General features: G+C 40.3%; 3 protein-coding genes across 4 annotated transcripts; 1 reads left to right on the top strand and 2 right to left on the bottom strand.

The window, feature by feature from the left end:
• Positions 1-28,763: 28,763 nt before the first annotated feature.
• tmem229b (transmembrane protein 229B) lies at positions 28,764-45,149 on the bottom strand. Its single transcript, XM_085143810.1, has 2 exons — positions 44,550-45,149; positions 28,764-32,218 (listed from the first exon to the last, which is right to left on the bottom strand). Exon 2 carries the CDS (start codon positions 32,164-32,166, stop codon positions 31,570-31,572), a length of 597 nt encoding a protein of 198 aa, XP_084999936.1. The 5' UTR covers positions 32,167-32,218; positions 44,550-45,149; the 3' UTR covers positions 28,764-31,569.
• Positions 45,150-51,232: 6,083 nt separating this feature from the next.
• Positions 51,233-96,382, bottom strand: mta1 (metastasis associated 1). Of its 2 annotated transcripts, none has more exons than XM_085143420.1 (18): positions 96,220-96,382; positions 86,581-86,648; positions 82,426-82,519; positions 66,169-66,295; positions 64,233-64,296; positions 63,777-63,894; positions 62,538-62,640; positions 61,128-61,227; positions 60,504-60,692; positions 59,276-59,350; positions 59,049-59,107; positions 58,591-58,772; positions 57,791-57,942; positions 56,475-56,664; positions 56,276-56,365; positions 55,970-56,125; positions 53,334-53,482; positions 51,233-51,885 (listed from the first exon to the last, which is right to left on the bottom strand). In XM_085143420.1, the coding sequence occupies exons 1-17, from the start codon at positions 96,245-96,247 to the stop codon at positions 53,373-53,375; spliced, it is 1,905 nt and encodes a 634-aa protein (XP_084999546.1). In that variant the 5' UTR covers positions 96,248-96,382; the 3' UTR covers positions 51,233-51,885; positions 53,334-53,372. The 2 variants fall into 2 exon arrangements, with proteins under 2 accessions (XP_084999546.1, XP_084999544.1); XM_085143418.1 differs by having other exon boundaries at positions 51,233-51,888; positions 96,220-96,381.
• A 13,600-nt stretch (positions 96,383-109,982) lies between these two features.
• Positions 109,983-136,374, top strand: crip2 (cysteine-rich protein 2). Its single transcript, XM_085143985.1, has 8 exons — positions 109,983-110,162; positions 122,064-122,158; positions 125,160-125,217; positions 125,447-125,578; positions 126,288-126,356; positions 126,488-126,582; positions 127,134-127,191; positions 127,438-136,374. Exons 1-8 carry the CDS (start codon positions 110,120-110,122, stop codon positions 127,503-127,505), a joined length of 618 nt encoding a protein of 205 aa, XP_085000111.1. The 5' UTR covers positions 109,983-110,119; the 3' UTR covers positions 127,506-136,374.
• The last annotated feature ends 7,805 nt before the right edge of the window (positions 136,375-144,179 follow it).

Raw genomic sequence — 144,179 nt, 5'->3', positions numbered from 1 at the left:
TTAACACGAAGCCTCTGCAGGTGTGAACACAGAGAAAGAGATTTCAAAGATTTGGCTGAGATGGCACTGATCAACCTCACAGGCTCATCAGGGCCCTGGGCTTGTTTTTCTGATTGTCTGTTGATAGCTAACAGAGAGGTAAACAGGCAGAAAGATGGAGACAAGCAGCACATGTGGCAAGCAGAAACAAACATACAATGTTAAGTCCAAGTCCAATAGCACACGATGTCTCCCAATCTGGATTACTTTCCCGCGTCTGTGCAGCAAGCCAGACCAACATGCTTCCACAAAAACAGCACGAACCACTCAGCATCCATCAGAGAAAAAAGAGGAAGGGAAAGAAGAAGTCAAGAGCTGGTGAAAGGAAGTGAGACTGAAGCCAGCAAAACATCTGTTCTAGATCCTTTTTAGAGAAGTCCGACCCCTTCTTACAGAGTGTTTTGTTTGTCCATAGGTCAAACACAGACACACACACACACACAGATATATATCTATATAAATACACATGCATATTGAGGTGCTCGGAGATGTGTGCACACAGAGGGAGAAGTTAATAAGTCAACAGAACAAGGTTCCATATCTTATTGGGCCTTGTTTTACCTGCTAGTCCAGGAGAATAATAAACGGGACTGACACAAATCAGTGTTATCTTTTCACTCATGAGGGTGGATGGAGCGAGCCAAAGAGACAAAAAAGAACACGGGAACAAAAAGGAGGAGAAAAAAGGAGCGAATAAGAGAATGAAAAGCCCCCTTCTGACTCGCAGTGACCCACATACATTTGCCCAGCTTTTCTGGGGCTCGCTCTCTCTTGGCAACCGGCAGCCTCTGTGAAAGAATCCCAGCGTTCAGCCAAAGGCAAAGCCCATGTGAGGGTAGGGGAGGGGAGGGCTGAATGGCAGAGAGCGAGAGAGATGTGGACGGATGGACACGAGGCTCCTCCTTCTCCTCCCAAAGGCCTGTTGCTACTGGTGACCAGCGCTCAATGGATTCCTCCAGATCCAAGAAGGCTAAACAAGCAGCGCCGCAGATTGCAAGCCAAAAAAAGTAAAAAATAAACCATTAAAACACCCTGGTATGAATGTATAAAATTAGAATTGAAACAAATAAAATTAATGGAAATGCATTTGTATTAAACACCCCCTGTTATTATATATAAATATGACATGATCAGACTTTTAAAAATCATCCTTTATACTGCTTAAAGGTTACCAGGGGTAAAGGCTTTTTTTTGATGAGTTTATGGCCTCAGACACAAAATTTTGGTCATACTGGGCAAATAATTAAGGCCATTTTGTGTCAGAAAAGAGGATTATCCGTGGTATACTCACTGACTAACGATCTACGAGTGACAAGGCACTAGTCAATGACCACAGGGTTTCACAGTTAGGTCAATCCCTCAGTCATCTTGTCTGGTTTCAAAGCACCAAGACGGTGATGGTGAGAAGGCTCATCTGGAGGTTTCAGAGCTAGACTTCATTAACCAATGTGTGATATGCCCATCTTTTATGCTGCGTATGGCAGTCAGACTTGCTATGATCTATGGGTTGGAGATGGGGGCACTAACAAAGGATGTTGAATGTGGAGCTGCCAGGCAGGAGGAAAAGAGAAGAAAAACGAAGGACATGCAGAGGGTTGGTTGGTGTGACATACGAGGATACAAAAGATAGGTGAAGATGGACGGTGACTCCTAAAAGGAGGAGCTGAAAGAAAAAGCGCAGAAGTGCCAAAACTGGAGTTCCGTACGTGGCCACTAGTCTCCAATACAAGTCTGCAGACTCCAGTGTTACCATGTTTAACTTCTGTTATAAAAAGCAGTGTTTGTGTGTGTATAGCTAATTTCTCAAGTGTAGTGGGCTGTTTTTTTATATTACTCACCACTTCTAATTAAATAAAAGCTTAAATGTAACATTACTAATGGCATGCAATTGGACCATCACAGTTGATTGCCCTAACACTCTCCAAGTAGCAGTGCTCTTGTAGAAGGAAATTCTAGTATTTCTATAAATCTATTAGCAATTTGTATCTATCTTAATCTGTGTGATGGCTCCAGACAGTCTGTAGATACAGCTTGCTACTAGTTATGTTATGGTAAAATAACAAGCTGCCTAAACTTCTTTAAATTCTTTAAAATTATCTGAATTTTTATTTACTTCCTGCTTTTAATCAGATGTTTAATGAAATCTGCATCCTAATTGCAGCTGTCAGATAGTGTGATGAAATAAAAGCTACACCTACATCTATCCATGTTCATCTTTATCTGATTCGAAAAGAGACAAAACTGCATTATCTTGGCACACTGGTTTTCCCGGGACAGAGCAGCAGCTGCAATCAGTGAACAAACTGAAAAGAGACCAGTAGAAGGTTTTAATAGGGCGTTTGATTGGGGTGTCCAGACTTGTCGCCTAATGATGGATGAATGCGGAGCCTTCTAAGCAACAGTGACATAATCAGAGAACTGTAGGTCAGCTAGTGACAGCTGAGTGGCTGCGGCTGAGCAGGAGAATGGGCCCTTTCAGCTCCAACGCTCACGGACGCTGATCCAAGTTCATTAGCAGTCAGACTGGCTACAGGGCCTGTTGCAGGCTTCTCCAAGCGACACACATGACACACATACACATGTATCAGCAAGCACTGACACACTGAACATCACATAACAAGCAGCTTTTTCTTCTTAAAGTGAATCCGTTTTTGTTCTTAATGGTCCCAGGCTGTGAATTTTCTCCCCTCTGCTCGCCTTTTAATGGCTCTGGCAAAGCGTTTTATCTATAAACAATAAAAGGTTGGGGCTAAAACATTTTTCTCTGGTTTGGCCCCTTCACTACTAATCATCTATACACTCTCCCCTCTTTTCCTGCCATTAAGCTACAATTGAGCCAAAGCCGCAGCCCAGCCAAAGAACCTGATAGTCGTGGAACCCATGCAGCTCTCCCCCACCTTGGAATGCATTTCTGCTGCGCTGCACTTTTCGCCATCCAGCAGGGAATGGATGCAGCCCCCCCAAAAAAAACCCCACCCGCACCCACCCACTCAGACGCAAACACAACACCACTTGCTTTTGGCGAAATTGCCCCGCAAACCTCGCTAGGCCTACAGTATATGCGCATGAACTGACTGACACCGAGCTGCAGAAAGCATCTGCGTACATTTCACTCATGCAACTGTCAGCTGTAATTAATTCGCTTTAATCTATTCATGCCCAAACTTTTTTTATAGCACTTTGCACTCATAGCACTAAGTCAAAGAGACATTTTCTTGTCTTCTGAAATGATGATTCTAATTCTGCAATATTTTAGAAAAGTAAAAAAAAAAAAGAGCAAATTCTTGAAGCAGGGCATTGTTATTTTCATCCTATCCCATTACATATGTCCCAAACCACTGGGCTATACTTATCTTTACATTTCGGTGCTCATTCTCCTACACCAGACCTCTCCCACCATTGCAGACTCCAAATATCAGGGTTTAATAGCACTAATTTAAACTCAAAAGCCTCACACAATCACGAAGAGCCACAAGCACTCACACCCTTCTCCTCATAAATGACCACAACTGAGCGGAGACAAATTCCTCCCCCGTTACACTTTTCAGCCTCCCCAAACCACAGCAGGAGTAATCATGAAGAAAACTACTCCTCTGGCCATAGAACATTTCACTTCATCTTCAACCCCCTCGCATTTCCTTTCTGGTGCATCTTTCACCATACTGTACTCGACTCACTTCTTCCATCACACCCACATAAAACGCCAACCTCGCACTCCTCATGAGTGGGCCTACAAACCTGTAGCAGTTTAATTAGAGGTGGAGGTGTTTGGACCAAGAATAGATGCAATGCATCAGTGCTCTGAAACTGAAAATGGCAAAGCAGAAAGTCCAGAAAACTGACATGCATTCCTACAGCGAAGCTCCCCCCCCCTTACCCCCTCCATCTCCTGCGGGAACTATTCTACTGCCCCCTGGTGGCGCAAACCCACAATTAGTGACCTCCTATACATTGCACACCTCTTTCCCACAGTACAGTAACACCAAACCGTCCTACACAGTTCATTCACTCTCTCTGTGATGACTCAAATTATACACCGCATTCAATCTGTAATTACATATACCCTAATGTGTTTACCTCATATTAAAAGGCAACTCGCCCATGCTCAGGTAAAGTCAAAGGAGCTGCGGGGTCCTCGTGTGACCAAGGTTTTCCACACCCTGCCACGCTATACCCCACACCCACACGCCTGCAGAGCAGCAGATTGTTTCATGAAGGCATCAACTGGGTTACGACCTGATTATAGGCGTAATGAATGTGGAGGCAAAGAAAAAAAACGACACCTGAGACTGCCCCCCTCACCCCGGGGCCTGCCATTCTGTAGTGGGACTGCGTGTGTGTGTGTTTTTTACAGTCATTTGAGCGTGTGCTTGGATGTTCGCCTAAAAAAAGTTTTTCTGAGTGAATTTTTCAGCGAATTCAGCATTGTTTTACAGTGGCAGGACATAATAAAACCTCAAATCAATGAAAACCCACAAAGGCACCGCCCAATAGGGCGAAGGAAGGTATGTTGGGAAAGTTTTGCTGCTCAGCAAACATCAGGCCCTTGGTTTGAATACCTTAACAGGAAGAAACCTCACTGTAGACAGACATGCAATAGATGCTCTTTGTACAGAGCAGACAGCCAAACACTGTAAACACACATAAACAATAAGGATTTGGGACAACATTTAGCAACAGCCTCTTCTCCACCATCATCCCTGTTGCAGACGGTGGTAAATGAGGTAAACCTACAGCTGACAGTGTAGTTGCTTGTCACACTGAAACTGAACCAGATTATGGCCTAAAGTCAAGCTGTAGTTGTGGGTGTGAGTTGTGCACATAACTTAGATTCTCCGCTTTGTTTGTGGAGTTGTTTTCTGACAGACTTCCTGTATTACATACTCCACTTACATAGTCATTTCATTTGTTATGCTTAAAGGTAGTACTTGGAAAAGTAGACATTTCTACCAGCTTGAAGGCTTTGCATTCATCTATTGTTTACACCTTTCTTAGAAAGATAGCAGGAAGATAATTTTGAGTGAGATGTCTATCTGCATATGTAATTTGTAAATGGAATAGCCACACACCACAACTAAAAACTGCACAGGTGCGCAGCTCAACCAGGAATGAAAGGCGAACTCAAAGATGAGAGGGGTCTGACCCTTGACTACTGCGTAAAGGCAGAAAACAGTTAGGCCAAGAGGCCGTATAATAAACTATACACTCATCTGGTGTTTAAACCTTCAATAATTATCAGCTGTGATAGCCCAGCTGTTAGTCTTCATAATGTGTTTGTCTATGTGTGTGTGTGTGTAAGCGTGCCATCATGGGAAAATGTGGTCATAGAGACACTGTACCGAGAAATCCAGCAAAAACAGTTCTGAGTATTCGGCTGGTGTGCAGCATCACGCTTAGATACCTCAGAATTGACTTGCTGTACAGATTTTACTCAAAGTGATAGCATCATAGCTACAAAGTGTGACAGCTCAAATTGAAAACCAAGTATGAAATGCACTGACTCACAGATACTTTCTGACATTTCCCACAAACCCTGAAAGTCAGTGAGTGTATATTTAGATCGAATGCAGAGTGTGTCTGCATGTGTAGGTGTACATCTGTCTAAGTGCTAAAGCTGGCATGATTAAATGACGCTAAAATGAGCATATGTGTGTGTGTTGATTTTCCTACAGGTCCATAAGCACTGTGGGGTCTTTTCCCCAGCCTGCATTTGAGTAAGTTATGGGCTCTGGCTGCAGTATGGGGAACATAATAGTCTCATTGACTCAATCACAAGCTCTAACCTGCCAGCCTGCCAGCTTTGTGAGCAAGCTGCGGAGTGAGCGTTATTGTAAAAAGCCTTTTAAAAGTGCTATTAGGCCACATTAGATGCATGTGTGGCGTGTTAGTTTGAATGGGTTTGTACTGAACAATGTTGTTTTCACACATTGGAAAGAAGGTAGTACATCATGTAGTATATCAGTTCAGACAAAGAGCAATTTTGCAGACAGACTTCATGGAAAAAGAAATCACGAATCACAGTTTTCTGTGCTTCTTTTTTCCGTGTGTTCGATTTTGGGTTTCTGCTTTTATAGCTCAGAAAAATATAGAGGTATGCATTCTAGTCGCTGTTTGGTCACATACCGGGTGCATAAGTGCAAAATTAACACAGTGACAATAACAGGATACAGGATCGGGATCGGGATAAACTAGGGCTGATACACCAACACAAGAGCAAAGAACTAGCTCCTCTGCGCACATCAGAGAGGCTACAGCTGGCCAATCTACATGCTCACAATACACCTGCATGAGTAGACATAGCTGGTTACTTATCAGTAACAAGATATTCAAGGGGAAAAGAAGAGGTGTGGGTGAAACCTGATTTGAACAATTACTTGTACAAATCAGTCCTTTCCTATATTGAGCAGACAGAGTTCACCAGCGATAACAATCTATTTAGACACACATCAGCACAACAGGTAGATTGATAAAAAAAAAATGGCCCCATAAAATGTTTTATTTTATTACTTTGTTATGCAAAAGTATAAACTCCCAGTTGGCAAAGCTTTAACTAAATGCAAAGTCGCCTAGTACTGGCCAATTAAAAAAAACTACTGCAGCTGCTTACATCTTAAATGTCCCACTATCACATCATCACCTGGTGACAGATAACAAGTAGTGATGATGCCACAAAAATACAAAAAAAGTATGGTCTGTTGCTGGTACTATGATTTCCTGACCTTTTATGAACATTTCTGATTATTTGCTAATTTTGCTCTTTGTGACTGTGAATCGTATACTTTGAAAGACAAGACGCACGTTTTTATGATGTGAAAAGAACAGCCACAAAACACAATAATAACTATAATACCAATCACAAAGACTCCTAGACTTTTCATGGGTATTCTGGGCAATGACTCATGTCATCACACACTCATAAACTGAATGTGGGTTAGAAAATACGCAGATTTATTGTTCTTCCTAGAATTGCTATCGCTGTGCACAGCAGTTAGACTTGCTAAATATTAACAAGTAAAGATCTAAGAATAAAGAAGAAAATCTTTTGAAGTCTTTTGTGACTTTTGTGTGTTGTTAGAAATTTCACATAAGCTTGGTGCCAGTACATGGGGATCTGCCAGGCCTGGGAGCGGTCGCCAGTCACCTTCGAGGCCTTCCCCAAACCACAGCTCAAGTCATGTCCAAGCATTCACCTTCACCTACTAAAACGCTGTCAAACCTAAATGAGGATGTGGGCCCAGCTAGTGAAATTCTTATTGAAACTCCTTCACATTGATCATCCACTGGAATCTGGTTCCTTTTCTCTGTTGATATCACTTAAGTTACTTCCTTTTGTTCTGGTTTGTTTTGGGGGGGTTTTCCAGGATATATATTTCTATTCCTTGTATTTCATCCTTAAATAAAAGTTTCTGCATAAAGATCAACAAGGAATCCTCTCACAGAGAACTGCTAGTCACTGTGTATTTTGTCTTTTTCAGACCATACTCTGTAAACCCTAGAGATGGTTGTGCAGGGAAATCCCAGTAGATGTGCAGATACTGAACTACTCAGACCAGGCTGTTTGGCATTAAAAGTAACTTAAATCACCTTTCTTCTCTATTCTAACACCTGGTTTGAACTTCAACAGGTCTACATGCCTAAATACGCTGCCATGTGATCAGCTGATTAAATGAAAGTGGTCGTGAGTGCATACATTTAAATATTTGTATTGAATGGTACAGCTTTTTTCCTTTCCCACAAGGGAATCTCCCTGATTTCCCAAATCCATTTAGAAAATCTTTGAATGTATTTTTTAAATCTTTTTGAAAAATTCTGGGTGGAGTTCTTCATCCTTCATAAGACGTTTAATTTAACTTTAACTTTAGAATAAACGTTGCATGATCTGATAAAGTCCTTGCTCCAAAAGTGCACAGTATCTTTATAAAGATGTAATCTAGCCTCCTATATGAAGTAACAGATACAGTCTTTAGTGGTAATGCTTTCCATATATCTATAAGTAGAAGTGACTGTTTTTTCTCAGCCTTGTGAGTTTCAGCTATTGAATCCACACAGGACCTAAGGGCCAAGTAAAAGTCTGATTATGATTCCTTTTCCTTCTGTCTTTATCAACTTTATCATCTGAGTTACACATTCATGACCTCCCTCTAGAGGACAATAAACATTACTCAGAGATGTTTCAGCTTTTTTCTACAAACAAAACGAATCTTACTTCCTTATCCCCTGTGCAGCTTATCTTTTGTAAAGGCATGTGGACTTGCGATCATAGAAGCAATCTGTAGGTATTAAACAGATCTAAACGTTCTACAAGGGAGTGAGTGGAAGTTGTGCTGTGTTATAGCTGAGAACTTAAGGCGGAGCAAAGTTAACACTTAACTATCTTTGCTTCGTGATTATCAGTTAGAATTAGGACAAAGATAATCAACTACATGTTTAACAAGGGGAAAATCCCAAATATTTACTGTTTCCTACTTTCCATATGTGAGGATCTGCTTATATATATATGAGAACACACAAAATAGTACTAGAAAACAAAAAATCTCTATATGTCTTTCTGTTTCTTTGACCATAAACACCTCCACTGTGATCGGGAGTTAAGAAACCAAACCTGGCACAGAGGTAAACCTTGGGCCCCTGAATCGTCTTATCTAAATGAGATATTATTGTGTCATCATGTTACCCAGCAACCACCTAACAATGGAGCTAAAATGACCCATTTTTAGCATTTATGCACCTAAAACTTTATAAAAGCATTGTATAATTTGTATTTCACGATAATAACATCTCATCTACAACCATTTTTAAGTTGAACCACACATCATATTATACCATCGCACTGCCTGACAACAATAACATAGCTAGGGACTAAAATGGCCTGACTCCAGCACCTACAACACCCTATGAAAGGATCCTATTGTTTAAAATTTATGACACTAACGTCTCATTTATGTCCCCAAAATTTGAATTATAATATCTAAATATGTAAATAAAGCACTGCAATAATATATTACACATTGTTGTCCAGCACAGGAGATAGAAATATACATTTTATGTTTATGTTGTATTTAAGGTAAAACCTATATTGCTTATATTTGAAAGGTGCCCTAAATGTGCTCTAAAAGGAACATTTATGACTAGAATACTTGCAGAAGCCCTCAAGTTGCTTCAGTATATCATTTTTAATGGACAACAAAATGATGAGTTCACAGAGTGCAAGCTAATATATTGTTAAACCGTCTCTGGCTGTTGTGACAGCGCTCAACCGTCGAAGCATTGACAAGATCAATTTCTGAACAGCTGATAGTTTGCGGTTCCAAATATGAATTGTTTCTCCCAAAGGTCTTTGGTTTCTGTACGAAATATCTCTGTACACTTTTTAAGGTACGATGCACCACAACCACCAATAAACTTAAGTATTTTATTACATTCATTATTTTCTTACACCAGGAATTTCACATTTGACCACACAGACACAACAGCACTGAGTTTGTGAAGCCAAGAAGTCGAATCTATCCAGAACCAAAGCTAAAGGTTTTATTTTCCAACAATCTGCCTGTCAACTTCACAAAATCTCTTATGTCATGTCTCTCCAGTGATCTCTCACCTGCACACACTGACACAGACAGGTGCGGCTTTAGTCTCGAGACCCAGTCGGGTTGATTGTGTCTTGATAACCGTCTTCCCTCCCTCCCTCATTTTTCACCTTATCTCCACAAACATGCACTTTACCTTTTATCTGCGTCTTTAAGAGCCTTTAGCATTTCACATCTGTTCCGACAAACTCCAATAAACACTATCAAATGCTTCCCATATCAACGTCAATCACCTGCCGTTAGTCTGAATAAACAAGCGAAGAAGACTTTGGCCTGAAAGCATAACGGTAAACTGGGGTTAAAGTACTCCAAATTAAGAACAGGCACTATAAAGAGGAAAGTACCTTTAATCTGCTCCGTCTAATCTATCTTCAGCCTGCACTGACCCAGTCTTTGTCACAAGTATTCATGTGTGTGCCTAATATGAAAGAATGAGCATGTATGAGAGAGCACACGATGGATCCCTGAATCATTTATTGACTTTGCACGAGCAAGCACATGTGAATTTCTTTAGATGATATTGAGCCTTTGGAATTAACTTACAGAGGCTCTCAATTGTCCCCAATGACGAGGCCACACACTCAGAGAGCGCCACACACTTAACACGGAGGCTGCAATCATGGCAGAGTTTCCCAGGTTAAGAGGGGTCCAGATGGGCTGGGGGATGCTCAGATGGACCACATTCTTGAGAAAATTTAAACCTGCCAGGACATTTTTTAAGATTTGGGTGGTCTGGCAGAGTAATGTTGAGCAGGCAAAGACGCAGAAAAGCACCAACTGTCGGCGAGGTACGATGAGCAGACATCAAAGCAGTCGGGCGCCCGGTGGAAAGTGACCCGCAGTCCAGTCTGGCTAAGTCTGTCACCCTGAGCACTCCGGACCTGCTAAGATCACAGCCGCACTGTCAGAGATCTGCTTCACGCCATCCCAGAGGAGTAATGCTTGAATGCTCACATTCCCAGCAACCCAGAATCCCAGTCAAGGTCGCACGGTGACACCTGCTGAACACGGCTCGTGGAGAGGGTTATGTGCAGGAGAGTGTGAACTCTTAACCTTGTAACCCTGTGACCTTTGCAGCGCCATTTTGGCCTTTCTTTAAACAGCTGCAGGGGGCCAATCACAGCTTTCCTTTGAGACCTAACTATTGTATAAAATCAATTATAAAAAATGAATTTTCCAAATGATATTTAAGAGCTGTATGTATATTTAAACAGTTTTGAGATGGAGGTAATCTGGATTCATTGCAGGCAATGTGTTGCTCCATAAAATTGTAGATACTCATCAGAGCTATGGGAGTTATGTGCTTGAGGTACAATCAAAGCTCATTACTGATCGCCTGAGCTGTACTCTGGGTGTAGTGCTTATTAGCATGCATGCTAATGTGCTAAATTAGAGTGGGAAAATAACGAAAAGGCTTCTGCCCAAACACAGAACAAAGGCGCTACAGAATCATCGCCCTTTTGGTCTGGGGGTGGGAAAAAATGGTTTTCATTGGATTTGTTTTGGAAACATTATCAAATATTATGGTAGAAACCTAAAAGAAACACAACCACATCATCTTTTGTGGCTAAGGCGAAGGACTGGAAAAAATACATTAATATGGGATATTTCTCACTGCCATATTTTTCACTTTGAGTTTGTTTTCCTCTGAATTTCCTTCCTCAAAATTTGTGGCTGACATGACAACGGGATTCCTTGCAATCAGCATTACCACTTAGCCTCGCTGGTTTCCCAGTCATTGTCTAGACCTGGTAATCTTGGCTCCATGTGATCCTGACCATGTTGTTTTCCAGGGAAATTAAGGGAATGAGGTCAGTGATGAACTCACAAACAATGAGACAGACCTGGTTACTCACTCTGCCTTTGCACGGCCATTCACACAGCACACCGCTACTGCAGAAAACCCCCCAAACCTGTAATTCCAGTTCTCCTAACCTATTTTCCATCTAGTTCACTCGAAAGGTCTGTGTATGTGTGCGTGCCTCTTTGCTCGTTTGATTGACAAGTCAGAACAGCCTGAGCAAACATTAAAAGATCCCTGTGAGCGGTAATGAAAGGTTGAAGGGTGTGTGTGTGCTTGTGTGATATCAATCACTAGTGTAAAGCATGCTGACTCACAAAGGTCAAAAACAGCTCAGTAGAAACAAAAAGGAGCCTCAGGTAAAGTTCCCACTGTTACATCACAACGACCGTCTACTGTCTGGCCACTGGATCTGAGCCAGTGAGCTTGATGTAGGGTAGGGCATGCCAAGATGATGGATGAGAATTAAAGACTATTAGGAACTGGCATCAATCTAGGAAAGAAAAAGACACGTGTTCAATAACAGGTCAGATCATGCCTCAGTTGTTTCTGTCTCCTGTGAGCTTGGAGATTTAGTGGTACTTTATAGTCATGTAAAAAAGAACGTTTTTTCACAGGACTGTAAAAAACCTCTATCCCAGGATTTAAGAACCACCTTTAGCACCAGTAACTTGAAGTAATCATTTTCTATATGACTTCATCAGTCTCTCACATCCTTGTGGAGGAATTTTGGCTGATTCTTCTTTACAACACTGCTGAATTCATTGAGAGTTGTAGGCGTTCGTTTATGCGCAGCTCTCTTATGGTTCCACCACAGCATTTCAGTTAGAATGAGGTCTGGACTTTGACTCGGACAACACCTCAATCCTTTTTGTTTTATTGTGCTTCACAGTTGGTTTGAGGCATTTTTGCTGATATGCTGTGTTTGGTTTTCTCTTTAATTATGGGGCTGTTCAATGGCTAAACATTTCCACTTTGGCCTTATCTGTCCAAAGTACATTGTTTCAGAAGTCTCTTGTTTTTTTGTTTTGTTTTGTTTTTTGGGGGGGAGGGGGTTCAGATGCATCTTTGCAAACATAAACAATGCTGGCATGATCTTTTTAGAGAGACCTTTTCCAAACATGAAATACTTATCCATTATTTTCCGATCGTGCTATAAATGTTAATGGTAACTACTATTTTTTGCATTTTCTCTGAGCATTGCATGGTATGACCTTGCAAAGGGCCAGTTTGCTGGGACTGCCTCTCCTGGTAAGACTGAGCCATTCGGGTGTGTTTCAGGCTAGCAAACTAGCAAAACATCTGCCTTCATGATGGAGGTCACGCTTGCTGATGTTCAGTAGCTCTAGCAGCTGACTGCTACTTACTCTCTTATTTCCTATGGAAGCAATAAGAGAGTGCTCAGTTTTTACAGGACTGCAAAGAATCCTGGGAAAACTTTGTTTTTCACAACTGTATAATAGATGAAATATCAATCCTAAAATAAGGTCAATATTTTTTTCAAGTACATTTGAATGGTTTTTGCGATATTACAGTTTTTTTTTCTTCTTTTAAAGTTCTGAGCACTAGATATGCATTTTAGTTAACCTGCCAAAGGCTGTAACTCTCCCAAAACTTTTAATTCGTATGTCAAACTGAACACTTTGTGTTAGTGAATAAGGAAAATAAGCATGTATAATATGTAAAATATATATTATGGTATAATAACATATAGCCCTATGACCACATCAGCCTTAAACCTAATGCAATCCTTTGCAATGGAACAGGAGAAGACAGGGGAAGAGCCAGCACGTATGCCACAGCCATCTTCCGCACTCTTCTGCATCTTGTGTGTATCAGTGCAGGCTGGTGACTCATAAAACTGAACAGGAGGAAAGCCAAGCCACAACGTTATGTTATTTCCATTAGTTGGCTACGTATCTACACTCCTTATGTTCAAATGAAAACTTGGAAAAAGCAGCATGAAGTTTAAAAATATATATATTAATATGGGTTGTGGAGAGGAATGAACTTCATGAGAAGCCTGGCAGCTTTATAACTTCATAGTCGGCGCATAGTCGGAGGACCTGGCCCTTTAAATAGCCGAGATGAAGAGATATCACTCTGTATTTGAGAGTAAACATCACTTTTATAAAGCCAGAAGTGCCTAATTTTAGGTAATACTTAATGATAAGCAGACATGACTGCTAGCTATATATATATATATATATATATATATATATATATATATATATATATACATACACACAACTATAATGACACCATATTAACAACTATATATACTAACCTTGGATTAAAGAGGGAAAATATGGGGGGAAAGTTGAATCTGACAAGAAATTTATTTTTAACTTTGGTAAAGGGATTAAATCTTTAAATATCCTGTCATTACAGCAGTGGAGAAATTGGGGCTTACTCTAAAGATGCATGCTGTGGACCAAAGTATTAATGTGCTGCACAGCAGATCTACACATCTAAGGTGCTCACATAACCTGTATATAAATGATGGATGTAGCCACAGTTGCATCACCAGTAGGTTAAGGAAGTGCCAGTTTTGGTGCCAGTGCCAAGTGCTTGTATTTTTGGGTTTTTTCAATCATGGTCTGTAAGTTTGTTGTTGTGAACGTACTTCAGGTTTATCCTGTAGTTTATTATTTCCTGTTAGGATTCCAATGCTTAGTTATAGTTTGTTTTTAGCATATGTTGTCTTTGTCTCCCTTAGTGTTGAGCTTCTGTGTGCATGTGCATATGGCCTCTCATTACTTAGTCTTAGTTACTTGTCTCTAGCATCTTGTGTTTAGTTTTACTTCCCTTATCATATCATTGTATTTGATTATTATCACTTGTGTCGTGTTACTCTGCTGTGTCCGCTTCTCCAAATTATCTTCATGTGTACAAACAGTCCAATCTTCAATGTTCATCCTCCTGATGTGTTTCTCAGCATTACTCTTGTATGTATGTTCTTTTTTTCATGAACATTGATTTTTGGACCAATAAAGGTGTGCTTTTTGTTCACTCTGCCTGCAGAGTCTGCATTTGGGTCCTAGTTACACACTTTGTGAGTGTTTTCACTGTTATACGGGAACTCTGTGTGCTCATTGGCTGATATCTTGTGATGAAACATTAGTCAATGAGCATACCCTGTTTTTTCTTACACTGTTATTTTTTTGTCACAAACAACTACAAATTACAAGTTAATTTCATGTTGTATTTGGTGTAAGCTGCGGCTTGTGACTGAGTCATTAGTAAATATGGAAACAGGTCTCTGTCACTGAGAAAAAAATTTTGGCCATCCATAAGTCAATAAGAGGGGGTTGGGCTATCTCAAAATGTAATAATTTTTTTAAAGAACTTGAAATTTTCTCAATTTTTTGTTATTTTCTCTTATATTTTGAGACAAAACCCCCAAATTTTGACTTATACAGGGTGTTTTTTTTCTGTGTCAGAAACACTTTTCTTTAGGTGAGGACACAGGGCAAGGGCGCCAAGGGACGTTTTATCATTCTCCTCTTTCCGGTCTGTAAGTGATGACGTAAAGAACCCTGCTTCTGGGCCCAAACTACTCTGCGTTTAATAAGGCTGCTGTGTTTTTAACATGTTTTAATGATTTGTATCTTGTTCTACGTAATCTCGCTATGTAATCACAAGCCCCTAAAAACAGTCAGTGATCACTGTTGGCCTCTCTCGGTTTTTATTACCACTGTTCATTTTAAAGCTCAGTTTTTAAAACCTTACGATGTAACTACAGCCCAGCCCATGCAACAGTATATTAATGACTAACCTTATATTGCAGTTGTTCTCCTGACTGAAGTTTGGTCCGTTTACAGCATCCTGCCATGCAACTGCATTTGTCCCTAACCATCAGGAACCCTCCCGTTAACTTTTATCAAGTGGAAAAAAGTCAGCATTCATCCTCCAGCTTCACTGTTTATATTATGTTAACACAGCTATGTCGCTAGCGATCACGTTCCACATCATTATATACCAGCTAGCCAAAATTCAGTAACCCCACAAACATCACTGCCGTTTACTTCCCTGTCTTCATTTATGTCGGAAATGATAGCCGATCTGTACATGTTTGTTCCAGAAAGCCCTCAGTGAGAAGATAGAAACGTCATCGTCATGGAAGCTAACTCTCTGCTAACTTCTAACTCCGTTAAATTTCATAAATTCTGTTTTCATGGATGCCTGGATGTTAAACTTGAGTGTTGCACCTGGTAGAGCAGCCACACTGATCATTTTATTAGAGATGAAAGAATTTAGACAGGTTTTCTACTTTCAGTAACGCTGCAGTGATCGTTTGACTTTGGGACCTGCAGTGGAGTTTGGGACCAGACACGGCTAATGACGTCAGACTAAAAGACCGGATACAAGTGGAAATCATCTGGTAACTAGAAGAGATCAGAAAGAATTTGATTTCGTCTTTCCTCAAAAAAAAAGTGGAGGATCAGCCTGTCTGTGGAGCAAATGTTACCATACTCACAGGAGCATTAAGTCCATTAACATAGCTATAGAATTGTCGTACAATAAAAATATATTTGAGAAGCAGCTTAACAACAGCTGCTATCATTTATTATAGTTGTGTTTAGGCTGCTGTCATATGAATTTAGGAGACTTGAGCAGAACGATTTTAGTGTCAGTGGATGGGACTTTCTGCCGCTAACTATGTGACAAGCACGTCTCACGAAGCCCACTCAGTCATGCCAAGCTTTCCTTTTGACTGGATTTCCAATCTTACTATAATAATGTGTAGTTTGTCAACTACTGTGCCTTCTTTGAAAATGTAATCATAATAAAAAATGTGTTTAATTTGATTTTCTATTTTTCATTATGCTTTCATTCACTTGTTTATTCTTCTGAGCTTTATTTTGCAATTTTCTTAAGGTGTCTGTATAATAACTGTGTTGTTTAAATTTGTTCCTGATGTCTGTGATGCAAAGCAAAGTAAAAGTAGCTTTATAAAATGACAGAGAAATGTAGCTTTTTAAATGCGGATCTTTACAGATGTGACTGGAAGGCATGTGTAACATCTGTTTTTTTTCTTTCCTAATGCTGAATAGTTCCCGCATGAAGCTTTCAAAAGGACATCTGAGCTGTGACCTCGGCCATTTGTCATAATTACACCCGGCACTGGAAACTTCACCTGTCACCCTGAAAACGGCTTCTATCGAGCACTTTGTACAGCAGTCACCTGCGAGCAATCACTCATCCACCTTCTCCTGTTCCTTCAAAAATCACACTTCTGCACACACTCGCAGCCATACAGTACCCAAGTCGTGGCCCACAGAGGGCCATTCTATTGCCAGATGCTGGCGTGCAAAGCTTCAGCTTAGGACTATTTTCATAATGACAAGAGAGATTTGTAGAAAGGGGGAGAGTTGTTTGGGAGAGTAGACATGATGTAAAATAACTTAACTGCTTCATAAAATGCATTGGGGGAGGTGGGAGGCAAGCGAGGAGCGTGCAAGAAGAAGGAGAAGCTCCCATGAGAGGAACATGCGAGCTGAGGACCACATTAAGACTACAAAAACCAAGCTGCAGTTTGGGCCAAAATCAACACGAGTAAACTGACCAGATGGTGTTTTTGCTTCGGCCAAATTAAACTTTTTTGGTGCTTGATGTTTTTGGTAGCTGGGTAAACATGTACAACCATTTTTCACCCTGTACTTTAACCCCCCGTTACTCATTTACAGGAAGTATAAAAATAATTGATAAATGTTTTTTAATTCTAATTAAGCTGAAAACACAAGTCTTTTTTTTACTGTATTAATTGCTATCCTAGTGCATACTGCCAACCTATTAATAGGTAATTAAGTAAATATTGAAGTTATCATAAAGAGTTCTACAACAAAGTTTAAAACCATAGGGCGCTAATTACATTAAGCCCTGCAGCGCTACAGCAAAGTGTGTCAGATAAAGTTGTCTTCTCCTGTGATGAACATTTGTTCTGACAGCTCAACTGTGGTCTGATGCCAGCAGTACAGTACAAGCTTCCTCCCCACATCTCCACGGCCGCGAGAGGAGGAATAACCAAGCAGCATAGCTCACAGGTGGCTCTCCGCAGAGTTCAGCGGGTCGCCCACAGTTTAACATTGTACCTTGGAAATATCAGCTGTCAGTCTGCACATCAAAGCAGCTCCATAAATAAACGCTGACTGTGCCCCTCTGCGTTCCCCTTCCCCAACTTGAGAAGGTGAAGGGGGGTTCTGGCGGTGCAGGAGTGGTTGGAGGCTAAACCACAAAATCGACCCATGCCGGAAATCACACTGTTTTCCTTTACTCTCAAATGGGGGCTTTTCTGATCACAGTAAATGGTTGAACAAACAAGGGCAATGAATGTCCAGCATATTTCATAATCACACGTCATACTGCAGCACACCTGCATAAACAGCGGCCGCACTGTAGCCTCCTGCAGAGCAGCTCCAATGCCAGTGGCTCATATACACAACATACAGTAATAGCCGTATTTGGGCCTCAGGCATGCTCCTATATAGTTTCATTACTGAGTGAAAACAGAGCAGAGCTGCAGCGCTCACTCCTACATATCCCAATCAGTGCCATGTTAAGACTTTAGAGCAGAAATAAATATGCTTACACACTGAAATAAAAGCAGCTTTGGTCTCCATAGGTAACTGTGCCGTTCATGCACAACGTTTGCAACGGTCAATTTTCGTTTTTCTTTTCTTTTCTTTTTTTACCATAGACTGTACATAAAAGATGGACACAGTCACTGTAGCATTAGATTTTCAAAGGCAGTAAAAGACAAGCTTGCTTAGCGACGTAAATATCTGCTAAAACAAAACAAAACAATTTCATTCACGAAACTTGGAGCAAAGACGTCTTGGATGGGTTTTAGTGCAGTTACTGACAGCAGGTTATATTATTTGTAAAATGTTTCATTTAAAAATGCTACCAAAAAGCACCAACACCGCACACAAGGTCGAGTGATCCAGTTCAGTGACTTAAACTAGCTGAGTTGACCCACTAACTTTAGGCCTTCATGAGGTTTAAAGGTGCGAGTTAATCTTTTAAAAGGATTATAGATAGTTACAGAGACTAAAATCATTCTTTTATTTTTACCAGACAACAAAAAGCCAGAATTAAGGTTCTAGTGTCAGATAAGAATCAGCTACCATATTTAGTATCACAAAGAGCACTATCTGTCAAGTTCTTATTCAAATATGGTCACATGCTTAAAAAACAAAAATCTTTGCCATTGTCATATGAAACACCAGACCATAAACCAGTGGATGATGTCACGGTGGCTACATCTATTCTTTATGTACAGTCTGTGATCTTTACTCATGCTCTTCCTGTTGGTCACGTGAAAAAAATCTAAGAGAGATTTTTTCCTTTTTCTTTGATGATTCGTTTATCAGGCTTCAAAAGACATTATTTTTATATTTTCCTGTAAAATCTGAATTTAAGAAAATACAAACTTATTAAGATTTTCATAAGGCAAGTGTGATTTCTATGTGATTTCTATAAAACACAGCTTCACCTTTTAAAAGTAGCTCAAAGGTTTGACATTTCTCAGACGTTTTCACTACATTATAATGTAGTGCAGTGGAAACCTAAAGTAGCATAAAAAAACATAAAAGTCAAATTTTTATGCAGAGTTTAAATGTCTCAACATGAAACTTAAGAGCAGTACTTTAAATGCAGGTAGCTGCCCTCGTGCTGTGCATATAATGTACCCACAGCTGCAGTAACAAATATATTTGTACAGTATATCAAAACCTAGTTAGTTGTTTCTACACCTGGGTGACAAAAATAAAATCAGGTCATGGGTGCCGAGTGGTACAGCGGCAATGATCCAACATAGCAGAGGCCCAAACACACACATACATACAAATAGACACACAGTTATAGCCACAGTCACTCAGCCTAATAGTATCCTGGAGTTCCTCAAGAGGCCTGTGTCAAACTTTGCCAAAACCACTGCCAGCGGCTTGGAAGCGCCACATGGAAAACACAAACGCTTGCCTCTACGGGCGAGTCATTCCACAGTTGGAAAACACTAGAGGAGGAGTATGACCCAAGAGGCTTATGCAACAAAAAGCATCTGCATCACCTCTGTGGGGGATAAGTAATACTGTTAGATTCTTATCTTAGATTGTTTGAATAAGAAAATAATGTGCACGGCCACATACGCATATCTGCACCCCAGCTGTAATTAGTGTAAACAGACAGGTGAGAAGATAGTGTTGCTGTTAAATACAGTTAAGTTGTAATGTCGAAGTGGCAGTTTGCTTGTACCTGTATGCTTGCACGTTCACTGTGCTGCTGTTGGTTTTTTATAACATAAAGGGAGAAAAGTGAGTGGGATGTTTGTGCAAGTGCACAGAAACCTGTTCCACCACATCCCAAAGCTGCTCTACTGAACTGAAATCTCGTGGCCGTTTTAGTACAGTGAACTCATCTGTCATATTAAAGAAACCAGTTTGAGGTGGTCTGAGCTTTGTGATGTGGCATCTTATCCTGCTGGAAGCAGGCATCAGAAGATGGATCCACCGCCAGTAGCCTGAACCTTGAACCTGAAACATGATGGATCCATGCTTTCATGCTGTTTATGCCAAACACTAACTCTAACATCTGAATGTTGCAGTGGAAATCAAACTCATCAAACCAAGCGACATTTTTCCAATCTTCAATTCCCCAATTTTTGGTGATCCCATCTAAACTGCAGCCTTTGCTGAAAGGAGTAGCATCCACTGTGGTCTTCTGCTGCTGGAACCCACCTTCGTTAAGGTTTGGCTTTGCTGTGCATTCAGATGCTTTACTTCATATCTTAGTTGTAAACACTGGTTACAGTTGCTTTTCTCTCACTTTGCTGAACAACTAAAACCAGCCTGTGTGATAACATCATCCATGCAAATTTGCTAGAGTTTGCTCAAATTTGCTTCTTCCTCATTCCCCATGATAAAGGATTCACAATAAATATATTATTCATCAGTGATAGAGGAACTGGTTAAAGAGTATTTGGTTATAACATTGTTTGTTTTTTTACCCTTTGTAACTGTTAAAACTCATCTCAGGTTTGGGGAAAGGAGAACAGTAGACTAAGAGGACACATCAGCTACATAAGCTAACTTAAAAAACAAATCTAATATGACAGAATTCCTGGAAGGTCTCGCATTTTCATAGGACTGCCAAATTCTGTGGCAGTTCATGCAGTACATCCTGAAATATTTCACCTTAAGCTGCATGTTACACCGACACAAAGCATGTGCTTGACTCATAAGCAAAAATGACACAAAAGCCTTTTTAGTCACCATATTTTTGTAGTTATTTGTTGAGATGAAAATGAAAAATGTCACTGCTAACTGGCATAGTGAGAGCGAGCCATCTCTACTCCATCTTAGGTGGCCAAATGAGTGTCGAAGGTCATGTTTGGTAGGTGGAAAACTGTAGTGTAGTTCAAAAGTAGCAAACACAACACAACCAGTTGGAGATGCCATCAAAACCAAACTATGATGGTACAACGTCCTAAGTGCAAGAATTCCCACTTCAAAGTCGAGAGCAAGGAAGAACCCGGGCTCCGGCACAATGTGGCGTCTGTTTGAAACTTAGTGGAACATACTAAGACACAACGCAGACTGGGGCCCTTGGGCCTGCTGGAGTGGGGGAAACTGGCATCGGTTGTGTTGGACAGCTAAGACACTCTGATCGGTGCCCAAAAAGCTGGATTTGAAAAGGCCAAGTGGAAACAAAGCTAGACTTGAGATTAAGCAGGGATGACACATGTAAGCGCACGAAAAATAAAGAAGCATACACACCAAAGCTTCTGAAGTAGAGGAGGGGATATATGTTAAATGTGCATCCAAACACAGCCACATCCTCGGCCCACATGAGAAGCAACAGCATTCATTTTAATAACTGCTCCCATTTTCCTTCTTGCCAGCAGCAATTACCATAATTCATGCTCCGCTTCGTACCTGGAGAGCAGAGCCGCTGTTAATTGCCCCGGACATCGAGAAAGTACACAAACGGAGAGCAGGAAAATTAAGGTAGGGTGGTTTTAATATCTTTCACAGTATATAATTAAAACAATGCAACAATGTTTCGCTACACTATAGAAGCTCCTGCAGTCATGTTTAAGAGTTTTAACAGAAAATTTGACTTACTTACAAAAGTCCCTATTCTGCAGAAAAACAAACATTAAAAATCAAGGAACAACCAACACTGAAACTGTAATTAGGTTCAGTAGTCAAATAAATGCTCTTTTTAAACAAAAGGCCTGAGTCCTTTTCAAACATGCACAGTCAGGGATTAATGCAAGATGATTCATTGAAGACATATGAGAAAAATTTGACATTATTTTTCTCTGGTGCTTGCTTTGTTGTGGGATTATGATTAATGATATCTCTTTTCTGAAGGTATTTGAGAAGTTTACAAGGAAAAGCACTCAACACTCAACAACATCCGATCTCTTTTGTAAAGGATTATAAGCTCAAAGGACTGGGAAACCGATGGTTTTAACATTAACAATCCATTGTGTCTTAAGATTATTGGTCTTTCAAAATGAAAAGTAACCAGAGTTAATAATAAATGTGATTTCTGACCTCCATAATATAGTAGTGGAAGTGTTCGAAACGAACTAAAAGTAAAGGAAAAGAAAAGAAAATCCTTCACCGCTTGTTTCAAACATGTGCTTACTATCTGATATACTAAAATGCAGGATGTTATAAATTGCTTATTTATAGTGCAAACAATGTGAGTTTGAATATGGAAAACAGTTTGCGCAAAAATAAGCAGGGCGTTGGAACATTTCTTCATCTTGGCAGCTTCTCCTTTGACCCCGGGCCTAGATCCGTTGTGCTTGAATGTTGCCTGGTTATGAAAGCACGTTTCACCCGTGCTTACACTGACACAGTACATTGCTTAAATCGGATTGCCTGCGAGTTCACAAGAAGGCTTTGTAGCCGTGAGGTAGTTTATGTTGTTTGTATCCCTCCTACCACCTCTGAATCAGAGTTTCACATACTGTAATAATTCAATAATAGCTCACTTAAGTGTTTGGTAATAACACCTTATCTTCGGTGGTTAACGCTGCACTTTTAACTACATTGCAGGGACTCATGATAGCTCCTCCACACTTTCATTTCAAACAATTACCTTTGATATAAATACATGTAAAGCAGCGTGGGAAAGCACTGTTCCGTCTCGTTATGCAAAGCCTCGTAGTAGATAAGCTGTGACCGTTAACAAAACGGCAGGTTTCTAGAGCGCTGCAGATGGAAGTTCAAACCGTCAACATCAAGTATGGACAAACCCCTGTTGTGGTTTTACACAGGAGCTTTGCCAGGTACTAACTGGCAGGCTCAGAGGCAAGCTGATTATCCTGGCAATCCGAAATACAGATAGTTTTTATTCAGGATGTGTCATCACGCAGCTCTGGGACACAGCTCTCAAAGTGTCTCATTTCACATGCCTTAAGATGGGATATAAATAATGAGTGCATCTGTTTTAAAAGGGACCTCAGGGAGCACAGCACACCTGGGAAAGAGGAAAGGTAATCAAGAACATCTCCGAGGTGATTAAAGCTACGCTGGAGCACTTTTTAGACCAAAATATAAATACATCTATTTATTTCTAATTATTACAGAGCTCCCCCAAATAACTGTATATCACTGGCTGTGCCTTTTAGTTATAGTGAGGAATCTGCAGCCTGGCATGCCATGCATTACTAAACCAGATTGCATAATAAATGTTAAATCTGGGTTTTTCCTGGATTAAAGCAGGACTTTGGGGCTGTGCATGTGTGCACAATTCAGCTGCATATCAGTAAAATAATAGCCTATATATAATTTTTTTTTTTTAAAGAAAAATGAAATTAAATTTGATGTTGTAATTGAAATCCATCATTCTGTTCAACTTGAAAACATTCAAGACAGCTGTCAGTCTTCCCAGGAATGGACATCCAGGGAACTTCACCACAAGGTCATATTATGTAAAAAAAAAAAAAACTCCAAGAGCTACATATCAGAATCTACAGGCTTTAGTTAGCGTGTTAAATGTTAAAATTCATGACATACAACTGGAAAAACACTGCTCTTATGATAGCACAGTTTAGGTTTGCAAAATTGCATCTGAACAAACCACAGGAGTTCTGGAACAAAGTCCTTTTGATAGGAAGTGGAGATGTTTGGACATAATGCATAACACCACATTTGGTGAAAACTAAACACAGCATATCAGCACAAAACCATGTGTCAAGCACAATGGTGGACGGTACTTATTTGGGCTTGTTTTGCAGGCAGGACCTGGGCAGTCGAATATGAACTCCTCTGTATACCAAAGGTCACGTGAGGCTATCTGTCTGACAGCTAAAGTCTGGCAAAAACTGTGTCATGCCACAAGACAATGATCCTAAACACACCAACAAATACCCAACAACCCAACTGAATGGCTGAAAAAGATATGAATGATTGTGTTGCAATGAACTAGTCAAAGTCCAGACCTCAACCTGATTGAAATCCCCTGTGACAGACTGACCGGTATGTCAAACAGAACATCATTATTGCTGCTAAAGGTGGCGCTACAAGGTGTACTTTTTACACACAGCTTCTGCATTTTGGGTTAGTTTTTGCTAAATAAACAATGACATGGTGTAATACGGCATGTGTTGTTACTGTTTATCAGATTTTTAGGCCTACTAAAGACTAGATTTTCTGTATATGTATACTTTAGAATCAGCACAATATATATATATATATATATATATATATATATATATATAACATAATTTTGACAACCTGGTGGCACTAGAGGCTTAACAAAGTCAATAGTATCCATCTAGTTCTTGATAATACTAAATAAATAACAAAATAAAATTGAATTGAACATTGAAAATTGAATTAAATTGATACATAAATGCAACTACAGCAGTGGCCCACTTTTTAGCTTATTAAATGGAAAAGAGAAACATTAGATGACAAAACTTTATGTTCCCAGTTGCTCTTTGTCACTGGTGTTAACTTGTATCCTTAATATGTGGACCGAAGGATTGAAGTTTCCATGTTGCATATGGAAGCTGCATATTTAAATACGGTAGCCCTCCAAATTCCAGCATCTAGCCCAAGACCTCAGTCATCATGCCATGTGAAATGCCATGGCAAAATCAAACATCCAAGATTTATTTGGCCTCTCTATTGCAGCGTGAAGACACAGGAGTACAGTAAGGTCAAGGAAAAGAAAAGTAAGTGATGAACATGTAGTTCTTCATCCTGTGCTGGTCCAACCCTGACTGCAGGAGGGCCTGACTGCCAAGCAGCCTACATGAGAGGAAAAAGTGACTAAAAAGGTCTGCGATTTCCAGCAGGATCTGAGGAAAAGACCTAAACTCTGTCCAAAGCTGTGAAGGCATGAATGTGCTTTAGCAAAAGCCTGACGAATTCGCTCATTCACACGTCAAACAAGTTTCCCTTCAATGGAGAGCTCTTTCTTCACTGGCTCTGATTCAGTGGAAATGCAAATGTTAAGGCCTTGCCTTGATTTGATGGAACGATTCGTTTTGTCAGTCTGCCTTCCCAACCAAACCTCGGCCTCCGACCCCACCCCCAACACCCTTAATGACGCTCACTAAATGAACCATAGCGCTGTCATTCAGCCCAGTGCTTCTCAATGCCAACCTGACATTCAGCTGCCATCAGTCCCTTCCCTACATGTACACATAGTCAGTTTAGCAAATTCAGTATTGCAATTTAAGAAAATGTAACATCAGACTGCCAGCTATGCTTTGAGAAATGTGTTAAAAGACAGCAAGAAGTTTCTCAAAGCAAACTTACATTAATCTATCTTGATCATTTCATTTACTAATGTTAAACTACCTCATAGAGACTCAGCTTAGTACCCTAATGTATTCTCTTAGGAGAGGACTGGGAGCGAGATCTTTTCCTCCTTCAGCCCCCAAAAAAAGATGCTTGCCCAGAATCGGTGAGTGTATTTTAAAAGCTTGTTTAGCTATAAACACTGTAAGAATTTGGAATGGTACAAGCAAACAAAAATCAACCAAGAAGAGTTTTCGCCAAATCTTTGAGGAGGGCCTCAGTAGAGGTTGGAGAAACTTTAAGCCCATTTTCACATTCATACAAAATAGAACTAATAAACAGAGCTAAGTCAGACTTCATAATTTGCACCTATAAAGACTACTAGCCTGCTTAAGAGTTCTGATTTCTCTCCGGCAATGTAGTTTCAGTGAGGTCGAGCTGTTGAGGATATTCTACATTAATGCTTGGACTTTAATCCACTTCCTGTTAAGCAAACTCTAGACCTGACACAGAGAACAATGAAGTCACACAAGAAAAGCCCGGTGAAACTTAAGCTTAACAAAGTGCGGCGCACGCGCGCACACGAGCAACACAACACACTCACAAGACAGGTCTTAAATTCCCGCCTTAGGCAGCACACTCACAGGTTCTGAATGTCCTTATTTGGAGTGCGAGAGAGTGATTGGAAGAAGGGTGATGAAGCCACTTGCCGACAGTGCCGATTGAGGCAGGGCCACAGCAGCTTTGTGCCAATTAGTGCATTCGGGCGTGTGAAGAAGACAAACCCTCTTACAGGTAGGTAGGCATGGCTCTGCTGAAGGGCCTCAGGGCCAATTGGAACTCAAAGCCAATTGATTTGACAAGGCATGTTAATGACCCATATTCTCAGTAGCTGGTGCAAGGTGTGGTAGCAAGGAGGGAGGAGATGGAAAATTTTTTCTCTACTTCTCTTCTACAAACACAAATCTGTCAGCGCACCATCATGTAACTAAACAAACTCCAGTTTTATTATGCTTACATAAAATGCTGAAGTCAGAGCCTGTCATAAATAAATTACAGGTTAAAAACAAAGATGAGTGAAACCTTCATATTTGATGGGCAACTCGACTGCTATAAAATCCTACGAGTGTGCATCATGAAAAGTTACATTTTAAACCCATCTTTGTCCTGTTGCTTGGAAAGCACGGCCATAAAAACTGCCTACTCGACAACCAAATCTTTCAGCAGACTGATGACTCAGGATCAACCTGTGTCCTCAAGCTGTCTGTCTGCTCGCCTGTCGTTGTTGGTGAAAAAGAGCCATCGTGTGGTTAAAGAAGTGAGCTGCAGCTTGCTGTGAACACATGAAAAGTACCTGCTATAATATAAACACCTATAGGCCAGGGGTTTACACTTTATAAAGGCAACAGTGAAGATTTTTGGCAGTAATTCAGAGGATTGCTTGCATAATTAACCATGATCCTGATAACTGTGATAGAGGCATGCACTCAGAAACACGGAGTGTATAATCTAGGTCACTGCAATTTACACTCTAAATAGGCTAAAAATACAGTATTAAAAACAATAATGCTATAAGACTAAGGTTCTGTGTTACAGCTGTGCAAATATAAATGTGTATAAAGTATATAAGGTAAAATCAAAAAGGTTTGTTGATTTCAAATCAGCTTGAAAGTCAATATCTGGTATGATCTGTGACCATTATTCTTCCACACAGCCTGAACTCTCTTAGGCATTGTCATTTCTTTTAGTAGTGTTCAGAAATAGTTCTCCAGGTGTCTTGTAGGACAATCAAAGTTGGCATTTTTCTAGATTCAACTAGAGAAATGTGAACAAATTGTATGTTTTTGCAACAGGCTGCAAGTACTAGTACTAGTTGGTTGCTATGTTCTTAGGTGTAGACACAACACTGCTTTATGGTCCTGTTTTTATGCTTAAATGAGTCATAGGTCAGTGTTAAGTGGCTCAACAAACAAAAGGCATTCCTCTGAAAATGGTCAAGTACAACGACTGGACTAAAAATGAGTGAAAAGGAGTCCAAAGAAAAACTTAAAAAAAAACAACCTTTGGACAGCCTGGAGTACCACTGAGTTGATGTGTGTTTAAGGTCTCTTAACTGTAGACTAGACTGTAGGCTTGTGCCATGAAAAGTCGTTTTAATTTGAATGTTTGTTTTTTAAAAACTTTTCATCACCTCACCTGTTTAATCATAACAACCTTGAAAAATGAAGAAAACCATGACAAATACCGGCCTCAGTCGTACGTGTTTCTTTGTTGCTAATTTGCATATAGTTGGTGTTTGGACATGTTAGCATGCTAAAGTTAGCATTCCGCTAACACGCCAATAGTCTTATTAGCGCATCCCTTTGCTGTCTCTCTACAGCAGGTATAGCAGGTACAAAACCAAGAAGGTTTTCCACAGAATACTCACCCTTATTCTACAGATTTTGAAGTATCCTGAAAAACTTTACTCATTCCCTGGATGGAAGATATTTTTCAAAATTAAAACTATATAAAAATAAAGAAAATGACAGAGAGGAGGGATAGCAGATAGTGAACCAGGAAGTGAAGAGGATTAGTAAGGAGGAAGTTGGGAAACTATGAAGAGGATGAAAAACGGAAAGGTGGTTGACTCAAATGACATGCCTGTGGAGATATGGAGATTTCTGGGAGAGGGGGCAGTGGGCTTTTTAACCAGACTGTTTAAAAACAATCTTATAAAGTGAGATAATGTTTGGGAAATAGAGAAATAGTGTACTGGTACAGAGTTTTTAAGAGTGAGATGATGTGCAGAGCTGCAATAACTACAGAGGGATAAAGTTGATGATACCATGAAGCTATGGGAAAGAGTTACTGATGCTGATGATGTTGACGGTGAAGTATAGAGGTCAGAATAAATTACACTGTGTCTTTGTGGATCTAGAGAAAGAATTTGATTGTGTCTGCTACAGTTTCAGATGTGACCCTGTGAAAATCTTCCTGAAGGGAAGCACTAGAACATGTAGTGACCTAGAAGTTCTCACTCAGAGCACCAGTTACTCAATCACAGGGAAAGTTGCTCATCCCTTGAGGATATGAGCATTTTTGTAAAGCACGTTTGATGGCCTGCTCTGTGATTTCGCATAAGCAGCAATTAGCTCGATGTTAAGAAGTCAAATGTTCAAACAAAGACTTACACCTGCTTAATCTCGGACTGCAGATGTTTTCCAACGCTGGGGGGGGGGGGGTTAATGTGTGAGCTGTCCTCCCCCCCCCCCCCCAAAAAAAACAAAAAACAAAAAAACTTTTATATAAGTTTGTTTTATGTTCAAACTGTATGGATGTAAAACAACTAATTTCATCGTCCTATTTACTTTTAATTCTGGGTCTTTAACCAAGGAGGAGAAAAGATTTAGTTGTGTTACTTTTTAGGAGTAGCCATGACCTGATCCAGAGGGAAATCTCTGCTGTGAGCTACTGTACAGATATTCATTGTACCCCGCGGATGAACCCTGAAGAATCTAGAGTTGTCTTTGAGTGAAATGTGGGTAAATGTATACATTTTTTTTTTAAAAAAGGTTCAAACAAATATCAAGATCCAATAAATATATTTAATCCCAGCAACTGATAAATCATACATGAACAAAAAACAAAATGATTGATATACAGTACAGTGATTTCACTAAAAACCTGTACATTTCTTCTTCTTTTCTTTTTTTTTTCTTTAAAGCAACTGTTACAGTGCATGGGGGGCTAATAATCAGCAGGTTAAAATCTGAGTTTGACGAGATAATTTTTGCACTTGCACATGCACACTGGAGGTAAAAATACCAGAGTATCAACTTTAACACACTTTACATGCACACACAGAGACAGTGTCTCTGCACAACACCCTATGCACTCAGCACACCTTCATTCACATATTGCAGAGAATACACTTGCATTTTCTTGTAATTTCTTCCATTAAAGCAGTAGTACTAATTAGCTGCATACCATATTGTAGTTCATTGGATTTTAAAGAGAAGTTAAACATAGCTGGGGCATAGATTATATTGCTTTTAAGCCTTTTGAGTCACATATGAAATAAACGTGTTAAAGTTAGATAAAAATGCCATGGGGTTAAAACCACAACATGTTTTTTGTTTTTTTTCACAGGTTTTTCTCTACACATTATAGTTTCCATTGTAGCATAATAAAAGTTGTTTTCAGTGTATCCACCGGGTGGCAGCACTTCATCCCAGCTTAGAGAGACAGTGAAGGGAAGCCACTGCATTTCAGTGACGCAACACAGATGAAGGTCACCGTTTTACAGAGTCCATCAGTTTCTAATAACTGCTCAAGTCTAAGTTGATCAAGCACAGTGTGTCTTTCCTGTAGAATATATACTTTTCAGCAATCATATTCTATATGACATGCTATCAGTCCCCCAGTACATTGAAATCAAAGTGAAGTGTCTTACCTCTTTTACATTTAAACAGTTAGCACCACATAGAAAGAATGCCATTGCTTCCTGCATATGTAGGCAAGTGTATGCACTTCTTGATCCTTCTACCTCTAATTCTACCATTATTCTGTGTGGGTTACCTGCTTTTAAGACATGAATGTTAAAAAGTGTCAGAGTTTTGAGCATTTTAACCTAGTTGCGCTGATAATACGGCTCCACTGATGCACTCTGCCTCACGTGGAAACATCCAGTGTAATACCAAAGAGGTCAAATTACACAACATGAATTTATAAAACACATGAGCAACTAATTCCATTTTGGCTGAAAAGTGAGTGTTTCTTCAGTAAATTATTAACAAATTCTGCTGTGCACTTCCTCTCCTTCACTTAAGTCGGCAACAAAAACAACGGGGACAGAAATGGAAACCTAAAGACCAATAATTCGATGACTCTTTGTAAATAAAAAAAAAAAAGTTTTTTTTCTTGGAATTCAATACTTCACCTTCGGTGTCCATCCATGAGATTCTCCGTTCACAGGCTTCACTTGTTCAGCAAACATATTCATACGTGTGCACTGTAACTGGACAGGAAGAAGTATTGTGTTCCAGTGAATGACAATTACATACATACATGAGGCATGTGTGGCCTCGACAACATTAAAGCAAACAAAATGCAGACAGCGAGCCGTGTGCACGTTTTTGAACAGCTGCAAAAAACAAAACAAAAGCACATTACCGAGAAGCTTTGTGCTTTATGCTGATGGTCGTGACTCGTAACCATGACAGCAGAAAGGCGTCCCTGCATTTATTTAGCGCCATCATACAAGCTTGCAGACACACACCTACAGTCACAGACAGTGGCGGAGAAGCTGCCATGCAAGGCCATGACCTGCTCAACGGGAGCAGTTTGGGTATCAACGTCTCACTCAAGGACACTTCATCATGCAGTCAGGAGACAACAGGCAATCAACCCTGATAGCTGGTGGACCAGCTCCACCTTCTGAGCTACTGTCATTAACACACAAGCAGCAGACTGATTGTGGAGACACACAGTACGGCTGCTGAATGAGCTCTGTAAAAAAAATGTCACATTATATTGGAAGACAATTTTTTCATGCATTGTTTTTGTTTTTTGTTTTTTAGGCATTGTGGGTATTCTCTAACTGCAGAGAAACATTCGTCGTGACGTAAGCTGACAGATGGCGCATTGCTTCCTGGGTGGACGGTATACTCTCAAAGGTGTTGAATACAAGTATTTTATTTTGAAAGTTCAGTCACTGCTAACCAGCTCACTCAGGCAAGCACTATATTGTGTATCGATACCAGCAGGCTGTGTCCTGTCACACGCAAAAGCTCCTTATTTTTAGCCGTGAATGACCTTTCAAAATAAAATGCTGGTATACAGCACCTTTAAGGATCCTTTTGTAGCTACATTACTACAGTACTTTGAATAATACTAAAGGACAATATGTACATTTTAAAAAGGACATTTCACAACCAAGCTACTTTTTACTATGATTTCTACACAGCAAGCATTCTGCTTTAATATAGACTGATGTGCCCCTGAAAAACATTAATAATGTATTTGTTTGTGAATTAATTCCTCCACGGGATAATCACACATACTCTTTGCAACAGTAGTTCTTTTACCCAAACACTGTGGGACAGGAGAGAGAGCCCTGATCTCCTTAAGGTCAAGCCCACATGGAAATGGGTGGTGCGTTATGAAATGCAGCAAACACAGCAGCATGTAGTTAACGGTACTCCTGTGTTAACAGTGTGTGATTTGGGCACTTAAAGCCCCAGTTAGGTGTTTGTTGTCTGGCTGTCTGCATACCAGCCCAGTCTGCAAAGCCGTGTGTCTTCATCTCACACAGCTGAGGGGTAGGACTGCTTATGAAAAGGAGGGTCGGATTGGGCTGGTTTGGATTGTGTCATTCTATCAATTCCGTGATTCATTCTGCTTTAAGGTAGCCATTAGAATTATTTCCCATCCCTCTGCTCCTCTCTCTCCTTCTCCCACCCCCCACAGTTCCTCCATTCCCTCGGCCACCCCCAGCATCAGATTGATGGTTTGACCAACCATCCTCGGGCCCTTCATGAAAGCGCAGCCTCAGCGTTTTGCGGATGACGAGGCGCTCCACAATGAAGGATGCGCAGAACCAGGGCACCGCGTACTCAGCCGTGATCAGTCCCATGAAGTTGTAGCGGAACTCAGAGTAGTCCCAAGGGCAGGCGTTGAATTGGCGCAGCAGCAGCCCCGTACCAAACTCCCACAGGTAGGTCCATAAAGTGTAGATGATGCAGCGCAGCAGCACGGGGCAGCGACCGCGCAGCTTTAGGTACATCTGCTCCACAATGAGGATGCAGGTGCCATAGATGAAGAGCGCCCATACACTGGTCACGCCAGGGAACTTCCAGTTGCAGTTGACCACAAACTCCCAGGCTGCAGTAAACATCACCTCACAGAAGTAACCATGGATGGCATACAGGTACCAGCGTGACAGCGCTGTCAGAGGAACGGGAGCCTCTGGGGTTTCCGATGTCACCATCCTTCCTCCTCTCGCCTTCACACAGACTTTACTGTAGCAAAAAAACAAGGATCTGAAGGAAAAGGAGAGAAAGAAAGAGGGAGAAAGATGACAAGCAGGCAACAAGACACTGGTCAGGATACATATTAATTCTAACAATTTTCAAGTTGTAATCTTTAGATTGTATTTATAGTTGGCATTCGTTCTGCTATAGTTATTCAATGTATTAACATCCATTTCTCGTTTTTATTGTTAGTGTCTCTTTCCATCATATCAGAGCTGTACTGACTCTTTGATCATGCAAACGTCAAGGTACGCAGGTTTTTGTGTAGGAAGGAGGAAAATCAGTCAACTGGAGCAGTGGAACTATTGAGGAGTGGAGATTTGGACATTAATTAAAACAAGAGCGAAATGTGAAAGTGCAAATTGTCCAGGACAGAAACAGCTGCATAAAACTGATAACACAACTTCAGCTCTGCACAGACAGCATGCTAACACAAAGGTAGCAAAGAAGCATGCAGACTCTGGTCCAGCATCCAGAGCCTGTTCTTCAGTTGGTAACAAAGGCAGCGATATCAGGCACGTGACCATTTCTATCTGCACATATTTTGAAAGTAGAATCGCTTTGAAAACTCTTTAGGCTTGTTTTCAAATTTGCTTTGTTTTTGTTCGTTTTGCGTTTATATTTAAAAACTAAACAATATCTTGTGTGTCCTCTTTAGGATAGAGATGCAATGGTGTGTGGGGCTGTAGCCTCAGGTTTATGTTGCTAACTGATAATTATGTGATAATGTATTTCAAGTAATTTAATAATCAGTGTAACACATTATTTTCTCTGGCAAGTAATTACATAGTAATTACAGTCATTTGTAATATACTACAGGGTTTCTTTTTAGTGAAACTCCAACCCTGGGTGTGTTGAAAACCATTCACACATGTGTCTCCTGTACTGTTTGACTTTCTACATTCACACCTATTTTTCATTGCAACTTGACCACAGTGTGGAGGTAAGACAGCAGGGATTATATTGTTTTTCAGTTTCCTTTTCATTTGTTTATGAACTTGTCTGCACTCTTTATGAGTTTGGCCCCCAAATAAACTCTATCAGTATCTTACTGGAGAGTCTGAAAACAACATACAACAACAAACATACATTACTTTTCCTGATTTTAAATATTACAGCTCCTGCCAACTTCTGAAGTAGTGATGACACAAGTGTAAGCTGTCTGGGGTCTACAGCTATTTGCTGTTATCTTTATTAACAACAATTTGCCACAGCTGTAATCTTGGATTACAACTTTAATTGTAAATGGTACCAAGCCATAGTTCAATTAAGGACAAGGTGATGAAATACTGTACTGACATCAGGAAGATTAAATTAGAGACTAGAGGGCTGCAGAGCACTTAAACTCTACGCCCTTCCCTCAGCTGATGCTATTTACTGAGTGACTGCGGGTGTTTCTTATGTAAGGTATAGCTTCATCATCTGACTACCTACATCATGTGCTCTTTTTCTAAATCCTGCAGCTTGACACACACACACAGGCTTTGGTATCAGGTATCAGAAGGCCCACGCAGGGCTAGATCCTTCCTCTATTTAAACACTGCATGTCCAATAAAAAAAACACACAAAAGGAAAACAGCTCCATACTGGCAGGTTCAAGGACTACATAGTTTATAAGACCACTGTGTGTATATATCATCTGCTATACAATGTTTCCAGAGGAAACTGTGTCATAGTGGCAGTTATTATACAATAGCTCATAACCGGTCTGTTAAATACAAGCTCTGAGAGAGGTTAGGAGTACAAAAGCTGGTTTGAAGAACAAAAGCTGATTTTTTGGGGCTATTTATTCCTTCAAAGGTTTGCTGGGGCCCAGAGTGAGTCCCTGGGGATTAGCACATTTCTCCCAAACAAGAAACAAGGGTTTCATGTGAGGAACTGGGCCACAGCGATGGACCAACTGACCTCCCTAAACCCTTTATACCATCTTTTTGTGGCTCCCTGGGAAATACTCTCCTTCTCATCCCTTCCAGCATGACTGGGTCAGCCAATAATTGTCAAATATTGTGATCATAAGCTTTAGCCTTTTGCAAGAACTGGTTTCCGTTAAAGGGTTTACTTCATCAGAACAGCTCCTTGTGACCTTTATGAAAATAATCAATTAAATTTCCCTTTAGCACCTAAAAGATAAGGACATTAATGAAATCTTAGCACTTATCCTTAAAGTGGAAAAAACACTGAAAATTCAACACATTCTCACATTCAGAGTTCTGAAATGACACTGAACTATTGAACATGTAGCGAGTGAATGGTGCTGATGGGTATGTGTTATTTGGATGGAGCCAGGCTAGCAGGTTCCACTTCTTTCTACTCTTTGTGCTGAGTATGCTGACTTGATTCAAGCTTAAGCTGTATAGTGGAGGTGGGCAACTCCAGGCCTCGAGGGCCGGTGTCCTGCAGGTTTTAGATGTGTCCTTGATCCAACACAGCTGATTCAAACGGCTAAATGACTTCCTCAACATGACCTGAAGTTCTCTAGAGGCCTGGTAACGAACTGATCATGTGATTCAGGTGTGCTGACCCAAGGTGATATCTAAAACCTGCAGGACACCAGCACTCGAGGCCTGGAGTTGCCCACCTCTGACATATAGTCTGTGATCAGACATGAGTCGTATGGATCTTCTATTCTCACTCTCAACCTTACCAAAATGTTAAATGTACAGTGCTATGTTGCACGGTATTCACAGACTATGTGTGCAGGATTGGAGATGACCACTTGGTCTGAAAAATGCACCATTGCCCAAGTGCACAAACGTGCATTATTTTTAATAACCAGCAGGGGGCAATACCTGCAGATGAAGCCTATGATAATAGGCTTCCTAATGCTATATTGACTTACTTTCTCAGTAGAGCAGACAGGGGTAAGGTGAGAGCAAGATGAGTATGCCTGCTATCTGTCTCCTTCCAAGAGAAACGAGACAGATAGTCCATGGCGCCACCTATACCTGACACTTGACCCAGTTTACTTTCCATGTAATTTACAGCTTTTCCTTCTGAAACACTTCAAAACAAAAGTCATCCTTCAGGAGTAGGTTAAATACCTGTATACATATAGTGGTTAGCTTAATGCATTTTATTCATAGCATCACGTAGTGTAATCAGGCTCTCATGAACCTATATCCAAAGAGGATTTAAAACCAATTCTGCGTGAGATGACCAAATCACAAAAGTATTGCATACTGTATATATATATATATATATATATCTCACTGTGACCAAAGCACATGCCCATGTTTTCTCTGTATTCTCTGTATTATTGTAGGGTCTTTAAACTAAAATGTAACACGCCTTGTTGCGATTTGGTGCTATATAAATAAAACTGAATTAAATTGAAATGAATTATTCTACTGTCAAGAGCAGGGGTGGGCAATCTCAGTCCACGAGGGCCGGTGTCCCTGCAGGTTTTAGATGTGTCCTCGAACCAACACAGCTGATTTAAATGGCTAAATTAGCTCCACAATATGTCCTGGAGTTCTCCAGAGGTCTGGTAACGAACTAATCATGTGATTCAGGTGTGTTGACCCAAGGTGAGATTTAAAACCTGCAGGGACACCGGCCCTCGTGGACTGAGATTGCCCACCCCTGGTCAAGAGGATGAGTGAACATTCAGTAAAGGTGCTGTTATTAAGAAACCTTGACTTTCTGGTCTGAATACAAAAAAAATATGACAGCACTAATCTTTACCATTGGTGACTGATTTTTATTGGATTTAAGATTTGTGGCCACTGCTGATACCTTTAAAAAGAAGCTTAAGACCCACTTTTGCAGGCTTGCTTTTATTTAGTTTGATCTATTTATGCCATTTATACCATACATGGGGGGACCTGGATACTAAGGTTTATTGATGATTGCGCGTATAAGTAGCAGGATGAATTCTGTGTGTACAGGAATATACCCTCTGCTCAGATTTAGCCAAATGCTGCAAAACTGATCAGACTGTGCTTCACTGGGCAAATAAATAATGACTCAAAGCAAAGTGCAAAAAGTAACATAAGTTTACAACTTGTCCATTGGCTCTGGGCTTCAGGCAGGCATTGGCTGTGAAAGATTTGCATCCAAATTGAATCTTCTTGAAGCTTCTGAAAATGAGGCACTATGCATGAAGATGGATGTAAATCTTTATACTTTTGTTAAAGCTCTTGAATAAAAGCTGAGATCATATTTTTATAGAATGTATGTAGAGGCAAAATATTTACAAATGTGACATAAACATATGGACCTATATGTAAATCGTGGTCCTAAAATAAAATTCGCAGGATGTTTACTTTCTCACTGAAAAGTCAGCGTAATAAGACCACATCCTCAGTTTCTCAGTTGATCCCCCTCCCACTTATGGTAGGGGGGAAATAAAGAACAAGGCTGTGGTGATGGTCAAAATGTTGAACTGAAAATGGCCTTAAAAGAGTTCACAAACTAATAAGCTTCCCATTCTCACTCGAGTATCACATGCCTTAATTCTATTCCCACACTTTCTTCTTTCAGTTCAGTTCCCCCTTCTCTCTTTTTTTTTTTTTTTGCTTCACTGACAGCAGTCTCATGCCCACTAAGCCACTAATGACGAAAAATATGTGAGACGACATTCAGCCATCTAACCCTGGACTTTGTGCCAACAGGCCTATAGATATATTCGGGGGTGAAAGAGAAAAAGGCTTAAAATGATTAGTAGAGTAGTGCAGCAAACATGACTTGCTCTTAGCTTTATCTAAAAAGAAATCATTTTCATTGAAAGTACTGAAAATATGTGGGTTGTTTCTTTCTCTTCAGTAGGTTCCCGTCTCTTGGAAATATATAACAGGGACCTTAATATTATCAGACTCGCTGAAATATTCAGCCGCCCAACCCGCATTTTAAAGTGTTAACACAAAGATAAGATTACAATGGAAATCTCTCTGATTGTGTGCAATACTTGCTTATGCAGTTTCGTAATAGTGGAATCCTTTTTCTTTGTTTTTTGTACCATATTGTGATGAACGTGGGTAACATCCTCATCCACCTTCACTACCTCTGCTCCATGTAGCCTCGCTGTTACACCTGCCTACGGCTAATTCACACACAGCTTCTACTGAGCTTGATTTCTCACACTTGCACATACTTCTCTGCCACCCCTGACTTCCTCATGCAGTACCACAGTTCCTCTCTTGACATCCTACCTTATGCGTTCTCTAGGAAGCATATGATGGCGCCCTCTCACCAGTGTGTCATTTGGCACACCATGGAAAAAATACGGCAAAGAATACCCAGGACTTTTGAGTAGCTATAACGATATATCAGATGAGAATGGGACAACCTTCCCTCCCAGAAGTCCTACAACTGGTCTCTTCAGTTCGCAGATGCTTATGTTGAAACGAGAAAGAAAAATGAGATGTTACACAAATATGGCCTAACCTTTGTGAGACATGTTGCTGTCATCAAATTCAAAATGAGCTAGTATTTTTTTTTCCTCAAAAGCTTTTCTGGAATTGAAAACATTAAACTATGACATGAAAAAAAATGTATTTGGTTCAATCTTTTGTTACTTTGTTAATTTGAATCAATTTTAAATTTGGTGTCTGGTATCCCTAAAATCGCAGGGAGGTTGTTTTATTATACGTTGAATGTTAACACTGGACACCACAGACATTGGTACCTGACCTTTTTGCTCCGTTTTTGCTTTTTTAGGCAAACAGTGGGGGGGCTGATGGGAAATCGGGGGAGAGGTACTGGTGATGACACATACAAAGCTCCCTTGCTGGTTGATGTGATTACATTGTCAGCATCTTAAAAGCTGACAGGACACCTCTGCTCCCTCCTTTAAATGTGTGTGCGTGTAGGCATATCTATTGACTTGTTGCCTCAGCATGACACAGTTCACACACTGGGTGCTATTTGATTCTGCTGCTGTTGCAGTCGTTGTAGGATATCGCCCACCAACCCGCAACCCCAGCGGTTCTCTCATCGGGCCAAAGTATTGACCAGCAGGACTCTTTCCAGCTCCTGCTGCTGGGACCCGCATCGCCGTTGCACTCTATTGAGCCCCGCGACGGGACATCACAGTCTGATGGTGATCAGAATGGCAGATGTGATGGAGCTGCCCGCTTTGTAAACCTCAGTATGACCATGGGGAGACACAACACAGGCAGGGTGCTCTCTGAACTGAAAGAGGGGGAAATTGAGCCAAAGTTAATTTAAAAAAAAGAAAGGATACACACAGATACCTTAACATTACTAACAGTATGCTGACAGCTGTGAACTCTGACACCATATCAGAAACACACCACGTTGCAGCACAGGATAATCCCTTCATGTACTATATATCTCCCCGTGGCACGGATCCCAGGCCTATGCAGACTTTTAGAAGGTCACTTTTTGAAGGCTGCAGTGGAGTGTATAGAAACCAGCCATATCCATTGCAGCTAAGCGTCAGTCACCAAGGTGACCTAACCACTGCTTCATCTCCACTGATGGAAACAGCACTGCAGGCGACATGCCCTTGATGTAATCAACTTGAAAATACTGACGCTTTAAAGCAAATGTATTTATGTTTTGTGCCTTCTTCTGCTGAAATACACCAGTCAGAATTGCAATGAGCACACATGATTAGCCACTGGTGCTAAAAATCCAAACAAGTTCCAGCTTCTTAAGTGAGATTTTCTAAATGATTATTAACCCGTTAACTCCCCAAGAGTGTACAGAATGCTGTTAGTTCTATGACTGGGAATCTGTTGGACTGCTGTCCCTTCCTTGATCACCATTAGCTGATCCTGGTCAATACTGCTTTTTTAGAAGCACGATGAGCAAGCGGCAAGAAGTGTGTGTTTAACAGGGCCTACGTAAAAATGTCGGATAAGAGTTAGGGGTGCAAGAAGGGGGATGGGAAAACCTACCGAGGTATCGCAAAATAAACTGACCCCAAATGATTCTCGATTAACCCTGAAACAACAAACTGTCACTCTCCTAAATATCACATCTACCTTTTCTGTAAGATGAAGCAAATAAAAGTTCCAATACACCAAAACACGCTCAACAAGCCACATCTATATGGACTGATCTATTTACAGCTGATCCCAGTGCCTGCACTTAAAAGGCAGGGTATAAAACCTGGCAACAGTAAGACACGGGAATGTGATAAGCATTTAAATGTGAGGATGTACACTAACCTACAGTCTTGAAGGAATTCATCATGATGGGCAGTCTGCAATGCAAAAAAACACAAATCCTTGGCCAGTCACTACTTTCTAACCCGATTTCCATGTCGTTGCATTTTGTGTATATGGCTATTTTCTCATTTCTTTCCACTGTGATGCACTTTGCATTGCATTTATGTGTATCATCAATGACGGTTATGCATCTGCATAACATCCAAGAATCACCGCCTCCATGGCCAGTTGTAGGTATAACATTACTGTAACCACATTATATTTCTTTTCTTTTATTATGTAATCCGTTATAATCACATTACAATTACCAATCAAGCAGTTGCGTTTTTTTACATGTGATGCATCATCTTTTCAGTGATCTGAACAGTGAGCTTTTCCCCCCTCTTCACTTGAACTGGAATTAAAAAAAATACAAAATAAAAAAACTGTAGCTGAGACATTCACAGCCTCTGAGGAGTGGAGAGATATGAACATTACTTTTATTAAAGGAAGAGTGCTTTTTCTCTTTTTTGCCAGTCTCATAAAACTATTCGATACTGTTTGCGCAACAGTGATGCTTTTCAAGCATCTGTGACTATACTGGGAGACAGGCCTGTGATATATACATTTCTATAGCAACGCCATGCATGTACGTTCCCTAGTGCCCACAACAGCAAGACAAGCCCGGGCATTTGAGAGGAAGAGCCTCAAGTGCAGCCTCATCCGGAGCTACTTCAACAACTGTTGCTGCTAAAGGTGAACCCACAAACTTGTTTCACCACTTGAGGCGAAAAAAGTACAAACAGCCTGCAGAGGAGATATTAACAGCTGGTGATGTGTGGTCCAAAAGTCAACAAATGACTCAAGTGAGCATTGCTGGAGCACTTCATATGACAGGAAGAGCAAACAGCGGATGGAACTTATTGATGCAGTGACTGAGGGCTTTAAGGAGGTGGTTTAAAAGCTCGACCCAGGCTACACCATCCCAGGTAGAGAGGGTGTCTCAGTTTTATTATGTGGCAGTATTGTCTGGACAAGTTGCAAGGTTAAGTTGGTTGAGCTGTTAAGTTTCAAGTGATTTTTTTATACTCATACTAACACTACCGAGGCTACATTTGACTTGTGCTGTGGCACTGCTATTGCAGTACAATCCCGCTGCTGCCACCTTGTTTTTCAATAGATTCACAGTTCAAATTAGGAAGTATGTCAATGACAGTAGTCACTGGAAAAGAAGGATGGAAACTGTCCTTTTTGGTTTCCTGAAAGCTGCAAGCATCAACAAAACACTCTTTTTTTCTATCAACGTAGATAGAAATTAGTCCTCAGAAATATTATTAATGCTAATTTTCTAGAAATATGACTTAATTCTGAGGCTATTTTACCAACCTTTATTAGGAATATCATGAAACCTTGTTGTTCTTTATTCTTCACTGTACACCACTGACGTAAACTGTATATATAAACAGACGACAGAAGATCGTTATTCTAAGAATCCTTATGAGACGGTCATACTTGCTTCTCCATTTGTTTTATGTATAAGGCAGGAAATTTTCATTAGAATCTGCGATAGGGGAATGTTTGTATTTTGGTCTGAAAACTGTTGATAAACTAACCCTTTCCACTATCAACACAACCTTGGTGCTTTGGTTAGAGGAGGTATACTGATACCACCTGTCACCTTTAAGTTAGCGCTATCTTTGGCAAAACATTTTATTCCAGTCTCTGGATTTCACACTATCCATGATATATATTATAAACAAATGAAAACAGATAGAATTAGGAGACAATGATACCTCGATGCTAAAGACAAAGACACACTTCTCCCTCCTCCCTTCACAGCATCCCCCTAATTCCAGAGATTCCCCGGGGGCACGTAAAGTATCCGAGCTGCTGATAGAGCGGGAGAGACGCCACGAGGACTAAAAGCCTGGACACAGCAGTGCCGACGGAGGCTCATATAACTTTATAGTAGGCATTCTTTCTATATCTGCAAGGTGAAAGCCTGAACAAAACAAACAGAGCGGTGGGGGAGGAGTGCACTCAATAAACCGAGTGGCATGAACGCTGAAGGGTTCATTCTCACTGATAGAAACAAATATACCTGATTACCTCTCAATGACCTGATGAAGACTGAGATGAAGACTTTATTACACAAATCAGGTATTACTCAGATTTGTTGATAGAAAACTTTTTTTTAAAGAAGAAAAGGTGGGTTTTTTTCTATATAAGGATGTTTGGTTGCTGCAGCGTTTAGATATGTCTCCAGGGTCGCCTCTTTAAGTTATAGTCCCTGAAATTCATTAAATTGACAGTTACATTCTCGATTATATAAGCTCACAGTTATTCTGAATGGCCACACATAAAACGGGAACACAGAGTGCAGACTCTCCTGTAAAAGCACTTGCAGTGTTTCATTCAGTTGTACTCCTGGAAAGTGACAGAAATAGCTGAGGAGCGTCATGAATGAAACAGGAGAGCCTGACAAGAGGAGTGACTTCAACTCTTTACTGCTTTCTCAGCTCATGCGGTGACGTGGGATTTCCAAAGTTATCTGGCAATCAACGCGCAGTGCAGAGGAAGCGTACTCTGCGCTGCTGGTAGGAAAAACATTACGGAGAATGATGTCTAAAGATAAGTGTGTTCGGGTATCCCGGAGGATGGAAATGCACTGGGTTGTTTTCTGTATAGTTAAACTGCATGTCCTTCTGTCATACTTCTTCTCTGCCAGCCTATATGTCAGTTTATCATCGTTCCTTATTACCCAATAAATATCTTATGAATTACCCTTCACAATCCCCAAAATACTCTCATATTGTTTTCACAACCTTCCTCCAATCACACTCATTCCAGCTCTTGAGCTTTTTGCAATTTAGTGAGAGGCCCTAAGATATTGGAGCTAAGCCCTCTATCCAGGGTAGCAAAGGGGTCATGGACCATAGATTAGAAATCGTGGAGCAGCTGTAAAGAAAGCAGGAGATTTACTGATGGTCATCATGCTGCAATGGAGAGTAATGTCTCTAATGGAGGGGTGCAGACGCATGTTAATCTTCTATCAGACAGCTTCGTAATCAATCCTTGACAGCGCATAATTGAGATTGGTCTCGGTGCGCAGGTTTTAGAAGGGAAGAGATCTTTGAAAAACAAAAGAAGCTGAGTGCTGGACTGGCACCTGCTCTGATCAGAGTTTAATACTTGGGTTTTTTTAAACCATAAACTCCATAAATCAAGATGTATCCAATAATGATAAACATGACACTAATGCGCTTAGTCCAGAACACAAAGACAACTTAATGGAAATGCACATTTTTCACCAGCATATACCAAAGTGCATAAGTGCAAATACAGAATGCCTTGCTCCTCTTTTGTGCATGTATTATAGATGCCTCTACAGTGGATGTAATTTGTGATCGATATCTTCAGTTCTCTTGCTCAATGGTGGTTCTTTTTAACTAATTGAAGACTTTTAACGCAACCCTAAAAATATAAACTTACACTTAGCGGCCACATCATTAGGTATATCTGTTCAACCGTTCGTAAACACAAATATCCAATCAGCCATCACACCACAGCAACAATGGAAGTAGACATGGTCAAGACGATCTTTTGAAGTTCAAAGTGAGTATCAGAATGGGGAAGAAAGGTGATTTTGAACATGGTTGTTGATGCCAGTATTTCAGAAACTGTTCGTCTATTTTTCTGTGCAACCATCTCTGGGGTTTACAGTGACAGTTGTATGAAAAAGAGAAAATATCCAGTGAACAGCAGTTCTCAAATAACCCCTCTAGCAGAAGATCACACCAGCAACCACTTTGGCCAGCTAAGAACATTAAACGAAGGCTAAAGTTTGCACAGGCTCACCAAAACTGGACAACAGAAGGCTGGAAACTGCTGCCTGGTCTGATGAGTGTTCATTTCTGCTAAGACATTTACATGGTAGGCTCAGGATTCACGGAAACAACACAAAAGCATGGATCCATCCTGCTTCGTGGATGACCAGTGGAAAAAATATAAAGTGAAACTAGGTTAAATGAACTTTACTGTGAGGTGAAAATGACAACAACAAAAAAGGCTGACACTGTTGTGCTGGTGTTGACTGAAATTCACTTGTTTTATTGCCTTTAAAAATGTGGGGCTGTGAAGTTTCCTTCGTGTCTTAAAAAGCCTGATAACTCGAGAGGTTAGCAATTCACATATGTGTATGAAGACAGGTAACAGGTCCATTTGTACAGCTACGTTAATTTAGATGCCCACACGCTGATAAATGCAGTTTTTTCAAGCATTTGCATTTCTATTAACGGGTCATTCGGGGAATCCTCACTGTGAAATCTAGTGAATGGCTTATAAATAGGTCCAAAATGTCAATAGAGTCAGTCCAAAAGGCTGAGGCGGGATATAGGCTACAGAGGCAGCAGCAGCAGGGATTATCTCACCCCAAATGATAGTGAACTGCAGGCCTTACATGGAATAAATCAATGAGGGATTTTGAAAATCCAAACCCCATATGGCACCGTGTTTCTGTAAAAACACATCCTACAGTGTGACCATGATCCAGAAGAGAAGTCATGACAGAAAAGAATCGCTTGTCTACTTGTAATTAGATGTCCAAAGTCATCTTATCCTGTCCCTGGAAAACTACGGGCCACTGCGCAGGCCCGGCTGCCGAGACTCCGCTGCAGCATCACGCCTCCTTCCTACTGAGCAGTGCGGTATGGTTATCCTTGACAAATAATAATTAAAAAGGCCAGATTCAAAACAGAGAAGGTTTGAAAACACTTGCTTTCCTCTGACAAAGCCTAAGCGTAATGAAAAAGACACACTTATACGCGCAGGCTGCTTTTATAATGCGCTCATGTACGCGTACATATCCTTATTTTAACAGGTGCAACAGCCTAACTGTGCGCAAAACATGTTAAGTGATGACCGGTTCGACCAGTTTTGACACAGGATGTCCAGCTGTTTTTTCCAGCCTCGGTGTACTAAATTTGCGGCACGGTTAACAGAAACGCGGCTGCACAACTATCAACTTGCAAGGAAACACTCATTAGTAACAATCGGCTGAAATTCCCACGGTTAGATACATCACGAAAACCTGCAAAATAATAACTGTGGAGCCTCACGAATACTTGTTTTGATCATGGCTATTCCTCCTAAATCCTAACATGTTGGCTACATGTCGCTGAGCTCCAGCACACCGACGTGAATCATCGTCTGTGCATTTCGTTTACCTTTCGGCTGAGCTCTGCGGTGTCTCTCAGCACACAAGCCGGACGATCAAATGCATCTCCCCCGGCGAGATTGTCCTGGTTGACTCGGTGTCCGCTTCCTGCCGCTCATCTGCTGTCCCCGGATTCTCCTCCACGGTGTCTCTACTGTCCGATGAAAATTGACACATTTTACTTCACTGCAGCAGCAGCGGCACCAGCAGCACATGCTCAGACAGACTCACGCAGTTCTTGCATCTTTTGGTTAACCGTTTCTGCACCGGAGCTCAGCGTGTGCGAGGCTTCAGGTTGTTTATTATTGGGCTGGAAGTCAGGTGGAAGCCCTCTCATTCAGGTAATGTAGTGTGAAGTTACAGGACGGAAGAAAACCATACACACACGCCCAGTTGGACAATGAATGGCCTACTTTAACAATTTAACTGTGTTAACCTCATGTAAACAACACAGGTAAAGACTTTTATGAAGGAATAGTTCCGCAAACACTGACTTGGAATAATAGATCGACATTTCCGAGGCTAGTTTAGTCCTGACTTTCACTGAAGTTGGATTAAAAGTTTTAAATGCAGTTTTGTTTTTGATATCCATACCCTGGCAAAATACTTGAAGAGTCACACTTTTATGCTTGCCCCCCATTTTCAAATCCTACATTATAGCAGGTCTCACTATTATCTTATAAAAACCTTCCTTTTCACTGTTGCTGCTATCTGTCTCTCACCCCAAATGATAGTGAACTGCAGGCCTTACATGGAATAAATCAATGAGGGATTTTGAAAATCCAAACCCCATATGGCACCATGTTTCTGTAAAAACACATCCTACAGTGTGACCACAGTAGTCTCCACCCTGTCTGCACTCACTTCTACACCTCTCTTCTGCATCCTCCATTGCTTTAGATGATTGACCCCAGTTATTTAAACTCATCTACCTTCACTGCCTCCTTCATTGTCTCCTTCTCATTCACACACATATATTCTGTCTTGCTTCTACTGACTTTTTCCACTTTTCTCTAGAGCATACCTCCACCTCTCCAGGATTTCCTCCAGCTGCTTCCTATTCTCAATACAGATGACAAAGTCATCTGCAAACACCATAGTCCACAGAGACTCCTGCTTTCCCTCCATTTGTCCATCATCACTGCAAACTGGAACCGAAGCAGATCTTTGATGTAACCCCCACCTTGAGCCCACTGAACTGTCTTGCTGTCCTCATACGTGTCCTGCACCACCCTCACATACTTCTTCTCTGTCACTCCGGACTACCTCATGCAATATCACAGTTCCTGTCTTGGCCCCCTGTCATATGCGTTTATCTAGATCCACAAAATGCACACTGATTCTGACCTTTTCTCTACTTCTCCATCAACACTCTTAATGCAAACATCGCATTAAAGGTTGCAAATTGTACTTCTTATGCCTTCTTGTCCTGCTAGATCTCAGTGCATTCCTCAGTACCGTTTACCATAATATTTCATTGCACATGAAATATTATGGTGCAGTATAGTGCAGTATCTTTAATGTTGTAGGAATTAAAGATACTGCACTATACCCTTTGAATCTTAACTATCTAATAGACTCCAATTTGTTCATGTAAATGGAAACTCCTCATTACACACTAATGTTAATTATGGAGTTCCACAGGGTTCTGTGCGAGGACCAATTCTGTTTACACTATGCCTGCTTCCCATACCATGCATCTTATCCTAAAGACCTCATAGAGAACTTCGCTGTCAGACTGCTGGCTTACTTGTGGTTCCTATATTTTAAAGTGGAATGGGAGGCAGAGCCTTCAGCTTTCGGGTCTCTCTTCACAGTTTGGATTTGGGAAACAGAAAACCTCTCTACTTCAAAGATTAGGCTTAAAACCATCCCTTTTTTTTAAACATATCCCTTAATAATGCTGTAATAGTCCTAGACTGCTGTGGTTCCCTATGAGTGTTTCTTCTTTAACAACCCTTTTCAGTCACTATATGTTTATAGATCACTCCGCATTTCATTTAGTTAATTAGTCATTATGAAGTGCTTGACATGACTGTTGTTATGATTTAGCTTTATATAAATAAAACTGAATTCGATTGAATTATTACAGCTCACTCTTGTTCTTCAGTACAAATCTTCTCCATTACATTCACTCACTCTCCAGGATGGTGTAAAACAATCTTGTCAATCCCTGTCCTCTCTTCTAAACATCTCCATACCATCACAGGTATGTCATTCAGACTTACCACCTTTCCACTCTTCAAAACTAATCCTCTGCACTTTCTGATTTACTCAATGTCCTCCATCCATTCTCCTCTCTCTCATTTTCTTCATTCGTGAACTTCTAAAAGTATTCCTTGCATCTTCTCAACACACTCTCTTCACTTGTTAGCACATTTCAATCTCTGTCCTTAATCACCCTAAGCTGCTGCACATCCTTTCCCACTCAATCTCTCAGTCTAGCCAGCCAATACAAGTCTTCTTCTCCTTCCTGAGTGTCCAGCCTGACATATAATTCACTTTAAGCTTTTTCCTTTGCCATCTGTCTTTTTGTTATACACCTAGTCCTAATTTCTTTATGCTCCTGGCCTTACTTCCCTTCCACCTGCATGCACAATATATCTATCTATCGCTCCTTTATATCAGCCAGCTCTCCCCCTTTAGTCCCTAGTCTCACTTCTACCTTATCTCTCACTGCCTCCTAACATTCCTTCCCCCGTCCTCTTTTTCTCTTGCTTCTTTGTCTTCAGCCAACAGTAGCGCAGTTTCCATTGGCACCCAGTTGGCCAACAGCACTAGAGGTGGTCATTGTTAATGCAGACCTCGACTGATCCAGTACGGAAATCTTATTCTTGATGATCCAAATGGCTGGGTTGTATTTATTTACAAACAGAATATAAAAAGACTCATTTGTGCTTTGTTTCCCCGCTCCTCGACACACAGACAGGAAGCATTATGTTAAAAGTGGATAATATAAAAGTTGCATCCAAAGAAAAATCACCTGTTTTTATTTTAGTTCTGTAGTTAAAAAAAAATTCACAACAAAAGTGAATTACTTAAGTAATTGCTGCTGTAATATGATGTAAACTGTGGCGCTGACCTCCGTTTCAGCCTAAAACATATTTAATTCTCAGAAAACACATGCAGCACATAAACATAATTTCCAAACATCCATTGTTACTCGTTCCTATTTAGACCTTTGATCTTAAACTAATGGACATGAGAGGATTTTCCCACAGGCTTCCAGCTGAATGAATATTTTAGGAGTTTGCTGAGGTATGAACCCTCACACATATCCAGTGACATCTGCATGTCTTTCTCTTTCAGTTAAAAGAAACCAGTCACAGTGTTTAGGGGCATGTGGTAACTTGAGTCTTATTGTCAAACTACTTACTTCAGCAGAAGAAAAGGTGCTCCAGGCACATGATGAAGCTGCTGTGTAGTCACAATCCAAGACAAACATATAGTTCACAAACAAGAGCTTAAGTAAGGACTTTCCATGAGTCAATATAGGATTTATGAAAACTAATTTAATTCAATGTGCTGGCCAAGAAATATATGAGTCGGGGAGTGTGAATTGTACTGGAAAAATACAGTATGTAAAGTAGATGATACAGTCTAAACAACAGATAATGCACTGCCTGACCCAATAAAGCACGCAGTAACAACAGTAATATTATGTACAATCATTAAACCTGACATAATGCACTACAGGACATAACTGAAATATTAATACGAACTCTAAGTGGTCTTCAAAGTACCTATAACAAGATTTGAAAGGCCATTCAGTGTTTTGAAAAACTTTATTATATGATTATGGTAATTTTATCTGTATGCTTGGGTGCATCACTAACCAGGTATGATTTCAACTGGACATTGACGGCAGAGGCTAAAATACCACATAGACGGGATTTTCCATGAGGCCACATAAAGTAAGGAGGGATGCTCTTGCAGAATCGTTATGTTGGCAATCAGCATTGATCTCATCATCCAGATGAGCAGACTGGACCAGATTACGCCTCTGTGATATGTAGGAATAGTAGCTGCAGGTACCTTAAATATCGAGTCCAGACAGAGGTGATGAGGACCATGCCCCAAAGCTTTTAACAAAACATGCTGATCATCTTCCTCTTATCAGATAAGGAAAGCTAGGTGAAATAGCTTGAATAAAGCTGTAAAGGTGTGTGCTATGGCTAGCAAAGAGCTGTTTGATTTGCTTTAGCGACAAGTTCTTTACCTCAATATTGTGATTTATTAGCGATTTCTCCCTGTTAACATGTTCTTCCTGTTATTACTCACTAAAACAACTTTTTATTACAACGTACCAACTTGAAATCAGTGATCTCCTTTCCCAGATTTTAAATACTTCATTTTTTTTACTGTGTAGATTATTGCATGGATTTGATTTTGGGTTTGTAACATCAACATGGATTTTAACATATCAGTATTAAAAATACATCAGTACCACTTCTCATTTTCTCTGCTGATTGTGTGTCCTCCCTGAGGAGCTACTTTAGTTAAATATGTAGTTTTCATTAAACTTTGCATATACACTAAGAACAGTCAGTATAGGGGTATTGTGCTTTTTATTATTGACATTTTTGAGTCTTCATAACTTTGAACCTGGATGTCAGTAAAAAGGAGATCTGTCATATTCTTACACTTAGATCAGCCATCAATCCTACACGGCGATGGCTTTCAAATGTTTACCCAAAATGCCAATTTTTTTTTAAGTTTTCACCTGTGAACGCTCAAAAATCAGATAAAACAGCCAGGTGTACCAAACCCTGTTTCTGCTAATACCCTGTACTTCACTTAATGACTTCTTTTACTACAGAAAGTAGACAGTCTTGTTTCCCCTTATTAGTCCTATAATTTAAATTTTTTACCAATTAGACTGGAATAGTGCAGCAGATAAATCTACATTTCCAGGTGAATACAAGTTGCAAAATTTGTACACATACTCTTTTATTGCATTTATGATGAAGCCAACTTTCTATTAGCTAACTGAAAATTCAAGATGAATGTCAACAAAGGCAAAACGTTCCTCTTTTTTAAGATTATGTAAACTACACTTCCCTTTTTGAATGATCTTTGTGTCAAATGATACACATTCAACTTCATAGTATATATATATATATATATATATATATATATATATATATATATATATATATATATATACACATTCAACTTCATAGTATATATATATATATATATATATATATATATATATATATATATATATATATATATATATATATATATATATATATACACATTCAACTTCATAGTATATATATATATATATATATATATATATATATATATATATATATATATATATATATATATATATGTATGTATGTATGTATGTATGTATGTATATATATATATATTTTTTTTTTTTAAATTTTATTTAATTTTTTTTTTCTTCCAATTTTCATTTTTCAAACAGGGTGTGGTGTGCAATAGTATAAATACGATTTGTCTCAGTTGCATTTCCTGAACGGATTCACCGCTGAACCCCCGAATCTCGTTTATTTCTTTTATTTATATTTAGAGCAGTTTGTCTCCTTGAAGGTCTGCAATTCAAACCCCAGATTCTGCATCCATGTATTGCTTGTCAGGTAAACTGGTGGTTCTAAAGTTGTTTTTGGAGTGACTGTTTAAGCCTTCAAAAAAAAAAAGAAAAAAAAAAAGAGGGTGATAGCATGCCGTGCCAGCACAGGAGAGATGAGTCAAGGGTGTGAATGAAATATGTAAAATTCAAATGTACTACACAGCAATATAATGGCATGAATATTAAAAGTGTGCTTTCAGTGGTGTAAAAGGGTTTTAAGTTATAAATTTTGATTTACTTGGAAGTCAAAAATGTAAAAATCAAGAGTAACATTTCTTAAATGTATCCAATGGTTGAAATTCTGTAGTTGTTTCTAAGGTTGAAATGACGGTCAAGATGGAAAATGCAGAAGTTTCGACAACTCAAGTAGCTAATAGGATTTTTCACACTTCTCCAAGTGGACAAACCTGCAAATTCTGCTGCTTGTATCCACTTTTGAAAGATTGTTTCAGTTATCTGCTGCACTACAAGTACTGTAAACTGTACACATGCCGTGTCCAACTTTCTAAAGCGTTTCATTGTTAGCATCATTACTGAAAAGTGAGTTCAGTCCACCATCACCTAAAGACAATGATGCAAATTCACTAAATTGGTCAGCAAAACCACCAGCTTTACCAGCCACTTGATTAGAGACTTTAAGGCTCAGATATGTTCTGATATAAGGATAAAAAGCCAGCACAGGTTGTCAGGCGTCTACTGAGCCTAGGATGTTACCCCAAAGTGAAAAATGTTTGCAGGAGAAGAGATGTAATCTGCAGAGCTGCTAGCAAACATACAATAAACACACAAAGGACAGGACATGAAAGCAGAGCACACTCCTGCTTTTTTTTGTTTTTTTTTTAGTTTTCAGATGTTTGCTTACAAAACATGTTTCTGGTTGTGCATGAAATCTTTTCTAATACTAATCATATAACATATAAAGCAATTAGGAATGAAAAATTCGCCGTTATTTTTTGCATATACCCTGTTTGCATACCTGCAGGAGTAAGAAAGACAGGTAAACACCAGCTTGAAAACAGAACATTCAGTGCAACTTTCACCTCCGTGCACAGACACCAAAGGAAGAGGGGGAAAAAAAATCAATTACCTCTTTTTTTCCTTTTTTAATTACATTTTAGAAGCATAGATGCATTACTTATGAAAAAGGTAGAAAAAACACCAAGTCTTTCTCAATAAGTTAAACCTCTCTGGGCGAAGAGCAGGGCCGACTCACACAACAGAAAATTTCCTAGAAAGCATTCAAATTCAGAAAAACAAAAGACATTTTGAACTCGTGTCACTGAAATCAAAGTGCGTCTCTCTCTTTTTTTTTTCTTTTTTTTTTTCTTTTTAAACTTGAGAAAAAGAAAAACACAGAAGATGCAAGTGGCTTTTGTTACGTTCCTTCCACCCTTTTCCACAGGGTTTTTTGCAAGCATTTTTCTTGAAACTTCAAGTTTCAACGTTTGATCGACAAACAAATAAGCTGAGTTATAACTGGTAAAAAAAAGAAAAAAGAAAAACATTAAAATAACAATAACAATAATTACAAAGACAGTAATAACGAGAAATGTAAGTAATAAACACAGTCCTGTACAGTCAGGCTCATTTTCTGATTGACCACAGCCAAACTGATCGATTAGTCTTCAGAAGTCTGATAGACTCATACTGATTGAAGAAAAGTAGCCAATGCTGTCGTCTCCTTTCAGCTGCCTCGGCTATGGTTATAGTGGGAAAAGCCTCATCCAATTCATATCCCCCGCTGCTGTGGAAGAAACACACGAGGGAAAGGTTTTACACACAGTTAATGACAGCTGACAGCAAAAACTCTCAAAACTGGGCAAAAACCATAATGTTTTACCTCTATTTAAAACATTAAAGTTTTCATACCCCTTAAACTCTTCTTGGCTTTAAAAATAATACTGAGTATTTAGTTTAACTGCTCTTTACCTTTAATGAAAGCACAAATTGTTTTTGATCTAATGCAACATCAAAACCAGTGTTATTTTTGACAACAAAGCTTAATTAGGTTTTATTCATCATTTAGGCATCTATACTCTTTTAGCTTTAGATTATAGTTGACTGAATCGAAAGTTTATTTAGTTGACCAAAATATAAAGTGTAACAGTTTACAAAGCACCTTATTTTCATTGATATCAAATGCAAAATGAGTCCACATTTCAACTCTTCTCTCCCTCCGACCCTGTTTATCGGGGGCAGACGTGACAACCTTCCTATGCAAGGAGGTCAATTCTGATTCACTGAACATAATTAGTTCTGATTGGAGTTATCTTATTTTCCACCCCACACCACGCCGATTGTTTTGAAGATGGGAAAGTCAGACCACTGTATGAGGTCTTCTCCAGCACATCCAAAACATTCTCAAAGGCCTTAAGGTCCGGATTTAGTTGTGGCTGGTCCTGTTCCCTGAACCACTAATCATAATTTGAGTCTGATGAATCCTAACATTGATATCTTCCAATGTCCCTGAAAGAAAAAAAATCCACTGCTGGGAAAAATCTGGTCACTCAGTATATGGTAGTCAGCTGATATTGACCTGACCACATGGAGCAACTCCTGATCATAGCACTGCTTTCACAGGTTTGTAGGGTAGGCACCAAGCATGATGGGTGCATTTGCCTCTCTTCTTACCCTGATGCACTCATTACAGACCACATGACCTTCCTCCATTGCTCCATAGTCTAATCTCTGTTACATAACAAACTGAACCCTTATTAGCCCAAGTTTAAGGCTACACAGCCACTTAGTCTCAATGCCTCTCTCTTCACACTGTGTTTGTGGAAATGCTCTTACTTTCATTATTAAAACACAGCTGTGACTTCTACTGTTGCCTTTTGTTTAGGATTTAAATTCACCAAACATTGAAGTGATGCAACACAATCATTAACAAAGATTTCCTGATCATATTTCTCCCTCAGTGAGAAGTTCACCACTATTCTTCAAAGTAATGTATCTGTAGGTTTATAACCTAGTTGTAATAGATACAAGCACCTTAGATGCTTTCTTTGCTTTGATTTTTGATTTGTATTTTACTTTCGTAGCGTCTCAGGTTATAGGGGTAGCTGGATAAGCGTATGTTTTTCCTTTCCTTGTTTTTGGTGAAACAACATTGTTAGACAGAACAGCAAAACTATTAACACAAAGCCAATTAAAAATAAGCATCCTCAAGGGTAAGTGGGGATTTCTCACCTCACTGAGGTTCGCAGTGAAGGTTGTCCCGCAGAGCGCTCAGTCCAGTTCATGTACCTCGTCCTGGAGGGACGATGAGGGCCGCACTGCTTCACTCACTCGTTTGGCCATAATGTCCCACTGTGGAGCCAATACTTTGGATTTGGCACCTAAAAAAAAAAAAAAGAAGACCATGAGAGATGTCACAGGAGAAAACTAAAATAAATGCAGCTCTAGTTTTTTAGTCTACAGGCAAACAAAAGTATTTTCAGATGCTCCCTTATTAGTAAGGGGCTGCACAAAATTATTGCTTTCTTCTGCCCTCTGCTGGCTTCCTAAAGTACTTCAGCACAGAGGAAAAACTCAACACCAAACCTTATTTTTGCTGCGCTTCAGAAAACAACATGTGCCTCCACATCTTCCACTTCACTACTTTTTATACGCTTCAATCAAAGCCCATCAGGCCAGCATCATTAACATTCACATTTAGTTGGCAGCACATCACAAAGTAGCAATAAAATTATGTAATATTTAAGTTAATTGATGTTCAAAATTGAAATTAAAACTCTAAATGCACTCCTGCTTGCTAGAGAAGCAACGAAGGCTATTTTGCAAATACTTGTTAGTGAGATTTCATGGCAGACTGTCATTCAGACACAAAGTTTTGTAAGAAGTTATATTTCTGCATTGAGGTCTGAGCGCCTCTGCTCAGTATTTACATGCTACTATTACATAATATTGTTTATGCTGTTTTGTGGTCTCTCAGTATTCTTCTTTCTTTCTACTTTTCTACTCCTCAGACGATTTCAGCAAATCATCGCAATTCTTGATGCTAGAAGGAGTCTTTACTCATCCCTTTCACCAGCTTTTTACTCACAGTAGAAGCTTCTATTCCCATATCTCATATCTCCAACTTCATACATATAGAAACATACTAAAGAATTTAATTGGCTGTTCCATATGTATAGTGTTGTCTGGGTTAAGCAAACAAGACAAAACGTAGCAAATTTTAAAAGTAGCAAAGTTAGATGAAAGAAGTTTCTTTTACCACTTGGGGGCAGCAAACACAAACTTGCCATTTAGACAGACAACAAATACAAAAGTCAAGATTTAAGCCTCTTTTGGTCCCCTTTGTGGTCTCTACCAGCTCCTAAGGGAAATACAGCCCTTAGGTTGTTAACGCCTCGCTACTTTCATTAGCTCCTCACTGTGCCCGCTCGCAGCCAAAAAGATGCTGTGAGAGCGTGACAGTAAACCAAAACAGTAAACCTGCAGGCGAAACAGCTGAACAACGAGCTGAAACTCATTACGACGCTCCATAAGCTCAATTTGAGCAGCAGACTTGGGTCACAATTTCCTGTGCGTTCTGACCACAAATGATCCCTTTCACCCTGCCACAAAACACAGTCATTTAATAAGACAAATAAATAACGACATTTAAAAGTAATGAAAATAAACATGCAACAGAAACCCTTTCTGTCCTCTGATATGATTGAGTCAGCTAGTTGGATGTGAAACAAATGAAAACTAATCCCTAATCCTCGAACCTGGACGATTTCCAACTCAGATCTCCTCCTGGTGTGTTATCCCAGCCTGGGCCTGAGGTGGGCTCATAGAGCAGTGGAGATACTCTCCCTCAGGATACACTTACCGAACCCTCCTGATCCTCCTTTCTCCCGTTACCATGACAACATAGACCGTAGCCTCCAGCTAAAGAAGCAAGGCCGATCGGATCCTGTTGCAATCTCCCTCTTGCTCTCTCCTCTCTCCATCTTTCCCTGGCATTCTCTCCCTCTCTTCATTTCCCAGTCTGTCTCTACCCATCTCCCATTTCACAGGGGAGAAAGAAAGTGGGACATAACCCCACAAAAAATAAATAAATAACATAACAACATAAGAGCCCCACTCAAACTGGTAACCCTTCGGCAGTGGATCGTAACTATGTGCTGTAGCTGCAGAGGTCGCAGGTGTAGATTTATATTCTGCTTAAATAACCTGGGTTAAATGTTTCACAATAGTGAGATAATAAATCTAAATGTGACATAATTGCAATAATTTAAAAAAGGAATTTTTAAAATGAAAAAGGCAAATATATTAAGTATTATTTAATTCAACTTCAAAACATGAGAACTGCCTCTTTAATGGTCCAAGTTGCCTGTAAGCCTTTCAAAACCCTTTGAATGTTTTTTAAAGGACATTTTCATTTTGAGTCACAAAGGGGATTTTGATTAAAATGCAAATTGTTGGTACAAGTCTTTAACAACCAAAAAACAAAACAATGTTCAACATATCAAGCATAACTTGGGCATGTGCTGAATTCAAGCTTACAGACTTAAAGGCTGATATATTTCTGCCTGCCCACAGATGCTGCACATCTGCAAGCCACATTGCAACCCACCCCCATCCCAGCCTGCTCTGCTCTATACGAAAGCCTTGATGCTGCTCTCCCTGCTTTTGGTTTTCCACATATCTGTGAGGAAGGGTGGAGAGGTGCAAGAACAAAGACATGCTGCCAAATATATACCACTGCAGATGGAAATATTCTTCTATGGTGGTTGTGACAAATAGTTCGGTGAAGATGAAATTCTTTGACGCTGACGAGGCAAACAGATGCAGATTGTATATGTGCTTCAGAGTTTCTAGTCTGTCTGGCTCACCATCCAGTCCATTGTGCTGCTCATAGGTACGCTTGCCCAGGATGGTGGGAGAGCCGTTGTTGAGGATGGGAGAGGACTTTATAGGTGTCAGACTGCCTGTAGAGATTGACCCTCCGCGAGTCGGTGGATTGGGCTTGGATGGACGGGGATGTGCTTCTGAAACATGATCAGAGACACATGAAGAAAATGACAGAGGAAATAAATTCATTTTCTCATAATACCTAGCTCAAGGTATCACACCCAGTTAAAAGTGACCTGAAAAAGTAGAAACTGAAAAATGAACATGTAGTGGCTAATTGATCTGACCTAAATACCGAACAACAGACTCCAGAGGTTTACGTTCCACAGGTTTTAGTGGCAAAGGCTTTTTTGGCCTGTCCGGTAACCGCAGAGCACCTGCACACATTCAGTGAAACAACACTGTCGTTAGAAATATGAGGACGTGTACAGAGTGCCCAAATGTTATAACATGTCATAGTTATGCATGAGGGAATCTGTTCCTTACATTCTGCTTTGATGGCTGCTGTGTTGACTGGGAGGTAGGGGTGCCTGGCCATATATCGAGGTCTGATGATGTCCTGGCAGGTGCGACGTGCCATCCGTGTTAGGCTGGTGGTCTGCAGGTAAAAAGCCTGCCGGGTCTTTACAGCAAACTTGGGGCTGCCGCTGTGGCGAAGGGGCAGGCCATGGGGGCTCTAGAGAAGGTTTAGAGGGATGAGAAACTTCTTTTATAACCAAAATGTAGAACAGCCTGTACTAGTGGAAATGTGTATTTACAGTTGAATGCTAAATGATGGATTAGGGAGAGATCAATTTATCACAGGACTAAAGACAAAGAAAACACCTGGACTAAAATCATTGTCTGATAGGGATTTAATGGCTTCCAAAGGGAAAGACAGATGCCTAGAGTCCTTTTTAACTCCCCCATAAAGTACCCGTGAAAGACAGTTCTGACACGTCAGTATGTGTCAGTAAAGTTGCGGTCCAATGACCATTAGAATAGGTCCTGTTTTTTCCCAGGGTAGCTGCACAGACAGAGATCACCCTTATTTAATTTCTGATGCAAACCCAGTCATTTTGTTCTATAAGCAGACCTGAAATATGCCAGAAAGTCACTCAGTTCAGAAGAGAGCTTCAAGGGTTACTCCTAGTAGGCTTTCAAAGGGTAAAGATTTAAAATGCACAACACATTTAAATGACTGGGCATGCTGAATGTTCTGTAATGTAGGGATTTTACTGAAAACTCAACAGGATTGTAATAAAAAAATATTTAAAATAAAATAGGATACACTGCTCTTTATTAAAAAGGACCACAAGAAGAGAAATGTATAGATGTATGGTGTGTTTGGCATCTGTAGACCCCAAATTAGGACATTGGGGTACTTTCTCTCTTGAAGTAATAAATATTACTTTTTCACAGGTCGTGGTGGCTGCACTCAAAGCTGGAAAGACCTACTTTCCAGCTTTGATTCATTCTCGAGGCTTACTGGGACACTTAATGGAACTGGGCTGTGATTAACTCCACCTTTGCTTTTCCTACTGTCATAAGACAAAATGTTTGCTTTAAAAGAGCATCATTTGGACCATTTTCCCCCAAACAATAATATCATACTGATTCAAGCGTCTCAGATGTCATTTTCATTTTATACAATGACTGGGTTATTTTAAAAAGGCTAAATTAACTTAACTAATAACCGACATTGGATTTTTCTCTGGAAGATGAACTTTTGGTGAACTACAAGGTTTCCGGCAGACAGTAAGGCTGTTATTTGTGGAAAGGAAACAAAGTCAATATCTAGTGAAGCGTGTGTGAGCTTGTACCATGTTGTTACGGTTGGGTCCGGGCCTCTCGCCATCCAACCTTGTGGGCATCTTCAGCCCTCCGTATTTCTTCCAGTAGGTCCAGCATGAAGCGCACAGGCGACATTGCATGTTGGGAGGTCCCCACGAGTACCACTGGTAGGAGCTGCTGGCTATACACACAAACACACAGCACAAAATCACATGGCTAAGCAGAGATGATTACAAAAAAAACAAAAATGGGTGTAGTGAGCCCTAGCTTTAATCATTCATCATTAAATTAAGTACAGCCTCTAAAATAATTCAAACGATACTTTGCTGCAGGGCACATAAGGCCATTTTCTCTTCTCTCTATTATGGAAATCCAATATCAAATATGTGCCGCATACAAAGAGCACAGAGCAGATCTTTAAATTATCTGTATTAGATTGAAAATACACCGATCTGAAGACAAGGATGATGGAGATGGAGATCAACATAGGCTGATGATCTTGGATGCTAGCTAAATAAAAATTAGGAAAATCAGTACAAAAGGATGTTGTCATCACATATACTAAAAATACAGACGCAGTACCCAAGATCCATACCAGGTTAATTATCGAGCGCAATTAAAGAAGCAAATAGATTTTCACACCGAGACTGAAAGATGTTTAATTGTCGCATCAAAACTGATTAGGATTTGCAAACATCTGAGGCTTTGACTGTATATCTATCACGACAATCTCATTTCCTCTAAGGAGGAGAAAGAACTCTTACATCAGGACACAAATAACAGTAGCTACTGCATTTGCACAATAACAGGACACAACAGAATGACTTACTGTAGCAGCTTTCACAGGCTCTACCCAAGCCTGGGGTCGGCACTGAGCCTGGAGGTCCTGGGACCGCTGTACCCGCTGTACCCGCTGTACCCACTGTACCCACTGTACCCACTGTACCCGCTGCTCCATTTACCAGAACTGGCTTTACATTGTTACTCAGCTGGTTAGGGTTTGGCTTGTTACTGATATAAGAAGAGATACAGAGACAAGACATTCACCAAGAGAACAAATAATATTCATCAGCCTGCAACCAGAGACAGTAGTTCCACTGATCCAGTACTGAGAGCGTTCGTGAATAATAAAAGAAGAGTTTGTACTGTATAATGAGCGACAAGTGCTGAACTTTAAAATACCAGAGTTGTTGCTGTGACCTTCTCCGCAGCATCGGCTGATTTAATACTTGATAATATGTAGGAAAATGAAAGCAGGCTGATAAATTGCTGCATCAAAGTACTCACTAGTTGGGGATGTAGACCTGCTTCAACTTGCTTTCTGCCTCAGCTGCTTTTAATCGTTTCTGGAGCAGAAAAGGAGGTTGTTGACGAGAAGTGCAGTTAGACCTAGTGAATTTCTAACCTTTAGGTACCAACAACAGATTTGTGAATCGCATGCAAATATAAAATTAATTAATATGGGTAACTTAGTTTTCTTTTTCCCTTAAGAAATGTATAAAGGAAGTTATTACCTGCTGTACATATCTATCTGTGGTCTTCCACATGTAGTAATACTCAATAATACTCGTCAGGGATTTCCAGGGCAACTACACAGGGACAGAAGAGGAAAATAATTATGGTTTTAGTTGAGGTGACGTTATGGGAACAGATAGAAAGAGAGGAAATCTTGCTAAAGGCAGGGAATGTAAAATTAAAGCTGAAACTCTTAGTTGATTACATGATCATTAACTACTTTAACTGAGAAATTAAGATTGCAGGTACTCAAATAAGATGATTCTCCCTTTCGTGACATTTATAATTATAAATGCTAAAATATCTGTATTTCTTTCACATTTTAAGGAACACACACACATTCAACCTGGTGTAGTACTCGCTCGTTAAAAAGGTAAAGATACGATTAAAAAACTGAAGCTAAATCGTTACATTGCCTCTATGAAGTTTGAAAGAATATGAGCCTTTAAGTGGTGGCCCCACCCATACTGATGGTGTAGTCTTGTTGCTGGAAAAAAACCTCAAGTAGAAACAAAAGTCTGCAGCACTGACAGTAGATGGCCACCAGGTGGCGGACTGATGCACACAGTGAGAGAACACCAAAGGCAGCGCCACTCTTCTCAGCACAGAAGGACATGAGGCAGCTTTCACTGGATGTTTGTTTAAAAGAGAGGATAAATGCTCACTATTCATTCTTACCATGGCGCTGGACACAGTGCTTCTTTACGAGACTACTGTTATGCTTGAAAGTTGCATAAAAGGAAAATCAGCTGAACACCTAAACGAAGTCTAAAATGGGGAGAATCATAGGACTGGTTTGAGCTGTAAAGGTGTTGGCAAGTTAACTTCTAGAGGGTACATATTACAGCCAGAGCTCTCTCCAGGATATTCCTTTATTATGTTTTCTGTACATAAAATTCACAATTTAATTTCCGTGCAAATTCCTGCATAAGTTGATAATTATAAAGCATTATAAGCTGAGAAAAATCTGTAAAATAAAATGAATTCAAGTGGCTGTATTTGCAGCTCTTAAATAAACCAAGGACACTTTGCAATACATTTTGTTATTCCATTTGAAACCCAAAGTGGAAAACAGCACTTCTATGTCTGTCTGCCCGGTTCTCAGCTTACAGTCTTTATGTAGTTTCATATACTGCACACAAATATGACAGTGCTTTTCATTTCTCATCCAACACATAGAACGAAAGCATGTTTCCTAAAATCAAATCCTACTGTTTTCCCACTTACAAAATCCTGCTGGATGTCGGTAAAGTCTTTGCCGTATTTCTCGAGGGCCTCCTCAAAGAGGTTGGCCTCCGAGGCGCTCCACTCCTCCATTTCATCCCTGCAGAGGACGGGTCCACCCTGAGGAACCAGTGCTGCGATGGCTCGAGTCATGTCGTAGCCTGTAGCATGGAGGGTGTCCATGGCATGAAACTAAATGCAAGACAAATCCATGTCAGTGCATGAGTTGAACCAATCATGCATTTCATTGCAGCTAAACTATACACACTCTAAACTGGTATAGTTTACCAGTTTAGAGTGTGTAGACACAGCCTCCATGAGAGTATCTGAGCTGTTTCTGTGTGTGTGTGCGTGTGTTTTTGTACATGTGGGTAGCTAGGGCTCTCATCCATGTTTTATATATGAGGAAAGGATCTAGGGCAGAATAGACCCACACTAGGCTGGCTAGGTTTTGAGGCCAAATGCTTGTTAAGGATAACCAGACACAGGCTTCAACAATCACTAACAGACTCACGCGCAAGGATTTTCTGATTAACAGTACTCCTTCTCCACAACACCTTTCACATGTCATGTGTTAACAGTTTAAATCAAATCATATATATCAAATCATATATATGTCTATCTCACCAAGGTGATGTCCCTGGAGGCTGCAGCAGCACTCATATGTAGGCTGGGCTGTCGGACAGAGCTACTGCAGTCCAAAGCTCTGGCAAAGGTACCTACTGACCTGTGGGACACATGAGAAACTATTGATATAGTTCCCTTTACAGAACAAACATGGAAGTCATATCAGCAAAGTCCTAACTTTGGTTCTTCCTAATAAAATATTCAACTCTGTAGTGTGGTCGGACAGATAATGCACCTCAAGCAAATTTAGACATCAACAGGCTAAAACTGCTTAGCAACCAAATATGGCTTGAAAACTAGATATTCACAGATTTTAGGAAACGTTTGTAGTACTTATTAGTTTTAGTGAATTCATGTATTTTCTCTCACGCTGAGAATTAAATAACTGCAGCATCTTTACCAGGTGCAATCATAGCGTTTCACAACAAATCAAAAGTTCTACCACATTTAAATCTTCAATCTTCCTGAGCAGCAGTGCACCGCTTTCAGTGTGGCGGCTATTTTATTTTCTATTTCTTGTTCCCTGCAAGTCCCACTCAGATTACTTGCACTTGTGTGTCCATAATGTGCACTGGATCTGCTCAGCTGTGTAAAAACAGAGACTCCTCAACTTGAATTACATAAAGGGGAATAGAATGAAGTCTCAGAGAGCTGTAGTTGAGACCATTTGTTGTAAATTTTCTCCCTCAACCACCTCAGGACAGAAAATACAACAACAACAAGCATGTTTCTGGTGCCACTCCTCGCTGATGTGCCCTCGCTCTCTCCACCAGTTATGGGGGCTGTGCTGGGTCAGCTTGACAGAGAAATTGATGTTTGCTCTCTGGCAAGTCGGAGCTCCACGGTAAAATAATGTGCCCATACAAGTAGTCAGAAAGGGACTTCCGGGAAGCGATGTAAAAATAGCAGCTGAGCTGGAACCGGTCCAGATGTGCACAAAGACATGATGTCAAAGAGAAAATTGGAACAATTTAAAGAGGTGAGGTTTTTAAATTTAATGACTCAAAAAACTTCTTTATGGCACCCCATAATGCCCGTTCAGCGTGTTTTTATTTTTTTAAACCTTGCCTTGACCTTTCTAGTGACCTTTAGGAAGTTTTAGACTAGCTCTTGGATTCACTTCGGATTCAAGTACACCTGATTAAATGTAGTGCACTCCCTGAAAAAAAAGTATGCATGTGTTTTATAATAACTGTCATAATTTTTTTTAGATGCACACAAATAAAAGCCAGAAGTCACGGCTCTAAGACTGGATGGATTAGGTTTACTTGACACAGTTTTTTAACAAGTGAGGTAAATTTACCTTAGCATAACTAACTTTACAACTAACTCTCTCTGAAATTGAAAGAAATTACAAAAATCGGATTTGTTTTTGTTATTGTTATACATTTCATGTCTGAGCTGACTTACCGTGCTACTACTAAAAACTGATCAATCTGTTTCTCTGTCAGTGAGCTGTTGGGGTCCCAGATCTTCTCCTCCATTTTCTCCAGGTCCCTGCCATCATCCTCACCTAAATGCACCACAAGACAAACAAATGTGGATGCAAGTCCATTTTTAATGCTCTCCAAGATTGCCATGGGTCTTTATCGGGGGGGCGGGGGGACAACAAACACAAAAAAAATCAAGTTCAATTGTCTGCAATTTTCCTTTTAGATTAAAATAATAAATAATTCCTGCTTTGTGTGGGGCTTTAATGAATCCCAGAGTTGAAGAGGTGGGTTCTGTCAAGTTGCCAGCCTTCAACCAACGAGCCAGCCTGCCTGAGATTCTAACACATGTAGAATGAAGAATTTCATTAACATGGGTTTAATTAGCAAGCCTAGTGTCCCATGGTGCTTTAATTGCAATTTCAGATGCATCCCACCTGCTAAGAATAAAATTCTGGCAAAACACAGGATCCCAGCAAAACACCATAATCTGGCAGAAAAACAGTCACATTTGAAAATGATTACCTGATTAATGATTACCTTACAAACTATTGGCAGAGAATGCCCGGAAAATATCCTTCTGCTCATCTAAATGGAAATAATAGTGGATTTGTGTTACTAACAAGTTGGATTTAAAAACATTATAGTTTGTACAAAACTGTCAAGTCCCAGTTATTAAAATGAATGCTTACAAATATTTTTGCTACACTTTACGACCTATTATATTTCATCGTGGGTGTATACCTCAACGACAGCATTTTTGATGTCAGATTTGGGGTGCGTTATGAACAGTTGTCTTCTCTGCGGGTGACTGTAAAGTCATCAATTGTGCAACACGAATGCAATAAACTGTTATTTCAAATGCTGTGATTATGTATAATCATTGTTAGTCCACAGTGTGATTGCCATGGAAACCCAACTTGGTTGTTCTCTCAACTTTACTCGTAACAGAAAAGAGGAAAAAAAGTGGTGTATTAAGGCAGAAAGTCATAAAAGTTCATGACATGTTCCTGAAATTTGAGCAGTTGCACAAATATTAAAAAGTTTGACAGTCGTGGCTCAGACTGTTAAACTTTTCCCATTAATGCAGACATATTGCTAAAAAAAAAATAATCAGTCCACTGCAGGGTAAAAAGTGCCCTGCAGAAAATGGATACAGTGCTTCTAAGCGAATAAGTCATTTTTAAAAAGCAGCCAAAAAATTTTAAGCACAACGTACCTTCCTTCAGGAGGTCGGTGATGTCGGCCTGGTACTTGTTCCCAACACGGATCTCCCCCTTATCAGCCAGCAAGGTCTTCTGCTGAGGGTCGTATACCAGCGAGTAGAAGAAGGCATCCTGGGAAATACAGATGACAGGAAGGTGTAAGGATGCAATGAAAGGAACAGAAAGTGGGATGGGCGAGCGGAGAGGCGAAAGCAAGGGGTGTATCAGTTGGTCTGCGTGCGTGTGTGTTTGTGTTTGTGTATTTCCCCCCTCTCCTAGTCTCTCGTCTCCTCATTACAGTACGTGAAAAGAACATTCTAGGTCAACACGTTGAATAATTCATCTGGAAACAAGAATCTTTAAACTCATAAGATTCTTACTCTCCTCTTCTCTCTCTCTCACACACACACACACACACACACTGAAATCTAAAACCTAATTACAGTTGAGACCCCATCATGACCACGTACCTCTCTGTCCAGGTAGGACTTCAGGGCTTCTGTCTCGTTCAGCAGCGTCACACAGCACTTTCCCCTGAAGGATGTAAGAAACACAGTTCATAGAGGAGAAAAGTATGAGCCAATATTTGACATGTGAAACATAGAAAAACAGACGGGGCTTAAAGTCCATGGGATTTTAAGTGGTTATGTAAGTGCAAGATGAAAGCTGCTCTCTGGTCCAAACTCCTCTGCAAGAGAAATGTAGGATACAGCTCAGAATCTCCAATGATGGTATTGATTCAGGTCCAGTTTGCCCAGCTTGGTTTTTGGGGGGGGTTTTTTGGGATAAATCCTGGTCCAGTGTGTTGACACCAATAGCACTCATCCCTGTCCCCAAACTGCTACAGTCTGAACTGAGATTATTTACCAGCTAATTAGTCATACCTCTCTAGCCTGAAGCAAATACGATTTGGCAGGGTAATAAACTCAAGCACACTGTGTAACCTCGCCACACACTGTTAAGTTAGAAAACTTAATCAAGCTTGAATTCTCACTAAACTGCTCATCAGAGCATTTTTATTCGAGCAGATGTCAGTTTGCTCTTCTTGTGATTTCAGAAATGTCAAGTAATAATACGCTAATGATTAGGTAGGTTTGCCTCGAGCTTACTGATGAGCAAAGGCAGGTTTATATCTAGAAACAGCTTTCTGTTGACATTTACTGCTCAGCGTGTACCCTGCATATGAGTGGATTACTTTGTGTCTGTCTTTCTCGCCAGCACAGCTTCACATATAGCAGGCAATGTGACATCAAGGAAATTGCAGTATTTGCATCAAAAAGCATGAATACACATTATAACAGTATAAATGAGTTCATGCAATGCATGCAAATAAAAAATTGCAACATGGAAATGGGAATAATCAGAAGAAATTTGCAAATATTTGTTATACTGTAGGTCTTAACATTATGATGCAATCAAGATTCGCTTTTCAGTATTCGAAAATTATCTTATTAATCAATGCAAACAACGTAAACTGCATTTGTGATGTGAATAAGTCCACCTTTCCTACACTTGATCTAAATTTCCTACTTAAGAAAAAGGTGATTCACAGTCAATAATGCTGCAATCCATCTAAATTTTAGGGTCGAGTTACACAGGCCCAGAGACCAGTTACCAATCATCTGGCAAAACAACAACAAATGTTCCTCAATCTGGTCCAAGTGGTTGCTGACCTACACTGGCTGCAAAAAGGTGCTGCACCAAAAACCTCTGTGTGTCGCTAGCAGATTGCTGCAGTTGCACAAGAGCAATCTCCAGCAATCACTTGCAGCCACTGGAGGTATACTCATTTTTAATCCCCCCTCGCAACTGGTGGTTGCCAGATGGTTACTAACCGGTCTCTAGGCCTGCGTAACTGAGGTGTTAATCAGCCTAAATTTTTACTCATTTATAGTATCAATGCTGCATTAAGCCACTGCTCATTAGCTGAAAATTTCTAACCACTACCAATTTTTATTAACCCCCTATTGGCTTGAAGCCAACACAGAAAAACGACAAAGCATTGATCCCTGATAGTATTCATTAAAAAAAGACAACAAAACAAAAAATGAGCTGCCATTTTTCCATCTTGTTATAACCATAAATTCATAACTACTTTTTCGAAAAACAAGTCAGTTCTGTCTGTCTTGTTTTCTCTTCACTGACCCCCTACCATCTAGGAAAATTTCATCAGAAATGTTCTGTTTGGAGAAAAATTTGGGTTTGTTGAATCAACTGTAACCCAAAAAATTTGGATGAAAAGATGAAGAAACATTTAGTGAACAGAACTTCAGTCACAGCATGAGATGGGTATTTGAAACCAAAATAGAATGTCAAGTAGGTGGGTGGGTTTAGAAGTTGCACAAGCAAGTCCCACAAAAAGAAGGTAAATAAAACATCTAGTCCTCTGACACAAATGAAGTGTACCTGATGTGTGTGGCTGGTAAAGACTCCAGCTGGCGAGAAAGGAAGAGCTCTCTGTGTCTGAGCTGGTGTTTCTGTTTCTCCGGGAGATCCCGCATCTCTGGATTCTCCATCTCCTCCTCCAGCTCCCCTAGGTGAAGAAAAAGAAAAGAAAAAAGGAGGAGGAGTGTCAAACATAAGTACTTTAGATGAGGCAGAACGATGAAGTCCATAAGTGGGGGGAAAAAAAGTGAGAATGGCAAGTGAATCGGCTGAAGCCACACACTCCACACAGAGGATGCAAATTTGATGATCTGCAACGATGGAGCCCCCAAGGAGAGGGAGAGCTGTGCATATATACAGATATTTTACATAAAGTGGTATGAATCAAACAGGATGTCAAGTGGACTGAGATCGCTTGGCTCAGTTCTACAAAAAGTGAAGTAAAAGGCCCAATCCAGCCTTTGAGGGTGTAATGCAGCACAGAGTGACATAGTTTAATGTGCTATTGTTGGTAGTTATTCCAGCTATAATACAATCAGAAATCTAATCAAAATATAATCAAGAATCAATACAGTAAGAATAAGAAATAATAAGAAAATAATCACTACAATGATTAATATTTAAATCTTTCAACCCAGACTTTCTTTCTGTGTGTGCACTCTAACTGTGCAGATGCGACTTTGAGCTCTGTTTGTGTGCGTAAGGAGTTAGCCTAAACAATCGTCTGTGTGACAGAAAAGTGGAGCAGGCAGAGAGAGATGCAGAAAAGGGTTTGGATTTTATTGTGCATGAACAGCAGAAGAAGGAGTTTTTAAGTCACCTCAAATCCTGCAACATCCCAGGTATCGCTATTACCTTAGGATTGTCCATGCTTTTAATGCCCTTCTACTGATATGCTGTTTGTTATGTCCTGTATTTTTAAGCTAAAAAAATGTAATTCAAAAGTTAAGAGCACAGTAAGTACAGAAAATATACACCTGTAAAGAGATTCTGATGTTAATTCTTTGATGTCAATATAGAACAGAAACACAAAGGGTTTTTTTGTTTGTTTTGAAATTTGAAGCCATCCATAAATGATCAATAAAACAGTCCAAACATATGCAGTTAGTGGGGTTGGGTTAACAGGTGATTCTAAGCTGGCCATAGGTGCAAATGTGAGTGTGAATGGTTTCGTGATCTCCGTATTAGCCCTGTGAGACTGGCAACCCGCCCAAGGTGTACACCCTGCCTCTCGCCCTATGGCAGCTGGATAGGCTCCAGCCCTCCTGCAACTCTGAACTGGATAAGTGGAAGACGACTGGTGGATGCGTACATGGATGGACATTGTTTCAATTGCATTTTTGAATAGGTAAGATAAGTTTCCAAAAACATTTGTTGGGTTTAAAAATCTTCAAAATAAATAAATAAATAAATAAAATAAAATAATATATATATATATATATATATACACACACACACACACACACACACACATATATATATGGGAGAGGGAAAAAATTCCCTCTCCCACTAAAAATACAAGGGTCAGATAAGCAAAATCAATGCTTTGGAAAGTTTCTGGGTTCAAACCTGCTGGGCAACTGGTGTCTGCCTGTTTGGGATTCTAAATTGGCCATAGGTGTGAGCTAGGGGTGGGCGATATAAACAATATACAATAGAAACGATATAAATTTGGCCAACGATAGAGATTTTGACTATACCACTCTATCGCAATAGCGCATGTTGATGATGTCATCAAACTGCGCCTGTTTTGGTCAAAAGCATCGCAGTGGCTACAACCATTATCATCTGCAAATTATGCCGGGCGACAGTCATAGCAAAGAGATGAAGCACTTTTGAAATATGGGGAAAGCCAAAAACTGCGCTTCCTCCACTTCCGTAACATTGATTCATTAATGCTGAATTCTCTCGCAGCTGTTCTATTCCCATGTTGTTGCAGTATATTAATAACTAACCTCGTATTGTGGATGAATGATCTCAGTTGTTCTCCTGACTGAAGTTTGTATAGCATCCTGCTATGCGATTGCATTTGTCTCTAACCACCAGAATCCCTCACGTTAACTTTTATCGAGTGGGGAAAAAAAGTTGGCGTTCATCCTCCAGCTTCACTGTGCTAATGTTATGCTAACATAGCTGTGTCGCTAGCAATCACATAGCACAACATTATATACCAGGTAGTCCAACTTCAGTAACCCTGCAAACGCCACTGCTGTTTAGTTTTCTGTCTTCATTATTTTGGAAGTGGTAGCAGAGCTGTACGTTTTAATTAGTTTCAAAAGTCTCTCAGTCAGAACATGGTGTGTCATGTTTAGGTGGAAACTAGCGAGCTAACGTCCTGCTAACTTCTACCTCCGTTAAATTTAATAACTTCTGTTTTCACGGATGCCTGGATGTTAAACTTAACTGTTACACCTGGTAAAGCAGCAACGCTGATGATTTTATTAAAGATTAAAGAATTTAGACCATTTTGAACTCTCAGTGTTCGTTTGAATTTGGGACCTGAAGGGACGGAGATTTGGACCCAGATTACTCCGCGAAGCTCCTCACTACGGCAGCTGTAATGCTCTGACAATCCATCAAGCAGTGCGGCTTACCAAAGTTGTACTAAAACATTTTTTAACAGATTTCTGCACGCCAAAATCGGTTCAAGGTCAGTAAGCACAACCAGAATTCATACATAAGGCACACTCTCGATTTTTGAGAAAATTCAAGGATTTTAAGTGTGCCTTATAGTGTGGAAAATGCGTTATAAAGAAAAGAATATATCACAATATATATATCGTTACCGCACGTGCTTCAAATTATACCGCGATATGGATTTTAGCCCATATCGCCCAGCCCTAGTGTGAGCATGATCATAAATGATTGTCTGTCTCTCTGTGTTAGCCTGCCATCCTCCCCAGGGTAAACCTTGTCTCTAACCAAATGTCAAATAGGACATGCTCCAGCCTCTCCCATGACCCTGAATTAGATAATAGGTTAAGAAACTGACTGAATGGATGGCTGACTGGATAAAAGAACGGCTGGGTCGTATATTTCCCAGAACACAACCAATAAAATCTTTCTGTTAGTCTCTCTCACCTTGTTACCGTTATTTTTAAGACTTGATAAAAGCCCTTATTTTTAATCACAGAAGACATTTATTTAACTGTTCTCACAAATTGGATAGTATATTGACTGACTAATAAGCTGAACTTTAGGTGTAAAACTCAGGAGTTTCCCTTTAGTTGCGTGGTGCTGATTGAGCTAATTTCTCTTGAGTCAGAAGCTGAGCTCAAAGATTTGTCTTCTATTAGTTGTTCTCTCTCTCCCCCTCTCTGTCTCTCTCTCCCCCCCTCTCTCTCTCTCATGTTTGCATGTAGAAAAAGCAAAAATCAAAGGGCACCAGGTGAGATGAAGGGGAAGGGAAAAAAAAGAGAAAAGAACAGTTCTAGTAAAGGGGCCAAGAATGACTGGACAGAGAGATTGCTGAAGAGATGTCTGCCTGTTTAAGTGAGCCATGTATCTGAGTCATCCTTTAGTAAAAGATTGAGCCATGGCTAGTAGGTTAGTACATTTCTGATATTAATTCCTATTCCCATGGATGTGGATGGATGAGGGAAACGCAGAGGGAAAAGGAGACGAGATGGATGGTAAAATAAACAAAGAGACAGAAAACAGTAGAGAAGAGCACAGGAGAAAAATGTGACAAAAGTGATAAAGAGAATGGGAGCTTAAGATGAAGGCCGAGCAACATAAACACATAGAGGAAACAAGAGAGAGGTAGAAAGGGAGCAATAGAGAAATCAGCAGGGAGAGCCGGAGTGAGAGAGTGAGGAAGGAGGCCGATGAGAGAGCAGAAGTGAAACGAAGAGCGGGAGAGCAGTCAGTACGTGCTCCAATTCATTTGGAGTTTCATTAGAGGAAGCGAGACAGAAAGAGGGAGACAGGGAGCAGAACAAAAGCAATCAAGGGATTTTCAGGAGAAGAGATGTGTGGCCAAAATCAATAAGTACTCCATCTCTCCCTCACTCTGCCCAGCACTCAGCACCCAGCAGACACACTATCAATGCCCAGGCAGAGCAACGCAGAGGCACGCACACACACTCAAACACAGCGTGGGCTTCACCATCTTCTTCCATGTGAAGGCAGGAAAATATGGACCAAGATCCAAACAGGAAAAGTACCAGAGATTAACCTGAGAGATGTTTTGTGAATCTCATTTCTATAAAGATACTGTACTGATGTTCCCAGCAGTTACCATGATCAGTACACGTCGGTTTTCCTTCACAAGACATTGCTCTGGCATTTAAAAAATAAATAAATAAATCAAACTTATATTGTGCAAATAAAGTTGTGTTGAATATCAGTGAAACTGGCTTTACTGTGATGCAAAAGTATGCATAGAAAATATTTACCAGTAAATCAATGTTTTGGGTATTTTTTTTGGACAGTAAATACATTTAAACTAGTAATTAGACTCAACAGTGTTACCTCTGATTGCATATAGCAAAAAAGTACTGTTACTAGAATGGATGAAGAAAGAAAGAAAGCAAAGTGAGGAAAAAGAGGAATTATATACAGTAAGATCCAAAGCCGGAGTACCTTAATTAACCCCTGATCCTCCAGGATATATTACTGCTCATTTTTTCCGTCTCTCAATAATATCACATTATATAAACAAATATAGCCACAATTAGTCCCAGTTGACCTAAAAAAAAAACATACATGTGAAGTATATAAGAGGATTTCTTACACTAAAGAATATCTGGAGTTGTGGGGTGTTATTCTAATGTCAAAATAGGCCTTATTAGAAGGAAAGGAATAAGGATGTGGGAAAAGAGATTAGATTTGAGGTTTGAGTTGGTAGGGAAAAAAATGTGAAGCCCTGTCAAAGACCAGGAGTTCTGTTGGAGACTAAAAACCTGAAACTTTGTATGCCTTTATATAAGAGGTGAAATCAAAATGTTTTGTGGTTCTTCAATTTAAAAAAAAAAAAACAAAACAAAAAAACAGAGCCTAAATAAATTAAATTTGACTATTGTCCCCTTTGCGGTCGTCTCCTTTTGCTCTCTTGAACCGCCTCGAGCATTCCTGCCAAATTAAGATAAAAGTGGACTCACAAAGCCTGCCTGCATTTAATGCCTACCTCCCTGTTTGTGTTTTGTGAAATTGTTCCCTGTAATAGATTACTGGTGAATTTACCGATGGTGACCTTCATGTTATCCAGATTGCAAAGACCTTGATTTTACAATATAAATAGTATTTGCTTGACTTCAAAGCTAAGTCTCAATATGTGGGTGTGAGTGTTTGGATGTGTGCTACTCTGCTTCTGCATCCCCATATCTATTACTTCATACACACACACACACTCTAGCAGGATTATGTAGTGGTCCATCAGCAGGGCTGGTCCTTCCAGCTGGCCCCTGGCTGTGAGTCCTTGAGAAGCAATTCAACTCCCCAACCTCAGTCCTCCTCCTCGGAGCCAATCTCCTGGCAGTGCACCCACACCATACTCTACAAATTGCCTCTCCATCTCACCTGTCCCAGCCAATTATCAATTATTGATGAATGGGTCGCCTTACTGTGTTGAGATGGTGAGAGGAGGGAGAGGAGAGGAGAGAGCAGGCTTCAGGGCAAGTTGAGGAGGTGAGGAAAGCATAGCTGATTGGTGTTAACTTAACCAACTGACTACATCTCTATGAAACAGACCACTTTTTTTGATATACTTAACTGCAAACAGCTGCAGAGAGGCTCATGTAATTACTAAAATACCACTGGTAAACCTCTTAAAACCAACCCATCATATCCATGACTATTAAGTTTAAAAAATGAAACTTTATTTAATTAACTGAATTTAAATTTCAATCATAATCCTAATTTCAAAGTTTGGAGGCTGTATAAAATAACAGACATCAATGACTTGCAGAGCTATTAAATCCGTATTTACAGCAGAAAAAAGAAAATTAAGAAAATGTAACATGTTCGGAACACAAAATGCTTCTGGGGGCAGGGCAACCAAAGAATGGAAAAGTAAGTGGTACTCAAAAGAAATGTGTGGTGGAGTATTTTGCAAATAATTAGGTTTGTTGGGAAAAGGTCAGTAAGACTGGTTATAAAAAGTCTTATTGAGGGACAGACTTTCGTGGAGGTAAAGGTGAACAAAGGTTCCTTAATCTGCCAAAAAGGAAAAAAATTGATCTGCAAAATTGTGGAAGAAATTTCTGAGCTATGTTCCTCCACGTAATACTGTGAAAACATGGGATATCTCATTCATCTCTCTCTCTCTCTCTCTCTCATATATATATATATATATATATATATATATATACACATACACACACACAAGGGGTGCAACGATACACAAAATTCACGGTTCGGTTCGGTTCGATACTTTGGTGTCACGGTTCGATATTTTTTCGATACAAAAAAAATGTTCATGCCTTTTTATTAATTTGTCATTTATTAAATTTTCACGGCACATTCTGCACCACATCTCTGTGCGTTCATCATTTGTTTGAAGCCAGCTCACCTCCTGCAACCACTTTTCCGAGAATACGTGCTTCTTTTGTGGTTCGGACTCCTGACATTTCTTTGGAGGTGGAGGAACATCACAGTAATTGCTTAAAGGAGCTTCTTCGACATCTTTAAGAGTTCTAAACAAATGTCTGTCCTCCTCCTGAAAATCTTATGTACGCAAACACGCGTTGCAACTTCTTATCTTGTGCGGGTTTTTATTTTGACAGCGAATGCGCACCTGCGGACCACTTATGTGCAGCCCTGGTTATTTAGCTCGTCATATTGCAGCCACAGAAATTCTTTTGTCCATGAAACCATAAAGCTGCACTTTCTTTTTGCCTTATAGTCTGATTTGTCATAACTTTTCCGTTTTGTCACTTCTTCACCCTGACCTGTCTTATTTGGCTCAGCAGAACTAAAATATATATCCTGCTGCTTTTACACACGCACTAACATAACGCTCAGCGATTCTCTGCGCGATCAACCTCTCACATGTTTAAGCTGCGGGAGATTTCACTTGTCATGTTTGCATAGTAAGCTAACGATTGATAAGACGATGTCAGAGGAATTGGTGCGCAAATTATCATCACTCACCAATCAGTACTGTCGCTCTCTATACACAGTTCACGCGATTGCAAAGTGAAAGCAAAAAACAAGCGCAAATTCAAACGCGATTTCAGTATGTCACATATTGACAGTGGCCGATGCCAATGACATAATTACCCAGCTACATTTCCGAAAGAATGCAAAAGCATTGACATATATTTTTCCTTCCTACGATAGGCCGACGGGCAGGGCAGAGATAGATTTTGGTAGCCCGACTGGAAAAAAGCCCCAGGACGTCGGGCTAGCGATTTTGCGAGCCCTGTATCTGATTGAGGAATCACTCATCTTTGGAAAAGAGAGTTTATTATGGAGAAATGTCTCTTTCCAAAATAAAAGCTATACTATACGCTTCTTCTGGGCTATATTGTCAGCAGCATATTAAACATATCAGGTCCCCATAAGGAGAATCATGTGCTAACGGCTGTCTAAATGACTCGGGTAAAGCTTGTAGCATGCGTGCTTGTTTTTGTCTGCTTCCACTTGTCTTTGCACTAGGATGATGTCGGAGTAAATGTGCAGTCATATTGGTTGTGTTCCCACTAGTGCTGTCAGCGTTAATCTGAAATGACGTTAACGTCACAACACGGCAAATCTCCGTTAACGAGCTACCGCGGATCGCCTCATGAGTGGGGCTGGAAGACGTCAACACATTAACGAGCTAACTGTGCTAACACACTAGTTCCCACCAATTGAGCATTGCTGGCACATCCAACATACTGTTTTACTTTTGTCCATGACACGCTTACCTTCAGGGTCATACGTCACATGAAAACCAAAATAGTTCCAAACGCCAGATCTGAATGAGGGTGGGGGAGGTTCAATTTGTCATGTTGCAACTAGCCTAGCTTCTGTCTCGCTAGCTTGCCCTGTGCTCAGTGAATTTGTGTTCGACTACTCCGCCTAGGCTGCACTGTCGAGCGCAGATCCACTGAGCGCTCAACACAGACAGCATCGTCAGAAGGAAAGTTGATAAAATAAATTAAAAATGTTGTATTGTTGTATTGTTCGATACATATGCGTACCGAACCGAAAGCACTGTATCGAACGGTTCGATATCGATACGAGTATCGTTGCACCCCTAATATAGATAGATAGATAGATAGATAGATAGATAGATAGATAGATAGATCAAAACAGGCCTTCGTTGAACTTTTACTGTAACTGTAAATAGAACTTTATTAGTCATTTGAGTTAATGAAGAGGCAGAGGAGGACATGAGGCAGGATAAGGGTGATGTGATGTGAAGAATGATGGAGTTGGGCTAAGATTAGTGTACCTTGTACCAGGCCACTGTTGGATGTCTGCAAAGGTATGTGTGTGGAGGTATCTTAAGGCTTAGAGAGAGTTCTTAGTTCAGCACCTGGATTCTGCTTCATATTCCACACACAGAAAAATTTTTCACTTTGCATCAGTCATTGTAAGTGAGCTTTGGGCCACAGAAGACTACAGCATTTCTGGATCGCGTTCACACATGGTTCCTTTTTAGCATTAATAGAACTTTAAACTGCATTTGTGAATGACAGGCCAAACTGTGTTCACAGACAATGATTTCAGGAAGTGTTTCTGAGCCCATGCAGGGATTTCTGTGACAGAATCATGGCTGTTTTTTAATGCAGTGCTGTCTTAGGGCCCGAAGGTCACGAGTATCCAGTAATGATTATCAGCCTTGTGCACAGAGATTTCTCCAGATTCCTGGAAACCTTTGATGATATTATGTATTGTTGATGATGAGATATCCCAAGTTTTCACAGTATTACATGGAGGAACATAGCTCAGAAATTTCTTCCACAATTTTGCAGATCAATTTTTTTCCTTTTTGGCAGATTAAGGAACCTTTGTTCACCTTTACCTCCACGAAAGTCTGTCCCTCAATAAGACTTTTTATAACCAGTCTATAACTTAAAGTCTATAACTTAAAAGACTTTCTAACATTAAAATAAGGCAAAAAGGCAACTCACAATATTGTATTTTGGTGTGTGTTCATGAGTATTTGTGTCTTCATGTTTAAGTGTACCCGTGAGTGACTTTGTGTGTCTATAAGCCTTTAAAGTATGTGGTAGCTTCATCTGACCATTCTCAGAACTGAGGATTGCCATGTGCTCTTAAGAAGCGCCTCCTGCTGCAGAAAGCAGAGGTTGTGATGGTGTAGATGTTAATAATTAATGTTAATAATAATTCAGTGTCCTGAGTAACAGCACCAAGTCATTGGCCCAGGGTTTTACTGTGAAATTCAATTTAATTCAATTCAATTTTATTTATATAGCAAAACAAAATTCGCCTCAAGGTGCTTCATAGATACAGAGAAAAGGTACTTCTGATTAGAGACCTTAGTTTTCACAGGAGCTACAGTATCCAGAGTCACACGTAGTGAGGAGGTGAAATTATTAACAAGATAATCGACCTCTGTTGGAGTAGCGTTCAGATAGCTGCTCTGCTCTATGTTGGTACAGGGCATTGAAGATGATAACAGTGGGTGGATTATATTCTTAAACTTAGTTACAGCACTTTCAGAAAGACATATACTATGATAAAGTCTACTCTCCACTGCTGTGTAATCAATTATTGTAAATGTAAATGTTATCAGGAAATGATCAGACAGGAGAGGGTTTTCAGGAAACACTGTTAGATGTTCAGTTTCTATGCCTTATGTTAAAACAAGATCTAGAGTGGGATTAAAGTGGTGGGTGGGTTCTTTTACAGTTTGAGAGAAGCCAATTGAGTCTAATAACAGATTAAAAGCCATGACTGTCATTTTTAGCATCTACATGGACGTTAAAATCACCCACAATAATTATTTTATGTGAGCTGAGCACTAAATCAGATAAAAAGTCTGAGAAATCAGACAGAAACTCTGTGTAAGGCCCAGGTGGATGATAGATGTGAACAAATAAGACTGGTTTCTGAGTTTTAAAGCTGGGGTGGACAAGGCTAAGCATCAGGCTTTCAAATGAATTAAAAGTCTGTCTTTGTCTTTTGTTAATTAATAAGCTGGTGTGAAAAATTGCTGCCACACCGCCCCCTCGGCCTGCGCGTCGAGATTTCTGGTAGTTAGAATACTCGGGGGTGTTGATTCATTTAAACTAACATAATCATCCGGCTGCAACCAGATTTCTTTAAGGCAGAGTAAATTGATTTGCTGATCAATTATTAAGTCATGTACTAACAGAGACTTGGAGGAGAGAGACCTAATATTTAATAATCCACATTTCACTGTTTTACTCTTTGGTTCAGATGTGGATACTGTATTGTTCTTTCTTTGTGATTTTTTATGTTTAAGTTGTTTGTTGCTGGTTTTTAGTTTGTTTTTTGTCTGTTTGGGAGCTGGCACAGTCTCAACGGAGATGGGTTTTTGGGGGGGTAGCAGGAGGAGAGAAGCTGCAGAGAGGCGTGTAAGACTGCAACTTTGCTTCCTGGTCGCAACTCTGGATAGTCATATTTTGGGGGGTTTAATAAATTTGTCCATATTTCTAGAAATGAGAGCTACTCCATCCAAAGTGGGATGGATGCCGTCTCTCCTAACAAGACCAGGTTTTCCTCCAGAAGATTTGCCAGTTATCTATGAAGCCCACATCGTTTCTGGGACACCACTCAGACAGCCAGCAATTTAAGGAGAACATGCAGCTAAACATGTCACTCCTGGTCTGATTGGGGAGGGGACCAGAGAAAACTACAGAGTCCGACATTGTTTTGGCAAAGTTACACACCGATTCAATATTGATTTTAGTGACCTCCGATTGGCGTAACCAGGTGTCATTACTGCCGACGTGAATCACGTCGTCATTACTGCCGTAATATATTAGTATATATTAAAAATATATTAGTATATATTAAAAATATATACTTTTAATGGCCTGTGAAAATAAATAATTTATTTAACTTTATTATCTTTATATAATAAGTTGAATAATGTTAGAAAACCCTTGAAATAAAACTGTACACCCCATATCCCCCTTTAGATTCACTATGCCGTCAGCCTTCATCAAGCATTGTAAACACCAAGTTAATAGTTCATCATTTATTTTAACTCCTGTAGCTTTACTGTAGATATTTTTGCTTTTCTTCTTTGCTTTTCTTCACTTTGGAGCTTTTTGAACAGTTGTTTTTTTCCAGTAAAGATTTTAAAGTTGATTCCAATTGCAAGTGCTGATGTTTTTTCCCTCCACCTGAGCTCACTGTCTCAGTAACAGCTCCGCATCTTTACTCTACGCTATTTGTGTGTAGACAGACTCCACATTAAACAATGACAGCATTGTCGCTGCTGCTGTGTTATCAGTTTTTTGTTGCGAAACCTGGGGCCTACTTGTGCATAATGTTGTACTACTTTATGTTCATACATGTGTTCCAAAAAAATCTATTTTTATTTGCAAATGTGGGTGAAACACTCACGCTTACATGGTGAGCTGCTCTACAACATCTTTTTGCAATCTAGTCATTCAAGTTACTTGAATTTTTGCTATTGTTATTAACTGCTACTACAAAAATAGCAGTAACCACACCTAAACTCCCACCACATGACCAAATGACTAGATATAGCATTTTATGTGCTGCGTAACACCCATTTCAAATAAATCTTTAGATAGACATCTTTAGATCTGCCTCGTCAAGGGTGAGATGAACAAGAAAAAGTACTTTGATTTTGAACGTCCCTCTCACTCAAGCGCACCATCAAGATGATGTTTCCCCCCGTTTTACAGCACAGTCCAAGTAAGAGTAACAACAACAACAACAACAACAACAACACAGTTAGCTGAAGAAAAAAAAAAAAGAAAGGAAGAAGACGACAACGCAGTGTTGGAGTGCCGATCATTTTTTTGTGCCGGTTGCATAACGGTTACAATGGGACTTCAGCTCCAGAATGCATTCACTGAAGTTTTACTTGTGCATTGTGTTGTTTTTTCCCCCTCAAACCACAGAAAGCATCCTGGATGTTGTTCAGTCGTTGCAGCAGACCACATTTAATCCCTATAGCTCAAGGAAAGGGTTAAGGTTACAACACACAAGGGTTCTACAGTGAATGAAGAGATTCAGAAATTCAAGCACATGTAACTACCAAGAGACATAATAAGCAAATCTCCATGTACATTGTTTTAAATTATGTGGTTTGACTGATTAATGTTCATTTGTCTCTGGCTGGAAGGAAAAACCACAAAAGTGCCTTTACAGTCACAAAATAATAAATCATGTCTTCTAGAGATTCAAGCCATGACTGCAACATGGAGGCCTACCCTTCTCACATTACAAAGGCTTAGGAACAAGTGATGCATGTATGTGAGCTTAAGATGTACTATTTGAATAAGGTATGTACAGCGCTGCATATAGACTGACCTTCTTCCAGTTAAATAAACTATTAAAATGACTAGAATAACTTATTCAATCAGATGTTGAGAAAGCAAAATATGCCATCAACAATACATCGATCCACTTTAGGGTCACAAGGGGTTGGAGACTATCTCACCTGACTCTAGGTTAGAGGTCAAGTAAACCATGTACAGCACACCAGCCCATCACAAAGCTAATATAGAGAAACATGCAATCATTCAAGCTTATATCCACACCTAAAGCCAATCCAGAATTAGCAGTTCACCTAACAAGGATGTATTTAGACTGTGTGCCCAAATACAGTACACCTAGCCAATAGATTCCAACCCAGAATCTTCTCACTGCGCCACCCGTTTAAACGTGGTCACATGTTTAAGATCATTTCTACAGCAGTGCAGTAGGCACGGTGAACAGTGTCTTTCAAACTGCTATGCAGTGTCAATAGCATATCTAAAGACTACCAGCTTTTGTAGGAAACATAAGGAAGTAGGAAACAGAATTAGAATAATCTGGCTGTTGCTGTGTATGCAAAAGTTTGAATAGCTGACATAATGCAGTTTTGGCAGATATTTCTTTTTGTGCGTGCTTGTAAATACACGCAGAAAACAAGGTCATTAAAAATAAAAAGCAGAGGCATATCTTTCAGCAACAAACACTTGAACCAAGCAAACCACTTGAACCAGGTTGAAGAAAAAGGAGATATGAATTTAATTTCATAGGTTTTCATTTATTTGTTTACAACATATTGAAACACCTGAAAATCACTGCTACCTGGTGTATTATTCTGCAAAATCCATATGGTATACAACCATCTGTACGGCTACATGTCAGCATTTCATGAAGGCAAAAAGAATAAATATTCCTATAGACTATACACTTTTTCATAAAATATACATTTCTTTTGTTTATTATTTGCTTACAGTAGGTAAAGTGTGAGTCCTGCAGTGGGTTAAGTCACTGCTGTACAAAGAAACAAGCCAAAAACAGTCTGAATAGCTACAGTGGATGAGGCTATTCCTCACAGTAAAAGCTTATGACTTTCTAACTGTATAATTGATGATGTGCAAACTCCTATACCATGCACTTAGTTATTCAACATTAAAACATAATAAAAAGAATATTCCATTGTTTTTGAACATTATTTTAGCCTAAAAAAGGGAGGTCTTTGTAACATAACGTTAGCCGAGGACCTGCTTGACTTTAGTCAAGCTGATTCAACTTTCTGTGCATCATTTCACTGGCAACAGTGTTTCCTATTGTTTATAGAAGCAAGGAGCGACATCTCCAAAATAGAAAAAAGGTTTGAGTCATGGCAAATTCAAATGTGTGGAAGGAGGGGCCGTGGAGGTGAAATGCCAAATCTGCCACAGAGTCTGACCACTCAGGAGCCTGCTTCACTCACAGGGGAGGGGCTACCACTGGATTTGGAGGCCCCATTGAGGGAGTGCTCTGAATCTTTGCAAGCAAAATATTTGATCAATGACTCACAGCAGACACACATTAAAAGCACACACACACACACACACCACCGCCATCCTCTGCTGGTCCACAACGAAACTGAATTAAATGCACCCCTTCAGCAATTCCTCCGACAGGGCCCAGAGCTAAAAACTCAAGTACATCATGCACCTATAACACGCGGACCCACACAAGCATGCAGACGCACATATACACTCAGCCATAGTGGGGCTGCAGCTACATAAATGCAGACAGGATGCAGCCCACACCCATGTGGTGCACAGCAATTCCTTCCATGCATTTTTTACATATTGAAAATGTCTAGAAGTCCCCTCACTGAACTGCAGCTGGCAGAGAGGTCTATATAGGAACAGTCCACTGATGCATTACTCTGCAACATTCATAATGCAATATCCATCAGCACACTGCAACTTCCATATATCGCTAGCTTTATTGGAGTATTGTTTTTAACACTGCAACCCTGATTATACATTCATATTTATTCATCAAGAAACCAGAGAGAGGATACAAGCGATCCACAAAAATACCCAAATAGCAATATTTAATGACTCTTTCCAATATATAATAAGAGCATATTTCCTTTTCAATCAACACCAGAGCAAGAACAAAAACATCAAAAATAATCAGACCTTCTTAAGAGAATGCCACACTAAGAAGCTGATGCTGTGTGGTCCAGCAGAATAAACAATCCCCTTCTGCCATGGTTACAACCCCCAGGCCTCCTCAGTAGACGCTGTGGTTAAGACACAGACACACACACGCACACATATATTCACACACTAACAGGATACTAGCTCTCAGACACGCACGCACACACACACACACACACACACACACACACACACACACTTTCACACCCGAAGAGCTAACATTTATCCTGCCACACCCAGTCAAAGTCTGGTGGCTGGTTTTGCTGGTCTTGACTAAAGGATGTCAGTGTTTCCACTGCTGGTTATCACAAGAAAAAATGGACGTCAAATAACATGCAAAGATTTTTTCTATTTGCTTTAGCCAGATCTGTTTTACGAGTGCTTTCTAGAGCAGGGCGATATGACCAAAAATATTTATCATGATATACATTTGAAAATTTGCGATAACGATATAACTGATGATATAATTGACACTAGACAAAATACAACTCCACAACTTTATTAGTGCAAAAAAAAAACAAAAAAAAAAAACATCAAGCAGCTGTTTTTTATGTGTTATGTAAAAATTTAACAGTGCAAATGCAAATTCCTCGCTGACAGTTTAACCAAAAGGCATTTCCAGTGGAAACTGGCCGACAGATCCTCAGCATAACCATGTATAATATCTACAAAACAAAAGAGGTTATACACACACAATACGGTAATATTATCTTGAAGCAATCCATCAAGCGGTGCGGGTTCGTAGCTTAGCAAAGTCGTACTAAAACATTTGACAGATTTTTGAGCGCCGTGTACCACATAAAATCGTTTCAAGGTCAGTAAACACAACCAGAATTCATACATAAGGCACACGGGATCATAAGGGGCACTGTCGATTTTCAGAAAATCAAAGGATTGCTCCTAAGTGTGCCATATTTTCCAGGTAAACAGGTAATATGGAAGAAGAGGTGGTCATGCCAAAAGCAATATCTCTAAGTGGCAATAAATCCTGTATCCTTCTCTTCTTCTTTGGAGCACTCTGGAGCAGTGACCTGAAGGCGTAATTTCCAACTAACCACGAGGGACGTGACCTAGTAGTCTCAATAGTTTGGCCTTTAAATTACATACTTGTGTTACCTGTTAACAGTTTTCATTTACACTACTTTCTTTTACTGTTATCAAAGCTACCATCACATTCTATGTCCCTCTGACGGGGCTTCTATATTTCCTGTTCCCTATTTTTAAAACCACCGCTTGAAGGCGCTTCTCTCAGACGAAACTTCCTGGTAGCCAGAACTTAAAAAGAAAAAACATACGAAAGGCACCTGAGATGGATCCCAAGCAGCATTGCTCCAAGCTCTGAAGGACAGGAGCATATTCAAGCACAAACTAAACTCACCCAAATGTTACCATATTGATATACATAACTTATCCAATGCTTTCTGCAAGTAGGTCTATCAGAGGAGGGGCTAAAGTCTGGACCAGCTTGGTAAAAGAAAACAAAGTTCAATTTTGTATCACCCCTTGATAAAATCTGAAGTGCAAACAAGCTTACAATCAAGCCAAACAACAAGCAGAGCTGTATTTTTCTGTTCAGGGAAATCTTGTTTGATTGGATGCGAAAGTACCACAAGTTTGCAGTGCGAAATGACTGCAGAGGGTTGTCAGAAAGAAATGTTTCATGTCCTGGTTGGCAGTTTTGTTTGATGCATGATTTTGGCTGGCTGGGTTATGGTCGGTCACTCACTTGCATGTTTGTCTGCCAGAGCGATGAGTGTGCTGGAGATGTCCCTGCGCCGGTAAAAACACACCACTTTGGCCTCCACATTCCCATTGGCTGTCTGCAAACCAGAGACAATCAGCGTTACCATGGCAACAAGTGGTGCCTCACACAGAGAACCAACACGCGCATGCACGGGCACGCGCACACAGATGAAAAACCCATAACTGAGGCTAGTTTTTTAACTTTGCCTGAGAACAAAGTGGCCACAGCAATCCTCCAAAAAAAGAAAAAAGAAAAAAAAAAAATCATGTGTTGCAGTGATGAGGACTGTCTGTGCAAGCCCAGCTCTTTTCCCTTTACATTAATTCCTACATAAATGTTTTCACACAGAACTGTTTTTAAATTAGAATCTGCATGACAATATTTTATTGAATACTACCTAAAAACAGAAACTAGTACTCCTAGTAAGATTATTTAAAGTGTAAAAGATACTAAGTATAATTTAGACACCAAGTTATAGCTTTTACCTTTTTTCAAATCACTATTCATTAAGTTTTGAGCACTGACTAACTTTTTTATGAGTTTATTGTGTACTGTATGAGGAACGAAGGGATGACAAACAAAGTGAACACCTAACATAGATTTACATTCTGTAGACACTTCAGCTCTGCAGACTTTCTACTTTCCCAATCATCAAATAATTAAAATCCAATTTTCCAGTTCCATTTTTGAAAAAAGGCCATAGAACAGAGGAAAGACAAATGGCCCATTTATGGCTGCAAAATAAAAAAATTTCTTTGAAAATGAAGAAAGTTTTGAAAAAAATAAAACTCCCACAGCACCCTGTGACAGCACATACCACAGTGAACCACATGAACCACAGTTAATCTTAACATTTCCAGTATCACTTCATAAATGATGTATGTGCACATTTAAGCTGTAAGAACTGTATTTATTGTACTACAGCCATTTATGGTCAGCACTATCATTGGAGTTTGTGTGTAAGAAACGAAAAACAAGGCCTATCAAGGATTTTTTTTTTTTTAATGGATCAGAGTATAAATATAGGACAGCAGAATAAGGAGGAGTGTTTCATACTGAATTAGATATTCTTGGAGGTGCATGTGCCCCATTGCAAATATTCTACTTGCTAAGTACTTTGCAACCAACAAATAATTAAGCAACACAATCAGCTGCCTCTCTTGTCTCTGGTCTTGCTGGGAGACTCCAAATCCACCAACTTGCAGCTAGCTCATAGCAGTCATTGTTCTGCTCTGTAGCCTCCATGAGGTGGCACAAGAACCAGCACTTCACCTGATGCAGGTTTTGGGTGGTGTGGCCCTGGAGCTCACACAGTACCTCAAGAGCAGAACAAGAAATACTGGTGTATACAGAATGATGGAGCATCCTGCAGAGTAGGTTGGGAAAAATGATGAGGCTTCAAATATAATTTGGCTGCTGTTAATATACCTGAGCAACACGCCCAAGTAAGATCTGTGATTTTAACAGTGAAATATACAGTTTTCTTTCACAATAGTATCATAAATAGACACCGAAATGTGCATACAAGTTACATGAAAGCTATACACTGCATATTTATTTCACATTTTAATCAGCAGGCAAACCAACTGATTTGCAGCTTGTTGGGGCGCACTTTAGAATGCACAAAGATTTTCAGACTAAACGGTTAACTTGATCAGTTATCAGTTTTGATCAATGGATTTTTTTTTCCCTCAGACACTGTATTTTCTAAACCAGTATCTCAGGCCGTATGGAAGAGAAACCCAAAGATCCCCGAGGAGCACAGAGACTGACAGTGACAGACAGAATAGAAGGCCGACTCTGAGCTCTGTGTCAATCACATTAAACACTCTCCATATTATTCAGCACAGGCCTGGAACAGGGGACAGACAGCCGGCACCTGTAACTAGTCTACAGAGACATCTCTTTTTCTGCTTCTTTAACTGAACAACGTACCAAATAACAGGCTGGGATTTACCCAACACCTTAACAGCAACATCATCATTAATGTGACACTATAACGCAATACTGCTTTCACTACTGCATTATGCTGAATAAAAACATACCATTTACTATATGAAACACATAAATCATACATTTAAAAGTATAATAAAAATCTGCTACTAACATTTGGTTTCTCTTTTCATTAAGATCTAGTCTGTAGAATTTGTCAAGACTAGCATCCCATATTCAAGTAGTGCATTGTGCAAAAACACACTAACAGTACACCCATCTAAGGCTTTACATATCTGGGCATTAAAAAAAAAACAATGTAGTCCATAACAAGGCTTAAGAACCAGGTAAATTTAACCTCAGATGAAAAACAGCACATGGCATTTACAATGTGTCATTATTTAATTAAGCCAAAATGCAGAAGCAGTGTGTGAAAAACTAATTGCACACCATGATTCAATAGCTTTAAGAACCACTTTTAGCAATAATAACTTGAAGAAATCATTTTAAGTACGACTTAATCAGTCTGTCACATTGTTGTGGTGGAACTTGGGCTCACTCTTCTTACAGTGTTACTTCAGTTCATTGAGGTTTGTGGGCATTAATTTATGCACAGCTCTTTTAAGGTCCCACCACAGCATTTTAATCAGGCTGAGGTCTGGGCTTTGTCTGGATCATTGAATCTCTTGGATTTTTTTCACTTTTCAGCCACTCTGGAAGAGATTTGCTAGTGTGCTTGGGATCACTGTCCTGGTGACACAATTTTAGCCAAGCTTTAGATGACCTCACATTTGGCTCTAGAATACTTTGGTATACAAAAGGAGTTGACTCAATGACTGCACAGCACGCCAAAAATCACTACCCTTCTACCACCGTGCTTGACAGTTTGTCTCACTATGGTCTCATCTGTCCAAATGATATTGTTCCTGAAGTCCTGGCGATTTGTTCTGATGTGACTTTCCTTCCCCAAGCCATGTTCAAGATAAGAGGCAAATTTCCAAACAAGCCATACTTGTCCAGTCAATTACTGAAGCCTATATAGTGTCTTAAATATGGCTCTTGGGTTGTTTGCATTTCCTCCAAGCGTTACATGGTCTGACCTTGAAGCGAGTTTATTGGGATGTCCACTTTAGTGTAGACTGGCAACTGTGAATAATCTTTCTCGCTGTCGCATGATGGACTTCAAAGTGTTTGGAAATTGACTTTTAACCCTACTCAGATTGATGGACAGCAACATTTGATTCATTAAGATCATTGCTGACATCTTTCTTCCTTGGCACTGTTAACACACACACCTGAATCCTTCAGACCAAAAAACTGACAAAGCTTCTGCTTTTATAGAGGTGACCATACTTGATGATGATCAAGTGAATTTGATTAGGAGCACCTGGCTGATACTTCCCCTTTTAATCCCTGTGGACACAGTTAGCACATACTTAGTCTTTCCACACGCTGCTCCTGCATTTTGGCTTAATATTTGCTAAATAATGTCAGGGTGTAATATGTGTTGTTTTTCTTCTGGGGTTACATTTACCTAATTTTAAGACCTGTAAAAGACCAAGTTTTTCTGATGCCCTGATATATAAAACTTATAATTTTAAGAGGCTGTATTTTCTTTTTTTTAATGACTGTAAGTCTGAAGCTGAATGAAAGCCTATTTGCTGTTGCATACACAATAAAAATCTGCAAATCATCACACTTCAGAAGCTGGGACACTTCAGCACAGATAATGATTTTGTTTCTCTCAATAAATAAATCAGCCTATCATTACATGCCTCTTTTCAAAATTCCCAAACCAAAATTTGCATTGTAATCAAAGTGCAATTTGTTCAGATGTTATGTTCACTCTAATAAATTATGAAGTGAAATAACACATGTACAGTGAAAAAAATAATTAGGCAGTTTAATATATTCCCCTCCTACCTAAGAGGAGTTTTTGCACTGAACAAGCTGTAGAAAGTATAAAGTAGCTTCAGATATCAAAACAGCTAATGAAAATAGATTTTAATGGCAAAACTATTCTACATTACAAGATACATTTATTTATTTTTACTCAAATATACAAAAAAAGCACCTAATATTAGTTAAAATGTGCCTTCATTAAAGTGTATTTGAATGGTTGAGATAGAGACATTAATATCCGTGCTGGGATATGTGCTGCATTCAAGGGTATAAATTCAACCTCAGACACCCACTCACACTCACCTTGTTCAGCTCCTCTATCCTCCTGATCAGCAGTGGGTTACTGGACGAGTTCTCAAAATAAACATAATCTGCAGAGGAACAGCAAGAAGGAGAAGGAGGAACAGAAAGAGAAACAGAGTGGGGAATGGAAAGAGAAAGACAAAGAAGTGTCAGTTAGCAATGTGAGGTCAGTCAAACGTTCAGGGCAATTTCCAATTGGACCACACAACGACAGCTTGATTAGTCAAGAGGAAAGTGCAGCAGAGACATACACAAAATGTTGATTTAACCCGATTAGGCTAATTTCATACACAGCGGTTGCTGTTGTAGTTGGGAAGTCTGACAGAATGAGATGTTGACGTGCTAATGCACACTCACACATAAACAACAAAACTGGCTCTCCAACCCTTCCATTCAAATAGCAAACCTTGTATTTCCTCAGCCCTCATGCTTTCTTTGTCTTATTGCTCCATTCATTCTCCCCATGTGTGGCGGTGTTTGTATGCGCAGTGTGTCTGCATTTGTGTGTGGGTGTACGAGAGACACTGCACAGGCTTTACCACGCGTGTGTGGATTTACTATGCATTTGTGTTAACGTGTATGCGTGTGTGTGTGTGTGTGTGTGTGTGTTGCTCCTGGCACCACTCCAAGCCCATTGGAGGCTTAGCTCTCACCAGGATGTCCCCACAGGCCCCAGTCTTGGTAGGGTGCCTGGTCTTAGCCCTGCATGTGTCTTGGCTGAGTGCTGTCAGATTATACCCCACACTTGGTATGTTGCCTGGAGCTGGAGCTATCCTCCCTTCACCCTAAATCTGCCCCCTCCCATCCCCCCACGCTCCCCTAAGACCCGTCTTCTTGACCGACTAGGCCAGAGATCGCCCAAAATTCCACCAGCACAACCGCAACATACACTGACTCTTGCCTTCATTTCTTGCTCCTCCTGTGTCCAACACTTAACTGGTTTAGGCATGCACCCATCCTGTTAGCACACCCATAATCTGCAACGACATCAAAGTCTAACCCGCACAATAATAAGTGCCACAGTTAAAGGAAAAATCCTCATACAAAACATTGTAAACACAATTAAAACAATTATCTAAGACTCATTCATCAAGCTATTCTGTTCCAGCTTCCTTCTAAAACCCAAAGGTGGCTTTCAAACAGTTTTGTGGTTGGTCAAATGGTTTTGCCCAACCAAACAGTTCAACCAATATGGATGATATTCCATTTTTGACTCTAAAGTTGTTAGGCATCATCTTTGAAAACCAACTGAATAAATTATTCAGACATTGATAAAGTTTTTTTCTGCTGAAATCGTAAATGTAGTCTCAGTGCATTACTCTCAGTCTTGCCTCTCCCTCCCCGTCCTCAGTCCAGATGACTCATTTGGCTTTTTTTTTTTTTTTTTTTTTTTTTAAACTAATGACAAGTATGACTAGAAAGGCATTTTGTAACTTTGTGTAAGATGATATCATGTTTCCATCTACATAACAACCTATAGATGGATTACACAACACACATTATCCAAGCAGGAAATGAAGCTTTCACTACTGGATATAGAATCTCTTCAAAGCTTTGCAACACAAAAAGCTGCAGAGCTTATATGCTAGAACTTCCAACACTGAATTCTTTGAGGTTTCATTGATCATTTATGCAACTACTTATCTGGGGTCCTTATTGGGTGAAGGTAGGGTGCTCAGAGAGACAGCAAGACACAGAATTATTTTTGCAATTCATTTTCTCTGCATTGCATTTTCTTTTCTGTCTTGAGCTTTATTTTCATACGTATGCCTGGCATGCATAAATTGCAGTATTTAATGTGTTTCTGCAAACATACTGTATGCTTTCAGTACTCCCCATGCAACGGCCAGGATGCATTTATGTCATAGGGCACCGAGGATACAAAACAAACTTTTGCCTGTTGAATACCAGACAAGCATACTGAGAGCTCCTTCCCATGAACGACAGTATGAACAAAGTTTAATAGTGTTTTTTTTTATGTTTTTTTCTCTTTACTCAGTTTTCAAACTAATCTGTACTAATTCACAGAATTTCTTAGTCTCGTCTTGGGTGTTCTTAACTGCAACTCTGTTCAGGAAAAAACGGCATTTAAAGACACTGTCTTTGGCTCAGAGGAACCTGAGTGAAAACAGTTTCCTAACAATTCACAGACAACCAAAATAAACTGAACTACCAATGACTTCACATCCGACATGTATATATTTAATATGTCTGCTGACTGTAACATTTCCAATAATCAACAGTCAAACGTTGAAAGTTTATCTCAGAGACTGTCTCGCCCACGCTAATCTTTAACAGACAATAATGCAAAGCAACCACTGCATCTGCATAGGGGGCACACCTTGACTTCTCCACTGGAAAACCTTTTGCTCCACTATGCTTATTGGTATTCTTCTCTCCACCCACACTTATAAATGAATACAAGGGGTTCACGCCCAGTCAGAAGTTTTGTAATGCAAGATAACTGTAATTTCCAGAGCTACGGTTGGCAGATAACGTTTATTTTATTTAATCCCTTGAAAAAATTTTCTATGCATTAAGCCACTGAACAATCATCATTTGCATGAAGATGTAAAACTTTAGTACTTCCTCCAAGTAGCAAAAGCAATTCAGAAGGCATACACAGTGCAAATTTTATGACTTGCGTCTTCCAGCAACTCTCTTTTTACTGTTGAACATTGCTACAAGATGGGAAAAGATCGTCACATCATGCCTGTCTACTCTTCACCCTGTAACAGCTTGTTACTAGACTCCGCTGCCACTCTGACATCTCCGTCCCGCTGCTGAATATCAAATAGGCCAAGCTGAAATTGAGCGGCACACTGAGAAAGAAAATGAAGACGAGATATCCGACTTGCTCGCTTTCAGACACACATGTGAGTCAGCAGCACGGAGGTCAGGGGTTGAAGAAACTGGCTTGTGACTAGTTGTGATCACCAGATTGGCTGTGAAACTGCGGGAAAGTGACCAAGACACTATCCTTTTATTAAGCATGGTCAAGTCATCCTTGAACAAAAAAAATATAAAAAACTTGTTCAGCATGAACAGAAACTGAATAGCTAATTAAACTAATCAGAAACAGTTTTTATAAATTAATAATACTTGAAACATATTTTAGCTTCTGAAACGTGACTTACGCCTTTCACATGCGGTCTTACATCACAGAAAGTGAAATATCTATTTCGGTTTTAATGTCTTTAAAGACATATTTTCTCATTTAAAGTTTGAAATCATTTAATGTTCGATGAAAGAATTTTCAGAATATAATGAAAGTAATCCTTGACTGCTGCGGCCATTATTCCTACCTGCCTATAACAGAACAAGCTGTACTGTAGCGCAGCCATGAATCAATTAGTTATTTCATACACTTTTATTTAGATTCAATTATAAGCTTTGGCTCTTTTTTTCTCAGGGAAATTGGCTAGAAAGGATTTTAAATTTATTTACATAAACAAACAAACCCTTTCCTTTTTGGACTATTGATTAGGAAACAAAAAATTCCAGGACACCAGCTTATGCTGTGGGACGCTGTGATAGCCATGCTGTAAATAATCAATCAACTAATCATCACGTGAATTACTACTGAGAACAGAAAATTCCTTTGTTGCAAAAAAAATGAAAAGGAAAAAAAATGTCCATGTTTACAAGAGGAATCCTAACTTACCAAAAAAAAAAAAAAAATAGGGACAAGTCTCTTGACAAAGCGTGGGGAGAAATGATGACGTGTAGCTGCGGCCCTCAAACGCTCACCAGCTCAGAGGGACCCATTAATCAGGAGCCAAAATGCGTCATAACCATTTTAGAAAATGAAGCAGAACCACATGTTGAACATTCGGTTTGATGTGGTGTTGGGTGTGAATCGCCACTACATGCTAAGATTTTTTTTTTCCCCCTTGGTTGGTGACAGCACGTCTCCCGCTACATTTAGAGAAGGTGGGACTTTGGGCAAAGCTCACCGTGTTCTTTTTTTCCTGGCTCGGAAATTTAAGTTACCAAGAATGGAAACACTTAAGTTCAACCCGTGTCCCTTCCTGCCACCTCCAGAAGAAGAAAAAAAGAACTGTAATAAAATAACCATGGGAGGAAAATGGCTCAGTGACTGTCCAGAACAGCCTGGTTGAATGTTGGAGTTTCTACATGTGAGGAGCTGAAGCCTGTTGGAGAGCAAGCTGGAGAGGAACTCAAAATGAGAGCAACAGAAAGAGAGAGCCTGTAGGCAATGAGCAGCATCAGTCTCTCGTTTTCCCATCAGCCCTCCCGTCACATCAGCCCGCGTACAACCACCCCGCTCTCCATCCCCCACTTTCAGCGTCAGCCAATCGGCGGGCTCCGGCGGCCATGATGTCATAGTGCAGTCAAATTTTCTGTGAGCCAATCAAGGCACGTTATTGAGCCCCGAAAGAGAGAGTCTGCTGGGCTGATTCAAACCAGGCCAGAGAGACAGACTGGCAGAGACGCAATGATGAGAGAGACAGAGAGAAAGAAAACATGAGATAAATAATCAACCAGAAAGAGATAAGGTGGGCAAAATCTAAAATAAGTGGAACAGGTGTGCGAATTACAATCAAAATAACCTGTATCCAAACATTCACTGTAAACTTCGGTTAAGGTGACCAGGATAATCCAAGATGCACATTGTAAGGGCCTACAGTCCAAATCCCACAGCTCTGGCTGAAAACTATATTTTATAATAATAAAATATAATATGGTGGTCTCATCGATAAACTGCTTTACATAGTCGTAGTGGTTTATTATGTTAAATATGCCCTCCAGAAAGTACAATTCACCAACACTATGCTCATCTTATTACCTAAATCTCTGTTTTTAAACAACTTTGTCATTGAGAGTTTCTTAAAGCAATTTAAATTAAGCAATCCCAGAGGGAACATCACTTGTCAAACAGCTCAGAGACACACCCTGCAACACACTCCTAGTTAAAGGCATTTGAGTAGGCACAGTCATGAGACAAACAGCTGGGAATCTGTGTATTAGCATATTATAACTTATGTAGTACATTAAAGCTGCTGTGATTAGCCATTTGAATTATTAGATTAGTTAACAAAAAGCAAATTAACATGTTAAATTCTTTACATTTCTGATTGTAGCTTCTACAGATCTCAGACATCACAAAGAGGATACAAGAATGTTGAACCGAAATCTGTGACCAACACCAAGAGACAGCAGTTCCCCACAGCCAATCATCTACTTTATAACAGCTGAAGTGGGAAACATAATAAGAAAACCGCACTGTTGCAATGATGCAAGAGGTTCAAAACAATTTTAACAGGGATCATTACTGTAGTGAAGATGTAGACAAGTACAGCTGCAGTTTCCTTTTTTGCCTTAGTGTATCCAGAACATAAATTGGCACAGCAATCGTTCAAGTACTCTAACCCTGACTCGCTGATCCTGTCGGCACTTTTAAACAGAGTCTAAAATTAAGCAGTCATAAAACTTTGTTCATACCTAGTAAAAGGTATGAACCTTTTTTTTTTTTTTAAACAAATTTGACTGTTGATTCTGTGTAAGTGTTTTCTGGTACGTCTCACTGACTACTGAAATCAAAGTTACACCTCTCTCCTCGTGTATCCATGACCTGGGATGGGACTATTTTCTGACCTTCTACAGACTACGTGGTTAATCATCAAATTCATAGACATTTCAAACGATAGCTGGAAGTCTGCCTGTACATCCCTAAAAGACAGCTCTACCAACACTGTGATTATGTGACAGAAAAACCAACAACGCAGTAACCAACTGATCTTTGTTTCTATTTAGTCTGCAATATGCTAGCCCCAATAAAGCTGCACCACGGCATATCCAAATATTTCAACTTAATGAAAGGATGCAATTTATTTCAAATTCAAAAAGTGCTCCAGCTTCAAACTCATCTCTAGAGAACTCAATGTCTACACGTAGTACAGCATACTTTAGTCATATTTCTTTTTTTTTTCTCCAGGGAGCTGGAGAGGCAGCAGAGGAAGAGCATGAACATCTGCCCACGTTAGTCCAAGCAAACACACGACCTCCACAGCTCACACCCCATCCGATGCTTACTCATGCAGTCACACGGACAGGTGTGTCTGCTGTCAGAAGCAGCAACCGCAGACAAGATAGACTGCCATAGTATGGATGAAGGTTTCTATGGTAATAGAAGCTAATTAAATATCCTAAAGTCAAACTCGCACCTTATTTTCACACTTTGATATCACTCACAATCAAGTACGATCAGCTGTATGCACAGATGCATACACCTCTATACAGTCTATACAATCTACCTGGCCTGCTAGTATCTGCTAGGATTCCTGGCAAAAGCAGGAAAGAGACAAAAATTTCATATCCCGTCCTGCTCATTTTTCTGACATATTATAATATTTTACACAGAGGAATAAAAAATGTTTAAAAAGCAGTTTCGCATAAAGTCAGCAGTGATGTTAAGGCTGAGATGGATTTGATCTTATAATAATTAGATCACAACTCCCATGACACCTTGCAATCATACTGCAGCAGCCACTGCAGCTTGCACTTAACAAATGCGATAAATCAGCAAATTTTTCCACTCTTTTCTCAAACATTTCATTCTAGTGAAGTTTAGACAACCAGACCCTTAAGTCCATAGGCAATACTAGGAAGCTAGCAAACAGGGGTTATTGTGATGGGCGTTCGGGCAATTTGACCCCCTCAGAAACACAATGATGGGGATCCTTTGCTGAATGGATGTAAAAAGGTTGTCATGCATCTGTCCAACTAGTTGTCCTGAACTTGGCAGGATTGAAGCAAAGAAGCCTCAGCTCGCCACTCAGCGAGTACACCCACCAGACCCTGCAAGAGACACAACTGCCAGCGTGGGAGATTAACACCAGCCATGAGCCAAACAAAGTGTGGGCACTGTCAAAGTTTGTAATTTAGTCAGTTTGTAGATTAGTAAACAGTGCAACACCTTCAGGCACATTCTGAATAATTACTGTAGAAAATCCTCACCATCCAAAGGAAATGTGGGCATTAACACCCAAGTTTCTCACTTTTTAAGTTAGTAAACAATGCAACACATTTTGCAAACTCTGTGCAAGAGCTGTCACAATCCAAACATTTCAATGCAAGTTCTTATTTAAAGGATGGATCCCGTATTTTCCAATTATTTCTTTAAATAACAGACCTCTACCCATATGACGACCGAAGAAGTGTTTGCATCCTGTAATCATTCTTCATGATCATAACATCCTCGGATATGGCCTCATACTGCAGTTCCGATGCAGGTGATGGGGGAATAAAACCCACACTCCTCATTCTAGGTAGAAATATATTTTGACCAGAGCAACACCATTTGAGAAAATACAAACAGGACATCTTTTGCTATATTTTGGAACATCTCTATCACAGTAGGTCCACATTCAGAAGCCTGTTGTACAAATTCATTTTAAAAGAAACAAACAGAGGATCACCTGGCCAAAAACTGAACCTGGCTGAACACCACCAAGCAACTTACTGCAATATTAACTAAAAACATCAAAGCTCCACAGTTTTAAAAGCCTGTCTGCTTTTTTCAAAGATAGGTCTGAATACCCACTAGCAAAAATTGTAGTAAACTTTCTATACAACTTGACAACCAAATTTAGAACATCATAATCTCAGGAAAGCGTTGTTTTCACTTGGGGAAAACAAGTCGTCAGCAAGTCTTAGAGGCTTTTTTAAAATTTCACTGCATTCATAAAAAAGTCTTCCAACCGCTGAAATGGTTAAAAGTTATCGTATAGCCTACACTTAGTTACCAACACTTTCCTGCACATGAGGGAAAGCACTAGGAAGAAGTGCTGCAGGCACCGGAAGAGTGGCTTGTGGCCTGGATGGTAAAAACAAAGACATCAAGACCTTTTGTCTTTTGTCCACTGCTCATTCAAGGGGACTCATTGCTTTTCCAAGATGATCCTGCATTGTCTTGCAAAGCAGCAGCCATCTTTGTGTGGGCTTCTGCTTTGTTCTGGTGTTGGCCTGGAGAAGCTTCAGTCAATTATGAGGCCTATTTTTAGGCCAAACTAGAACTGTGATTTTATTTATTTTTTTAAACTAGAAGTGTGGTTGTAGGACAAATTAAGACTATGCTTATTAAATTATGTTTTGTAGTTTTAAATTAAATTATGAAGGTTGAGCTTACTTTTTACTTTTTCACTTTTCCAAAAAAGTAATCAACTTTGCTTTGATGACTGAGCATTAAATGTTTAATCCATTCTGATTGATTAGATTTCACAAATTAGTCAAACTACACAACCTTAAAGCTGCGAGGTAGATGTGAAATAAATGAAACAATCTTTTTTACTGCAAATTAGTGTGCTACAAACAAGACGTACAAGCTTAACTGGTTGGTATGTCAGTGTAAGAGACTGACAGCGTAAACAGAAATACTAAACTAAGTAACATCTGGCTGGTAAAGTGTTAACTTTTTACCCTGCTCCAACATAATCCAGCTCTCACTCAGGTAGGCTTTGTTTCATTTGACTAAATAACAATGCCATTATCTTCAGCATAGGCTATTTTTGATGCATGCTTCAAGCCAACTGCAATCACACCAGTCATATTTCAAATGACATTAGTACTTAATAATCTTAAAAATATAATCAGTTTGCTTTCCCTCCCTTTTCTACTGACAAATGGCCACAGAGCCCAAAAAGACATTAAAGTGGATGAATAGAGAAAGAATAAAGAAACTGTCCTGAAAATGATTAGGACTGCCATCTGCATTACAGTTGTCATATCAAACCTCTGTGTGGTGACACTTTTTGACAGCTAAATTTGAAGTTTTTTGAAGACACCATCTAAAAAGGTCTCCATTTTTTATGCATCTCCACTGCAAACCCCCTCAAAAACAGCACATTCTATTTAAAATACAGTGCAGCTATAGTGGTTTTCGTGTTTTCATTTTCACACAGTACCTACGGGATGTAAATCAGGGGAACATATGCAGGGAAAAAATGAGTGGGAGGGGAAATCAGGAATTTTAATTTGGTATTAAGTTGAATTGCCTGCACAAAAGAAGCGAAGACACACTGGTTATAAATGTGTAAAACGGATCTCTACGCATGCTTTGAGAATTTTAGTGGTTCCTGCATGTAAAGTGTTGTCTTTAACTTTTTGTTCCACTCCTTTCCTGCATTTTAAAAGCATGAACTCCTTGCTGCTGTCTTGTGAGCATTGAGAGGTTTCTGCAGGACACTTAAAGCACTTACGACGTTACTTATGGCTGTGAGCGTATAGTCCGGGCTGTAGCTGAATGGCACGCAAAACTTTTAGAATATCCACTACGTTACATCAAAATATATAGAAGCGCAATGCATGTTACTCAGAGTGCATCGTTGCACTAAAGTACTTGTTTGCTAAGTTGCAAGAAAAACGCAAAAAGAAGCGAGGAAATCCGGGGAGCAGTTTTGTAAAGAGAACCACTACTCTTCATCACCATCCTCCTCTTCACAGTCACCATCATCATCATCTGTGAAGCACAAGGCTCTTTAGCTTTAGGGAAATAAAAGAAGGGAAGCAAAAGACGGACCACACGCTGTAAATACATAAAAGAACCGACGTTAATCATGACGAGTCCGCCATAAAAAATTACGGGAAGGTCTTAAAATACTACCCCCTCCACCTTACCTCCAACCCGGTACATGTTCGCTGCCATGACTGCCCCCGGTCCCTGGCTTCCTCTCCAGGTAGAGGGGTGGCTCTCTTCTCTCTCGCGCTGCCGGAGCTGTGTTAGCACTGCCGCCGCTCTGTGTTGGAAAATGGTGGATTGATCAATACGAAGAGACTGGCTGGCTGCCTTAAAGAGACAGTACGCCTTTTTTCTTTTAGCCCACAACTTTGGCGCTGGTAAATGGGAATCAGCACTGTAACAAATTAACGAATTAATTAAACAAATTTCTTTAACTTAAAATAAAATTTAATAAATAAATAAATATTTGCCTTTTAAAACTGTACCTACGTCACTGTTAGTAACCAAGCACGCGCTCGTCCTATTAACTTTGCTTAACTTTACTACTCGGTTAACCTTACATAAGTAGTTCATTTATCTTTTACTTCCCAGTTTAGATTATAAACGGAAGGGTAAATTTCTTGGAAATGGACCTGTATTTATTATTAAGACATGAAACTTGGATACTAGCTTAAAGTTTTTATTTATTTATGATAATTATACAGCTCTTTAATCAACTAATCGACAAGTATCGCGATAATTTACGGTGGAAAGCAAGTCTTTAAGTAAGAGCTTGATGTGAAAACTTCCAGGGCCTACCAGGCCTACTTCGGACTGTATAAACTCCCACATTGGATGACTCATGAATTGTGGACAGGTTCCAGAGCTGGTTTTAAAATAAGCCTTTTACCTGGAACTGTATAGCTGTGTAAAAATGCATCAGCCCTAAAAATAAACCAGTGCTGTGATCCTAAATCCCTCAATGCTCACAGTGTCAGTGAGGGTCAGAGGTCAGTGGACCGGCAGGGGAGGGATGCATGGGCTTAAATGTAAAAATAACAAAGTATGTTAAATATAATTCATGTATATTAGAAAGACACCGGGTCATCCCTGTGGTCTAATTTTTAGGGTGGTTTATAGTGGTGGTTTTTGGGCTGTCATGATAGGGCACACTGTCATGTAGCTATATAGTTTTGTCTTTTAATGTTAAACATTTATTTAACATTTGTCCTTAAATACACAATTTTATTAACAAAAGAAAGGAAGACATATGCAAATTCTTCCAATCTAAAAAGGTGTATTAAAGTTAGGATCGTATACGGTGGTTTATTTATAAGATAGCATAGCTCTTTTTTGTCTCACTGTATAGGACTACATTATAACCACAGCATGCAGTGAAGGCAGAAACATGCAGTGAATTATGGTATGATAATATGAGATATATTCTGGATTCTGGAAATACTATGGAGATTTAGGATTATTAAGCTTATTACAATGACATGGTTAGTCCACAGTACAACTCTATGTGCACGTTCGTAAGAGAACAAGCTAATAATCTGCCATTAAAATAGGATGTTGGTTCTGCAACATGGACTAGCAGCAGTGTTTCTGTTCTTATCAGTAGCCTGTGTGTGAGTGTGTTTATATTATCCTTTCAATCTTACCACAAACAAACCATATAGTACCATATCACCTTGGATAAGGCACAATAAATTGTCAATCAAACCACAGAATGCTTTAAAAAAAAAACTCACATGAGCATAGCTTTTTTTCTACATGGCAACCCATCTTTTATGGAAAGGTATCTACAATGTGTGATTCTGAATGACCAGATATTTGTTTGATTGGCTCACTTTTTTTGTAGATAGCATAGGGCCTCTGTGACAGAGGAATGCGTGGTGAAGGCTACGTCTGATCTATACCATATGGAACCGTCAATTACTGTGACCTAACACAGGGGATCACAGTCTGCAGTCACATGACTGTTATAGGCCAATCATGTGTACTTACAGTATGCACTCCTACTCAAGTGTGCAGTCGGAACTGTGCTGCATTGGAGGGATTCTGTATTATGTCCCGGGGCTCTTTTATGAAAAGGAACGAGAGACAAGGAGTGTGTGCTTTGTGTGTTTTTTATGTATGTGTGTGTTTATGTATGGGTGTGTATAAGGATTTACATCTACACTATGTCATTCAAGTTTAATTACATTGAATTTCCGATGTTTTTCAATGCCAGTGCATGTTACACTGCACAGTATTTTGATTTGTAGTATAGTTGCATGCTCACTGATGAAAGAGCATCACTATACTGTACATTTATTTTTAAGTATACACTGCTATGTGTAACAAACAGTTCATTTCTGCATAAATGCTTATTTTTGTGCGTATTATATTGCTGTCTTGTGGAATATTTCAAGTGTAAAGCATAATCCAGCATATCCCTGCCCATTATGTGTTATTTGTTAAGCATATGGAGACACACGTGAGCAGTCTTTTGAGCTGTTGTAATTTTCCCCAATGGGCTCAGAAGAAAACACTGCCAGTGCTTAATATGCCTTTAATTAAAGGAAAATAGGTGGTCGACAATGCACCCTTGTATTTGGGAACTGTTACCACTTTCATTAGGGCTGTTTGTTTACTTGGCTGCTTGATGCTGTGCAGATGTTCTTTTTTTTTTAATACACTTGCTCCTCTGCCAGATGTTGCTGCATTCGGGAAGACAAGCATGCAGGCAGAGCTCTGTACAGAGCAGTGCAGTGCAGGTGTTCTCCCTGATGACTCTCAGTCTGTGGAGATGGATTGTCTCAAGAAGCAGAGCGTCTGCAGAACCTCCCTTCGCTTTGGAAGAAGACCTCTGATGGCCTCTCTTCCTACTTCTCTTCCTCCCTCGTCCTCTTTCTTTCCTCCGCTCCTCCATGAAGCAGGTGAATGCACAGGAGAGACAAAGACACAGAGGAAATTAGTTAGACCTGTTTTCTTGCAGAAACTATTTCATATATTTTTAATTCTCTTTCTGGAACCTATGCTTGGATCTAGACACACTATGGGTGGTGCATTAATAAAGGGAATAATGTTAGAGCGCTCGCTCCTCCACACCTGACTTTGTATGGGTGTATTCCTTATTAAAAGGGAATTACCTATACTTCGGAACAGTCTGTAACACTGCTCTCTAGAGGATGCTTGAATATATTCCCTTCCCAGAAGGTTAGTGCCAGTGACCTTCTGCTGTGAGTCATGCTATAGATATAAGACACATGCATAAGTATATAAAGCAGGATAAATATTACCGATAATAATGCAGTGAGCTACTGTACAATATCACAGATGCCTAGATTCCTGTATGGAGACTGCTCTGCACATCCATCTAAAACACATTCACCACCACTGCTGTTGATTTTAAGGACAATATTCTTTTTTTTCTTTAGTCTATGAAGCCATGTTCTCAGTCCTCTGAGAGCTGTGGGAGGAGATAGCACTGACTTATTGCGAGTAAAAGAAAAGACTTAAAATAGGAGTTTGTATTTATTTTCAGTCACCATTAGGGGGCGATATTGTCTAGCTTTTTATAAAAATGACCACTTAAGACAAAGGCTTGCCTGCCTTAAAACCATGGAAACTCAGACATACTGTTATCCATTATCTTTGGCTCATACAAAACACAAAATTGAGCTCTGAAACCATTCATTAACAATGCCTGATCTTTCCAATACTCACTGAAACAAAAAAAATGCTCCAAGTTGCACTAAACATAGTCTGCCAGTAGGGGACATCGTGTGCACAGCTATTTCTATTGTCCCCATTTGCTCCCTGAAAAACAGTCATGCTGTGGGAAGAAAAAATAACCGTGATGTGGCCATCGCTAACAGCGAAAACGACACTTCAGTGAGTTGTGATTTTTGGGTTGATGCCAGCTATTTGCATCTAAAGCTGCAACACAGAGCTGTAGATCAGAAGCATAATATTATCAAATGTTGCCATTAAGTCAATATTATTGTGTCTTTTCTGGGTGTGTGTGTTTCTATTGGAAGACATCACTCAGTCTGTCATCTGTCACACAGCTTTGAATGAAACACTCAGCCTCCCAAGAATTCTTTGCACTAATCCAGAGGGATTAAGAATATTGCAGTTGTGGGTTATTGATACTGACCCCTACAAATAGGGTGTTACTGTGAGACTGTCTCACACATGGAAATATGTGGCACTCCAAAAGTTATCCCTTGCATATTCTGAACCCCACCTTGCAAGACACTCCCGTCACTGAGTGTCCACCCTTAACCACAGAACCATTTGCCAAAATGCCAGGAGCTGCCAGACAAGTGCAACTGCTTTTTCTTTCTCTTTTTTTTCTTAGAGAAACAGCTGGTTGAACTGCTAAAAATGTCTCAATCTTCAGAGAGGCTCTGGCATTTGGTGACTGTGCCATGTGGGGAAAAACCCACAACAGTTACACGGAAGAAAAAAAAATGAGTGACTGGAATGGCAAGCACTTGTTCAGCAACTTGAGATGCATGTTTTTTTTTATATATGTATCACATAAATCATCAAACAAATCACAGGAAAAACAACGGGCACATAATAATAAAGCCATGGTCAGTGCAAGAGTAGACGGACATAATGGGCAATGATACCACCTTTGCAGCCTACATGACAAATTCAAGATTACACAACCTATCTAAAACCACATCATGAACCAATATGCATTTAAAATAACCATAAATGCCCAGTATGCTCATAGTGAATATATTTTGCAAGTTTCAAGTGAGATTGCACTTCCATGCATCAAAGACAGCCTTATAAACTAATGATAGCTGTTTTTAGTTGGAAGGAGTTTGTGCAGACATGTTACAGTATGTTACTATTAACTGAATAATTAACATGATTGTTATTACAGTGTAATGTGGGTGTTTTAACATTTTATTACTAAATCATAGGTCTTATTTTTAAATTGTGTTAGAATTCAGCTGAGGGGTGATAGTGGCTTTTTGGATGAGCCTGAGCCACAGGGGCCTGTTCATGATGCTGACGCTGGCCATGGACAAACCTACATGTCTAAAGTGATAATACGCTTAGCAGGTCAAGGCAGTCATATTGTAGAAACAGCTTTGCTGCTGGGTAAAAAACTTGTTAACTATTTATTCATATGTCTGGGATGTTTAATTGTAACATTCAATATACCAATATAAACAGTACTAATTGGCTAAATTAGAGTTATGGTTAGCAGTTTGCAGATAATATATGTGGCTTTATAGTGTCTAGGGTGATTGATTGATGTGAAAATCCATTAAACACAAGATATATGAATTATGTACTTGTGACTGCACCTTGTGAGACAAATATCAAAGCATGTCTCTTAAGGCTCCATAGAATACCTAAAATCAGGGTGGGACCTGGTAGATCATGTTTTGTTTTCCATTGCAGCACCACCCATGTCGAGAGGGTCTAATTATACACCACAAAAGTGCACAGCAAAGTCTCTTTACATCGTCAGTTAGTTTGACTTGGCAAGAGAACTCCATCTGAAATGTCTGTGCTCATGTGGAGGAAACAGGCAGGCTTTGTTAAATACTGAGGTAAAGAACATTTTCAAGTGCTGAAGTTCTTGTTGTAAATATGGGCTGGGGAGGGTTAGATCTTGTCACAGTGACTCTTTGGTAGGCCTGTTTTGTTTGTGAGCAAACTGGGAGATGAAAGAAAGGAAGGGATAGATGGCTGCTCTGGGAGATTTCACCCATTTCAAAGATTTCTGCCTTTTGTGTGTTCACAACAACAATAAAGAGCTTATCTTGGAAAAACAATAATCCAATGATTGTTTTCGTGACCAAGAAACTAAATATTAGTCTTTAAAAAACATGCCCAAATAGTTGTTTGTGAACAGGAAGTGCATGCAGTGAACTTTCTGCACAGAGAAGAACAAGAAAATAAACTTTATGCATCTTTATGTAAAGCTAGAGTCAACAGATGTTTAGCTTAGCAGACCATGTTAACCTATAGACTTGAACTAAGTGAAAACAGCAAACATGGCTCAGTTCAAAATGATAATAATGTCTACCACACTGTATTGGACTGTGCAAAATGTGCCTGTGTTTTTTGTTCATTTTTGCGTTTTTATATTTTCCCCTGCTTTCTGGCTTTATGCTAATCTCAGCTAATTATCTGTTGGCAGTAGCTGTATATTTAGTGTACAAACATCAAGCTCTATTGGTTTTCTCATTCAAAAGTCTGCAAGAAAGCACAAAAACACGTTCTCACCATGTCAAACTATTGCTGTGGTGTTTCTATCAATAAGTGCAGATTACATGATTGAAACAGGTGTCCAGCTGTCAGTTTGTGCCTGTGACTAATAATGACTCCTCTGCTGACTGAAGCCTAATGAATGAAGCTCACACAGCACAGTTACCACTGTAATGCCCCTAATCAGAGGGTTATTGATCACTATACCTTCTACACTTTAACAACACAGCAAATCATCTTACTCCATCTCACCCTGTCCCTAACATCGTCTTCTGACACACCAACACTTTGCATATTCTCAGTCACTACATTCATGAATCTTCTCTGTGGTTCTCCTGTTTTCTTCCTGCCTGACAGCTCCTTATTTAGCACATTTTATCTAATTTATATCCACTATCTCTCCTCTCAAATGTCCAAACCATCTCAGCCTTGCCTCTCTAACATTGTCTCCAAAGCACTCCTGAGAGGCCCCTCTTGTTTTCCTTCTTATTTCTGATTTTATCTCTTCAATTACACCCCATGCAAATCTTAACATCCTCAGCTCTGCCACCTCCAGCTCGGCCTCCTGTGTTTTTGTCAGTGCCACCTTTTACCAAGTCATTGCAGATCCCACTATCATCTCGCAAACCTTCCCATTCACTCTTATTGATACCCTTCTGTCACAAATAACCCCTGACATCCGTCTCCACCCATTCTGCCAGCTCGCACTCTCTTCTTCACCTCTCTTGTCTACTGTTCTTTGCTTTGAAAGGTTGAATGCAGGTATTTAAACCCATCTGTCTTCACTATCTCTGCTTCTTGCATGTTTACCTTTCGAACTGGCCTCCCTCTCATTCATATAGATGTATTCTATCTCTGCTCATTGCTCTTTTCTCCAGCACATACCTCCACCTCTTCAGACCCTCTTCCAGTTCCTCGCTTCATGCCCTATCATAGTCTTTCTCTAGATACACAAAGATACAGTGCAACTCCACAGAGGGTCACAAATCAGTGTACTTCTCATGCCGGAGTGGTGAAGATTGCATCAGGAAGAGCATCCGGTATAATATTTTTGGCTAAATTAAACGTCCAGCTTATAAAGAATGAAGCTACGCATGATAAAAAATTTAAAAGAAGGTTATTTATGCAAATTATTCTCTTCATGTCATCAGTCTGTTTATTTTCAGTATGATTCCCATGTGTGACTCTCTTAGAGTGATTCTCTTAGAAATGATAGGGAGCTCTGTGAGAGGGAGGATCACAGAACTTAGCCATAGCAAGATCAAAACCTCTAAAACTGCCTGCCAGCTGCCTCCACAGCACACCCTTGCTACACAGGGGCCCTCACTGGGATTCAGCATGGCTGCCGCGCCTTTGTTACAGCCGTTGAGACTGTACAGCACATGTGTCTGCAAAAAAAACCCCATTTATACTGTAAACAAACACGAGGCAGAAAGTGGAATGACAAATGTTCTGAATATTTCCAGTGTGCATGGGCTAAAAATAGACTTTCAGATTAGACGAGGGAGTAGTGAAAGTGCATGCAATAGAACGTTGACCAGCAGTGGGCAATGTAGACATTTGCCAAGTAAAACAATACACCCACTTCACTAAAAATGGCATTCAATGGAGTCTACACCCTTTTCACTCCCCGTGGGAATAAAATACTTTAAAAAGACTGTCCCTGGATTAAGACACAGACCGATTGTTGTTTTGTCTGTAAGAGTATATGTGTGTGTGTCTATGTGATGGTTCAGCAGGAAAAAGCTCACATTATAATTTGATAAAAGTTTTCTAATGGTTTCCAAAAAATATTATCTAGTTATATGTTTTAATAATTGCCCAAATAACTCCTTACCAAAACTACCCAAAAAGGCCCAAAGCAATTAATTAGGCATCGCTTAAAACCTACAAATATGACAGGTCTAAGCATTAATATTGAGTTGTTCCATTGATATAAACATCGGAATGTTCCTGAATGAATTATTAAAATGCACCATATTAAGATAGGACTTTATTAAAGTACCTTTATTAAGCCTAGTTCTACCATGTAGCATCACTTTTTGCACCTTAGGGACCTTAGGGGTGACAATGGGGACATGCACATATAGAGACAGAGGGCGATTATTAGAATGTGCTCCTAATGGTGAAAAAGTGGCATTAGAATGGGGAAAATCTTTTTATTATCTCAAGAAGAAGAATCCTTAAATTGTTCCCTTTTCTAATTGTTAACATCTCTTTTTCCCTTTGTGTTGTGATTAGCAATATAAAAATATTTGACTCCAATATTTGAATGGAACCTTTTGTAGCATCACAAGAAGGTTTCTGGCTCAAACCTCCTTGTCATCTTAATCCTTCTCCTCCTCTTCTCTATGTGTTGGTTTCCTCCCACAGTCAAAATATGTCTAGTTCTCTGTTTTACTCCTATGATGGATTATTGACTTGTCCAGGGTGTATTCTGCTTTCACCCTATGTAAGCTTCTACCTATAGGCCAAAGCCCAGACCTTAAATTAGATAAATAGTTTAAAATAAAAGGATGGTCCCTATGTCATCTTGTTTTTCAAGGTCAACCAATTTAAACTTGAAAACGTAATAATTATATTTATGTTTTATGAAATTTTGAAGGTGATTGCTATTGCTATGATCTTTTATTGTGGCTGAACAATGGGACAGGACAAAATGCTCATCACATTTCCAGACCCAAAAAAGGAACGAAGATAAGCCTATCCCACTTGTCCTCTCAGTCTTATCAAGAAGATAAAGCATCTCTATTAAAACCTCACAGACCACTCAGTCTCTTCAAGCAACATAAAGCTTATCATCTACTGACACTCTTCGGTCTTACCCTGTCCCCTAGCAGAGCTAAACATAGGCTACTGTGTCTGAAATAATCACCACTCTGAAGCGTATGCTGTGGGAACGTTTCAATAATTAATTCAGGCTCAGGCTTTTTTTTTCTTCTTTCTTTACTCAAAGACGTGCACATGCACACCCCACAGATCACGTGCCGTCCCTACGAACAGTCTGCATTCACATTTTCAGAAACTACACAGCTGTCTGACGTCCTTCAAATGATGTGCTTGTGTATTTAAAATAGGAGCTTCAGAATGCCGCGATCTAACCTAAAGGTCGTCTCTGTCTCTTGTACTTGATGACAGAGATGGCCTATTGTGGTCTTTGGCTGTGCACAGTCTGGCTTTTCTGTGGGCTCCTTAGAGTAACAGATTCGGCACGTGTCTCGTGTGAAATTATGCGTGCAGTTGCATCTGTGGCGCTTTAATGTGTGAGTTTGTGTGGGGGCGTGGGACAGACAGGAAGGAAAAAGGAAGGATCTAAAGGCAGCACCTGCTATCTTGTGGCAAAGGGCTTGTATAATATGTCTTGGGGTGCGTACTGTTTAGGACAGGTGTTCTGCTGGAATTCATAAACACCCTCCTGCTGGAGGCTGGGTCACTGCTCTATGCCTGCTAGGGGAGTTTGTTTCCCACTGACACCAATGTTATGTTTTCCACATCCATGAGCTGCACAGATCTGCTAGGGGGTGAGTTACATAAATGTTATCATCAGAGGGTGTATGAGGTGACCATTACAATACAAGGGCACCAACTTGAAATGCTTCCTGCAAGCAAATCGGAAAGCACTATAAGAACATCAAATACAGGTCTCTTGTGTTAGTAGGAAGTCAGTGTGCACAAGGAAATATAATCCAAGCCCGAGACTGTGAGGCAAGGGTTTCACACGGTTCCCAGTCAACTGGTGATTGTTCACGACTTTTAATTCCTTATTTTGTGACTGACTTTGAGTCTGCAGTTTTTAGAGAAATGAATGTTCCGTAGTTTCTGTTTCACTCAAGATCTGAAACAAAAATCTGATGACAACTGTGAAGATTCTTGCATTGTCTTTCTAATCTGCTATAATTATATCCACACAGTCTTAATGAAGCAGACTAGCTGGGATTTGACATAAACCTTGATGATAAACCCTTACTGTAAAGTGCTGTACGGAAGTCTTCGTTCACCCATTATTTCTTTATAATTTGATAAGAAGATAAATGGGAATTAGAGACACCTGCAAACACAAATTTCTCCAGGTTTTTTGAAGGACATTGAAGATTCATTGGATGTTGGCCTTCCTTTTATTACGCTCTCTGTCAATACACTACTGTATTGAAGTTTGTGGAGGCGAGTCCTTGACAGATAGTGTTCCATTGTGTGTTTTTACTGCATTTGTACTGTGTTTGGTTCATTGTTATGCTAAAAAACTGAATGCTAATCAGCAATGATTGAGATGGTATTGCATGGTGGATCAAAATCATTCTGTGCTTTTTGTGTTCATAACTCCAACGCCACCAACTAAATGCAGCCCCAAATCATGACGGAGCCTCAACCATGTTTTACAGATGGCTGTAGACACTCACGTTTGTAGCTCTCTCCTGACCTCCACCATACATATTGATGGCAAAATTTCAACTTTAAGACTTGCTGCCACTGATTTTCTTGCATGATGTGGCATGCCTCACCTTTTTCACCCTTTTTCCTCTTCCTTAAGATTGGCTTCTTCACACCCACCCTTCCACTGAGACCATTTCTGATGAGGCTGTTGATGGATCAACAGAAGGGCCAGATGGATCGCTCAGGTCCTGAGTCTGGTTACTTAAGGACTTGACTTTTGGATAGTCTTCAATATTTTTAGTCTTGCCACTTCCTCTTTTGTCTTCTACTTGTGCCATTTCCTCAAACTTTTCTTAAGGACACACTGCACAAATAGAAAGTGCACACTGCTTCAACTAACAGCTCTTTGGGAATCCCGTTGTAGGTACAAAAATGTTATTCTATGTCCGTTGAACATTGTTATCCTGGGAATTTTTCATAGGTTTAACTAAAAAAAAGTAAAAGAATTAATTTTTTTAATAATAGCCTGCTAGCAAAAGAGCCTGAAGATACTATTGTATGTTATGTGCTGACACAACATTGGCTCATCTGTTTTAGAAGCTTTGATGATTCATAAGTCAGTGGCAAGTGTTGATCTGAAAATAATCAGGTATGAGGACAGGAATGATGAGTGAAATGAGTGAAAAAGCATCCAGTTATCCAAAGAAAAACTGTGACCTACCTTTAAGACCACATTAAATAAAAAACAACAAAATCTGGCGCTTTGAAAATAAACAAAGCAAAATAAAGCAAAATAAATCAATAATGGGTGGCTCAAGACATTTGCACAGTACTTATCATTCTGTGATTTTTATTGCTATGAAGACTAAGTTTTGACTTGAAATGGCTTAGTACTTAGTAGCTCTGCTTTAAAGCTATTGATGCATTCCCTTCCAAAGGGTGTTTTTTTTAATAAAGAAACTTTACTGTGTTCTTGTTCAGTCTATACTAACATGCTTTAAGACCCTTAGGACCACCTCACCCTTCCCTCTCTAACTGTTGCTTTCTATTTCTGTCTATCCCTGTGGGGCTAGACTCTTGATCTGCTCGGAAAGAGCATTGCGGGTTTGAACCAAACACCAGATCAGAATCAAGTTAAAAGTAAAACTGGTGGCCTGAATACGTTCGCTCCGGTCTCCGTGGCATTACCCACGCCTCAAAATCATCAAATCACATCACACTGCTGTCAGGGGCACCTGTTCCCTCACTTGTCTTTCAGTTTTGGCTCCATATATTTTTTGACACTGAAATGAATAAAATCAAGTTCTCAAACTTTGGTTGTTTGTAGTGCATAGATGCAGGTAGTGGGGATAATACACCCCTCTTTTATCTTTATCATGTGTTCAATGAGCCAAGGGATTTGCAGAACACTGCCCTTCAGTTTCACTCTCTTAGTCCTCTTTGTCTCCAATTCACTCCATAGAAAATTTGACCTCTTCTCTCAGCAGCTTTGAGTGCGTGCTGCAGCTGAACGGGCAGCAAACCTGCAACCACAGCACACAGCCGAAAGGTGAACTGTAACGAACTCATGTTCTCTGTGAAACCCCACCAGATGATCAACTGTTTAACTGCAGAGTGCACAATTTTGCTGCCATTGAGAAGCCTTTCCAACCGTTAGTCTAAGGTCTTTTAAAAACAGTGAACTCATAGATAAGGAGGGACCGGTTACAGGCATGCTGACGGGTGCTAATCAGCTGGGACACAGATGTGGGAAATTTCAGTGTGTCTGTTCCTAGATCAGGACCTGTTCTGTGTCACTAAGCAGATAGACAAGGCAATAGCAATGTGTGAATGTGATGATCTCAGTTACTCCCAAGATTGGAAAGAGGCAGACACTCTGCCGGAGGAAGTGATAATCTCTTGAGTGTTTTAATAAGTCATCACAAGTGAGGGCAACCGCTACATGTCATCCTGGGCTGTGTGAACTTCTGCTGCTGCTTTCCAGCTCTGCCTATCACTCTCAGTGGGCCTAATTTGTCATGAAGCCAGGAAGCCTTCTAAAGGGAAAGCTGATCCACCCAAGCCACGTTTCAGCAGCATCTTCCTTTGCCTAACAAATTCCTACGAGTCACTCACTCTGAAAGAAAGCATTGTGATTCATCCAACCACTGCCTACTCCTCCTGTGGAAATAGGGAAAAGGAAGTGGGAGTGCGTTTGCCCCAGTGGACTGGCCCACCACTTGCCCAAAAGCATTCCCGCCTGAACATGACTGACTATGGCAGACAGGCTGGCCCATAGAAAAGACGGTTGCCTTTAAGGACAGCTCGTAAGACTTAAAACTCAAAATCAAGCTTGAAAGATTCTGAAGCTGAAGCATGTTTTAAGATTATACAGCATGTCATTTAGTCGTGTTTAAAGTTAAAGTGTGCATGAGAGACAACAACCCCCCTTATCTTAATTAAATACAATTTAATTAAGATATGATAACTGGGTAAAAATGAGAAGAAACAGAAAGCATATGAAGGGAAGCAGCTGAAACAAATAAAAATATTTAAAAAAAAATAAGGGAGATTCAGCGAGGCTGATTTCCGCAGGCACGTTCTTATAAGGGATCAGAGCCGTGATCCCTAAAGCATGGATCACCTTTTGTCTTTGCTTTGGCTACAGGGACGTCCAGGAGACCCAGAGGATTCCAGATTGTGCAAAGCTAGAAGCTGGGTTACTGCCTCTTTAGTAAGATAAAGGTAATCAAGAAAATAAAGCTCCTTAAAAGCATCCGCATAGTTTTTCAGTAAGAAACTAGGTAGCTAAACTCAATAGTTAAAGTAAGATTTTCAGATTTCTAAAGTAACAAAGCCTCATCCCAATCCTGACACCAGCAAGAGACAAACTTTTCAACACACATTAAACAGACACATTGTTTGGAACACAATTTAAAATCAATGGATTTCACTTACCATGGGAAATGTTTTCCCAGACATTCAAGCCATATTCATGTGACTAAACAGGATAAAGATGTTGACTAGTTACTGTTTTGTTTTGTTTTTTGAAGAATTATGGTGCAAGAAATTGTAATACGGAAGCACACAAGCATCAAAGTGCACTTTCACTGACGAACAAGTAACATTTTTCTAATTGTCTAAGCTCATATAGTGTAGGATGCAACGTATAAATTCTGCAAATTACACAATCCGAAAAGCTCTACTGAAAATTAGTAGAGCTTTTCGGAAAATTCACTGAAAACTTGGGCGTTTTTACCAGTCTGTCGTGAAATAGTGACATTTCCCACCATTCTTGAAGGGGGCATTAGGAGTGTTTTCATAGCGTGGGGGGCGGAGCTATGTAAATGACGAGCCGTTAGCTGAATAGATGCTCCAGCTTCTGTGAGCGGAGCGGGACACTTGCTGTTGAGAGCAGAGCTAGAGGACGATTAGAGAGTAGAAACCGCTGCGGACAACCAAAACACATCACTTTCACTCGAACCACCACACTCAAAAATGGCCTCAAAGTGTCCTAAGTGCGAGAAGACGGTGTATTTCGGTAAGTGATTCCCGGTTTAAGGGATCCAGGGTGTTTAAATTACTTTTTGGCTCGTTAGCTAAATATACTCATCACAGCCAATCGATGTAATTTTTATTTTTACATTAATCCTCTGAATTTAGAAATCCCATGTGCGGTGCTTTGAATGGGATATAAAATATTTTTGATATTTTTCAAAGTCCATTCATTGAAAATAAAAAGACAAACATTTGACCTAGCAGTAGCATTTACACTCATTTGCTAAAAATGGCTGATTTTTAAATGAGGTTCTGAATGTAAACATGAACTGGGTGTATTTTGTTTGAAGGATTTGTGAAACTGTAGCTAACTGTATAACTTAATGTATAATGATGTGTAAAGGAATATCTCTTTCAGCTAAACCTCTTAACATGTCTTATTAGACTAAAGGTTGCTGACAAAGTAAATGATTTACAGAGAAATACTTTGATAAACCTAGAAGCTGACGTGAAAGTGGGGTTAGTGTAAACAAAAGACCCAATAAGTGCAAACAAAGTGCAAACATTTAATAGATTTTATTTTTGTACACTAAATGCTTCTAACTTATGTGAATAGAAACATGCCCTGTTTACACTTGTCTACACAAGACTGGATGAATGATTTATCTTATTTCAACACTGATCTCTGGCATTTTTAATTTGTTGTGTTTGGTAAACATCCAAGCCTGGCAGTTGGCTTTGGAGAGTTGGCTGGTGCAGGCTGTTGCCAAGAGTGCAGAAATGCCATATGCTGAGATTGCCCACTCAAGAGAGGAGCGTAGAAACATCATGCTGCGTCAGTGGGATGAAAACCTGAAAACATGCATCTTTCACATCTTTGTAAATAAAAATATGAAAACGAGACACCCACTTGAGCCGTGAGCTTCGACTCGGTCACAGTGAGAGTGATCGCACCTTATATTCATTGCAACAGATGTTTACAGTGCAAAGTAATCTACGCGCAGAGTGCTGGATTAAAGGAGAGCATTTACATCTGAAAGCTGCACTTGACATGCTCACTCCTCAGTTTGTTTTTATTGCTGTTATGCAGTTGAACTTTTGAGTATTTCTGTGTTTGTGTTTGGCTGCATGCTGGGGAAAAAAAAAATCTTGGGTACCGATCTGTTGTACACTTCACAGCACACATCTGAGCTGTTACGGGGGTCAAAACCAATTATGTTAGTGGATGGAAGTCCTCTTATGTAACACGAGTGGCATGAATATCCCAGCTGCTGCTCATCCTATGGGTCCCGAGAGTCATCGGCATGGAATAATATCAGCACAAATAAGATTTATTTTTCTCCAATACAAATTTTATGCACCGTACCCGTAATGCGCTGCAGTGGGTGAGTCACAGCTCCTTAGTGATGTGTGATGTTTTTTTTATGTAACATGTTGAGATCCAGGCTAGCGGAGTTATTTTTGGTTGGGGTGTGTTATTGGGTGGAGAGCAATGAAGATGACGGCGTAGGCCTACTGGAAGCCAGTGCATACTAAATTAACTGCACTCATCCAGCCAAGGAGATCAGGGGAGGTGCGAATGGAGGTATTATTAAAGTTTTAGCCATTTCAAGGGAGGCTGTGAAAACTATGACGAGACAAGGGAGAGGTCAGGGAGGGAGAAGAGTTTAGCTGCCCACAGGCTGAGCATTAACATGTCAGTGATGAAGTTCAGATATTGTAGATGAGCTCAGTGGCTCCACCTACACACGCCCTCCTCTCAGCCATTTGGTTTTGCAGAGTGATGAAAAATGCAGAGCAGAGATCAATTTTCAGCTCTGCAAAACTGTTAAAGTCAGAGGAAAAGGCATGAATGGGGGTGTAACGTAGAAAATAAAAACTCTGTGCTTTAGAAATGCACCATGACATGTGTTGTTGATGGAGAAAATTGCCTATTTTCCATCTTATTTTGCTCTACCCCTTTTCTTCTTTTGGTGATGGTTTGTGGTGTGCTGTATAGATGGGCCCACCCTGCTGTTCCCCACCTGGTCTTCTTGCTGATTGGCTGAGTCCCACTGTAGGACTTTGGGGGTTGGGGACATTATTTCAAGTGGCCTCGGTGAGCCGCAGTCTGGGATGGAAATTCTTTCGGTTTGGGGAAAAGGAGGTTTTTTTTTATTATTATTTTCCTTTCAGTTTTAAGGGACAGCTGTCTTCCGGTGGTGACAGTTCAATTTCATTGCCACTCGATGCACATGTTGGAACGTTTTCTCTACTTTTGAAGCTTCTGCAGCCTAAAAGCGCAGGCTTATTTTTAAGAAACCCAAATAAGCAGTATCAGAAAAAGGAAGCTGCTCTTGGTGCTGGTATTAAAAGAATGCAAACATCTCAGAGATGGTCACTTCTTAATTGCAGGGCTTGCTTACTAAAATTCTCAGCGTCCACATTGCGGTGACGTGTCCGTTAGTTCCTGTGGTATGGAGATGCTCATAATACACAGGGGACTATTTGCTAACACTGTTGGCGTGTGAAGGAGGACAAACGGCTCGCTGAGCTTGTTTCGAGCACCCAAGTTCAGCCGAGTGATGCAATTCATGTGCATAACAAACGGGAGCAATGCATCTATGTGCAGCTAACTGAACAAATGAGAGCTTAATGGGAACTAATGGTGTTCTGCTGCGAGTTTCCCTTTTCTCTCTTTCATTCACTAGTCCTTCTCACTCTGGCTCTCTTTCCTCTTTTTTGGTCAGCGATGCCTCAGGCCCTGAATTCCTCTTCCCGGTTTATTTTTTTCTTAAAACTACAAGGACCGGGGGAAATGGGGTGAGATGGCTCGCCTTTATTTAAACTGAGACTCTCAAAGTGCTTCATGCATTATAATGAGAAAGGACATCTCTATTCACACAGGGCTCTTTCTGTCTCTCTGTACATTTGTCCTTCTAGTGAGACCAAATACTTTCGTCTCCTCAGTCTGACCACAGAGACCAGGGCACTGTTTCCCACACACCATCTTTTTTTTTTAAACCCCGCTTTTACCCCAAACAGCTACACAATACCCCTATTTTTTCCCCCTCACCTCTTCTATGTCGACGCTAGAGTACCCTGTTTTCCACTTGGCTGCCCAGTGGGCTGTGTGAATGTGCCTTTTCAGTTATGTAACATCATTTCTTGAGTTGTTGCCTCTTGTTCAGTGCCATTGCATAACCTATCAGCTCCTGTGTGCCACTCAATGAGAGTCCCTTTTCTCTGCCTTTTTGAGGCACAAATATGATCCCCTAATGGAGATGGCATTAAGCTGGGTGCTGACAATTGAGCTCCCCACTACCCCACCTCCCCACACAGGTCAAGCCTTCCAGCAGTGCGACCTGTTACATAACGGCACAGAGGAAACAAAGGTGGATGTGTGCATTTCACCCAAATAGCTTGCTCATTACAGTCCACAGTTCTAGAGATTGCATTATTACAACACACCTTCTTTATATTTTTTACGAATAGATTTTGTTCAGCAAGCACAATTTGTTGTATTTATGTTCTAAACGTATCGCTATGTTGAAGCCCTCTATACATAGAGAGTACATGTGCAGTCACGTGGCAGGTTTCCAGTAAAAACTGGAGGCTGATAAAACACAGAACACTAGGTGATAGATTGTAAATCATATAGATATGAGGTATAGTTGGATAACAGGTTTTGTTTGTGTGAGATGGAAAAACTGGTAGAAGTTCAGAAGCAAAATATGATAGAGTGCAACAGAAACAGGCATGACGTACATGAACCATGTGACTTATTTGTCACTCAAGGTTAATATATCAGAAAATCCAAGTTTGTTTGTCTTACCTAGTTAGACCATCACTAACGCACTAGACTGTATACAAAAGATGGCGATAACCTCATGATGTTGTTGTTGTTTTAAGGCTCTTTTGAAGCCATTAGCATTTTGCTCGTTTTAGTGTTTTTGGTCATCTCAGGTTTATCTGGAGCCAAAAGTGATGATATTTACTAATTTCTATGCTTGTTAGGTAACAGGATGTGTTCACACTGCCTATTGGTGCTAAATAAAAAAGACCAAAGATATAAAACATTAGAATTTTAGTCTGTGTAACAGGAGTACAGATTTCTTGGATGGGCTGTTATTACAATTAACCATAGACGAAGCCATATTCGCCATATTTGAAATGCTCTAAAAGCCTGGCACACAGCTAGCATCAACCTCCCAGACAAAGTGGCCGTGCCCCAATCATGCTTAAGTTTAGCCCTAATATAATTGAAAGAAGTCATTTTAACATGGGTTTATATGGATTGGCTTGATTTTAAATCGCTGTAGGAACTGCACATTTTGCCAGTGGATATCAAATTTCTTTTTTTTCTGTTCGTGTTAACCAAAAAGTAGCCACTACAGATACATTTGCTACCCCAAATGGCTAATGCTGATGTTATTGTAAATGTTACCACTGGGTCCTTGTTATTAAAAATCACATGTCAATTTAAAAGTGTTGTGCACTTTCAAATCGAGGCACTCCAGTACACCACACTCTTCTGTTTTAATACTCCACTTTGCACAGCTCAGATGATTTCACTTAGCTGCTACATGTTCTGCCTCCGTCATATGATGTCTCTTTCCCTCAGGGGTTCATTATCAAAATTACCTCTGGCTGGAGCTAAAGAAATTTCAGTGATCCTGCCTACACTTCTGAATGCATTGCCCGCTACTCTAAGCTGTACATGCAGAATAGATCTTTTAGAAAACCCTGAAGCTGGGCTAAGTGTCCTGACTGGTTAGAGAAGAAATGTGGTGTAGGGGTAAGCATGCGTAGGGGTTTGGGGAGGGTGAGCATGTCACTGAGACGGACTGCGGTAAGGGTGCTTTGCCTGCGGCTCCTTTGACCAGCCCAGACAGGATGCGAGTCAACTGCAGTCCATTTACGTCAGTCAACAGGATTCACGCGGTCTGCCTTTTTTTATTCACAGAGGGAGGGGAGAAAGGGAGAAAGTCTGGGGAGGAAACCTCGCCTTGGCTGAGGCGACAGACGACCTCCAGAGCTAAGTTTTGCTGTGGGGTTGCATCAGCCAACAGGAGACTCGTCCAAAAAGTGCTTCCTACCCGCTCTTTAGCATGGCTCTCCACCCTGCGCTGTCACTGAGCACCACAGGGAACTGCAGACACACATTCATCCTGAACAGATCAATTATGATGTTCGACACAGCAGTGCCAGGGTCAGCTTAGTTTTAGTTTAAACAGATTTAGCACTGGACAGTCTTAAAACCCTTTTCTTGTCAAGTGGGGATGGATTTTTTTTTTAACAAATTATCCCTTAGAGCTTCCTTCCTTAGCATGATTGTAAATTTTAAAGAAAACTCGCTGATGGCCACAGCTCTATCAAGTTAATAGAACAATGTGATTCCACTTAGGCAGGATAAAGATGCCACAAATGAACACATTCCTTACTTTAAAACTCCCCCAAAGTGACTTGTGAGGCTTAATTCCCCTGTGGGTGCAAATGAATGGCCATTGTCTTTAAGTTGAGTAAAAGGTCACAGGTCCTTGAGGGTGTTTGTACTTTAGAGAGCTGAACAGTAAGAGGATGCAGAGGAGGAAACACAGGCTGCTTATTTTTTTTCCTTTCTTACATCCCTCTGTGTACCCTTCACGCTTGAGTCCAACGTTGCCTTTGGGGCCCTTTACTCTGCCAGTCAGGTGTGTGGTGCTTATTAGGACATGCAGTCATCGTGCTGCTGCGACAAAAGCCAAAAAAGCGAAACACCCGCGTGGACTCAGCTGTCACTGATGGATGAAAGGAATGAGAAAAAGGATGGAGAGGGAGTATGTGTGTCTGTGTGTGTCTCTGTGTGCACATGCGCGTGTGTGTGTTTTGGTTTGTAAGTGTGTTTAATAGGGCTTTATTGTGGGAAAAGCTGAACAGATGGGTCCACATTACCAGAAGGTGCAACAGAACAGAAGCCAGCCAGCCATGAGTTCAAGATATTTACAATAACATCGGTTACATCATGATCATTACGAAAGACTTGATCGCTTAAGCACTTGCAAAAATGTAAATAAGCTACTAATTTGATGTCTGCATGCTGCGTCAAGCTAATTCAGAGCACTTTCAAACGGCCGATTTTTATATACCTTTGGCTTTGATGCTGTAGAGTTCTCTTAAACATACAAACCAGAACCCGGTACAGTCATTTTTTTTTTTATTTAAATCTCATTGCAGAAATGAGCTCCAGCTGCATGCAGAGCTGTGGCCCTGTTGTCTTCCTCTTTGTCAAACACATTAGATTTTCCCCCCACTGCACCCTGATCAAATTATTGAGTGATAAGAGAGCACCCATATGTGATTCCAGAGCCTGCCCCCCACCCCCACCCCCCACCCGGCTGACATTCCTCCCGCACTGCATGGTGGGAGATCAGCTGGGTAAATGTTGTTCAGTACGTCGAGCCCCTTTTTCTGTTATGACTCCGAGTTAGGCAGCAGACAAATTTCCTCCTGACCCCGGGGTGAGTACATCAGGCTGTCGTCAGCTCTGGTGTCTCGATGCAGCTCCTTCATTACTGTTGACAATCAAGCAACTGTGATTAAGTCATTTGGAGAAATGGCCCCTTAATGTTCATTTCCTCTGAAGACCCCCTTGTTAAAGTCCTGTTGCTTAATGTTCTGTGCAATTACCCGATGTTTGTAGACCATTTGCTGCAGGCCTTCTCCGGTGCCTCTCCCTTTATAGGCTGAGGAACTTTGTCTGAGCATAACAGCGTTCGGTCTTAATGCAGTCTGGTCCATAATGGCATCTTGTAGCTGAACAAACAAGGTAAATCAAGTTATAACCTGCTTAAAGTTCTCTGAGGTACTACTGTGTTTGCAAGTGGAGCAGATATTCTTACCAGCTGAAACTCAATCACACAAGTAATTTGTTTTCAGACATCCTGAATCTACTTGATGTTGAATTGCTGTTTTTATCCTCTGCATTAGACGTCTTATGATTTCAATTCCCCAGGAAAAAGTTAGACACAAAGTTAGGATAATGATGCTGTGACTCCTAATAAAACAATAAGACCAGATTATTGGGTTGGGGATCCACTGGAGAGGATGTTAGTGCTGTAATTTCTTTATAAATGGGTCATGGGTTGTGCAGTACTTTACCTCGAGTTTTGTCTCCTTTACTTTGACTAATGCATAAATCAGTGAGAAGAGGGATCAGCAGCAGGCTCACTCGGTGATTTAAACCATATTGACAATGCAATCAGGGCATCCGAGCGCAGACTGAGGAGCTTAGACCAGGAATTTACAAATGAAGTTAAGCAGCTTACAGTGGTGCAGGTATCATATGGTTATAGTGATGACCTCCGTCCAGCACTCTTTCTCATTTAAAGCTCGGTGTTCCCGCAGTAGCATCATCTCTGTCAGGACTGCATCTGCATGGTGAAATTTATTTTCACTTCTAAGTTCAACAAATGAGGAGATTTTTTTTTTTTTTTTTTTTTTTTGCTTGAATGCAAATACTTTGCAGTAAATAACTGACGTCTAGGACACGAGGTCGTTGCCAAATACCAAGTTCCCACCCTTGAGATATTTTGCCAGGCTATTATTGCAGCTGTCTTTGGTTGATGCTTGTTTGTGGGCCTTTCTGTTTTTATTTTGCTGCTTCAACATAAAAGAGTAACCCAGTTCCACTGGCAGCCTTATGCTACAGTCGCACTAGGGGAAGCAACCAAATTGTTGTGACCATGTGCAATGAACTTGTTGCCTTTGAACTGGTTGTTTCAAAGATGGAGACAAGGTCTGCGACCGTTCAGTCAGTTGGTGTCTTCAAAATAATGTTGGTGTGCCGAGATGGCAGTAAAATGGCAATAGCACGGAGCCAGTGTGCTATCAGTTTGGGTCACAATTCACAATAACTACTTACAGAGTTCAGAGGTCATCCAGAACGTCAGTTAAAAAACGAATTCAGAAATTCAGGCTACGTCCACACTAGCCTGGATAGATTTGAAAATGGCGTTTTCATCCGAAAACCCTCCGCGTCCACACTAGCGTTTTCAGTCGTTTTCACAGAGTTGCGCGTCCACATCGAAACGGTTGAAAACGCTTACGTTCCAGTACTGCGCATGTGTGAAACGCAAGAAGATTCGACCTGCCTCATTTCTGTTTGCCGCTTATTTACTTTCCGGCTCTTTGAAACGTCGCGGCAGAATGTTGAAGAAAAGCACCGAGTTTTTTAAATGGACTAACGATGAGGTGGAGTTGTTGCTTCGAGTAACACAAAACTACAAAGTTGCAAAAACGAGTGAGAATAAAGAATTTGAAGAAAAGCTATCTGGAGCATGTACAGACTGATATTAAGCTTTAATAGGGCTGTCAAAACTGAACGCAAACAAAACTGCTTTATGATGCCCTCCGCTATATTAGTTTTATTGGTCACATGACTGCATCATATGACTAACACGTGTCATCGTTTTCAAAAGTCTGCATTTTCGCTGTCCACACTGCGACGCGAAAGCTTCATTTTCAAGAGCGTTTTCAAAACGCTGCGTTTTCCTTGTGCGAAAACGGCATCTCAGTGTGGAGGACAAAACGGAGAGAAAACGATGCGTTTTCAAACGAAAACACATCAGTGTGGACGTAGCCTCAAAAATCTTCACTAATCTGCCTGAGAGTGATTGCAGTCAGCATGTTGAATGCCATTGTTTAAAGACAGGTTGCCTTCCACCAGGCAGCATGTCCCCTGTAATTAAAAGCGGTCGCCCAGAGGTTGAGGGTGTTGCTCAAGGTAAATCTCTTATATATGCATTCATTAAGCTGTTATTGACGCCTGTTGGTGTCGGTGTTTAACTCACCAATGAAATCTTTCTTGCACCAAAGGCTGATTTTTGGCACTCCTAAAGGTCTCTTGCCGATGGCCTCATTTCCTATTATCAACCCTCTTTGGACCACGTATTAAGTTTCTTAGATCAGCTATCAAATGCAAGCTCAAGACTTGGTGTCATGTCACTATATCTTATGTCACATTTAATTTAGTTGGTGTGTTTTGGGTTAGGCAGCAGTCACACTCATTAATATTTGCAATCTACTGTGTGACAGTGGTGGTTCTTCACCCTGCTGTTTTCAGCCCCCGGCTATTCCAACGCAGTTAGAAGCCATGAATTGTTGGCATTACTTCAGCTATAAAGCAACAGCAGAAAGGAATGTCAGGTGAGGTGCTTCACCACTGTTCAGCAGTGATTTCCTTAAGGACTTCCATTGTTTACATCAAGTCATGGTGGAATCCTTTTTTTGTGTGTGCTTTTGAGTGAAGCAAATCGCATGTTGTCGTGAGAGAAGACAGTCTGGCTAAAAGGATTTGGCACATTCTCATCGGTGTTGACGGTGTAAATGTGAGTATCCGGAGAGGAGCCTGCTTCTTTACACAAGTGGGTGCATTTACCCTAATGTTGTTGCCGTAACCAGGTAGAGGAAAATGCGATGGCATTTTATTTGCATTATTTGCACCCACACTGTTACTATTTTGGGATACTGAGACCATCTATCGTCCCTCGGCGCAGTCATTATGTAACTTTTATTTATTTATTTTAAATGTGGGTTTTTTTCCCCCCTTTTCTTTTTGACATGCTTGTCAAATGACATACCCAAATCCAAATGATCTAGCTTTAGTTTAGTGTTCGGGGGATGTAGATCCCCTCTACCTCCCCCCACTCTATATTCCCCCATCACATAACAGAGAGAGACAAGCTCACTCCTCTTACAACAGCAGCCGGCTTTTAAATCAGGGAGCCTTCAAACAGTGGACAGTCACTCATAGAGGAACAAGGACATGCTGGCGAGGCTCTGACGTCCGTTTCCATTCATACACTGACTTCAGATCTGTCTGGAGGTGTGTCTCTATTCATGAATCTGCCCTGGCAGGCTCCCTGTAGCCCATTTATGCAGCTTATTTTAACACTGGATACGTGTCAAGAAGTAGATTTGTGTCCTCAGATTTATGATGAAACAAATCAAACGCTCATACAGACAAGGCAGAACCCCTATTGGTTGCATTCGCACTCTCTTCAAACATCATCTCAAGATACTTTAAAGATGTGAAAGAAACCTGAAAAGGTACTAAACTGTGAAAATGCATGCGCTAACCCTGCAAACAGGTTAAAACAGCTTAAAAGGTCTTTCCTGTGAAGTATTGCTAGAGATAAAGCTGAAACATCAAAAGGAGCTACAGTGTCCATGCAAATCTTTCTGTCACATGTGTGTGCAGCAGCTACACATGTATCATTCTGCATCCCCCTCTTTCCACTATTCTCCAGGGCCTTGTTGTTGCCCTTTTTGTCTCATTGTTGTAACGGCCAGTGAAACTGTTTGTAAGTGGAAACCTCAGCAGGGTGTAATCAGATCTCCCAAAGCGATCCTTTCCACACGAAAGTCCAAATCTAATTTTTGTCATTCGCATCAAATCAAATCAAATTTAACTTGGTTATCCAAAGAACAAAGTTGATTTAATTAGACGAGCCCAAAATATAAAGACGCCGTAGAAAAATTAACAGAAGACGGTCGGTTCAAACAGCATTTCCAGAAGAAAGGCAGGGCATCATGACCTGAGACGTGCTATTGCTTCCAAAATGAGTAGGACGCACAGATACACAAGGCTCAGAACTTACTCTTTTGTCATATGGAAGTTTGCAATCATTGCAAATACTAATAAATTTTAGTGACATAAAAATAGAAAAGTGCTTTCAGTACTTTCCTTGTTTTTTTTTTTTCCTCAAAGTCGAGAGTCTGCGTATCTTAAGTCTAGTCTTTATTAATCAAATTGTTGCTGAGGCGTGACCACGGTGCTCTTCTGATTTCAATTAGATGTAATAAAGAAATGCCTTCATAAAGCAAAAGCTTATAACTTTAATGAGGTTTGGTCAAAAGACAATCTGTTCCAGCCTGAGACAGCGCTGCTATTGTGATTGTCATTAAATGCACACAACCCGGTAAAATCATGCGTTACAGTAGTAAGCAGGGCTTCCATATCAAAGTGTCCTAGTGGAAGTTTGTGAATTCAGACAGATGTTTTGTCAGTGAGCTTCACCTAGCTAGTCAAGCTAACTCCTGTAGTAGTTCATCATATGTAGCAAAAGGACTGTTTCACGATTCAACATCTCAAATTTCTTAAGTTCTAAAAGAACTTGAATTCCTGGTTTTATAGCACAGGAAGAAAACAACATCAGAAGGAATGAATGCATGCCCGATGTGCATATGTTTGTGTTTTTTCCAGTCTTGGGTATGTAAGGAAGCAGATTCCCGTATCCGGCTATTTGTGCCCTGCCTTGATAAGGGAAGGTGTTTCCTCTGCTGCCTTAGGGCTCATTGTGTTGAAGCAGTGGTGATTTATTATTGGAAAGTGTATAATAAGGCTCCCTGGCTTGTCTACAGGGCCAGTTCGACTGGGTGACTCGGAGGAGGGGGGTGGGGGGGTAATGGAAATGCAGTTGGAGGACCGCCTCCAGCATCCAGCATCCAGCAGGATGGGTATACTGTAAATCGGGGGATGGTTGTTTGTGTGTTTATGGGTGTAACACAAAAGAATTGGGTTAGATGTTGGCAACCCCCTGCTGCTAACGCTGGACTGGGACTAACACAGCTGTCCGTCTATCCTTCGGTGACATCATCACAGCATCCTGTGCGGTACACAGGCATTCCCACTCTCCCCACCTCCTATACCAACCCCCCACTCTCCCCTCATCCCCAGTTGGCATGTTGACAGCTTTTCCATCGGGCCACAGAGATACAGTACGAGGTTATTGTGGAGAGTGAAGCAATGAAGGGACGTCATTCCTCCAGGCGATGACTGATTGAACAGCACGCACAAAGCCCAACACAGCTGATGGGGAAAATAAAAGGCTGTTGTTTCAAGTAATCTATATAAATGTTGTTTTATGCCCGTGGTTGCACTCACGCACTTCTTCTTTCTTTGTTTTTTGTCTTTCTTGTGCAGCTGAAAAGGTGTCATCACTGGGGAAGGACTGGCACAAACTGTGCCTCAAATGCGACCGCTGCAACAAGCTGCTGAACGCCGGGGGCCACGCTGAGGTCAGTAAGAGCTAACGGTGCTGCTGTGTGCTGCTGATGTACATGCGTGCAAATTCTTATCTGGTTCTTCAGCTAAGCATTTTCCCCCATCATCTGTTAATCTCTTCTGTTTAGTTTTCCATTAGGTGTTTTGCTCTAATGGCCCACAGAAATTCATGAGGTGCCACAGTAAAGTGGCCAATTTTGGCATGTTAGAAGTTGAAATCAGAAGACTGTTTTTGCTTGATGAATAACAAACGTGGGGTTATTATTGCCAAACAGTTTACAGGAATAATCTGATTTGCAAACTGATTAATATGGAAGAAAGATTATATTGTAGTTTGCTTCACATTTGAGACACTTTTGCTTTTATTTTTATTTGTTGCTAAAATATAACTTTCTGCTGGCAATGCAATTGAATTGGGGGGACTCTGTATCTGCAGGCGGGACAGTGATATGGCACTCAGCACTGATGTGAATTACTCTAATTAAAGTTGTCCTCTTAATAGCGACTGATATGCTATTTATGAACTAGTTTTCTGTTAATGCAAGTTCCATTTCCAGTAGTTGTGCCTTTTTTTCTGCAAGTAATAATCGCAGCACAGTACAGATGGCCAGAAAGAATCAAAAGTCTGCAACATTACTAATTGACACAAGACGTTTGGCTTTTCCACAGTGAGTTTTTGCATTTTGAGGGAAACTTAAAAAAGGTGTCTTAACCTCAAATATTTAAAATTTCATTAAACTTAAAGAATACAGTCTTTTCAAATCGAAGCTTTGTATTTGGGGGAGTTTATTTCACTGACCTTTTGTAATTTTTGCAGGAAACTGCTCAGGGGATGTCCCTTTTCCTTCCTTGTTTTATGTCTGGTTGCATCTGTCAATATGTTTTGTCCCCATGGGAATTTGACCCTCTTTAGTCCTGCAGGATGAGTCGCTTTCAGATCCTTCCTCTCAGTCTTGCGTAACCAAACCACTCTATCGTGTCTCAGCATACTGTAGTTTCCCCTGACTATTCACTATCTGGCATCTTCACCCTGGGGGTTTTCTTATCTCGCCCTTTTTATTTGCCTTTCATAGACTGGCCAACAATTCAATTTCACCTTCTTGGATGTCACTCAGACACCTTTTTGAGTCTCTCACTTTGGTTAAGGAGGATTTGATCTCAGCCTCTTTGTACACAAAACCAATTTCCCTGCAGACCGCAAAGGATGCAGCTCTGCTGTTTTAATCTCTTTGTGATTACAGTAATGTAGTAGTCACACAGTCTCTCTGAGGCCCGCACTCTCTCTGCCCACCATCCTCTCCGTCCTCCCTCTCTCTCCATGGACGGCATTCAAAACCCAAACAAGTCCATGTGACATTTCATATTTTTTTTTAAAATGTAAAGGGACTGTGGGATTGCCTGGGAGAGGGTTTGATGTCATCTCAAACCTGGTATGCAGAGGGTTGTGAACTTCTTCTTTAAAAGGAGTCAAAGGGACAGGATGAAGCCCAGTGCGGTCAGTTGTTTGTGGGCTAAAGGAAGGAAGCAGCTCTCTCTGGTTCATGCAGTCACCAGCAATCAAAGAGTTAATGTGAAAAGTCTCCACATTGGACCTTGAATGTGTGTAAATGTGGCAAATTTAGGCGCTGATGAAATGAATGAGGGTTAACCGAATGGAAATTAAGCAACTTGCAGTAAAGAAGGTGAAACTGTCTGGGGAAAAATGCTGAAATACTGGAAACCTGTCATCCTAAAACACTTACAGTGCAACATGTGCTGTGTATAAAATGAGGGGAAACAAAGGAATGTGAGAAGTCTGAAGTTAATCCACCTTCCTTTTAGTGTTTCACATGGCACCTCTAGTCCAGCGCAACAGTGAGAAGTTGTTGAGGTACAGAGAATAACAGGAGGATAAAAAAAGGTCAGGAAAGAATAGAAATTTGAGAAGAATAGATGGAAAAGACAGATTTAAACTTCAGGATGTAGGAGTTTAACTGCTGGGAACAGAGTGGGTCGTTCTGCAATGGATAATCCAGTTTCAGGGCCTCTTTGGCTCTGGATGGGTTATGTCTGGTGCCATAGGGGGACTCTGTACATGAGGCTGTTAACAGTACACTCTTGACAGAGGAGCCCTTTGTTTTCTGAGAAAGTCACCGCTGCTTACTCATAGCCTGGCATCGGCACCCCTACCTTCATGGATCTCGTAAGTGTTTAACAGGAAGCGTGAAAGGAGTGTGTGGCTGCTTTAACAGTAGCTGATCCTGTCCCGGTTGATATATTATTAAAGCTGAAAGAGCAGGCTTTTTTTTTTTTTTTTTTCGCTCTTAGAAAAGGAGCTCCTGTGGCCAAAGCAGAGGGGATTGTGGGTATGTGCGTTGTTTAACGTCAAATGCCTGTTTTTGTGGGGTCTTTTCTTGTTTTTTTCACCTCTACCACCCTGAGCCTGGCACCTAGCCTGCTGAATTACTTGATTCTTCTCATCTATGGGCATTGAGCTCTGGACCAGTGGCCACCCTGGCTCTCAGCCCTGATCCCCTACCCAGGCTGGTCACATGCTCCTGCATTGAGCGCCACATTCCCAGCATGCATCAGCAACAGGCCATTTTTGACTAGATTTTTTTTTTTCTCCCCTTCCTCAAGTGGAAACTCACAGCGCTCCCACATATGCAGACACATGGCTCACTGTGAAGTGTGGCGTGAATTTATCAACACAGGCCTGTTACTTGGATATGGCCACTGTCATCAAAGTAACCTGTGACAGTGACATCATCATTAGGAAGAAGTAAGATGGAGGGGGGGGAAATGAACAGGAGTCAGCTCCATTTTTGGATATAGTCACTCCATCTTTTCATACACCTAAATAAAAGACCAAAATTAAAAATGTGACGTCAGAAAGGAGTGTCAGAAATATGACTTCTTAGAAATGTCACGCCCAGTTTTCCCTTTTGCGTCAGTATATTTTTTTTGTCCTTTATATGCATGTTGTATCAGTTTGTTTCATCCATAAGTCATGGTGTTTTTCTCTTTCTCCTGCAGCACGACGGAAGGCCCTACTGCCACAAACCATGCTATGCTGCCCTCTTTGGGCCAAAAGGTGAAGTGCAAGTCAACTTCACATACTTGAATTCTTGTCAGGTCTTTGTACACCATGTTATCACGTCTTAATAAGCACATAAATAAGCAAAAAGATATATGGAAAATTGGTTGATTTATCAGGAAAAATAAATCTGTTTTGTTTTTCCACATTTCTTTGCATTTCTGTGTTGCTGTTACTGACCTCCCCACCAAAGTCCACCCCTCACTTCACTCTTATCCATTTGCAGGTGTGAACATTGGTGGAGCAGGTTCGTATGTGTATGATACTCCTGCCAACAACAACGTGTCTCCCACCAGCGTGGATTCGGCCTCCAAAGCTGAAGAGAAGCGTGCTTATGCACCCAAGGCACCATCAAAAGGTAAACAGGAAAGTGTATTCATGCTGCAAATTTGTGGCTCTTTCAGCTGGTAGGATTTTTGGGGGTTTTTTTCTCCCCACCCGATGAAGATTTGGGTGTTTGCAAGGAGCTGCTGGTCAGAAGGGAAGCGGCTGACTCAGTGATAAGAAAGACGGTGTGCAAAGTCTCTTGAGGTTTGAAGGGGATTTTTTTCAGATGTGTCGGACAAGAGCAGATGCAAAAGTATTTAAATAGTGTGTATTCAGTTGTTTGGCATTTCTGTAAACTTTCATTATGTGAGAGCTACGTTTGGGCAGTAGATGATATGAAGATGTGAACTCGTATCATTTCAAAATCAGGAAAGTTGAAAGAAGGTTTTAAAGTTTCTTGAAATATAAAGAGGAAAGATTCTTGTAGTTAAGGTCAGGTGTTGCACGTTGTCTTTGCCTTTTGAATCCATCTGCTGTTTGCAACAGACCAAATGATTGGCTCCTGCAGGAAGGTGTTTAAAACTGGCAACCAGAGTATCTAAATCAGCAGCATTGGTGTCTTTACTCAATATTGTTCCCTTGAAGTGTGTAAAAGCTGCTTAGCACTTGGTCCGTTTTTATTTTTATTACCCCATGTTATTAGTTGACTCAATTTTACACCTGGGAAAACAGGTGGTCGTTTGTTTAACCGTTCCCCTTTGCTTTGCCAGTATTGTAATGTGTCTGTAATGTGTCAACAGCTGGCAGCATCACCACTTTTTCTGGGGAGGCCAACCTGTGCCCTCGGTGCAACAAGAAGGTGTATTTTGGTAAGTAGTTTCACGCTTCCAGGAAACGGGGCATTAAGAAACGTGTCTGAGCAAGAAGGTGTGAATCTGCGAAGTGGTTGCTACAGTGTGTCACCAGGGTTGTATACTTTTGTGTGTGTTTTCCACCGTAGCCGAGAAGGTGACATCACTGGGCAAGGACTGGCATCGCCCCTGTCTGCGCTGCGAGAGGTGCAGCAAGACTCTTGCTGCTGGCAGCCACGCAGAGGTGAGAAAAATGGGTGTTTTGGCGGAAGGAATTCAGAACAGAAAAGTGGAAAAACTGAAGAGTTGAGAAAAGAAGTGTCGGAAAGAAAATGAGGCAAAACATCTTGAATATGAGAAGAACGTACTCTTTGTATTCCTAACCTAAAATCTCTTAAATTAGCAGGTTTGCTACATATAATCCAAATCTGAATTGTCAAGTTTGCCCTTAAAAAGCTTATCTAACACTCACTGGTTTAAAAATATTAGACAGTCTTAACAGTATGGCAGTTAATGCTTTACACAAATAAAGAAGAAATGATTTGATATGGGGGCAGCACAGTGGTAGGCACCATCGCCTCACCGTGTGTGGTGCTTGCATGTGCCTGCGTGGGTTTTCCTCCCCCACTCCAAAGATGTGGGTGTCTGAACTGTCGGGTGTACCGACAACAAATAGATCTGCTCATTTGCAGAAGTAAATTAACTAATCTTTCTAAAATACAGCAGAAATGAGAGCTGTCACCCTTTTCTTATTGTTATGGTCGTGTTAATCTTTGTTTTCTTTTTACATTACAGCATGATGGCCAGCCCTACTGCCACAAACCATGCTATGCTGTTCTCTTTGGGCCCAAAGGTAACCGCTAGGGGGTGCTGTCAACCCACCAGTTATCACCTACACTTGAAGCAGAATGTCTGAGCTGCACATGTTGCACATTTCAGTTGTTTCATCATAAGTTTGTATGCTTCACAGAAGCTTCCTCCACTCCGAGGTTAAAAATACAGGAAATGCGTCGCAACCTGTCCTGCTCATGTCGTAGCTTTGCCTCTCCCTCTTGATTAACCCCTGACTCCCGCTGCTGTGTCCCTGTGGTTTTTCCAGGTGTGAACACTGGTGGTGTGGGCAGCTACATCTATGACAAGGAGCCCAGTGCAGTGACCCAGCCTTGAGCCTTTTGTCCCCTCAGCCTCACCTCTTTTCTCCACTCGACACTGACCATCAACCGCAGTATTATTTGTAGCCTCTTTTCTCTTCCCCACTTGTGTGTCCGTACCTGAGACAACCAGCCTTCTGCTCCAGATCTTCTCCTAAGTCTCTGCTTTTCCCCTTTGCGCTAGCTGGATCAGATTTAGCTACACAAGGAATGATTCATTGACTACAAATGCTGCCTACACATGTGTTAAATGTATTTGCTGCAGGAGCACAAAACACATCAAGCATTCCCACATTAATGATATTGCACACCAGCAATGTTTACACATGTCTAAATGTATATGAACACGATAAATGTCAATAGATTAAAACATAAACGTCTTAAATTTTCTAATATTTTACCCACAAAACAGCCTGACAAATGTTTTTGATCATGCATGCTCATTTTAAAGAAAAAAAACAATCAGAATGGGATTCTCAGGTGTGCAAAAAAAGTGCATTGTGGGTAAGGGAGGTGCAGGTCTTTACTGTGACGTGCTGACAGCCTTTGGAATTTCACCTCGTGGGTGCTGCAGACACAAGTGGTGCTCTGTAGCACGTTGCCAATAAATCTGTGTTTTACAAATGCCATATTTTTAGTTTGGCCACCTGACAACATTCCTCATGTGGAGGGGGAAAAAATCAATTTTGTTTGGAGAAGAGGGAAAAACAGTCCCGATATGATGTTTAAAAGGTGGGAATGTGGATGTCGGAGCCGATTGTTGATGATTTTTCAGAACAAATAAACTGTATGTCAGAATCTGGATAATAATATATGATGTGCTAATACATAACAAATGTTCTGACCCAGTTATATACGTGAAGTCTTAGTGAAGTTTAAGGAAGGTTGGGCTGCAGACAAACCTGTATTTATTCTTTTCATTCAAGTCCTTTGAGTTTCAAGCCACTGAAGCCCTCCTGGGACTGATTTTTGTTTTGTTTTGTTTTTTGAAGGAGGTCAAATGAGGCTGCATAAGCTGTATAAATCTCTACGATCAAGATTTTTATTATTATTTTCAAAGAAGTAACCCTGCTGTTATTTTTCCGAGAGATGACGCATTATTTGAAGTATTATATTTCTTGCCATTAATGAACAAAGTAGCGTAGCTTGTAGAAAGAATAAGACTGCAGACAAGTCATTCTGTAAGAATGTGCATCCTAGTATTACTGTATGACTGTTACTGTGTTTGTTTATTACCTGTTGTATATCGTAGGGCTTAACAGACCCTGCAGGGCTCGCTGTTCGTAGAGCTGAATCGCCCTGCCGCATTCATCTTTTTAATCCCTTGGATAAATATTGCAGAAAGTCTTCATTTGCGTGTGACAGATTCTCAACTCCCTTTTTCTGTTCATGAATTGCAATAAACAAAACACTACACATGGTGTGAGTTTGTGGTATTTTCGTCTCGTTTGTTCTCCTAAAATGGATTATGTAAGCTTTTGTGCTTTTGCTTCAGGGGAAAGTTATGTGTCTGCTTTTAAATAAGAGCCAGGGAGCATCAGTACAGGAAAATGAATGCAAAACATTATTAAAGTAAATGAATCGGTTGATAACCTTCTCGTAAGTAGTGTGTAGAGTTTAAGTAGTGTGGTTTATGGCACAAAATTTAATGCGTTTTATATTAAGGAAAGACATAAGTGTTTTACAGACTCTGTTTTCTTGTGTAATGACATATTTGTACTTGACAAAATACTGTGTTGCACATCTGCTAGTTTAATTGGTGACATCTGTGTTACAGCTTAGTGTATGTATATGATACTGTCAGTATCACATTACTTTCAAGTCTAGTATTTAGCATGGATAAGCAGTATAAATGTGTACTGAATGGGTAAACCACTGTAGCTGGAATCGATACAAAGCAATTTTAAGCATTATTAATGTACAGAAACAATTGTTTTTTTACTGTTTTTACTGCACAGTCTGAAAGGCCTCGAGTATTATCATCACCCTGCATGGCAGGGGGCGTGCCCGCCCGTTTTTGTGCGTGTGATAACTTGAGAGAGCTGTCACCTGGGATTGCCCTCTAATAGGTCAAGTTCAGAGGGCAAGTCTTTTGAAAAGCTTGTGAATGGGATAACTGAAAAAGAAAGTCGGGAATTTCAAATTAATACCATAGGTGCAGCTACTGGGAGGCTGAGGAGCAGCACTGGTACGGGCCAGTATTTTTTCCATTTGTTTCAATTTGGCCTTTAAGGCCATGACAAAAGGATTTTTGTCAGTTTAAGAACATAATTTATTAAACTAACGTAGACATATACAAAATTAATGAGCTGTGCAAATCAGTAAGATCAGTGGTGCAGGGTGTGTATGGGTGTAGATGAACACGAGGCAGAATGGAGTGCCAGCCACAGCTTTAATGTCCGGGAGCAGGTGTTCCCAGTTCATACCAATGAGCTTTTGCTCAGGAGGAAGCTGGAACACGTGCAGTGCAGAAGATATTTCTATGCATCAGCATGCCTGCAGAGGGAACGAGTTAACAGCTTTGCACATTTGAATATGTAGTTTTCAGCATGTCGAAACACTGTAACTATTATTCTTCCCATATTTACTTGATATTGGAGTCATTGTCCATGATGCAAATCTCCTGTTTCGCTACATCCCACGGGTGCTCTACTGGACTGGGATCTGGCCCTTTGACATCCTTTCAGCTTCGTGATATGATGTGTTATCCGGCTATAAGCTGTGCTAATGCAGGGACGGACATGGTCAGCAACGATGCTCAGGTAGGCTGTGGCATTTAAAATACGCCTAACTAAGGGGCCCAAAGTATGTAACTACAATTCCTTTCACCACCAGCTACCTGAACTTTCGAAACAAGGCAGGATGGATCTCTGCTTTCATGTTGTTTACACTAAATTCTGACTCTACAATCTAAGTTGCAGCAGAAATCACAGCTCATCACACAAAGCACCATTTTTCCATTTTCCTGATGTAGAATTTTGTTGAATTCTAGCCTCAGTTTCCTGTTCTTAGACACGAGCGGCACCTGGTGTGGTCTTCTGCTGCTGTAGCCTAACTGCGCAATGTTTATTACAAGTGTGTTCAGAGATGCTCTTCTGCATACCTGGGTAAAAAGAGTCATCATTTGAACTGCAGTTGCCTTCCTATCAGCTCCTCTGGCATTTAACCAGACAATTTTCTGCAAATTGAAAAAATGGTTGTGTGGGATAATCCCAGAACCGCTGCCCTGATGAACGGCTACCCTGAGGGACACCTGAGCAAGGTAGCGTTCCCACTGCTCATCGGGCGCTGCACTGGTGGCTGCCCACTGCTTCACTGGGTGAATGGGTTAAATGCAGAGGAGTAATTTCCCTACGGGGACTAACACATACACATTATTATTACATTATTATTATTATTAGAAGATCAGCAGTTTCTCAAACTGTTCAAGCCTTTCATGGTAACTTTGACCATGCTACAGTCAAAACGACTTAAATTACCTTTCTTGAACTTCAGCAGATCATCTTCACTGCGTCTGTGCCTAATTGCATTGAGTTGCCATGTGATTGGTTGATGTGTTCTGCATTAGCAATCAGTTGCAGAGATATACTTAATAAACTGGCCACAAGAGTATGAAGAGAATTTGTGTTTCTTTATATTGTTAGGTATTGTAGTTAGTTTGCCCCCTGCTCTGAAGGCTAGAAAGTGTGAACCCAGCACCATGCTGCAATTATGAATGAGTGAGCTATGAGATACGTTACATTGCTGGAGGCTAATACTGAAACTAGTCACAGTATCTAGATACCTTGCTGAAGAAAAACAACATGCTTGAAATGACTGGAAGGTGTCAGTTATATCTATCACACACACACACACACACACATTTCCAAACTTGGTGAGTGAAAGCAGCAGGAATGTCTTCACCCTGCTGCACGGTTTCAGCCTTACATCACTTTTTAACAAGTTTCACAGTATTATAGGTGTGGTTGCATTGCTGTTGCATGGACATGCATGGCAGCACAGTTGCAGCTTATGTCATCATCAAGTCAAAATACAAACTACCAGTTTCTTCCCAGCATTCGGTCACATCTACTAACACTGTGGAAACATCTTTGTATCGTTGGGCTGAACCGCACCCTGAAACCTGTGTGGTTTCCTGGATACCAAACACATTTCTGTATGTACAGAGTCACTGAGCCACCTACACTGTTTCACATCAGTGACTACAAGGTCACATGCACCTCAGATGGACTGCCACCTTGTGATGGAGACTGCCAAATAAAACCATCTGCTGCAGGCAAAATTAGACACGCAGGAATTAGAGAGAATACAGTTGTCACCACTCATACAATATACTAGCTTCAGAAATACGGATTGTGATCTTCACCTCCGGTTTAGAACTTGCTAAATGTGAAAGATCCACCGTAGAGTGTCTCATTCAGCGTGCGTAAGTCGTGAGCCAGCACAAAGACTTGCCAAAAATCCACACCCATGTTTTTTTCTGATTTGATATTATCACCAGGATCACAAAAATGAAAGAGGAGCGCCCTATGAACATGTTTAGCAATAGAAAAGCCGACAAACCGGGCAGCGCTAAGATAGAGTCGAACCTTAGACCCTGAGAGAGCTGGCAAGTAAAGAGATTTCTTGTAAGAGGTGTCAGATATGGGAGTATTATCTGTTAAAGTAATGTGTCTCATAACTGCTTTTCCAATAAGGTGATTTCAATTCCTCCTTCTCCCTTTTCCTTTTGGACCATTTCCTTTTCATTGAGGGGAGCGAGCTTTGTTTCACATCATAAAACAATATTTCCAGCAGTTATTCCCTAAATAGATATTGCATACTTCCACAGGCCTAACCCATCCACCAGATGTCCAAAAGTTCCAGTAAAGTGACCAAAGCAGCCATACTGTACAAGTATGTAGGCGTAGAGGTCACTCCAATGGATCAGGGACAAATCTGTGGAGACGTCTTTGTCACTTTCCGTGGACGCCCAGTCTTGCAAACATAAAGCAACTGCTCCCCATGATCAAAATGTGTTTTTTAATTTAGCTTTGTTGCAAAAATACACAACCCTGAGAGTCATTTAAAACTGTAAATTGCTTCCTTTATACCAGGTATTGTCTGTATTTTGACAGTGGCTCTATTTTTAGTGAACCCAAGCAAGACACATATAGACTGCATGTGAAAGATGGACATGGCCACCATCGCCTGCTGGTTTAAGTATATTGGCTGCCTTTGCTATGAGGTGACAATTTTTAAATGAGAGGGTGGAGCGTTTAAGCATGGTTAACATGTAACACCCATATACTGTTTGGACACAACACACAGACACAGATACCTGCTACATGTGTCTAGTATCATTGACTGAGACTAATAAGGACTATCCCCAAAATGGGCCACTCATAAAATACTTAAATTTAGCGCTCTGTCATTAAAGTACATTTGGATGGTCAGTACCTCACAGTGGAGTGGAGAATCTTATTCATGAGTGATAAGAAGATGGGACCAGTAGATTGGTGCAGTGATTTCCCGGTGTTTCTATGTCCCAACCCTTACCTGAGGTCATGAGTTCTCTTTAGTGATCAAAAGAGTAAGGTAGTGAAAATAAGCTGCGAAAATGAGATAGGGTGAGGACCATAGATATCTGAGGGATCTCAGAGTAGAGCATATGCTCCAAAAGAAGCCAGTTGAGGTAAGGATGCACAACTGGGACAAGACCCCAAGACACTGGAGAGCATTGCAGGGGAAAAGGCTGCTTGGAATAGCATGATTAGCCTGCTGCCAATGTGATCTCACTTTAAATAAGCAAAGATAATACATGGCTGGATACTCTATTAACATGAGGGAACCCACACCACAACCATAGCGGTTGAAGATGAGGCCAGGCAGAAAAAAGCTACAACTGTAACCACACCTGTCAACCACACCCTAACTTTAAACCTTTATGGTATCCTGATGGATGTGTAATATAAAAAAATAAAACAAATCACCCTTGTACAGTAAGTATGGCAGAAACTATCCATGGAGACCGAAAATGTGTTTTGTATCCAGCTGTAAACATGCTGTTAAAGCTGTTAGGTTGGGCGTTTTAACATCAGAGTCTGTGGGGATTTGCCCTGTTTTGGAGCCAGCCTCAAGTGGTCGCTCCAGGAACTAAGTTTTTGGTTTTGGGCACTTTTCAGTTGTTCAATGCAGCCCTGGAGATTTTTGCTTTGCTGTGACCAAATCCAGAGCTAAGGATGGAAAACTCCAAATAAATAATAATCATTTCAAGTCTGAATAAGTGTTTATTGAATCAAATTAAAAAATATAAATTAAATATTAATTTGCATGCATTAGTTTCAATTTGTATGTATTATATCATTTATATAGCAAGAAGCTGGTTAACAAAAGAGTTTTTCAGGATGTCTTCAGTGACTCTTAGGAGTCGTGTGTCAGTCTGACTCTGACGCTGTTAAACAGCTGTTCAGCGCTTCTCTGGCTCGCATCCACGTTAGATTAACTTCAGTCCCTGTGAAGTGGGTGACAGACTGCATGGGTCACAGCTTTGTTTCCCCTTCGGTCAGGCAGGCTGAATGAATTATTGAGGCGCCTTTTGGTAATTACATTTCAAGTTTTTAAATGCCCTCTGATCTGCTGCGATATTACAGGGAGCAGTTACAAGATAAGAAATGTATACTTCAGTTCTGGTGTTTTTACCAAAAGACTTTGCTCCAACCAAAGGACATCTGATGGGAGGTGCGCAAAATAAACATAAAGTCATATTAGAAGCCCTGGCTTTGCACCATGGGTTTGGTTTAACTGTACAGCTACATCAGATCCTCTGTATTAGTAAAGGGCGTCAGAGGATTTATAAGCATTGTCCTTTTCATTACAGTGACGGTGCTATCTGTACACGCTTCCACTGCCTGTGACGGTTTTCAAAAGACGCTGCGAAAGCTTTTGTTTCAGTTTTCATGTTTGGCATCAGCATCGAGCGTGTTTGTGTGATGCTAATGCAGAGAAGCAGATGTCAGAGTTTAATCGCAGCACAGCCATTCGGCCTCTCCCTTCTTCTGCTCATAACATCCTCCCTGTGGCTGCCACAGCTCAGGCCAGCCAGATGGACCCACATTGAAAGTGAGATGACACGATTGCATTTGATGGATAAAAACGAACCCCAGAACCTCCCTGCTACCCCGATAGACCAAAATGATATGCTGTTTCTCCATTGCTGCCCCCAAGCTACCTCACAAGAACAATCAGCGAGCACAGGTGGGCCGTCTGCTGTTTCAAACACACGAGTACAGCAGCGCAGAGGCATGAAACCATGGCGAGCTGCCACTGTCTAGGCCTAGAGCCAAGGCCTTCCCTCTCTCCCTCTTCTGTATCGTTCTCCCACTGTTCCCCCAGGGCCTAGCCCAGCCTGCGATGAAGGGATTTTTATCATGCTTTTGGTAAAGAGAGCTCTATTTTTCACAGATATCAGTGACTCAAAAAGACCAGCCGCCTTTCTAGGTCATATTACAGTTCGTGGCAGGGGTAATTGAAGGCTGGTGGCAAAGAAAATGAGGATAACCTTGGTTTTGGCTCACCTTTTGTTTACGCCATCAAAACATGACACAGATTAGTTAACGAGGTATGCAAAGACCAAAGTCCCTTTGGTTGCAAATCCAAGAGCAACAGCAGAGCCTTTTGCTGGCATTTATCTCATCTGTCAGGTCGGAGAACAGATAAAACAGAAAGTGAGATTGGAAAAACAGACTCGGTGCTGATATTGGAGGGATGCTTTTGAAGCTCTGGCTGAACTTCCATGTACCACTCCCACTTTGACCTTCCCATCAGTCCTTTCTGCAATATCTTAAGCAAATAGAAACCCAGTGAAAAGCGTGCTTTTGTGTGTTTACTAATGTCAGATGGGTTACATAATGTTCAGCCACACCCTTCAGACAACCAGGAAGCAGCTGCTAAACCGCTCACATGAAACGGCCGGCTCCTCATCACCACATCTGTCCAGAGTCTTTTCCCTCTTTTGTCCCCTTTTCCTGTTTTTCTTCTCTTTTCTGCTTTCCATTGTGCACATTTAATTGAACGTACATACCTGCATGAGCTACAGCAGGGTTATTAAAAGGATCTAATGAGCGATGAAAAGAATAAAAAGGATCTCGAGATAAATAGGGAAAGTTGGGTAGCCTCCTGCCATTAAAAGCAAGGTTGGCACTCCCTTTGGCTTTTGGGTTTTTTGGCGTGTTTTTTTTATTGTTTTGTTTGGGGTTTTTTTTGTTTTGTTTCAATCCAGTTGGAAGCAGAAGTGAGATAAAAACAGAAAGATCTGGTGGGATTCACAGGTTACAGGTGGACTTCTGAATTCAGACTTTTACATGATGCAATCACTGAAAAGAAAGAAGAGCAATGGTTATAATTTCTATTTTAATAGCTGCACAGCTAACAAATGCAGTAGAATCAAACCAGATTCCCATAAAGTCTCTCAAGACATTTTGTCTTCGCTGTTTTGTTTTGGTTTTTTTTAGAAATGCATTAATTAACTGGAAACAACAGAGCTGCACTTTACAAAATTACTTTTATGCTTTTCAATTGAGAGTGGAGAGCTATTAAAGCTACACTAATAAACTTTTTAAAAAAAATTTAATTATGTGTATAGCGAAAAATGTTGCTGTCAGGGATGAAACCTCTTACGTCTCTGCCTCTTTTTATCTTATTGTTTGTTTTGAGGAAGTCCATCAGCCTTCATCTTCTTTATGATCTTGCCACAATTGTTTAAGCAAATACTTTGATAAAAAGCAGCCAGATGTAAGTCACAAAACTTCACAACACCATGATTGTTGGATCTGTAAATAAGTTTGCTGTATCCATCACAAAGAGAGCCACGGATGCGATTTTAATAAAAGTGTCTGAATCTTAAATATCTTGCTTTAGTCAATTAGTGCTGCATTCGCTCCATTAAATGGGAAGGCTGAACTTCCTGAATTGTGTGTGACTGAGTGTCTGTGAATGCAGGAGCGGTCACATGTAATTCCCCTAATTCTTATCTCTCACCGAGCTCAGATAAAACAAAGAGCAGAAAAATCAGTAGCACATGTGGAACAAGAAGGCAAATATTTAACCGCTATGTTGATTTTGTTTTCATTCATCTTTCTGCACATGTTTACATTTTCATCATACGTGTCCTTAATAAATGTAAAATAAGCCACGCAGTAAAGGCGTCTGTCTGTGTCCAAGGCCGCGCCCGCTGACGTCACAGCGGCTTTCCTCATTGTTGAGTATATTGTAAATGGGGACAACCTCCTTGTGTACAATGGACTCAGTGTGCATGCTGCCAGACTGAGCTGGAAAACAAACGAGGAGGGGTGCCAAGCTAAAGCGCTGCAGAGTTTGTGTCGTTCGTGGAGGAGGACGAGCGATGACTGGAATGTGAATGAGGGGAGATGATAGGACAACAAAGACACTGAGGACAGGAAGAAACTGTGCAAAGCTCCTAAACTAGAGTAACTTCTTGAAGTAAAATCTGAATTTAAAAAATAAAATGCATAAAATAAACAGCTATCATTTTCTCTTTTTTTTAAGCTTTTGTTCTTAGTTGCTAAAAAATTAATTACAAAGAAGTATTTTTCTGCTGTGAGGTTCCTGCCTCTATCATTTCATTGATCGAGTAGCTGTGATGTTTGAACTACTGATTCAAAGTCTACACAGGAAGTGAGCCAGCTAATACGCCTTCAGTGTTAGTCATGAATCTTTAACATTATCTGTGACCTGCACCTTGTGTTGAACACACACACACAGACCAAAAATCTGGGTCGGGAACCACGGCAGAAGCTAGCTGGTCTACTTTCTGAGCATAATTATTAGCATATAGAGCAACCCAATTATTAAAAGAGAAATTAAAAATGTTATATACAAAAAACTGATTTTTAACACTTTATTATGGCTTTATACACTCGCCAGAACACCAACACTAGGTTGGACCCTCTTGTGCCTTTAGAACTAGCTGAATTCTTTGTTTTTGTACACAGATTCAACAAGGTGCTGGAAATATTCCAGATTTTCTGGTCAATGTTGACATGATAGCATCACACAGCTGCTGCAGATTTGTCAACTACATTCCACGACGAGAATGTCTTCCACAACATCCCAAACGTGTTCTAATAGATTAAGATCTGTGGACTGTGGAGGTCATTGGACTACAGTGAACACAATTTCATGTTTAAGAAACCAGTTTGTGACGTTGTGGATTATCCTGCAGGACGCAGCCATCAGAAGACTGTGGCACACTGTGGCCATAAATGCAACTCAGTTAAAGCGATGTGTTTGAACGATGCCCGGTTGGTATTAAAGGGCCCAGAGTGTGCAAAGAAAATATCTCCCCCCACCAATAATGATCCATGCTTTCGTGTTGTTTACAGTACATTCTAGCCCTGCTATCAGAATGTAACTGCAAGAAATTGACACTCATCAAACCAGTCAATGGTTTTCCAGTCTTTGATTGAACATTTTAGTGGGAGTTCTTGCCTCAGTTTCCTGTTCTTAGCTGACAAGTGCAGCACCAAATATGGTCTTCTGCTGCTGTAGCTCACTGCTTTGAAGTTCAGCCATGCTCTTCTGCGTACCTTGGTTGACTTCCGCTATCTACATGGCATTTTCACCCAGACTAACTGCATCTCACTGGATGTTTTCAACCATTCTCTGTTAACAGTGATGTTTGTGGGAAAATCCCAGCAGATCAGTAAGTACTCAGACCAGCCCATGTGGAACCAACAACTATGCCACATTTAAACTCACTTATGGTAGCGCTATTCCCTACTTTAATGCTTCGGTTAAACTCCAGCAGGTTGTCTTCATCTCGTCTATCCGCCTAAATGCATTGAGTTGCTGTTGATGGGCTGTACAAAGTCTACTAAAATTCCTTAAGTGGTGGAATTACAAAGAACTGAGCACACCACACCTCTGTAGCCTACGTCCAGGCTGGCAGGTTGAGGCTTTTAGCTGTTGCTTGTATAATACACCCACATCTGCATCCCGAGCTGTAGGCATTGACTTACACTGCGGGTAATGTAGGTGCTAGGTTTCGACAAGAAGGAAGAATGTAGGAAATAAAAAAGACATCCATGATGCGTCTCACAGCTTCACCAGAGTGCAAAATCAGTGGAAAACTCTCAGTGGTATGAAGTGTTTTGAATCCTTGTACAAAGCACATAACAAAAACAGTTATGTTTCCACACAAATGTGGGGGGAATTCATATTTCAGCATCCTAGCAGTTTCATGCTGTTTTAATTTAGAAGTCTGTTGTTTTCCATCCAACTGTACTCCCGTCTCGCTGAAAACAAAAGCGCAAGATGCCAGATGAAACAAAAACCAGAGCAAATAACGTGGGCACTGACAGGATATGAATTGTGCACGCTCAGCCTGCAAAAAGCCCAGCTGTTGCTCTCATATTATCTCACATACTTCTTCAGTGGTCACAAAGTGTTCCCACATAATCAAAGTCCACCACTGGGACCCTCCAGAGACCATCACTTGGGAAAACATTCTCTCCGCTTTCGCCCTTTATTTGCCTGGAGCAGGAATCGAGGTCTGTTTGTGTTATCGGGAGGCGGTTGCCAAGGAGACCTATGTTTCTCAGACGAGCAGCATTCCAAGTTATTTTGAACATCTCTTACTTTTGCACCGTGTCCTTTCTGATAAAGCATGTCTTCATGCAAAATATGCATTCAGAAATTGCTCCGTTTTCTCTTCAGTGGTGGACACCACTTAGGAAAACATAATCGAGATGCAAGCATGTCTGATGATTGATACGTATTTGGACTAACATGCTATTAGTGCTTGATTATTCACCAGTGTGTGGCTGCACAAGCTTCTAAGCCCTGCCAGAAATGTGGCTTAAATATCCCCCGACCAAAGGAACCTTTATTTGATTTGGCCCAAGCAGAAATTGGTTAGGGAAAACCAACAGATTGTATGCTTCCCTCCAGGCAGAGAGAAAGCAGCTCGCCTTAAAAATAGTCTTTGTTTTGGAAAATGTCTTTTGGTTGAGCATGGCTAATCAGTTTTGCTATAAATGAATTTTGGTACACTGTATACTGTATATACTGCTGTACTGACAATAAAGCTCTAAATGCTCAGTTTCAGATGTTGTAATCATGTAATGTAATAATCTGTCTAATTAAATATGCAGATCCAGCTGAAATAAGATAGCTAGGTCATATGGCACACAGCTCTGGCTGACCACACAGAAGCCACACCCACCTGCTGTTCAAATGTTCTCCTTATGATGGGCAACCAATTGGAAGGAAGCTGGCTTAAAAGGGAACTGCAGTGATTTAACTGGAAGGATGCATGAAGGCCCGTCACATAAATGAGGATTATTTTGAGAGTAATTGTAGCTATTCAAAGTTTAAAGTCCTACATTATCTGATATGACAATAAATCTGCCCTCAACCTAAAAGCCTTCTTCCTAAAAACAACACTTTTTTTTTTAATTAACCTTAAGCTATAGCTTCCTAACCCCTGCATTAACATTTCCAGAAACCATTTTTCACATAGAGTGATTCAGTAATGCAGTTGTTTGGAGACCTCAAACTCAAAATCCTCTGTTTTCATTATGGAAGTGATAAAGTGGTCCAATGTTTACCAGCCCTGCTTCAAAGCTAAACTCTAAACTCATGCTCAGATTTTCTCCTACAGCCCAAAGTGATGCTTGCTATTAAGTCACTGCTTACTGTAGATGTGATTGTAAGCATGAATGACACAGCTGGTTGGAGATTTAAAGCAGAAGCTTGGATGCATTGATTACATTTTTTAAATTTTCTTCTTTATCATATATAAAACCTTTCCAGCTCCTAGAAAAGGAAAACACACATGGAAATTTGAACAACTGAACAACAGATTTGAACAATTATAATGAGCTAGATAGTAAATATTTGGTAAGACCACCTTTATTCTTTAGCATAGCCTGAACTCTTTTTCACAAGCTTCTTGTAATTTCTTTAAGTATTTTGCAGGAATATTTCTCCAGGCTTCTTAAAGGACATTGAAAGCTCTTCTTCGGCTCTTGGCTGCTCAAAATAATCCCACACTGCTTCAATAATGTTGAGGTCTAGACTCTGGAGATGCCAATCCATGACTGACACTGTTCCATTGTATGTTTTTTTGCACTGGTGGTGTGTTTTTGATTATTGTCAAGCATTAAAAAAATGAAGCAGCATTCTTCATTGTCTTCATTAAACAAGAGAGAGGCTTTCAAAATTTTTCCCAGAAGCCGATCCTGCCTGTCCCAGGTGTGGACATAATCCAGCAAATGAGGGTCACATGATGTGGTCTTGTCCGAACCTGGATAATTACTGGGGAAATATATTTAAAGCATTATCTCATATCAGTGCGCAGAATTTAGTGCTTTAGTTTAGTGATTATTTAGTGATTTCCGCATTGGCATTTTTGGAGTTATGCCATCTCAATACAAAATTAGTAAATCTCAGGAAAATGCCATAGCATTTGCTACATTGCTTGCCTGTAGACTTATTCTATTCCACTGGAAGTCTGATAAGGCTCCTTCATACATACAATGGTTAAAGGAGGTGCTTTTCTTTTTACCACTGGAAAAACTTAGATACATTCTTTGCAACTTGGAACCAATTTATTGACTATATAAAAATGTATTTTCCAGATGTGTAACATACATTTTTTGTTTGTTTTGTTCTGTTTCTCTTTACATGAGCCTCGGGTGGGAAGGGAGGGGGGGTTTCTTTTTTTTTCTTTTTTTGTGTATAATGGCAACGTTTTCATTATGTATTGTGACCATGATTTGTGAAAAAAAAAAATTTAAATAGAATTTTTAAAAAAATGAAGCAGTTAAAATCTGACGTCATTTTTCTGTAAACATAATTCTAACAATTTTGACGAGCTCTCCACTTTTAAAATGCAGTCCCAAATCATTACAGAGCTTCCACCGTGTTTTACAGGTAGCTGTGGACATTCACTGTTGTACCTCTCTACTGAGCTCCTGATTACATACTGATGACAGTTTGAATCAAGCGCTTTCTATTTGGATTCATTACTCTGTGAGACCTGTTTTTGGTGCCTGTATGATCTTTGAATGATTCATAGATTAGTGTTAAGTGGCTTAACAAACAAAAAAATACCTCTGAAATTCCAAAGTACAAGGACTGGACTAAAAACAGGTGAAATAGAAAGTCTGGCTCCTTGGAAACAAAACATAAATAAATGACGGGTTGAGATTTTTGCACAGTACTGTATCTGTGATATCTACACAAAGCTATGGGCCAAGTAGGAATCTGCAAGTACAAGCTCCCCCATGTGACTGATGGAAGGGGGGGGGACTGCCATTTACAGTACAATCTCTCAGTAAGAAAGCAATTCTTTGACTCTGTGTCATGCCCTCAAGCAATGCAAAGTAGTACCACCCCTCCAATACAGCAGTCAAAATACAAAACAGCAATGTGAGAGAGTTCCCAGATTCAAATATGTGTGACAATGTCGCTGATGAAATCGAGAACACACGCACAGTCAAACTTTCCTGAATGCAAACCATCATGAATCTATTTGCATGTTAAGCTTCTTTAGAATCCATTTACATCTACATCCACTTCAAAAAACCACCTCATTATCTGGTGCTCTGTTCAATGCAACATCCAGATCTCTCCCCAAAAGAGGCCCCTTCTTAAAGTGGACCACATCACACAGGGGAATTGCAAAGTCCGCAGCACAACTTTGTAAACGGGGTTATCTTTATCCCGATGGAGCCGAATGAAAGGAACGGTTCGCTGGAGGTGAGCTATACTGCTCCGTGTGCGGTCAGCCTAAAAGCTGAAAATTGAGGCCTTAATGGCAAACACACTGAGAAAAAGGTATTTGCCAGGAGCATATGAGGATTTCTGCTTTAAATCACATAGTTTAGACCCGCCCTTGATTTACAGCCATGTGCAATGGGCTGAAGACAACAACAGCAGTTATAAACAGAAGACCGCAAAGATGGCCGCCCGCCTTACTCGTGGAAATAAATCTTGCAGCGGCGAGAGCAAACAGTATACACAGAGTCAAGTTTCACGTTTCTATAAATTCTGTCTGTGTTTGGATCTGAAACGAGATGGTTGTGCTCAGGGGTAAAAATAAGAAAAAGAAACAAAATGTTATATTAAAATAATCCCAATGTTTCCATTATTGCTCTGCAGCCTGTTTTTGATACGCTCAAATCTTTACCTTTCAATGAGTTGCACATAAACTCTCATCAGCTCTCCATAGTATAACATTTCACAGTTGCCAAACCAGATTTATGAGAGTTGATGGAAACACAGACAAACAGACATGAGCGCTGGATGATTAATGGCTTTCTGACTACAAGTCGACGTCCGCTGGCATTCACGGATTCTTTCTCGAGGAAAGCCTGATTAGTTTTCCGGTGCAGAGGTATAAATATCATGAGATCTTGTTGTTTTAGTTTTCCACTGGCTTGGTGAACTCTCCAGTCACACGGAGCATACTGTACAGTGGTTGTAATACCAGCATTCAGTCATTTTTGGCCTACTGATATTCTAAAAACGGCACATGGGAAAGTGTTGCCTTCTGGTGGTGGTCAGAGGGCCCGGTGGCGCCAGTGTCCGGCAGCCTCGCCTCTGTCAGTGCGACCCAGTGTGTGAATGGGTGGATGAATGGATGTGTAAAGCGCTTTGGGGTCCTTAGGGACTAGTAAAGCGCTATGCAAATACAGACCATTTAATAGATTTAATCTTTCCTCCAGGGTGACATTTGATTACTTTAAGTACCACTTATGGCTTTAATGATGGCGATCGCTGATTGCACAGCTGGTTCATTGGGTCATTAGTACATTAACGTTGCTTCATTATTGTTCGCAGACTTTTAAAACAAAAAGATTAATCTTTTATAAACGCATTCAGCTTCGTACTACTACTCTGATGCACTATGAGGTTAATAAAGTATCGCACTAAGTTTTTCATCATCCAAACCTTGGTTATTGATTGTCCGTGAAGTGAGACTGTGTAAAATTTATAGCTTGTCACCGGTCACGTCAGCCTCTCCTTAACATGAAGTGCAGATAGATGGAGAGCACAGACATATAATTTAGTGCGCTTTGTGAATTATTAGTCCCGTGATTGATCTGAAGTGGGATTTAAGTGGCATTTACGGGATAAATGTGAAACCATTCAAAGTAGTTTGGTTGATGATTGCTTACAGTGTTCAGGGTTTAAGAGTACTTTCAGCCTGGGCCGAAACCAACCGTGAAGCTTTAAAAAGAATCAAAGAAAAACAGCTGTGTGAAGAAAACTCCGCGTTAGGAACGGTGGATGAGTGGCGCGACTTGGATTGAGCAAAACCTGCTAACCTTGCTTGGTATTATTCCTCTTTATTGAGGAAGCTTTGATGATTGATTGCTTTCTCTGTTAGTTCGCTGCCCTTGAGTAAGATTTCGGGAACCACGCACTTTCACATTTGTGCAAATAGTTAAGACTGGGATCAAACTGAAGGCTAAAGAAAACCTAGACAAAGAAAGAAAGGTTTCAACTAATTGTGCTGACTGTTGGAAGGGAGAATAAACCCTACGATGAGCAAAACACACTAGAAAACACAGCACAACACAGCTCGACAAACGAGCTGCAAGTGTGTAGCAAAGTTCATTCTGAAATGGCAAAAAAGGAAAAAAGATGCAGGACCTAGTCACTGACTTGACAGATATATTAC

The sequence above is a fragment of the Neolamprologus multifasciatus genome, chromosome 19 (assembly GCF_963576455.1).
Source record: "Neolamprologus multifasciatus chromosome 19, fNeoMul1.2, whole genome shotgun sequence".
Lineage (NCBI taxonomy): Eukaryota > Metazoa > Chordata > Actinopteri > Cichliformes > Cichlidae > Neolamprologus > Neolamprologus multifasciatus.
This window is presented reverse-complemented; position numbering and strand designations above follow the sequence as displayed.

Excerpts from the sequence above, each read along its gene's own strand:
- tmem229b (XM_085143810.1), bottom strand. The coding sequence starts at position 32,166 with ATGGTGACATCGGAAACCCCAGAGGCTCCCGTTCCTCTGACAGCGCTG.
- crip2 (XM_085143985.1), top strand. The coding sequence starts at position 110,120 with ATGGCCTCAAAGTGTCCTAAGTGCGAGAAGACGGTGTATTTCG. Across the intron at positions 110,163-122,063 it reads CGAGAAGACGGTGTATTTCG|CTGAAAAGGTGTCATCACTG; the intron begins GTAAGTGATTCC and ends TTTCTTGTGCAG. Across the intron at positions 125,579-126,287 it reads ACCCAAGGCACCATCAAAAG|CTGGCAGCATCACCACTTTT; the intron begins GTAAACAGGAAA and ends ATGTGTCAACAG.
- mta1 (XM_085143420.1), bottom strand. The coding sequence starts at position 96,247 with ATGGCAGCGAACATGTACCGGGTTGGAG. Across the intron at positions 62,641-63,776 it reads CACCGACCTCCTGAAGGAAG|GTGAGGATGATGGCAGGGAC; the intron begins GTACGTTGTGCT and ends TGGTGCATTTAG. Across the intron at positions 57,943-58,590 it reads AGCCTGTGAAAGCTGCTACA|CCAGCAGCTCCTACCAGTGG; the intron begins GTAAGTCATTCT and ends TTGTGTGTATAG.